We start from the raw sequence: 123927 nt of genomic DNA on the forward strand, positions 1-123927 counted from the left end.
TGTGATGGAAATTCCCATGATGTGCTCTTCTTGGCCATTTCAAAATGTTTATCACTTCCTCCCTCCCTACAGCCTCTCAAATTCCCAGCCTGCTCCTGCATGACCAGGTGGGGTAGCAGCCTCCCTCTGGAGCAGGTCCAGCGTGCCGCCATTTTGTCAAGTCACTTCTCAAACCAGCTATTGTCAATTGTAGAAGCACAGTTCTTTTCAGGTATCGTTAGGCAATTTGTTCTTGGTTCGTTAGAATTATTCTTGCTTCAGAGTGACTTACTACAAACACGTGTACAAGCTCAGGGGTGGTTTCTAGACACTTGAATTTCCTGTCATCTCCCTTCCTTGAAGTGGCAGGTGGCTGGCTGTGTTGCAAAGCTCCAGGATGCACTGTTGATGTTGTGTTTCACGCTTTACTCATCTTCCTCACTTGGCCCTTTCCATTTTAGAATCATTTTAATGGCTGTAAATTTTTTTTTTTTTACTTTGAGCTGAAATTAAGCTCATCATATGACTGACTTGTACTCTGTGTACCTCACTGTTCCTACACATATTTGAATATCGCTATTTCCCTTCACCCCAGGGCCTTCATCTCTGCCTCCCAAGTTCCTTCTGTAATAGTTTCTAATTTTGAAACAATCTCAGCTTTCCCAGGCCCCACTTCAGTTTGTCAGTTCCCTGTTAAAGAATGTATCAGGCCAGCCACGGTGGTGTGCGCCTCTAATCCTAGTGCTTTGGGAGGCTGAGTCGGAGGATCACTTGAGCCCAGGAGTTTGAGGCTGCAGTGACCTATGATGATCCCAATGCACTCTAGCTAAGGTGACAGAGCAAGACCCTGTCTCTAAAACAGAAAAAGAAAAAAAAAAAAATGTGTAACAGTGATTGTTATTGTAAATGTTGTGACAATAGCAGGAGTGTTGCGTTCCCTGCTGCAGATATATAGTAACGTTAGTGCTACAAAACACACATGGTCCCTGCCTTCATGGACCATGTAGTCTGTGGTCAGGGAGACACCCCCACCCTCGGCCTCTCTCTCTTCTGGTGGCTTGCGTGGGGGAGCTGGCCTAGCGAGGGGAGTTAAGGGGAGGCCTCTGCAGAGTGAGAGTTGAACTGGGAGTGCAGTCACCCTAGGAGAGGGGAGCGAGTGCGTGCACACGTGGGGATGGAGGAGGAGCAGGGAGCAAGCCTGGGATCGTGGTGGGCGGGAAGAGGGGGTCGGGCACTGGGTGGCGGGCAGGATGGCGCATTCCTTGCAGACAGTAAGCGGAGGCCGTGGAGAGCTCAGCACCTTCCCAGGTGTCATGTAAATTTTATTTCATCCGGTCCATCAAGCTGGGTCTTTTAGTGGTATCCACCATGTACTTTATTTTATCTTTGTTCAACTGGTCAATAAAACTGAAAAGGTTGCTACACAACATGACAGAGAGACAGCCCCCCAGCTTGACTTGACAGTCCATTAGTCAGCTCTGTTTCACGTGGAAAGCTACTGTTCACCAGTCTACACGTCCACCCCGTGCACACATTCTCCGAAGGCTGGCACGGCTCCATCAGATCCCTTCTGCAATTCCGATTCCCTAGTTCGCATAACTTATTTGAAAAGGCACATTTGGTCAGTCTAGCATCATTCATTCTTGGGGTATCTTTGCTCTCTCCTGGCCATTGCTACTTTCTTTTACGTACCCCAAAATCACCCATTTCACAATCTATTCCAGCATGTTGCTGCAAAGTAGTCTGTAAAATTCATTCATATCTTCCCACTTTAAATTGCTTCCCTGCAAGTCTGTTTCCTCCAAGACCACCCCCTTAGTGGTCCACAAGAATCTCATGAACCCTGGGTAGGACTGACACAGGCCGAGGGGTGAGAATTCGCTGTTGACTTGGAGCAACCCATTCCCTAACCTGAGCTGGGTGTGTTCTACCCTTTCCCATGTTTAGACTCTCCCTGATAAGCAGAAGCAGCAAAAGAGAAGAAGCTACTCCGTCTCCCGCTAACATCCTGTCATCTGCAGGAGGCCAGGGCCAGCCCTGGTGTTTTTGCTTCAGACGCCAGTAAAAGAGCTCCAGGAGTAGCTCTGGGTTTGCTAGGCTGTGCCGTTCTTACGGGCCCACGGTTCTGCGGTGTTTTGACTTAAACAGAAAGTCTGAGCCACCCTGTACTATTTCATCAACTTTTCTTCCTCCTCATTGGCAGAGATACAGATAGATGATAGAATAGCATTCCGAAACTCCGTTGATGACTTTTCTGAAGTTCCTAGCGTGTTTGGCAAAGATAAAGCTAAACCGAACACTATGGAATATACGAAGGAAAAGTGATGATATTTATATAATTTCATTCATTTATTTTTGAAATGGAAAGGCATCATTATTCAGCAATCTGACTTGGTATTCATATCACTCACCTCCTTAAAATTCAACAGAACATTCAAAAATAGCTAGTTACTCACATGTAAAACAAGACTGTGCCTTTGTATGGAAAAAAAATTAAAAATGTAAAAATTGTATGAGTCTTACCCAATGAAAAAGTTTTATTAACACAGCCCTAGGAGATATTTCTGGATAGTGAAAACATCTAAGTGGGTGCTTAATAACTGCTTCTTAGTCCATTCACGGCCTTAAGGTTAAACTAGAACGAGGCTGCAGGCGCTAGGAATGCCCTAGGAATGCCTGGCTTGGAACGCGTGTCCTGGAACAGCTCTGCTGTCTTTGGTGAGTCGGAAACTGCAGGGCATGGACTGTGTGTGAAGTACTTCAATTTATTTGGGCCTAATTGTTCTTAAGAAAAGTTCTCATTTACTTCAGGAAAGGGGATCAAAAGACAATTGAAATTCAGTTATCTGGCATCAAAACCAGCGTCCCCCTTAAGGTAGTGACGCTTTCCTGGGGGCCGCCCCAAGGGCTTGTGGGAGGGCGGGCAGGGCAGGGAGCCGGGGCCACCCCCGCCCTTGGGGATGATGCGCTGATGAGGACACACATGCCGCTGGGGTCAAATTTCTGATGTCCTGTTTTCGACCAAAATAATGATAATTTCAAACAGTGGCGACCAGGCCACCAGAGCTGTGAGTGGTGCGGAGTGTCCTGGGCCAAGAGAGACGGACACGTCCTCAGTCCGTGACCTTTCTCTCATGTTTTACGTCCAGTGCCTCCCGAAGCCACTGTGATGGCCTCACAACACCTGGAGTGTTTGGGTTTTGCTTAAATTTGCTTGAAACTCTGGAAACACTCAAAACCCAAGCCTAGGATGCAGGAGTGGGAGGTGCTGAGGACGCGAGTTAGAGAGATGGGACATGCCTTCCTGGGCACTGTGCTGACTCGGGGGTTCTGCAGGGACCGAGCCCCTCACCTTCCTTACGGGGTCCGGTGTCAGAGGGCAGAGGGACTGGCCCTTGCAGTTATTTCTTGCCTTACTCTTTTGTCTAACACGTACACTAAGGATGTGATTTGAGCCTCATTTATCCTGGCCAACAACAAAAAAAAAGGTCAAAAAATTATTTTCCAGTTAAATCTCTGAAGATATTTTTAGGAAAACACACTACTGAGATATAACTAATTTCTTGCTCATCCACACAGCCACCCTATCTTTATACAGACGGGGGGAATCCAGAGGAGGAGTTTGAGCCTGAGGTCCCTAAATGGTTCCTCGGCAGGGGCAGAGAACGATCCCAAGTCTAAAAAGCAAGATGCTGGTCTCTTCCGGATGCCGTCCTGGACACAGCGGGAGGCCTGCAGGTGCCTCCTGCGTGAGCCTGGGAAGGCTGGTCACGTCCCCCAGTCTTAGACGCACTCTCTCAGCTGGGGAAGTCCTGCTCTCCCATTCCAGCAGAACCATTTTGTCAGGAGAGTACTTATCAAAACAGCAGCCAGGAACATCAGCAGCCGGCTGATCCTGGCCGTCACCACCTGTTGTCACGGCTTGGTTCCTTCTCCGCCCTGCGCCAAGGCACGGTGAAGACTGGAGGCGTCAGAAAGTGAGTCGATGCCAACACATCAGTGAGCATGTTGCCTTTACACTTGATTTTATTCTCTGTAAACAGCACTTAAGAACTGCTTTAGTTAAGGCATTGTAAAACAGCCGCTGGGGGAGGGACACATACCTAACAGGACAGCATGAGGGACCTGCTGCACAGTAACTTGGAGGTTCACACTTGCAGGTGCTTCCCTAGAAGCTCTAGGAGAGGGACGTGATGGCCTAACAGTCAGCTGTAGGCACAGGCAGGCGGAGCTGTGGCCTGTCTTGCTTGCTTGCTGTTTTAAACACAAATGGCAGGTCATCGTAGCACTAAATGTTCCTCTATACGACCTGTGGCCCCCCTCAAAGACCTGCTAAACCCACAGTATTTGTTTTTCTCATTCTAACCTAATAAATATGTGAAAAGTCTAGATCAGTGCTTTAGAAAAAGCTGGATTAAGTCTCTTGTTTTGAGCAGGAGTTAGGTTTCTTATAGAATTTTCACTAGTTACCTTTTGCAACACTTTGTCCGTGTCTATGAATAAGTTCCAAAGCCTGTGCAAAGCCCCATCTGTTTTGCTTGGGGGCCAGACAGACCACTGTTCCACTCCACTGGGGGAGTGACCAGAAACTGCTGGGACCCTTTTTGTAGTGTCACATCAGTGATTTCTAAGTTTTGGCTAGACAGTATTTATCACTGGATTTCACATGTAAATCACGGTTCCACTTACAGATATATGAGAAAACCACTAATGTTTTTAAATTTTAAAACATCATTAGCTACTCTTACAAGGTTTTGCATGTATTTAGAGAATACAGCAATCGAGATATTCCAGTATTACTGAGTGATCACATGAAAAAGTGTGTAACAGGGTGATCAACTCACACGTGCCTTAGTGCTTCCTCCATGGTTAATCACGTAAACTTAGTTACAGAATCCGTCTGCTTTCCCCAAACGTCAAGCTGCATTGTCCGAGTGATTGGTGTCTTTTAAGAAAGAGCCTCTTTATGGGCTTGGTTTCCTAGAAGAAGAAGTTCATTAAATTCCTGCCTTTAGGCTGCAGGAGTCATCTAGGATATGGCCCTTAATATCCGGAGACTGCCCTGCATTACTGTCCGGATTTCAGTACAGGTTTGTCTTGTTCTCTGCCACACTGACTTGCAGGACAGGCTCTCGGGCGGAGATGGAGATTGTGACAAAGACAGGAAGTGTCTTAGTGCGTGGTGCTCTACTTAGGGGACAGAAAGATGCCTTAAACTCTCCATGGGCTTTTAATTCACAGAAAAATAAACACTGGGAGCCAAAACAGTCCTTTGCTGGAGATTGTGGCCTCTATGTGACCTGAACATGGATTTGCGGAGTAACAAGATTCTTTCCAGAGGTACCAATGCTCGTCTCTGTCATTAAGGCAGCAGGGTGGAAGGAAAGCCAGGTCCCTGTCACATTCTGCTTCTTGGAAGGGTCAAACGGCTAGTGAGGAAGATGTCGGGATCTCTCCCCAACACATTGTGTTCTCTTCCCTGTTCTACGGCAGCTCGGATAGTCGTGCCCGCCTAGTTCTTTCCTAGGAGAAATTTTTGCCTGCATTCCTCCAACCTGGCACCTAAGGCATCGGCAAGCAGCCTTTGTTTGTTATGTTTTGTGTTTGGTACCAGAGCTGATTCAGAAAAAGATTGAACGTTGGCACCATTTTAAGTCCCAGGTGGAAGGAGGGGGATGGACGTATGTTTTTAGAACTTGGATCACCACTATTTTATATATATATATATATTTTTTTTTTTTTTTTTTTTTTTTGAGACAGAGTCTCACTCTGTTGCTCAGGCTAGACTGCTGTGGCGTCAGCCTAGCTCACAGCAACCTCAGACTCCTGGGCTCAAGCAATCCTACTGCCTCAGCCTCCCGAGTAGCTGGGACTACAGGCATGCGCTACCATGCCTGGCTAATTTTTTATATATATTTTTAGTTGTCCAGCTAATTTCTATTTTTTTTTTTAGTAGAGACGGGGTCTCGCTGTTGCTCAGGCTGGTCTCAAACGATCCTCCCGCCTTGGCCTCCCAGAGTACTGGGATTACAGGCATGAGCCACCGCGCCCGGCCCACCACTACTATATTGAATGGAACACTGACTAGTACCGTAAGGTAATTTCTGAGCATTTCTGAGAAGTAGCAACAGGGAGGCAGCTTTCTAATCTTTCATCCCCTACTTCTTCAGATTCTTAAAGTGAGCCTGTTTTTACCCTTGACACAACCAGGAGGTAGGTGTTCTCATCCCCATTTTGCAGATGGGGGCATCTGGGAGGAAAAGGGTGTGCCCAAGTCTGACAGCAGTGAGCTGCAGAGTTCTGTGTGACTCACATGACAGACACTTCAGGGGTCCCTCTGAGGGGGTGGGCCCACTAGGGGCACCCACAGACACACAGGACTAGGCTTTCCCAAGGGCCCCTTTGGCTGAAGGTTGTCATCTTGGGCTTTTGCCCAAGGAGCTCTGCTTTGGGGATGTGCTGGGCTCTTGGAGGCTGCCTTCAGGGGTGCTGCGAGCGTGAACCCAGGCCCTGGGCTCTCCCCATGGGTAAGCCAGAATTTGTTCCTTTTTACTTCTGCAGACTCAAATTCATTCGTATCGATATGTTATTGTCCCTTAAGCAGGGAGCTTTTCTAGGACTCTTGTAACTAACTCCTCGGCTTAGCTAGTTCAGTTGTGCTTGGTAAACATTTAGTGACTAAATGCACAAACATCTAAAATATCACTCTGATACGATGGTCGGCCAGCTTTTATGTGGAACAGTTCATCCCTTCTGTCCCCACAGCGGACGTGAGGTCTGGACTAGGCAGCATGGAGCTGCACACAAGGAGAGAGTCATCTCCTGTTTAATTCTCATGCTCACAAATGCCCACACATCCAAGTGCCACCGGCGGCTCAGCCTAAGGTGACAAGGCAGTATTTAATTGTTCTGCTTTGAAAATATCGCTGCCTTTTTTTCCTCCTCGTTTTGCATTTGGCCTCTGCTGACTGACAGCAGTGAGCAGTGGCCCTGACTGCAGAGGCCACGGGAGATGCCGGTTGCTCTTCAGTGGAGTAAAGTGGGAGCTGGACAGGAGCTGCAGCTGAGCTCCACGTGCCAGGAGAGGGCGAGGTATTTGTATAACGTGGTTAGGGGGATGCAAGCTCATCTCGCAAATCGCTACAGGATGCCCAGGCTTTATTTCTAGGGTTCCTATGTGTGAGATCAGTTTCTTCAGGGAGTTGGACGCACCTGCAAGACTTTCTCCAGGACAGCGCACTGCAGTGAGACTGAGAACCACAGCTGCCTGCAGGGGACCGAATGGAGGGGAGCGGTCTGTGTAAACATATACCACAGGTGACCCAGACAAGCACTTTAATTTTTTTTTTTTTGGAGGCTTAACTTAGTCATGTTACCTAAAGCGCTTTTCACTCTATCTCTGGCAATCGAGGGTTACAGAAAACTCAGCACCAAAGGATGAAAGGGAACACTTGCCCTTTCGGTCCCCAGCCCTGCCTCCGCTGCAGCCTGAAACACCCTTGGAATTATCACAGAAGGAGGCTCACTCGACCACACAGCCATTCTCTCACACACACAAAAGGAAAGAAAACCCAAGCCCACTAAAGCACATGGGGGCAAAAAAGATTTAAGAGCATCTTCCTCCCTGTCCGGCTTTGAGACCAAACTCCCAGGTTTGAGAGGCCGAGATTCCGCTCTTCCCAGCAGGGGCTCCCCCAGCCTTCGTCACTGTGTCCCAGGAAGGAGGATATGCAGAGGCCACCAGTTCCCCCAGGTTCCCTTTAGATGGTGACATGTCCCTGAGTCAGTCATTCTGTTTCTGCTTGCTGTCGAAGTTGCCGTAGGCAGAGCCCTTGTCAATTTCTGTCACACCGATCATCCACCGAACTCCCATAGAAGCTGCAGAGATGGGAGAGCAGAGAGTGAAGAGGGGCCCAAACAGACTCTGAGGCGATTTGCTACTAGAACCATGAGAAGGCAACTGCCTGCCCTCGCAAGCAGCAGCACAGAGCTGGCGGATTTTGGGTGCCATTTCATAATCCCAGCTTCACTATAACATCTAAGTGACATTAACACGAACAGAGCAAGGCTGCAGTAGGAGGGTTTTCATCCTCGGACCTTGGACATGAATTTGGCAAACCGAGCTGTTCACAGGGGCACAGCTAATATTCAGCGAAGCTTTATAAAGAACATCCCAGGAGCCCGGAAAAGGCACCAAGTTCCCAGATTGCTTTTGGTGCAAGCATCAGAGCGGTGAACAAAGTCCCCGCACTAGCTAAGCCCCTCCTCTGAGAGCAGGATTTAGCCCACAGCAGAGAAAGGGCTGGACCCCTTGGGAGTCCAGTCTGACCACTGGGAAGCTGCCAGATCAGGCCCACTGCTCAGAAGTGGGTTTAAACTGCAGCCTCTGGAGCAGGCAGGTGAGCTCGGGTGCAGGGACCATGTCCTAATCACCCTGGTGTGCCCAGGGCCTGGCAAACCGTCTATTTATGATGAATGCTTAAGAGCTAATAGATGAGCAAGTGAACGAAATCTCCCAGGTCCTGGCGCACAGGTTCACAAAGCATTGGCATCATGGCCTCCGACCTTCCTCAGGCCCAGGGGGAGCAGACTGCCAGCCAGCCCAAGGCCCTGTCTCCCCGAGGTCACTTACAAACGGGAGACTCCTGCTTGGGGCCAATTCTAAGACCTCCATGGAGCATGATGATGATACCCGAGAGGAGTGTGTGAAACACAGACTCCTGCTCAAAGACCTCGTGAGAGGAACAGGACACCAACGCAGTGACCTGACCCAGGGCAAACCGTGGTCAGTGTCAGGCTCCAGGGCAAGGAGGTGCAGAGATGCCCCCTGTGGGTCCACACACCCCAGGCAGTGCTGGGGCCTCGGCAGCATCACTACAGTGGCCTGTCTCTGGGGTGTTCTCCACATTCCTTCTGTATTGTTTTTCTACAAGGAGTGGATATTGTTTTAATATTTTAATTTTTAGCATTAAGGTACATCTTTTAATTAAAAAAAAAGTATACTTATTCCATAAATGGTGCTGGGAAAACTGGATAGCCACATGTAGAAGACTGAAACAGAACCCACAGCTTTCACCTCTCACAAAAATCAAATCATGGTGGATAACAGACTTAAACCTTAGGTGTGAAACTATTAAAATTCTAGAAGAAAATGTGGGAAAGACTCTTACAGACATTGGCTTAGGCAAAGAATTTATGAAGAATACCCCAAAGGCAATCACAGCAACAACAAAAATAAATAAATGGGACCTGATCAAATTAAAAAGCTTCTGCACAGCCAAGGAAACAGTCATGAGAGTAAACAGACAGCCTACAGAATGGGAAAAAAATTTTCGCATGCTATACATCCGATAAAGGATTGATAACCAGAATCTATTTAGAACTCAGGAAAATCAGCAAGAAAAAATCAAACAACTCTATCAAAAAGTGGGCAAAGGACATGAACAGAAATTTTTCAAAAGAAGACAGAAGAATAGCCAACAAACATGAAAAAAATGCTCAACATCTCTAATCATGAGGGAAATGCAAATCAAAACCACAATGAGATATCACTTAACTCCAGTGAGAAGGGCCTTTATCAAAAAGTCCCATAACAATAAATGTTGGCGTGGATGCCGAGAGACAGGAACACTCATACACTGCTGGTGGGAATGCAAACTAGCACAACCTCTGTGGAAAGCAATATGGAGATACCTCAAAGAAATACAAGTAAGAACTACCATTTGATCAAGCAATCCCATTACTGGGTGTCTACCAAAGGAAAAAAGACATTCTATAGAAAAGACATCTGCACTCGAATGTTTATAGCAGCACCATTCACAACTGCAAAGATTTGGAAACAACCGAAGTGTACATCAGTACACGAGTGGATTAATCAAATGTGGTATATGTACACCATGGAGTTCTACTCAGCCACAAAAAACAAGGGTGATCTAGCACTTCTTGTATTATCCTGGATAGAGCTGGAGCCCATTCTACTAAATGAAGTATCACAAGAACGGAAAAACAAGTGCCGCATGTACTCACCATCAACTTGGTATTAACTGATCAACACTTACGTGCACATACAGTAGGAACATTCAACGGGTGTGGGGCAGGGGGGAGGGGATGGGTGTACTCACACCTAATGGATGCAGTGCGCACCACTGGGGGATGGATAGACTTGAAGCTCTGACTCACATGGGACAAAGGCAATATATGTAACCTAAGTATTTGTACCACCATAATATGCTGAAATAAAAAAAATTAAACAAACTTGAAAAAAGCATATCTCCTCCTGAAACCTAGTCCCCAGGAAGCAGCAGGGTGTGCCTTCTCTTCATTAGGGGCACAACTGCCTGTGTAGGACTTGTCCTGCACCCCCCCGTCTGGGGGTCAGGAGCCTCCCTCTGCCAGCCTCTTGCTCCCCACTTACCCACAAAGAAGACGAGGACAAAGCTGGCTAGCGTCAGGGACGACCCGCTGCTGACCATGCTGACCAGGAACTGGAAGAAAGGGTAGAGCAGCAGCGAGGCCCAGAACAGCCAGTTCACGAGGGTCCAGGGCCGCCACGGCGGCACCAGCGGGCTCTCAGGGAAGGTGCCCGTCCTGCAGTACTCCTCCTGAAAGGCATCCTGCGGGACACGACACTGGGGTCAGTGGCCAGCCTTTCTTGAGGTCCCACTCCCAAGGTGAAGCTCAGAGACACAAGGGGGCCACTGTGGGCTCAGAACTGGGGTTGTGCACCACCTTCCAGAAAGTGCTCTGGAGGCACCTACTGTGTCTTCTCAATACCACCTTGGCTGTCCCCCTCCCACAGGGACACATGGAGAGGTGGGACAGCCAAAGCCCTCACGGGGGAGAAGTGGGAGCCCCACGTCAGGCAGCCTGGGTTAGAGCTTCCCGACTCTGGGTGGGCACCCAGGCTCCTGGCCTGTGAAACGGGGAGCTGAGCCGCAGTCAGGGGAGGGCCCAACCCCAGCACGGACAGTCTGGCCTCGCCACACCTGTTCCCAGGGCACTCCACCTCCACCTGGAGGCTGCACAGATGACAAGATTTGGGGGTTGCAGGGCATTGCTTGCAGGAGATAACTGAGAGGACTCTGGGTGCCCAGCCCTGGGCTGTCATTCCAGCCCTCCATGGACAGAGAAAGGACCTGGCTGGAAGCCTGGGCCAATTACATCATTCTCTGGACCTTAATTTCCTCCTCAGTGGCGTAAGGGCTTTGGACTAGACCCTTTTGAGAAGCCCACCAGGTTGAACACTGTCATCAAATGCAAACACAGTTTAGAGAAAACATGCTAAGAGACTAACAAGGAGGAAAGGCACCCCCTTAGCTTGGTTTGCCAATGGCCACGGTTCTGCCCGAACACAGGAAAGTAAGGGCCCATCAGGAAAAATCTTTTAATTTGATGGGTTTTGGAACATAAACTTATGTGTGGCTCTTTACAAAAGGATTCATTTCTTAAGCCTTTTCTTAGCACACTTTTCTTTTTGCTAAAAGTGACATTTTTTACACTGCTTCAGTGATTAAACCAGAAAACAGCATAAGAAAAATCCTGCCTCGTGCATGAAACCGGAGGGGAAGAATTCACATTGTTTTGCGTTTCACTGCTGGGGCACAGAGGTGCATCAGCACAGAAGCTCGGTAACTCAGAATCTTGTTGTTAAAAAGCTTCGGGTCTCAGACCACCTGCAGCAGAAGCAGCTTCCTAGAAGCACGCATTTCTAGATTCCACCTTGCACTTTCCGAGTCAGAATCACTGAGGCTGGGTCCCAGGAATCTGCACAATTACAGGCTCTGGTGACAGGGTAAACTAGTCACTATTTACTGTGTGTCATCTGTCTTGTTTGTAAAAGGAGACCGGAGAGCTGTGCCCATAACTCACATAGGAAAGAGGCTGAAATGGCCAGCTCTGTGGGGTGATGCTTTAAAGGCATCACAGCAAAAGGACTATGAGGGAGCCGCAGCACAGCCAGAAGCGGGGCAAGGCCACCACAGCAGGTCTGAACCTGGCGAGGGCAAGGTGGATCCCTGCTTATGCCAGCCAGATTCTTCATTCAGAAGCAATCAAGGCCATACCCATTGCTAAAGAGAACACCCACCCCAGGAGAATACTCTCTTGGGACCAGAGGCAGGAACGCAGCGGCCGTGGGGGCCAATACCTCATCTTTGCTCCACTCTGCCTGTAAGGTACTTCCGTTGTTTTTGTGGAGCCCCTTTACAGCAGATTTTGCGATGTTCTTTTCCCTGTTGCCAAGTAGAGCGTCAGCTCCAGGATCACTAATAACTGGCTCTAGGGGACCTCACCCAGGGGAAAAAGACTTCCTGCCATTCTCAATCCCACAAGGCCGTGCGGTACGCCCACAGCTGTGACGGGAAAGGGACCCCCGAAGCCCCGACGCACCGACCTTCTCCTGGTAGAGCTTGTGGAGCCAGGCCGCGCACTTGTCCTCATCCTCCGGGATGTCTTCCAGCGGGATGCGCCTGCAAAGGCAGAGAGCAGCTAGCAGGGGGGAGGCCAGCGCCCCGGCATCCACTTTCAAATGACAGTGTTTGCCACTTTCTATTCTTTGTCTAAGTAGCATAAATAATGGGGAAGGGAAGAGAGTAATTCAACTGATAGAAAGAGGCAAAATTCCACGTCCATATCGGGGAGATACAGGCCCAAATGCAGTCATGGCCCACGAAGGAACGACCAAGGGTCGGATTCAGTGACACAAAGACATTGTCAGAAGAGGGGACAGACACCTGCCTTATTCCATCTTCCCTGCCACCTCGCAGAGATGGTCCCCAAACCTAATGTTTGTCTCTCCCACAGAGGATAAATTCCACACGAGACAATCCTATATACACAGAATCTGTGTATGAGAGGTAACAACTAGTAACAACTGCTTAGCCAGGTAACGACTTAATGGTAGTAGCAAAGTTTCTCCCAGCAAATGATTTCTCTGGCCTCTTGGAAAGTCTGAGGCAGACTTTCTCCAAGGGCTTTGACAAATCAGTGGTGTGGATGTTGGGGAACTAAAGTTTCCCCAGGCTCTGTGGCTCAGACAGCGGCCCCTGAGTCACTGCACCCCGGCGGTAGCTCAGCAACTCAGGTGGCTCCAAGGGCTGGTGCTGGCAAGGGCTTAAGGCCCGTCCACTGGTAACAGCCCATTCTGAACAAGGGGAGAAGTCACTTTGCCACGTTTCCTATTCCATATATATTTCTATTTGTTCTCAGGTTGCTGGCTTTTGTGATTTCAAGGAATGTTCCTTTACACCAGATTTTGTCCACGTCAAAGTTCATATCTGGCATGATTTTCCACTCCCAACTGTAACCTACAACCTAGGACTATCTTAGTAAGAGGATACATTTTTAGATCTACCACACTATAGTCTAAACTATGAGATTTCATCTTATATAACAGATTACAGTGAGCCACTGCCATTAGAATAATGGCTTCCTCTTCAATGCAGTATTGTACAGAGGTCAGTTTTTCACATAATTAGAACTTACCTGTGAGCTCCTCCAGAAATACTCTTTCAGTTTGTTTGTTCCTACATGTACTGCACTTCCACGAATACTCCACATCTTTGCTCTTTCTGATCTATTCTGGTTTAGAAACCAGATCCTTAAAGCCTGCATAGTAATTCTTTATTTAAATAATGAGAATTTAGGCAATTTTGTTCTTTTCAATAACTTGACATTATTGCCCTTAATGTTCTAGTACGTTGTATCGAAAATGACTCAATCATTTTCAATAGGCAACTACAACGAGAGAAAATGTGTGTTGAGTCGCATAAACGATACTGTTCCTCTCTCAGTGACAGTGACCCGGCTTCGGTGGGTGAGCCCGACGACAGTCATGTTTTGGCTGTGCACTCCCTTGCTCCCGCCTAAGCTTTGGAGAGTTGCAGTTACCTGTGAGGTAAAATAGTCTTGCAGCATTGCTTGCGGTTTCCCCAAATAACTTGAGCCCAGCTGACCGCTGAACGGAGCTCCTGCCAGGTGTCAAATGGGGGATAAAACTCACTTTACTCCTGGGAGGTTTCCTTTGGGAAGGCAGATGATTCTCCTGCCCTCATGTGCCACAGAATGTTCACAAGGCAGACTGGCGCCGGCACAGTTAGAAAACATAATGGAGGTGCTTCTTTCCTGTTTGTTATGGGAGAGCCAGAGTTGTTTCCAGGGAGGAAGCTATTTAATTCAGGCGGCCAGTCCAGCAAAACATCTCCTCAGGACAGTTGGAACATTTTTATAGCCTACCAGGGATGATGGGCCACTGACTTTTCATTGTGCTGTGTTGTAATTTGGCAAGTGCAAGGGCTTTAATCAGAAGGTTATATACCACTTGACTAATAGGGACTTGCAGGTCTCCATGCGTGGCGTTTCCAGTTCTGGTTAGCTTTCAGGGAAGGTGGCCTACAGCATAAGGAACCATCCCTGACCCACGTCACATTAGGTTTTAATGCACGAATCCCTGTGTTTTACCATCTGCAGCATCTTTCAAATCTGTTTCCTACCACCTTGGTGACATTCTGGAGGTGTTAGACCCATTCTGTAAGTTGATAAGTAGGCAAAGAGAACTGGTTTGTCTAATGTCTTCTAGATGCGTTTTCAATAAAATCACTAATGGTCTGGAATATGACACATAAGTGACTTTTACTGCAAAAATGTTTTTCCATTTGCTTCTAGGCCTCCTTATAAACCTGTATCTGTGTGTATTTGGACACGACAGACCCATCTTCTGAGAAAAGGGGTCAATAAAGTAATCTCTTCATACTCAGCCTCCAAACAACTATAGGGTCTTCCATTTGTCCAGCCTGAGCCCTGTGACAGGAAAGAGCTGGTGACAGAGGATCAGGAAGTAGCTGGGAGGGAAGGCGCCTTCCCCAGACTATTCACAGTAGGAAGATGTGTCTCGAGTCCATTGTATAAATGCGGACTGATGCGGACTGTAAACAAGTTCCATGCAGAACAGATCGCAAACACGAAAGCGTTAACCAGATACTGCTGGACGGAGGTCTCTGGGTCACGTGCGATGTGATTACTTTAGAACGGGCACTCTCTTTTCTGGGGAGCACATGAGCACTTACCTAACGTACATGTCTGCATGGTATTTCTTTCCGTTTAGGACTCCCAGCAGTGTTGGATTTTCATTATTTCTGAAATTGAGTGTACAGTCATATACAGCTGAAACTATAAAAAATAAAACAAATACAAAGCAGTATATAGCATGTGAACCCAATTTTGTTTTGTAGACACACACACTGGAAGACAATCAAATCTCAAACTGGTTATCTCGTAATGGTGCGATTACAGATTTCTTCTTTGTGCTTTTCTGTATCGTCCAGATGTTCTACATAGAACATGTATCATCTTTTGTAACCAGAAAACCCCACTATAACTTAGTATGAGAAAGCAGAGGTCGTTACTGAGGTCAGATCAGTTACAAACTCATACTGCAATGTCGGAGCTAGATGTACTACAACAGTGATTTGCAACTTTCTAACTGCACAGCCTATCATGGCCAGCAAACACCGAACTTTAACACGCTGACTGCCACACTAGAAAAAAATACTTTTTTCCTTGTGGCCACAGTGTTTTATTACATAGAATGAAAACTTCAAAAACAAAACAATCCTTTCTAATTTAATGAAAAATGTGTTACTTTTTATTGTTTTCTGTGAGTTATGTGCAATTAAGTTGTCAATATTAATTGTAACAACAAGAACATCAACAAGATTTTCACCAGCCAACTGCAGGGTTTTGCCCAGGGGGCACCCAGCCCGTGACACGTCCACTACAGCGTGGCAGCGTCAGTGTCATGCGCACCACGTGGCTCCCAAGGTAAAGAGACATGTGAGTCACACGTTTCACAAGGCCCCAAGCTCAAAACTAGTGTGAGTTAAACACAACTCACATGGCAGTTGATGTGTTAAACAAATACAGATAGTAAAATAAATGAATCCCAAGTGTACTAAGTTACAGCAGCATCAGCATTCTATGAGCATTTGTTCCCCTAGAAAAATAAGATCGTTATAAAATTATCCTATGACAAGATACTGACGGGAGACTTCGGAAGGAATTGAATTGCAGTCAATTGAAACGTGGCTGAGAACAAGTCTGCGATGTTAATGGGGCCGCCCAATGGGGAGTGAGCCTGTCACATACTGGAAGTCACATCAGAATCCACCGTCGCAGGCCTGGGACCTGGCCGGTGCGCAGTGAGTGCTGTGGGGTCAGAGGGCTGAAGAAGCACCAGTGAACAAGGGGGTGACGGAGCAGAGAAACGCACAGCGGAAACACGTCCACGTGCTGCAGTGCCAGCCAGCGCCGCACGGTGGAAAGGACAGGGGTTTTGGAGTCAGGCTGGTGTGGATCCCAGCGCCCGCCGCCAGCCTTCTCCGCCTGGTCAGCCACTGAGCTGCCCCCAGGGACCAAAGCCCCGACGGGAAGGCGGGAAGGGATACCTGCTTCAGAGCCGGGGGGAAGGGCAGTGGGGATTTGGGACGAGGTGGCTGCAGAATGGTGTTGCTGAACTGGCGGAGGAGGATCAAAAAGGAGACAGACAAAAGTGCAACAAGAGGCCCGTGGCAAGTTGCTGCTGCTATTTTCCTGTTCTTACTGACCCAGAGGTCGTCTGCGACAGACCACAAGGTCAGAGTTCGTCAGCTGCAGGTATCTGATGCCAGCAGGTGGGCAAGAAATGCCCCCCAAACCCAACTGGGCTCCCTGGGGCCTGCAGGCTACCCATTCAGCTCACAGTGCCGCTGCTGACAGCAGAGGACAGTGTTGTCCTGGACACCCCAGATGAGAGTGCAGCCGACCAGGTGCCTGCCAGGTGTGCATGTGTCACCTGTCCCAGGTTCCCAGTCCCCTCAGAGACCCAATTTAGCAGCCGCTCCAAGCTCCCAGCCACAGGTTATCTGGGCAGCACAGCCAAGAAACAAGCTCTGCCTATCAGAGGGCGGCTGTGCTCGTTTGTCCTTGCTGGGGCGGGGAGGCCGCAGGGACACCGCGATCTTCCTTACCTACATTTCTCAAACTCCTCACGGTGACTACGAAGCCCTTGGTGCGCGGCAGCAGGTGGTGCTTGAGGCTGGGCAGCCCCTTGGCCTGGGCCACCTGCATGCTGATCTGGTGCTTCTTCTCCGTGAACCGGGTGCCCTCGCAGTGGATCAGGAACTGGAAGGCAGAGGGCGGCAGTCACGGTCACACAGGTCCTACGGTCACACACGACCCCACAGTCACACGTCATCCCGTGGAAGATACACAGGGTCCCTCGGTCAACACAGAGCTGCGAGGTCACACTCGACCCATGGTCACACACAACCCCATGGTCACAAAGCATTCTTCAGTCACACCTAGTCCTATGGTCCCATGGTCTCACATGACCCCATGGTCACGTCACCCCACAGAAGGCACCCAAGGGCCCTTGGTCACACACACCCTGCAGGAGCCGTTACGACACGGCTGCTCTGATGCCTACGTACAAAATACTTCTCGGGGTAATCCCGGAGGTGCGTCAGGCTCGTGGCGACCGTCTTGCGATCTTGCTCCCACTTCCGCGTGCAGAAGACCATTTCTGTGAAGTACCACATCCAGCCAATGATCGGGACGTACGCCAGCTCCTTCTTGGCCAGGACTTTGGAGCCCTGAAACAGACGTCCATGGAAAGAGAGATCAGAGTCATCTCCCTTGGCTGTTGGAGACCTCAGCAGAAAAAGAAGAATAAACATGAATGCCCAAAGCCTCAGGGGACAGTTCCAGAACACAGCGAGGCCAAAGCCGTTGGCTCTGGAACCCACCCCACCCCCACCCCCACCCCCGATTAGCCAGCGGCCAAGTTCGTGCCAACTGTGCTGGCGAGTGCCAGAGGCCGGAGGCCCCTGTTTCTCCATGGGGACAGCAGGAGTCTGGGAAGACACCAGGCCACCAGCCGAGGGCATTCAAGGGTCTCATTAAGCCCACCACACAGGCGTGTAGCCCTACTCTGTGCAGCTCTTTCCCACAGCCTCACTCGAGCCTCGGCCAGGCCAGCTGAGCCCCACAGGCAGAGCTGGCAGGGGCCCTGTCACAGCGCGGGGAGCTGGGCCTGCGGGCTCGGGCCAGCCGGCTGCACAGGGTGGGGCTGCGGGTGAAACTCAGGCCCTCAGAGACACCATCACACCCACAGCCACTGCAACAATGGCTCAGCTTGGGGACAACAGCCGCACCCCCCACGCCCCAACCCTGCAGAACTGAGAAGGTGTATGCAGACAATTGCTACCTTATTTTGAAAAAACAACTTCTTCCCCCATTCAGGGAAGAAAAAGCACAGACACCTTGCAAGTATAGCATTCTCCATCTTCTATGGATTTTGTTTTTCACACAAACCCATCATGCGAATTCCCTGGATGAGAACCTAAGCCATGAAACCGGGAGCCCTGCCCCAGGGGACTCGGGCAGTCCTTGTGGGTGAGGGAACTGGCCAGTGTGGGAGCCAGGGCACAAGGCCTTGTGCTTTCCGCAAATTGTGTGTGATTCTGAACCAATAGGAATAGGTACTCCCATTTTACAGACAATCAAACTGAGGCTCAGAGACACTGAGTGGCCCGGAATCGTGTATCACGTGGCTGACAGTGGCAAGCTAAGGATCTAGCCATGCACCTGAGGCTGAGACCCCTGCTGTCACTCGGGTGAGCATAGGGCCCCGGGCCAACAGCCCCTGCCCGGCCCCTCCTGCATTCACAGATTCCCCATCTGGTTCCGAGGGCAACACACTCGGGGACAGAGGACCCTCTTCTGGGTCCCAGGGATGACCAGGAGTGACAGAAGCCCACCCTGTCTCCCCAGCTGGTCATCAGCTCCAGGGTCAGTGTGGCCCCATGCTGGCCAACGTGACCCACAGGCCCGCTGAGGGCTGTGTGCGTGGCGGGGCCTCTGGGTAAGATTCTGCTGATGGAAGAAGGACGGCCAAGGGGCCTGGCCCATCTTCCTGCCTCCAACATGGTCGTCAGCATGTCACAGCTTTGACCTCATGTTGCGACTCTCAAGACAACAGCCTAGAAATGCTGAGGCCCTCAGGCTGCTGCACCAACCCTAGCAGCCTCCGGCTGCCGCCCCACTGTCGCCGAGGCAACTCCGCGTCTTCACAAATGCAGCGTCTGTCCTGCACGTTTAGCTGGCCGGGCCTGAGGGAGTGCCGTGCCCGGGCCAACGGCCATGCTACCATTCAGCTCTTCTCTCTTCTCAATACGGGGTTACTTTAAAGTCCTAAAAGGGCGAACTGACTGTCCTGGCTCCTGGAGTCATCTCCTTTGTCATGCTGTAACTGACAAGGGCATGCCCGTCACTCAAAAGCATGAACACGAACTGCCCGAGGACCCCCCCTCTCCCATGAGCGCCATCGACCCGTGTCCACACTGGGTTTCAGGCCAGGTGATGCCCCTCGCTGCCCCTCCCGCTGCCAGTGAGAGGCATTCTCCACATCCCCTACCCTCCTCTGTTCTGTCACCTCCCTAGTCACAGCCTTTAAGATGAAAACAAAACAAACCAAACAAAAAATCTTTACCAATAACCTAAACTTGTGTTCCTGGTAGGTTAAGACTACTTTTTACAATTATGTTTACCTGAACTCATTCCACACATAATCTGTGGCCGTACGAAGGAGTCATAGAAGATGATCTGTGCCACAGCCGCGAGGGGGACCGCATTCTCCAGAGTAGCAGCCACTGGCAGTGGGAAGGTGAAGGGTCCCGTGTGGTCCCTTGTGACTGCCTGGGGTGGGGGGGGGGAAGTACTCTCGGGTGCGTTTCTTACTAATAGTTCTACCCCACAAGACCCAAGCGGGTCTTAGTGGTTGGCCTTTGCTGACCTGCTGCTGAAAGGAAATAGCACCTCTGACCTGACAGTGACATGGGTGTCTGGGCCCAAAGATGGCAACCTCAGAGTCTGTATTTCCATCACTGTTAGACCTCTGAAAACGGTTCACATGGCCCGAGGTAGAAGCATTTCATGGGTTATGGTCTGCACTACATGTCCAATGTGGAACACCACAGACAGGTCAGCGCACTATCGCCATGTGCCAACTCTGCTCTGCCGCCGGCTTTGTGAATACAGTCTTATTGGCACACGGCCACTCCAGTGCACTTACCTGTGGTCGGTCTCCGGCTGCTGTCACACTGCAGTGCGGGAGGTGAACAGCTGTGACAGAGACCGCATGGTCCACACAGCCTAAAATAGTCACTATCTGGTCCATCAGTTTGCCAGTTCCTGGTTTAGAGCCACGAAAGTTTGTTTGCTATGGAGACTTAATGGCTGGGGAAACACTTACTGTATAACACCAAATTTTATAAAGCTCTGGAGTCAAAGCTGAGTCTGTAGCATGATTATGACTTTTGAATAAGCAAAGCAGAGGAGAAAAACAGTAGCTATTGCTGAGTGGTCAGATTATAAGTGATTTTTATTTTGTTAGATTTTCCTTTTCTCTTATAAAAATTATTGTATTATATTTATCACAAAAATTATAAAAAATATTGCACTGTATCCCTCTAACAATGCCAGTTTTAAGGGGCTGACATCAGCATGTTTTCACCATTTGCTGTGGGAACATACGTGAGGCTCTGGATCAAAAACAGTCTGCTGTAGTGATCAGAAGGGACAGAGGAGACGTTTCCGTCTTTATCCTGAAGTAATGCATCTTCCAACCTTATCAGTGGGCCTAGGTCTTGATGTTTATGTTTAGTAAGAAACTTGTTAAAATAGTAAAAGTAGAAACTTTTACCTTCGAACTAAAGAAACTTCACTCAGCTTCCTTTCCTTGGCAGGACTGCGTGGAAAACCATGGCCCAGCTGTGTGACTTTGGTCAAGATGCTTAACCTTCCTGGGTTTCAGTTTTCCCAGCTATATTATGAGGAAAATAATGCTTATCCCATGGTGTCCCTGTAAAGATTTCATAACATACGAAACGTACACAAAAGCATAGACTTGGGAGCCCAGCACAGGTGTTCCATGGTGTGGAGCTACTGTTACCATTGCAGAGTAAGTGCGGTGTCTGAATGTCTCTTTATTCAACCCATTTTCTAAGCTGTGCTCTAGCATAATAGTATTAATGACCGGTTACGTTTATTTGAGCACTGTGAGATAGGCACTGTGTTCAGAGATTTCCTTGAGTTAACTCATTTATGACCAAGAGACTAGAAACTAGGAAACCACGCCGACAGTGCCCAGGGAGCAGGTTCAATGTCCTGCAGACATCATGACTCTCCCAGGCCAAGCGAAGGCTTCCATGTATGGATGGCAACAGCTTTAAGAGAGAATGTACAAGAAAATATGCCAACTTCATTGATTCTGGGTTAATTTTGGAGGTCAACCCGAGAGGATTTCCTGATGGGTTAGATTTGTCAACAGCGCCATCTAGATACAAGTGCGTCTAGAAAATCTAAAATTTTCACAGGCAGTACGGAGCAACTCCAGCCGCTCCACGCAGAGCCCACTGCTGGGGGGAGAGCTACTTCGGGGGACACTGAGGGGGGGTGTGCACCGACCCTGAGATTTGGTGGCTCCGCGGCCTTTGCGGCCAGCAGTGATCGGAATGAGGCCTTTCTGGTTAAGGCTTTTCTCCACCACGGCCGCCCGCAAGGTGTTAGGCGAAATACCCTGAGGATGGCCATTACCAGGAGCACCTCTTCACACACCTCTGTGCTGCCCACCCCCACGACTCCCCGGGACCGAGACTGGCAGAGCCCATGGGGGCTGGGACTGGGCAGCAGGCAGCCCTGGCCGAGGCATTGCGTGCAAACATCCTACCATTCCTTAAGTTTGCCAGTGTGGTCGCCAGTCATCTGGGTTCACCCAAGGTCACTTATTTCTATTAAATATATAAAATGGGGCATCTTAAGTTTAACTTTGGAAACAGGTGAGGCGTTTGGTTCGTTAACAATAGGCAGGCCAAGTCCACGCTTGAACCTTTGACCGTTTCCTGACTGTGAGCTGGAGACACCCTAGCTAATGCTTCCACTCCACACAGCCCAGCCCAGCCGTCCAGCCCGACTCTGCAGACAACCCGCAGGCCAGCCGACGGCTCGGCCTCTGTTGGGACATGTGACCCGTAAGCTCATCTGATTGGGATCCTCAACCCATAGCTGCTGTGCCCGTGGGAAGGGACTGCTGAAGAGCCCCTGGACGGCAGGTGCTGGGAACACAAAGTTGCATGTCCCTGTCCATGCCCTTGAGGGGCTCAGAGTCTAGTGGGGAGAAAGACACAGGAAGCCAACAATTTCTGTCATCCATCTCTGCCACTAAACCCTGCGCATAAGCTGTTGCACAGACCTGCTCTCCCTCAAGAGAGGTAAGTGGAAGACAGGACAGTGTGGGCTGGAGTGTCTCTGAAATCTGAGTCCCCAGTTAAAATAAAATGCAGGAGGCAAGACTGGAGTGCAACATAATGAGCCAGGTGTGTGTGCACGCAAGTGTGTGTGTGTCAAAAGGTGACACTCTACTCCTGCCAACTGGAGCGGCACAGGTGGGCCCAGCCGCTGTGCCTCTCTTGCTTTCTAACTTCTCTGATGCTGAGAGGAAACGCTGTGGACCTTGGACTACCAGAAAAATCTCAAGAGACTCCTAAAACGCAATGAACCCTGCTCTACAATTAGTCACAGCCACAGGAGAAATGCATAAAGCAAACATGAAGCAAAGCTCTAAGAATTCCTCTCTTGGACTGGAGAGCACAGCGCACCATTTATCATGGTGGAGGGAATGCGGGGCCGGCTACATCTCCCCCTTCCCCAGACTGGGTGCACAGGTGCAGGGAAAGGAGGGCACTTGGGGGACCAGCGAGGGGGCTTTGCACTGCAGGGTACCTATCGCAACTGCCAGGTTGGAGCAGAGGAGACGAGCTCCCTGCACCACACCCTCCACCCTTCCCGGACACAGGTCCTCACGGCCCCCTCCTGGTGCTGTTCTTAGTGGCCAGCCCAGTCCTTCCTGGGATGGCCTTGGGCCCGAGTAGATGGAAGACGGAGCAGAGGTGTTAAGGGGCGGGTGGGGAACAGGACTCTCCAGGGGCAGAAGGTGACAGGAGCTATTTCCCTTGTGCCACGGTGGCCAGTAGGTACCTGCGGAACAGCTGCAGGAAGCACAGGCGGACGGGGCCACGGGAGGGCCCCCGAGCACGCAGGAGGTGGGCGTGAGAAAGGGGGCAGTTAGTGGGTGACACAGAGGCCATGCAGTGCAGATGCCACAGGCTGTGGCCCTTGCTGAGAGCCGCATGCAGGGGGCAGGAAGCCCCACGCTGCCTGCTGCTGTAAGCAAGCCTGGATTTACACACGGTCAGTGTGAGAAAGACACTGCCAGGGGATTCTGTTCAATGAAAAAGACAACCTTGGTGTGTCACACGTGGGACTAGGCTTTTAAAGATGCAGTACGCACTGCTGTTTCCAGGACTGGACTCGGTTGTTATGAGCTCAAGGTGCAGCTGCCCTTCCCCGGGCGGCCATTCCTTTCCTGGGCCAAGGAGCCACCTGGCTACGCTGTTTGTCACCATTCCCTTGGATTCTGTACCCACATGGTGCCAGATCTCGGCACGCCTGGCCCAGCTGGCGAGTGGTGAGAGGCAGGGCGCGGCCCCCACCTGGCCCTGGTGTGACAGCCGCGCCTGCAGAGCCAGGCAGACAGAGCTGCTGGGACTGGTGCCGGGGCGGAGGGTGTTGGCCACGTGCCCAGGTGACCCCAGCGTTGGGGGCAGGGTGCAAACCATAGCTGCAGCCGTGTCTGCCGAAAACACTCCTCGACACCTGGAAACCTCTAACTTCCCCTGAGCCCAAGAGCACTGGACTAGATTGTACGCGTGAAGAAGCTGGGGTACAGTCGAATGGAACAATGTTTTGTGTCACACAGAAACGATGGGGCGTGTAGCTGCACGGGGCCTCGTGCAGGACGGCTGGGCCAGTCCCACTAGTAAAACATTCACACTCCCTCCTATACTCCGCACCCTCATCCCACTTTTCATGATACGAAAACAGTCAGTGAAGGGGAGCTAATCAGGGTCAGGGAAATGAATAATTGTTTTACATCCACTTTGCGCCAGGCACTTGAACTAGGTATTTGCATACATTATTTCATCAAACTCCCATCGCACCATGAGATGGAAATTAACAGAGGTTCAGAAAAGTCAGAAAACCTCCCCAAGGTCACATAGCCGGTAAACGCAGGAACCCAAGTTCAAGTCCACATCTCAAGTCCACATCTCTGGGCCTCTAAGCCACTGTTGTTGGTTTTGCCCACATAGTGATTCTGGTCTCCTGGCATTCGGCCTGTGCAGCCCACCCTGCTCCCCCTGGAGCGTGGCTGTGCTTACCGACGGTATACGATGGAAGTGGAAGGACGTCACTTCCGAGTGCTGGTTACAAAAGGCCTATGGCTTCTGCCTCGGGTGCTCCCACTCTCTTGCATGGCTCACCCTGGGGGGAGCAGCTGCCATGTCTCAGGGAAACCCCGTGGCGAGGGACGGCGGCCTGGCAACGAGCCGTGAGCGAGCTTGGAGGCAGAGCACGCACCTGTGCAGCCACACCTGCATTCCTGACCACGCAGACGGAGACATTCTGGACATGCCTGTCGGTTTACGCCACTACACTGTGGGCTCATTGAGCTGCTTGGACGACTAACCAATAAGGCTGCTTTAAGGACCTGCCGATAAATACCCGCTTGGCCTAAGAATTCAGACAAATATTGACACGACAGCTGCTGCTCACAGACGGCTCGCTGGGCCTGGCACCGCGCAGAGGCCTCACCGTCATGACCTCGTGTGGCCTGCTGGGGACTGCGGCGAGTGGCACGTGTGTGTTTTACCGAGGCATGAAGGGAAGCAAACAGGGATCTGAAACCGCGGGACCCCGGGCCTTTGCTTGCACACCTGTTCATTCGGCTCCTTAGTGGCGTGTGGCCTCAGGTGCCCACGTGTCACACTCAGCGCAGGGAGGAGAGTCAGTGTGGGAGTCCGTGGTCACAACCAAAGCTTTTGGAGCCCGGCCTGTGCCAGGACCGCCGGCCCAGGGGAACCTCCCGCGACAGGTCACTGGAATGACCACGGCCACACGGATCTTAAGTGTTTTGTTTTCAAAAGACTGAAAGCCTTTTTTTTTTTTTAAGAGACTTCTATCACTTTTCCTCTAAAACCAATTTAACATTTAATATCACCTTCAAGAATTTCTGCAAATTTCATTTGACTTCAATTTAAACTCATTTCCGCTTAGGCCGTTATAGGCGAGGATGAAAAACGCCTAGTCATGAACTTTCTTTGTTTCCTTGCTGCTTAAAAAAGCAAATTCCACAGACTCCAGAAGGATCTCAACATCATGTGCTATTGAAAAAAAAAAAGAATAGGTAGTGATTTTTGGAAGGTCATTGAAGACAAAAGATACTGCTGAACAATTAATATTAATATTTATTATAACAAGGTGCTGTTTCTTCCCCCTTCAAGGGCAGTAGAAATTAACAGGCACCTGGAAAGAGGCATCTCAGCCGCCCCGTGTGCCCCACCTGCCGGCAGCTCCCCTAGCAGAGGGCAGGGCTGTGCCCTGCGACTCGGGGAGGCCGTCCCCTGGCAGAGCACGGTCTGGTCGTCGGCACCCGAGCCGGCCAGCGCCCCCCAAAGGCTCCTGACTCCCTCATCCTCTCCTCCGGTGGAGCTGCGCCTTCTCACCAGAACTTGCCACTGGCTATTTCTCCGGTGTCTGGAGAAGAAGGGAAAGTGACTCGCCCCTCTCCGCTCTCCCTCCAGTTCCCATGGGAACTCCAGGCTCAAGGAAGCACTTTAGCAAGAAGCCAGAACACCCGAGGGCCCCCCCCCCCCCGAGCAAGGCTCCCCAACCTCCCGTGAGAGCGGAGAGGCATCAGCTTCGCGACCTGCCTACCTCACCCCTGGTGGAGTTTCCCAAGACTCGGAAACCCCTACAAACAGTCTCCAAAATCAACAGCAATGCTCCCACTCCTGCAACCCGTGGCACTATTGTGTGGGTTTGCACGGTGATGAACGCTGGTATTCATGTAAGAGATCGGGGTGGAGACGAGGCGTGTCCATGCTGCGGGCAGGACGGGCGTTCTGTCGACCTCCGCTCACCAGCACTCGCCCTGCGCAGTTGCCGAGTGATCACGATTTCAAAGCCTTTGGGAGTAAAACCCTAAGCGGGACTGAGGTCGAGCTGCTGCTGTGTGGAAGCCTTGCCCTGTCTCTGGGCCCGGGTCCCTTCCCCATGTGTTGCTTCGCCCCCATGCACGTTGCGGGCTTCGCCTTTTCCACCTATTTGTGCCCATCTGCCCCCGACGGCCACCTCTGGGCCAGTGTGTGCCTCTCTGAGCTCCTCTGCTGTGTCCCCGCTTGTCGGTTCCTGCTGGCTCCACCCGGACTCGAGGTGGGCAGTGATGGCCCCCACCCCCAGGATGAGGCCTGGTCCTGCCCGCAGTGGGGCTGCTCCTGTGGCGGCCCAGGGCCGGGTCTCTGGGGCAGGTCTCTGGCCCCCGGGGCCGCTGCAGCTTGTCATCCCAGCCCCTTCTGGGGGAAAAAGCCTTGAAACCAGACTTACTAGCTACCACCCTTGGGCGAATTACTTAATGAAACTGAGGCTCTGAGAGTTTATTTATAAAATGCGGACAGTTGGCCGGGCACGGTGGCTCACGCCTGTAATCCTAGCACTCTGGGAGGCCGAGGCGGGTGGATCGCTCGAGGTCAGGAGTTCGAGACCAGCCTGAGCAAGAGCGAGACCCCGTCTCTACTAAAAATAGAAACAAATTATCTGGCCAACTAAAATATATATAGAAAAAATTAGCTGGGCATGGTGGCACATGCCTGTAGTCCCAGCTACTCGGGAGGCTGACGCAGTAGGATCGCTGAAGCCCAGGAGGAGTTGGAGGTTGCTGTGAGCTAGGCTGACGCCACGGCACTCACTCTAGGCCCGGGCAACAGAGCGAGACTCTGTCTTAAAAAAAAAAAAAGTGCGGACAGTAACATCATAAGAATTAGAAACAGCATAAAGGCAGCAAATGGCACACAGACCGAGCTTGTGGTCACAGACCGACCTCGTGGCCATAAAGCTCCGGGGGGTAGCAGGGATTTGAAAGTGTCCCCAAGTCCAACGGGCTTTTGCTCTATCTCAGGAACTCCTGCCCCACGAATCGTAAATGTTCCCACATGTAAACACGAACACTCCCGGAAGCCACTTGGAAAGCCTGGAAAATCACCAGCTGCCTCCAAACCACTGCATGCGTTCCAGGAGACGGGGAGGCAGTGAGACAGGTGTCCCGACGGCCGAGACGCACGGGCACCGCACACCCTTCCACCCGGAACAGAACCATTGGTCTCCATGGCAGGGCTATTAGGACTAAGATATTCTAAGGGGTGATCACACCTCAGGGAGAAAAAAGCCACAAAACTGTAACTGAGATCTCTGCCCAAGGTCTCTAAAACAGAGAAAGGAAGATACTAGAATTTTTGCTTCTGTTGCTGAAAATATATTTCAACACACACACACAGTTATCATTGGCTGAATAAATGGGAAAATGAAAGGAGAAATCTGTTGGCAGGAGGCGAGCTTCACCTGCCCGGAGGAATCAGACCCATGAAATCTATTTCCAGCTGTCCTCCCTGGTCTCCGAGGCCCTGTCTCCAACCTTCTACATTCTGAACACCAAGACTGTCTGCCTGGGCTACAGAAAACACATGTGACATGAGCAGCCCCTTGCCTGTAGGCAGGGCACTGTTCCCAGATGCAAAACCTCATCTCCACGTTCTGGTGCAAACTGCTGGGATCTTTCCCAGCTGGACCAACGTGCGCTGTGATTCCCGCTGGAATGCCAAGTGCCAGTGATGAATTGGACTCGGTTATATGACACAGCTCAACCGCTACGTGCCTTGGTGTGTTAAAAATGACAAAAGTCAACTGAAGAGACCCAGTTCCAAAGGCATGCAGGCTACATGCAAGAAGAAGTCAAACCAGTTGGAAAAAAACAGAATTTCATAATAATTCTGAATTCTACAATTCAAACTTTCTGCCTTAGGGATTCAACATTCTTAAGCCTACAGTGATCAAAACGCAGAGGTGATTTCTGCCTGGTAGCCAGACAAGCAGTAGAGCACAGTAATTAAGAATATGAATTGAGGTCAAACTAGACAAGTTCAAATTCAAATCTAACTACAGCTATATGACCCTGAGTGGAATATTTAAACTCTGTAACTTAGTTTTTAAAAAGGGAGGGTGGCATGCCATCTGCTCATAGATGTTCCCATTAGAGTTAAATGAACTCATTGTCTGTAAGATGCCTGGTTAGTAATTGGCAAGGACCTCTTATTTTGTTCATGAGATGTTAATCCTGATTCCAAGCAAGAACGAAAAGCAGTTTGTTAAGAACATTTCATCAAGTAGACACTGTCGATTCTTCTGAAAATTCTGAATGCTGGAGAGCAAAAAGGCACGTGATGGTGCCAGACCAGAGAAATGTGTGAGGCAGGTGTGAAAATGCATCTCTGACTTACCCCTAAGACCCCGAAGCGTTCGGCCAGGCTCCAGCCACAGAGAAAGTCAATTTCAAACTTGTGGTTCAGAATCACGATGGCATTCTCCTTCCCGTACTTGGCGTAGGCCTGGGGGTCTGTGTAGAGGGTGCACTCCGTGCCCGACCACCACTCCAGCAGCATCACCAGCTCTGGAAGGAACCACAACAGACATTTATTCATGCATCCTTCATCCTCTGGGCCACCCTGGGAGAGAACTCTGCCCACCAAGCTGGGGGAAAAAGCAACTTCTAGGGGTGAAGTTCTGGACCACTTCAGCCTAGACCCCAGTCCATGAAAGGGTTCAGAAGCAGAAGAGGAAATGAGAACAACTCCACAACATCCTCCAGGGAAGGAGAAGAGGATGTTTTGAGAAGGCAAATGACGTACACTTCTTGATTAAGTACCCTGGGGGAAAATCAATCAGAAAGCCCGAGTCCATCACAAATCTGTGCCCTTGAGTTTGCAGAGCTCCGAAGGGCGGCATGAGACGATGCATGGAATGCTTAATAGCCTGGGAAGTGACTGACTGTGAAACGTATACACTCCATCAAAGAACACTAAATACCCCGCTTTCTTTCCCTCTCATGACACCCAGGGCACCAGGAGTGAAGGAGAACCGAGCTTCTGCGGCAGGAGTCCCGGCACCTGAAGGCCAAGGGGAGATTAGTGTCGCCACGACTAGGCCTAAAGAAAACTACTAACTGTTCTCTGCAGGGGCTTGTGAGAGTGTAAAAGTTCTTTTTTCAGGCAATAATGACCAGTTCCCGATGTAGAAGGCTCAGGGAAAGTTTAAAGGGTAGGAAATGTTCACAAAACTTGTAGAACATTGGTGATTCCATAGCACTCTGAAATGAATTTTTAAAGTTGACAGTGTTGGGCAGGTGGGCGGGTTGTGCGTGAGTCCTCTGCAAAGGTCGTGCCCCTTGTCATCACCAGTTAGTGGGGTACACAGGCGGAGGGCTTCTCCTCTGCCCCATGCCCACCCCACACACATAAAGGCAGGTGGGTCTGCCCTTGACTCCAGCCAAGCCTTGGGTCTCAAAGGCTCCAGTGGCTGCTCTCGGAAACCCTTCTTCTCTTCGAGGCTGGGGCTTGCGGTAGAGACCAGAACCCTCTCGAAGGCGCCACCAGTCTGGCTTCTGTGGGACTCGGGGCAAGTTAACCGCACAGTGCCGCACGGTCCTAATCCTTGGAATGGGGTTGCCACGTGGGGTTTTGTGAGAATTAAGGTGTATAACACATAGAAGGTGCTCAGTGCATAGCACATGGTGAGTTCCCAGCAAATCAAAGCTACCGGTATCGTTACAAATGAACAACAACACTCCCCTTCCCTCCACAGAAGTGAACGATAGAAAGTGTCTGCCTATTTCCAGCCCCACAGGGCAGCCCCGACTGAGGGACAAAGGGACAGTTTGTGATCGCCAGGTGGGAAGATGTTCCCATGGCTGCCCTGATTTCTTCCAGGACGCTGGATGGGCAGCGCCAACCCACCCGCTTACCGGCCGAGAAGCAAAGACAAGCACCAAGGCGCCTGCACGCGGAAGTGGTGAGACAACGCTGAACGGTTGCACGCGACTCCCGTCCCCTACGTGCCACGTCACCGAGTGCCTCTCCGTGCAAGGCCAGTTCTCGCCCCTGCCCTGACCCCGGCACCCTCCGCAGCCCTGTCACAGCCCACGGGCACTGGGATGAGACAGTGCTGTCTGGTTCACTAACCCCAGCCGTGACTCCAGTACCCAGCCAGGGCCGGGCACAAGCCGTGTGGTCCCCTAACGTGGGCAAGCGACAAACACCAGACGTGCAGACCGGCTCCCTGCGCTCCCAGGGCTGGCTGCCGGGAGACGGCTGAGCAATCACAAAGCAGCATGCGAGGGAAAGGGGAATGGTCCGCCAACAGAAGGCGCTCGATCCTGCCGGTGGGCTTGGGAGTCGGGCACATCCCGGCTCCGGTCCTGGTGGTGCCACTGTGAGACCTCTAGCTCCTCACCGTGCCCCCATCTGCATGGCAGGCAGAGCAAACGGTTTTGGAGATGCTGAGGGCGTCAGGTAAGACCACGGCTTCATGGCACCGCAGGGTGTGCGTAGCGGGTAACTGGTGAGTGGCCAGCTGGTCACTGTTAAGATTATACCGTGATAACTTTATCACACGCAGGCTCTGAGACCACTGAAGGGGAGAAGGAGGGTGGGGGAGAGACGGGGGGCAGGTGGGGGGTGGGCTACTGTGGTGAGGCCGGGGGAGGCCAGAGTCCCCAGGTCCAGGAGACGTGTGCAGTTAGTGCAGCGGGACCTGCTGCTGGAAGGGCTGAGGAGAGAGGGAGGGAGGAGGGTGCAGAGCAGGTCTTCAGTCTCTGTCCCGAGCAGCTGGGGACAGGACTAGCTGTTCACTGGGCTGGGAAGCCTGGGGGAGGGGCAGGGGCAGAGGAGGGGACCTGGAGTTTGGGTTTGGACACGACCGGCTCTGTGCAGCCCTGGCCCCCTCAGCGCCTGCTTGGCCTCCCCTCCCTCATCCGTCATCCTCCGATCGTCCCATCTGTCCTCACTTCCTCCTGGCTCCGTGGCCACCTTCATTTCTCTCCTGAACCCGCCGACACAGCTCCTCCAACATGCCCCCAGTCAGGCCTCAGGGACGATGTACTTGCCAGGTTTCCACCCGGCTGGGCACTTGGCACGACTGGAAATCTGACTACGATGGGCCTTGAAGCCACGAGAACGTAGCGTTAGCAAAGCACCAGACCACACACTCTGAACACCACCTGCCCGGCCCACAGGGAGGTGAGGCAGCCCTGCCGTGGAGGGGTTCCGGGACTCACATCAACGCACCAAGCCTCTACATCTACTTCTGGTCCCCAGTGAGTCAGGGGAGGGAGGCACGGACCAAACACCCCCTGCAACAAGGGCTCACACACCCAGGGCTCTTCTGCAAGTCCATGGCAATTAAAAAGAAAGCAGGGTGTGGGGGGTGTCTGTTCTAAATTAAGGGAGACTTCAGAGATGTACCAACTAAATTCGATGTGTGGGCCCTATTTAAATTCCTGAGTTAAACACTCCAAATATAAAAAAGAATAAAAAAGTTTGAGAACTGGATATATCTGAATATAGGTGGTATTATGTGATATTAAGAAAATACTATTAATTTCAAATGTTGTGGTAATGACATTGTGGCTATGTTTTTAAGATGTCCTTATTCTTTGTAAAACACATGGCATGATACTTTGGAGTGACATTGCATGACATACAGTGTCTGGAATTTACTTTATAAATTTCTATCAATTGATCAATTAATAATTCAATAACTGCCAGTCTGATGAAATATTTAAAGTTAAATCCAGATGCTGTGACTACGGAAAATCCTTATGCTATTCTCCCTACTCTTACATAGAATTTAAGTTTTTCATAATAAAAATGGTAAAGGAAACAAATTCCATCTTCCACGGATGACTAAGTTCGGAAGCAACGCGCTGGCAGCAGAGGGGCCCCCTGAAAGTCCCCCATTGCTGCCTCAGGGCAGCAAGGACAGAGACGCAGACAAAACTCAGGTACAAATATTCACCTGTAAAATGCAGACCAAGGGCATGCATGGGTTTCCTTTTTCTTTAATTTCTGAAACTGATGAAGATTAAAGTGCAATTTGAAAATAGTTTACATTTCAATGGCAAGGTCCAAAGTTCCCGAAGTGTAAAAGTATCACTTTTCTGTCCTCCCTTTGCTCACCGCGTGGAGCACTGAGAAATTCTCAAAATCTTCCATTGTTCCCACCGTGGCCAGGGAGAGTTTCGTGGCCTCGTCTTGGCCACGGGGGAGTCAGGCCCCAGAAGTGGGAGTCCTGGCCCCCCTACTTCTTTGCAGAGTGACTTTGGGGTGCTCTCCTAATGTCTAATGTGAAGGCACTCACGCTTCGTGGGAGTTAGTTGGAGTCTGATTACAATGAGAACATGTCAAATTTCTTAGCCTTCAAAACTGGGGACCAGACTCTGGAATGTGGTCACTCATCCCAGGTCCAGCCAGCCTGTGGGAGACTCTGCCAGCCTGCGCCAGCCCCCGCTGTCTGCTGGGGGTACACTACCAACAGCCACGCAGTGGGTTTCCTAGGGTCACTCATGGGTCATCTGTGCCAGGCCCACGGCCCCCAGCTGTCCACCACCCGCTTCTGTGTCCCTGCCACCAGCCACGCTTCCATTTGCAGTGTCGCCTCATCGTCCCTTGATGGCTTCTGTCTGGTCTCTCGCTCCAAGGTCCCCACCCCTCACCCGATCCTGTGCCACCTTCACGCTGTTGAACACCTTCCTTGGCTCCGCACCATCGCTCAGCCAGCCCTGGCTCCTTGGCCACCGTGTCCCTCCTCCAGGTCTTTCCACGACGTGTCCCGAGCTAGAGTCAAGTGGAAGCACGTGCTTTCCTGGAACTACCCAGAATCCTCTGTACCTACCCCAAGCTTTGGCCTCTTGCTCAAGCTCTTCTCTTGGCCTGAGAGTTCCTTCCTTTCTACAGGATGTCCGGCTCTTTCCTGTCTTCCAGTGTCAGCTCAAAGAAGCTCACACTCCCCACCCCTCGCCTCAGCAGAAGCCACCTCTCTGCTCAACTCTCTGAAATCCCCCGAGGGACACAGCCTGGTACTTTGAAGTTGGACCTCAATTTACATTCTATTCCGTTATTTACCCCCTTACGGCACTGACATGTTACTTCACTTCCCTGCGTTCAGTTTCTCTGTAAACAGGGAATACTAGCCTGTCACTCACAGAAGCGTCGTGAGCAACACAAGCCAACCAGAGCACGCAAAGGACCGCGAGTGGCAGCGTCGCTGCTCCGTCGCTTCCTCCCGGCCTCCACCTCTCACGCCCGCTCTCTTGCTCACATTCTAGTCCGAGGCATGTTTTCTTTTGTTCTGTTTTCTCGAGGACGGCACAGGCCTAAAGTCTATTTGAAATTTTTTTTTTATTTTAAAAGCAACCTTAAGAAATTACTAGTATTTTTAGGAAACCTGAAAGTCTACATAAGATAAATACCTGCTCTAAATTTCCATCTGTTAAATGTCTCCTCTCACCTTCCCCTCACTGAAATATAATCAGGCTTATTTTCATAATTCAAATTCATTACTCACTGAGAAATATGTGCATATTAAAATGCGGTTTTAATACACATAAATATTTAATGAAATGCCATATATTATAATTTTGAAAAGGATAAAAAATTAAGATGCTAAAATATACACAACTGCCAAAATAATTTTGGAGGACAGAAGTATAAAGGAGAAACTCCCCTGGAATTGTTTTTTAAAAAACATTTTCTTCACGTGAGACATCACTTCCTTAGCTCAGCCTGGGAGGCCGTAAGGATATTGGATTTTGTGTCTTTTCTCATACAGGACCAACTTGTTCAGAAGAGCAACTCGTGATTATCGAGAAGGTGTGAGTTGGATACTTTCCCTCAGGCCTGCTCTGTATGAAGTCGCTGGTCGCTCTGAGGTCCCATCCCCACATCCGTTGTTCCACGTGAAACTTCCTACTAGTGTTTTGGACAAGGCACTGTTCTGTCCCTGCTACAGTTACTGGATAGAACACAGTTAAACTGTGTGCAGTTACATTTGAATTTCAGATAAACGACAAATTATCTTTGAGCACGAGTACATCCCATGCAATACCAAATGGAAGCCCTACTGAATTATGAGCCAGGGAATATTCGGGATATGTACTAAAGAATTATTTGTTATTTATCTGAGGTTTAAACTTCACTGGGTGTCCGAAGTTTTGTTTGTTAACTCTGGTGATTTGAGTTCTTATCAACCCAGCAGCAGCCACGGGCACAAGCACTGGTGTGGCACCAGGAAGGCGGCCGGGGGGTGAACTGACAGTTGCACCCCAGGGTCCAACAGCCAGCAACGGCCGAATGGGCTTCCATGCACCTCCTTTCGTGTAGCCCTGAGAGCCTCCTAGTGTGATGGGCATCACGCCCCATCTTACAAATGACAAATGGAAGACGGGTGGCTTTCCCAAGGTCACGCAGATCCTGGGGAGCAGAATCACTATGCTGGGGGCACAGCCTTTCCACTCTGCTGCACTCGGGCACATGCAGAACACGTGTTTCTTAGAATCGTAACAATTTTTACATAATGAATCTGTGCTTTAATTATATCCCAATCTTTCAAAGGTCTCTGAGAAGTCATTTCACCAAGGCTTATCTGAGCTTTATCTAATCAAGTTACAAAGCCGGTGAGTGCCCACACGACTGTGTTGCTGAGCCCCGACAGCTGGGCGCCTTGGGAAGACCAAGGCCAAGAACTAGAAGGTGTTTCCATCTGTGGACTGTCCTAAGTCCTCCCCCTCTAGATCCTGTGGTGACGCCTAATGACAGTGTGCTGAGCCCAAGGTGGCTGATGGCAGCTGCACTAGCACTGGGTGCCCTGGAGGGTGAGGTCAAAGGCTCAGCGCAGTGGGAGGGGTCCAGCTCTCCAAGTCCCCCGGCTGCCCCGTCAGCCTCTCCCTCCCGTGCCCTGTCGACCCCAGCCCCCTTCACCATCCCCACCCACCGCACTCCACACCCTTCTCACCTCCACCCAAAAAGGGCCAAATGCCAACCTTAAGTACAGTTGCGATTGTTTTTGTTTTCACTAAAGCACTGTATGTTGTGCGGGCCTTGGGTGCTCTAGTCTATCAGTTCTGAGACGCTCATTTGATCACTTATTAAACATGCTGAAATTAGGATGCATCTTACTATTGATGGAGTCCCTAAGTTTAACTGGAGGATTTCTTTTCTTTTCCTAGAGGTACATGATAAAGATGCACCTTACAATTAATGACATCTTAGATTCTATGAAAATACAGGAAGTAAAACAAAACTGGGTGACCTTACCAAGCTGACGTCATTTAGACAAGTTGGGTCTCAAATGTGACCATGTTTTGGGAAGTGCCAGAGCCTGGGGAGGGAGGGATGAACAGGGGAGTGCGGGGATTTTTAGGGTAGTGGAACTCAGTGGGTACATGACATTATGCATTTGTCACAGCCTGTAGAATGTACAATGCAAAGAGTGAACCCTAATGTAAACTGCTAGCGAGTAATGCTGTATCAATATTGGTTCATCAATTGTAGCAAACAAAAAAAAAGTGCCCAGATGTTAATGCTGGAAGTGTTAAAAATATTTTATCCTGTGTTTTTAGGTGCTTATAGAAGAAGGATTGGGCAAAACAACCTAAGCTGCCATATTGTTGAAAATGAAAGTCAATTATGTTTTAAGGTAGTTAATTTTTCTAAGCCTTAATTTCTCCATACGTAAAAGAGGGATAGTAATCATTGTCTACAGCTGTTCTGTCCACTGTGGGCACTGCTGGCCACACGTGGCCATGAAGCATTTGGAACGTGGCTAGTCCAAGTTGAAATATGCTGTACATGTAAAATACACACTGGATTTTGCAGATTTAGAACAAAAGAGAGAATACAAACATCTTATTTTTTAAATAATGGATATACTTTGAAATGACAATATTTTGAATGGATTGTGTTAAGATATATTACTAAAATTAATTTTACTTATCTCTTTATATATTTTTAATGTGGCTACCAGAAAACTTGAAACTATACATACGGTTCTCATCATAGCTCTAATGAACAGCCCTGATCTAAAAGACAAAATGGAAGCTTCTTGGCAATGTTCTCATGACCCCTTATGAGCCACTCCTGTCCCCTTTCCCAGCCTCACGGCCAGACTTGGTCACCATCCTTGGTAGAGAGCGTGTGTGTGTCTGGTTCCTCCACAGACTGCTACTTGAGGGAGGAAACTTAATTTGCTCATCTTTATGATACCAGACTTGGTGCCTGCTACATAGCAGATGCTCTATAAACATTTGACAAATTAATGAATAAGATAGTTTCCATGGATAATCAGACACACTTATCTCTTAGGAACACCTCTCCATACTTCTAGCTCCTCCAGGAGGGATCTTTCCTGGGAGAATTCCTGCCCTCCCTGCACCCCTCTCTCCCTTGCCCCCGGAGAGGAGTGATGGGCATGACTGGTACACTCGGGAAGGTTTCACGGGCATTCTCGGCTTGGTTCTGCACTTCTTCAGGTGTGAACCCGGCCGGCCCCAGAACTGTTCTCCTTGACCTTGGGTGGCTGCCTGGGGCTGGTGGGCAGAGCTGCCCATCTGGGGTTTGGTTAGGAGGCCCACTGCACACAAAGCTGTAATCTCAAGTAGAGGCTCTATCAGCAGTAAAGGAAATATTTTGGCCACCATCTTCCACGCCTTTGCTTAATTTTCAATTTATTCAGAAAAACAACTGTGTACTATTTATTGGGACTCTCTTGGAGACAGAAACATTAAATACAAAACTGAATGTATTCTTCTTTTCTCCAAAATAATATAATGCAATTTAATTTAACCACATCAGAAATATTATTCAGAATTTGAAGCAAATTTCCCAGTTGACCCAAAGCCAGACTGAAGGGTAATTCAAGGTGAGAAACTGGCTACTATGTTCAGGGTGAGAGTCTAGCTTTCCCTTCCCGGTGGCAGTCTTCCCAAATAAAGGGGGAAAAAAGCAATTACTCAGGGAAGACAAGCCCTGCAGGATAAATGGACAGGGATACAAATGGACCCTTTCAAGCAAGCACTCCTCACGTGGCGTGGTCTGCAATGAATACACGGTCGTTCCAAGCTTTAACGCCATCTAGAAACGCAGCAATTTCACGACTGTCAGAGTTAGCAGCTAGTGCAGTAGCCAGTCCTCCCTGAAAGCCCACAGTGCTTCCCAGAGTGCGCTCAGCGCAACAGTTCACTCAGCGCGCTCACGGCGCCTGCAGCGAGAGCATGCTTAAAAAATCCCTTCCAGTGGTCGAACACGCGGGAGAAGAGAACCTTGCCTCAGGCTGGTCCTGCCGCAGTCACCTTCAGCCGGCCTGAGGAAAGAACTCTCGGGGAGCCATTCTCTGTCACGTGCACAGAAACCGGGGGCACTCGGGAGTGCCCCACATGCTCAGGGCCCGCTGACACAGGCACTGACGCTGCCAGTGCTCCTGGCTTTGGCAGGGGTGACGGCCGGCGGGCCAACTCTCCAGCGCTGGGCATCACGGCACGTCTTGAATGTGAACATTCCCTAGGTCCTCCCCAAGCCTACTCCCTCCCAAAGCGTTTGTGTCCGGCTGTCCCCCCGTCACGCAGCTCCCTCTCACAAGGCTTCGCGATCCGTACACCGCCGCACACCTTGGTAGTCAAGAGCTCTTACCGATGTCAGGATTACAGGACTGGCTTAACTCAATCCCCAGACAGGATAATCCTAAGCTCGTTCTTAAACGATCTGGTTCCTCACCTCAGAGTGCGGAGTCCAGGAGAAAAGGAATGCAGCGTTGGGACTGAATGATTTAGGCCTTGGACACCGAGTGCTGACCCTTCACCGACATTTAAAGCAAAGTGAAGAAGAGTTCAGGAACTGGAGAGTCTGGGAGGCTGGAGGGGAGTCAAGGGAAAGGGTGTTCTGGAAGGCAGGGAGGACAGTGTTTGGAAAGGAAGGAGGGAGGCCGCCAGGGCCACAGAGAAGTCACGTCAAATAACACATCGCGCCTGGGTTGGGGGTGATCGAGTCAGTGAGAGGTCGGACTGGGGACAGGGGCAACCTAGGGTCCAGAAAGGTCTGAAGCAATGGTGTGAGGGTGAAGAGTTAAGGGTCATAGTTCAGTATCTTGTGTTAAATCCTAGAAGCAAAGAGAAGAAAAACCGGAAGAATAAGTAGCCAGTTGGATGGCCGGGAGAGTTGTCAGATGGGTCTGCCTCAGCGAGCGGACACTAAGCCGCACTCACCGGGTGCCCGGCGCTGTCCCAGGCACGGCGAGCTCAGCTGCAAGCAAGAGGCAAAGTCTGTTCTCTTAGAACTTCTCGCCTAGCGGAGGGGACGGCGCAGAAGAGCCCGGTGGAGACCACTTCGCAGGAAAGTGACACAAATCCACTTTGCCAGACTCCTTCCCACGGAACCCCAACCCGGCAACACTGTAAAATCAGGTGGTGCCAGCGAGTATTTTAGGAGATTGGTCACTTGGAAAAAAAAGAAATAAACCAATGTCGTCCCCACTGAACTGGTCTCAGAACATTTAGTGTACTCATGGACACTGAGCACCTCCAGAGAGGGACGGGGCATTCAACCCTAAATGCACACACTGGGGTGTTAAAGAACTACTGCCTCACAGAACAGTTGGGGAAATGCTGCTCTAAAGGATTCTTGATGAAGTAAGTACACCTGCTTCTGCTTATTTCTTGAGTTTTATTCCATGCGATCTTCGTAAGTATGTTCAAGATCTAAACCTAGTAGGTTCCTCCTCTGGAGAATCTTCCAGCGACAGCGCCCTCTCCCAACCCCCAGGCTCGCAACACCTGCACCTCTCAGCACCCGGCTTCCCCTCCTCCCGCAGAGCCAGCCTGCTGGGACACACGGCTGGACTCGTGCACCACTCCAGGCGCTCTTGCTTTCCTGTCTCAAACCACCCTGCTTCCTTCTTGGACATTGCTACGCTCCCTGCTGCTCCTAATGTGGAGCTGTCATCCTGCAGCAACTCCTGGAAGGACAGGGACGGGTGGGAAGGCGGGGGAAGGACAGTCTGGGAGGGAGACGCCTGGCCCCAGCCGCTCCCCCTCTCAGGGAGGTCACCCACAGAGGGCACGACTGGGAACGAAATTACTCACCTGAGCTCTAGAGGAAATGTCACCATCAATAATTATTCACTGCTGATTGATTGAAATGTGGTCTTGGCCTCACTGTCAGCAGAAATGACGACCTATGCACAGGGTTTATCCAAACTCTGCAGGCTAGCAACTTGTTGGTTCTATTTTAATACTTTCTCTTTTCAGTCCCTTAGGCACTTTCTATTTCTGTTTCCCCCAACTCCTCCTCCATTTCCTATACTTTGTTCTTTCCACTCTTCTTTTGTTTCATGTTGTTAAATATTTCCCACAACTCTTGCATAATAAAGAACGGAAATGCATTTTTATTGCACTTACTGAAGAGTTTTGTTTCTTATTCTCAATATTAAAAGTGGATAAGCAGAAGATATTTATAGTCTTTCCTAAATATAATAAAACCCTCTAAATTGTACTGCTTGCTTCTACCTAAGTATAATCTTCAAATAATTTTCATTCTTTGGAAAGAGGTTCTCAGCTGAGAGTGATTTTGTGCAAACTCTTCTCAGCCCTCGGGGCCATCTGGCAGTGTCTGGAGACATCTTTCATGGTCACAATTTGGGGAGGTGGTTGCTGCTGGCATGAGGGGTAGAGACCGGGGTGCTGCTAAACATCCTACAGTGCACAGAACAGCCTCCCACAACGAAGAATGCCCCAGCCCCAAATGTCAGCACTGCTGCTATTGAGAAATCGTTGCTTCATGGCCACCAAGAGCAAGAAAGATACAGCAGGACTGGATTCTATGTTGAATTCAGATGTGTAACTGCACAGTCCGGGTTTGCAACGTGGCCCCTCCACCCAAGCTACTAGCTGTGAGCCCTTGGACAAGTGAGTTATTTAACTTCACCGTGCCTCAGTTTCCTCGTCTGTAATGGTTGTCATGGGTTTCAATAAGTTCACACACACAAACGACTCGGGAGAGTGCCTGGGACATTTATGCATTCTGGGTTTTTTTCCTTTACATTGACAGAGTATGTGAACATTAGCAGGGAAGCTGACCTAGAACTGACGTGTTTTTTTCAAATGAATACAAGATTACATAGCTTAAGGGAAAATGTCTCGTTTATATTATCCAAGATTCTATGTTTTAAACTCCAGAAAATCCTCAAACCAACATATACCAGAATTACCGCTAATATTGGTTCCTCCTCTGCAGTCCTAGGATTTGTCTTTGAAAGCCAGGGCTCAGTAAGCTTCAGGAGATTGTCTATATTCACTCTAAAGAACATCTGGATATTAATATACTAGACAGGCCTAATAATGCAAGTTTTGAAAGGATTCTAGTTTGTTAATTATAGAGAAATTACAGAAAAATTAATTACCCTCTTAGTGTTTTCTGCACAAATACTACATTACAACGCTGTGCACGAGACTTGCAGAAACATATAAAAACCTTTTCTCTAGAACAGTGACCAACTTCAGCAGCCTTCGTGCGCCATTTCCTTGTCATGTCCACCCCTCCTACGATTCTTTCAGTGTTCAAAGCACAGGCTGACAAGGCCTTGTCCAGGGCTCAAACCACAGGTGGGATCCTTGGCTTGGTCCCAGCCATAGCTGGTGTGACAGTTTCACATCTCTATGTGGCCCAGGTACAGAACCCCATTAGCTAATCACGCACCTCGGGGCTGCTATGAAAGTATTTTGTAGATGTGGTCTCATATATACACATATATGTACACACACACAAACATCGCTTCTTCGGGACTAGACTGATGCTGCCACCCCCACCGTCCCCCTGTGGGTGACAGTGGCAGGCCAAGAATAAAGGAATGAAGCCACATTTGTTGTGACCGTCACTGCAGAAATCACCTGGGGTTACGACCCTCAATGTGACATCAGTTCTTGCATAAAGACTGGGTCTCTCGGCCCTGGAGAACCCCAGCTTGACCCCTGACAGGCTCCCAGAGACCCTCACTCTCCCCTTGAACACTGTCAGCGTGACATGGGGGAGGGGACAGAAGGGACAGAGGGGAGGAAAAGGCACTGAAGAGGGCTTCCAGGGACCTGGCCTTGCCCTGGGCTGAGTCTGCGCAGAAAGGGGAAGGATGAAGCGAGCACAGAGAAGGGAAGGCTTGAGAAATCCCACACTGGTCCTTCAGCTGGGCCCCAGCTGGGGAGACGTAGGACTGTGCGTCACTTCTATGAGAAAATCACAGGGAACAGCGCTCACGAGAGTGCGCGTTTACCTACTTACCACGCACGTGGCATGTGCTCAGTATCGCTGATATTTACATTACAAGCACGGGAGGAATTTATAGGCCAGTAAATTGAACAGAGGGCGCTGTCTGCATTCAGAGAGTTTTACCTTAAATAATATGCCATTTTATCTCTAAATGACTATGGTAAAATCCCAGTTATCTGTGGGAAGACCTGCACTTCCTTCCTTTCCTTCCATGTCCGCCCAGTGTCTGACCAGAGCTGGGCGGGGCAAGGAGGAGGAGAGTGCATGTGTTTGAGCACAGCGGGAGTGCAGCCTGAGCTCATCCTTCCATTTTGGAGAGAATTATCTGCTCTTTTCCTCTCCAACACACGCGTTCATTATGCTGACTAGGTGCACCAGAGGCCCCCCCTTTGCCCTGTGTGAAGAACCAGGGACAAACAAACAACACGTTTGAGTTTACATGAGGACCCAGGGGTTCCCAGAGGATTTGGGTACACTGCCGTCACAGGTAACTCGAGTCTCTCACATGGTCACTCTGTTGGGCCACAATTTCTGAGCTGTCCAAACTCTGAACACAGAAATCCTCCACTGCCTGGCTTCAGAATAGCAGGTCCCAATCCCAGGTTGTGTCAGGGCCAGAACCAAACACACATCTCAGCCCGGGGCCTGGTGAGCACAACGCTGAACAGCCTTCCATGGGCAGCGGCAGGTGAGCTGCAGCTCCTTGCTGGCCCGGCCCCCAGATAACAGCTCAGCCAGGGGGTGGGGCAGCGGGTTGCAAGGGAAACCACGTCCCATTGATCTACTCAGGCTCCTCCGCAATATTGATCCTCAGGTCCTTTCTGGGGAGAATGAGCGGGCAGCGGAGTGGGGACTGGAGGCTTTTCGGGGGAGACTGAATTGAGTACCTAATCAGATAAGGAGAAGGTTAAGAAGTCATTAATGAAAGACGACAATTTTCCCCGGGACTGGATTGATGAGCACCACAGTCTCAGGGGAGATGGTAAAGTCCCAGAAGAAAAGGAAATTACAGGAACCAGCTTACTTTTTTTTTTAAGTTTTATTTTTATTCAAAGAGCACTTCAGGTAAAAAATAGAACACAGAAGTCAGAAAGTCATTTGTAGAAACCAGGAAAGATGGTTTTCTGTTTCTTTTCTTAGTCACTTGTGGTTCAAGGCTGTCACCTAAATTTCCCCACCGCAAGCGGTGCCCGTGAGGCGCAGGACTCTCCAGGGACACGGAGCCCCTGTCCTCTGCAGCGGAGCCGTAGGTCAAGGGGGAGGGGCCTGAGCTTCTGCATTTGTAACAACTCCAGGGTGATGCCCAGGCTGCCAGGGACGGAGGGCCAGGCGAATTTCCCTGCCCCAGTGAGGGCCGGGTCCTGGTCTCGGCTCTGAAAACACATTAGCTCTACTCATTCTCTGCCCAGTCCAAGCGGAAGGCCCCATTTCACAGACAATTAACTACACCTTGGCCATTATTCACCCATAATTCCAATATTCTTACTCGGCATATCTAAGTTCACATACCTTAGCCTGCCATTCCCAGTCCAAGCCATTTAAGACTCATCACGTGTGTTTCCTCCGCCAGGAAGCCCACCTGACCCAGGAAGCCCGGACAAGGAGGCTTTCACACACACACCCAGCACACACTCCCGCAAGCTTATGCGTCATGCCGTGTGCGCTGGTTGTCTATTGCTCTGTAACAAGCACCCCAGAACTTCATGGCTTAAAATACCAATAAACATCTGTCATCTCTGATGGTTTCTGGAGGTCAGGAATTCAGGACTGACTTGGCCAAGCAGTTCTGGTTTGGGGTCCCGTGGGAGGGTGTGGTCAGGACGTCAGCTGGGGCTTGCTGAGGCTGGAAGTTGGTGCCAGCTACTGGCTGTGGGTCTCAACTCCTCTTCTCATGGGCCTGAGCACTGTCTGAGTGCCATCATGCTTGAATGTCATGGTGGTTGGCTTCCTCCAGAATGAGGGGACAGAGAGAACGAGAGAGAGGGAGACACAGAAAGAGAGAGAGAAAGAAAAAGGGAGAGAGAAGGAGGGGGAGAGAGGGAGAGAGAGAGAGGGAGAGAGAGAACCAGGCAGAAGCTGAACTTTTTATGGCCTCACCTTGGTAGTTAAAAAACATCATTTATGTCACTTCATTTAATAGAAGAGAGTCACTAAATCCAGCCTGCACTCAAGAATTAGGGAAATTAGGTTTCATTTTTTGCAAGGAAGACTGTTGAAGACATTTAAAAATTACCATCCTCAACTGAGTGTATTTTCCAAAGATGGCTGCAACAACATTGCATATTGTTCTCCTAGAACACAGCCACTCCCCCATTAAAGGCAGAATCAAATTCCCCTTCTCTTGATCTAAGAGGGCTACTAACTTGCTTGTAACCAGGATGATGTGGCAGAAAAAATTTGTGACTTTCCAGGCAAGGTCATAAAAGCCAGTGTACTTTCTGCCCCGTGGGTGGGGACCATTCACCTTTGGAGCCCTGAACTACTAGCTAGGAAATCCTGCCACCTGGGGCTGTCATGCCATGAGGAAGCCCCGGCTACATAGCTAGGTTGCTCCAGTTGATAGCCCCGGTTGAGGTCCCAGCCAACAGCTGACATCAACTGCCAGACCTGTGAGTAAAGACACCTCCCTGCCCTCCCATTCCTGCCCCCAGCTCTGCAGTCCCCCCGCTGAGAACCAGGTGTCCTGAAGCAGAGTCTAGGCATTCCCCCAGGCCCTGGTCAGATTCCTGACCCACAGAATCCATAGGTACAAGGGAATGGTTGTTTTAAGCCACTAAGTTTTGGGGTTGTTACACAGCATTTAGTAGCTGGAACACACACTGCATTATAACTGTCTACTGTGGTCTCTCTCTCCTCCATTGGACTGTGAGACTGTGTGTAAGTATTCTAGGGCACAGGGCTGTGTCTCACTCATTGTTATAAAGCCAGCACCCAGCATGGTGCTTGGCATGTAATATATGCCCAACAAATGTTTGTTCAATAAATAATAAAGGAATAAGAGTACATGGAATTTTGCTGGGAGAGTTCTTTGTCTATAACAGAATTTGTAAGACCCACTGGTTTTGAAGTCCTGTGCTAGAGTTACTGCTGTCTACCTACCCAGGTTGGTGTACACACCATCTCTCCACCCCATATAGAGCTTTTCGTTTGTTTGTTTAATTTTCACCCTGCCCTTCTTTTGACCTTCTAAATTCACACTGAAAACATTTAATCAGGGACTCTTCCTGCTACTACACAAAGACTTGAATACCATTCATGTAAAAAATGGTAATAATGATCATAAAAACGGTTGTCACCTCAGAGCCAAAGATGCTCACGTGTATTGTTGATTCCAGGTTGTTAAATGTTTAAAAACAATTTTAGACTCTTGAGTTGACTCTACTTTCTCAACTCTAAATACACAGTCAGGAATATATATATATTTTAAAAACTTAAATTTTTCTCAGTGTGGCTCAGAGAAGTTGAATGCATTTAATCTTCGCATTCACAGTGTATACAAAGAGGATTGTGAGTTTATTAAACATTTTGTCTATCTTTCTATATAAATACAGGATATATATTAAAAATGTCTGAAATTTGAGGCAATGGTCTCTAAGTCAGTTCAGACAAAGTTTCAATCACTGCATTGTCAAAATGTTCTTTAATTGGTCCAGTGCCTAAACTTATTATATTGGACTTAATAGCAATGAATGCCTCCAATGTAATATTCATACAGCCAATTCTATAACCAGCTCCAGCTTTCAGTTACTACTTAATCTCCCACCACAAGTCTCCCTTTCAGCTATATTTATCCTTCAGCTGAAGACAATTATCTAGAAACCGCGCTCAATTCTTATTATCTCATTATCTCATGATTAAGTTTAACTCTCCCAAATTTTACAAATGCTAATTAAATCTTAAAAGGCAAACAAAATGTCAATCAAAACTGATCTATAGTTGTTTGTCATCAGCAGCTGTAAAAAAAAAAAATTGTTCCCTCAAATTCAAAGAGCGCAAGTGCTGCAGTGCTGAGCGCAGTAGGTACCTACTCCGACGTGGTTGGGAGCAGAGGCAGGAACCTTTTTCCCTCAGAATTAAACTCACATTTTCAGTGAAGCAACGCTTTGAACGATTCTTTATTCCTGTTTCTCTGTCATACTACTTTGTGATTATGACCCAGTCAGCCATAAGAATAATTTCAGTTGTGGTTTTAAAAAAAGAGGTAGGATTACCCCCAAATTAGAAAGTTAACAAATTTAAAAATAAACCTGGTATGAGCAACGACAGGGCACTGTTGATCAGAAAGCAGGGAGAGACGGGGGCTCCCGCTGCTGACGCATCGGCCGCCTGTCTGGGCCGCGCAGTGGGGAGTCCCAGCAGCACAGCAGGGCGGCCGCTCAGACTGGAGGAGTGGTTCACCCGCACCGCGATCCTACAACGCCTGCCTCCTGCCTGCCCCACCAGACGTGGGCAGGGGTGTCCACCGCCCACAGGGCCCTGTGCCCGCCACTCTGCAGGCTGGCTCAGAGGAACCCAGGCAGTGAAGCCCCGCGCTGAGAACCAACCCAAAGCGGGGCACCGGCAGCCACAGGCTCCTGTCCCCGCACTTCCCGACGCTGAGGTCAGAGCATCCTCTTCCTGCGTAGATGCTGGGCACTAACTCAGGCGGTATCAAGAATGACCAAGAGGGACACTTTAAGGTCAAAAGCCTGAAAGAGCAGCTCCTCCCAGCCAGAGACGGCAGAGGCACATCAAGAGCCCCTCCCATCGGCAACTTATAATGTGTTTATTTCTACTCAGATGTCTCCAACTACCATGGAAAATCAACCAGATAAATATCTACTTTTAAAGCGAGAGGCAATAGCATTTTCAGGGGGTGGGGGCACGGGGGAGGAAGGCAGCATTAAATTTCCTACTGGATGATCACAAAAAATCAAAACATCAGGTTGAAGGTAAATTGATTTTGAGAAATGCAGTAGAGGAAAAAAGCTACTATAAGAGTTGAAATTACAATAACAGCAACAAACATGCTAACATAAAACCCTTTTTGGTCTTCTTTTCAGAGTTGTTTCTTCTAACATAGAACATTAAAATAGTTCTTCTTCTAGACTTCTGGTTCTGTGATAAGATGGAGTAGACACACTTCTTCCACTAAGTACAGCTAAAAACCTTGGACATTACATACAAGATGAACATAAGAAGGCTCTGAAAGGTAGGGAGAAGACAGCAAACATCTGGGGACCACCTTGGGATCTGAGGGACAGTATGGCGGCAGTTCCCCGTGCTCATGTGTTTTTCACATACCCCAGCCTGAGTGCTGCTGATGCCGGCAACATGGACAGGCCAGCAGGACACACACAAAAGCCCCAAGAAAAGTTTTCTCTCTCTCTAAAGAGCCAGGAAAGGAGAAGTCTAGCAAGACAGAAAACTTCTAGATAATAACTGCCTGACTCCAACCAAATGTTGTGGAAAACCGTGGTCCCACCCGAATCCCCAGCAGCACAGGCCCAGTGGGGAACTTAGGCTTTCCGGCTGCAGTGAGGAACACTCCTCCCAACTCCCACCCACTGGTTGGTGTCAGAGAAGTCCGAGTGGGGAGCTGGAACTTTCCCCATCCTCCACTGGTAATGAGACCCCCCCGACCATAACAAAGTACTTCTCCCCTCCCAGCCAGAGTGGTGTCAGAGGGGCCTGACGGGGAGTCTGAGCTCTCACCTGTACCCAGCAGTAACGAGACACCCTCACCCTCCCAGGCGTCTGTGAACACAGCGTGGGAGACCTGGACCCTCCCTGTCACCTGGCAGTAACAAGGTGGTACCCCTTTGCCCTAGCGATGCAGCGTCAGAGGAAACCTACTAAAACAGGTTTGAATAAGATCCAGTCTCATAACTTAATAGCCAAAATGTCCAGGATACAATGGAAAAATCACTCAACATACCAAGAGTAGGAAAAATCTCCACTTGAGTAAGACAATTGATATATGCCAGCCCTGAGATCACACAGACATTGACATGATCTAACGAGAATTTTTAAATGGCCATCATAAAAATGCTACAACAAGCGATTACAAACACACTTGACACAATAAAAAATCTTGAAAAATAAGCAGAAGAACCAAATGGAAATTTTGGAACCAAACAAGCAATTAACTAAAATAAGAAACTCAATGGATGGGCCCAACAGAAGGGAGGGGACAGAGGAGAGGACCAGTGAACTCAAGGATACAAGAGGAACGAGCCACTCTGAACAAGAGAAAATGGGCTGAAACAGTCCCAGTTACTGGATGGAACGCTCCACTCTACATCCTGGGGCTATTTCCAATGCAGATGTGAATTAAAGAGTCTTGAGTCTCTACCAGATCTTTGAAGACAGAGTTGATCTGTTCTGCAGAGAATGGACAAGGAATTAGTGACTCTAGAAATCCTCTGGAGGTAAAATTGCTATGACGACTTTTGCTGCTTAAAAGCAGTAATGAAGAGATAAGAGCTCCTTCCGACCCCACCTGGCTCCCTGCCAGTACCAGCGTCCTGCCTAACCCTAAGGCGGGTCTGTGAGTAAACAAACCTCCCGAGTCCGGTGACCAGTCTCCAGGGATTTTTGGTACCAGCTGTCATGCAAGGCGCTGGGCTGTGTTGTGAGGATGCTATGAAGCTGGGTAAACACATTTAGTAGGAAGATAAAACGAGTGTAATGCAAGGAAACTATGCTTTCAACAAATACTAACTAGTGCCTGCGGGTGTGAAGCACCCTCAACAGAGATCCCTGTCACAAGCTCAAACTCCAGTGAAGTGGGGACATTCAGGAGGTAGAGACAGATGACAACAAGCAACCACCATAAAAATGAATAAATACATATATTAGAAAGTGACATTCCGACACCAATTGAGTATCAGACTGAGGTGGGGGGAGGGGATGGGGGTATGACTACATGGTGAGTGCAATACGCACCGTCTGGGGAGTGGACACGCTTGAAGCTCTGACTCGGGGGGATGGGCGGGACATGGGCAATATATATAACCTGAACTTTTGTACCCCCATAATAAGCTGAAATAAAAAAAAAAAGAGAAAGTGACATTTCTCTGGCGTGAGGAGGATGGGGATGGAACGGAGGGAGGTGGGGTACTGGGCAGGGAGATGAGAAGTCACTGGGAATCAGAGTCAGTGACCCAGTGGCAGAGAAAAAAAAGTCCTCGAACAAGCAAGCGGTTGAAGGGGGAGGGATGGACCCGAGCAGCAGGCTAAAGAAGTGGTGACAGTGGTGTGCCCCAGCCAGGGTGGGAGACAGTTCCTTGACTAGGAGCTCCAGGCTTGGACGGATAGATTCAGATTGTCCAGGACACGCCCTGAAGACGGCTACCGTGTACATTCCTAGGAGAGGAGATGGCGAGAGCTGAGAGAGACAGCAACAGTCACTTCCAAGGCTCTGACCCCCACCTCCCACTCCTGCTAGTCTTGCTGAAACAAGGCTAGGCTGAGTTCCAATTCTAATAAGAAAGAAACTGTCAGCATTAGTTTAAAACACAGATTTTCTGAAAACCAAGTATGTATTTTAAATTTGTTTTTTTTTTTCTGTGAACATTAGCTACCAAGAAAAACACTGCAGTACTAAAAGTAACCACACAGTATTGAAAGAAATCTCTCCAGATGCCTCCTATGTGGAGCTCACTTTACAACATGCTCTCGTATGTTTATCGTGTTTCCAGCCTTGGCAATACTTCCCTTCTGTTCCCACCCTGAACTCCTTTTGTTCTCAACAGTTCAATGAAACACACACACACACACACACACACACACACACACACTCATGTGTGCAAATGCACACAGCCCAGCCTCGACATCTACAGGTTTGTTTTTTCCCCATAGTATTCACAAAATTTAAGACAAAACCCAATAAAGCATATAACAACCCCTATCTCTTTTGGTCACATTTGAATTCACTTAACCATAACAGAAAATGCTTACATTGAGCAACTTGGTTGAAAAAATAATGATCATTTATCATTTAGATTTTGAAGATTCATAACTATAGAAAATAAAACTAAGAAAAAAATGTAAAAGAAATATAATAGTTTTCAAAAGAAAATTAATATTTGGTGCTGGTTGATTTCAATAAAGAATTCTTTCCAAAGTATTTACATAAGGCATGGTAACACTTAATTTTGAATTCCATCCATTCATAATTTGTAACAATTCAAAAAGAAGCCAGGATGAAATGTATAGCTGCCTAATGGGACAGGACTGTCAATAATCAGATGAAACAGTGTAATCAAAACTACCACTGGGGGACAGAAGCAAAGTGGGAGAACCCACACTGCAGAGAGTCCCCAAAACTATCGTCACAACCTCATGTTAATTACTGGGGAAAATGCACTCACTTCAAGCCAGGCAGGCTGGCACTGGCAATGCAAGTGCAAACCACATGGGAGAAGCTGGGTTGCCCTGAAACCAGCCCGGTGGTAAGTGATCAGATACTACTGTGGGGCTGGAATGAGGGCGTTCCTCATCAAAGTGGACCTGTGACCTGTGAAATTAGTTCCCTCCCCCGTGGAACCCCCTGGAGAAGAGCTGAGTCAAAGACTTGCCCAGAGGTGATTGGCTGCTTTCTCTTCTGTCGGGCTTAAATTAATCCATGAGCTCATATCAACTTCTCTAACAGCTTGTGGCACAGTATGTACCCCGGGGCTGGGTAAAAGGGCTTAATTACCACGCATTTATGAGGAAAGCGTTGGGACCATAGAACAGAGGGGTCTGGAAGCACAGGCCAGGACAGACCGGAACTAGGGAGGGCGGGATGGAGCCAGACTCCACATCAGAACCCAACAGGCCCCTAGAGGGCAGAAACCAAGCCTGGGAAATTCCCAGGGGGATCTACACCCAAACGGGCAGGGAACGTGTCCTCATATACCTGCCCAGCTCTTAGAACAGCATGTAGCTTGAGCAGGTGTTCAACAAATGTTTGTTGAGTAAATGCATGAAGTTAATTAAGGCATAAACAAACGAGGGGTCAGAGACCAGACAGGATGTGCTGAAGAACAGAAATACCGGGAGACAGAACAGGGCCAGTGGTGTGTTCAGACTCCAGGGCTGGCACCCAGGAGACAGGCAGAAGCTGGGGACTGTAGCTAAGGCAAGAGCTGAGGGGAATCCCATCCGGGCAGCTCACCCTGGGGCTTTTGTGCAATCTCTGGAGGCAGAAACCACACCCAGCCTGGGCCCTGCCGGTCACTGGGTGTGCTGCCTGCAGTGAGCTGGACACGGAACACAACGGAGATGGGGGGGGGGGGGGCGCAAATCACTTCCTTGGTTTACTAGACGCTTCCCCGTGTGCACTACAAAGGGTCTGTCAGCACCACTTCCGGCTACCCAGGCCTCAGAGGAGCTACCGGAGACTTATTTAATTACCAGGCACTCAGACACACCCGAGAGTGCACAGTGCCTACACTCCGCTGCTAGAACCCTCCCGGGAAAGTGCCTGCAAAAGGACAACAGGAGTGCAGCCATGCCTCACTTAACAATGGGGACACGCTCTGAGAAATACATCGTGGGGGACTTTGGCAATTTCATCGTATGCACACGATAGAGTCCACGCACACACACCTAGATGGTACGGCCTGCTGCTCCCAGGCTCCCAACCTGTACAGCATGTCACCGCACTGAATCCTGCAGGTAGTTGTGACAGTGTAAGTATTTGTGTATCTAAACATAGAAAAGGTACGGCAAAAATGCGATATTATGATCTTAGGGGACCACCGTTGTAAATGTGGTCTATGGACCGAAAAATCAATGTGTTGCATGACTGTGTTTCCAAACCATGCCTTTGTCAGCTTCCAGTCCTCCTCTGCCAGCTCTCCGTAGAGAGGGCAGAGGTAAAGGCTACGGGCCTATCTGCAGTGTTGAAAAATCAGCTGACTTCATATCCAGCTTGATAGCAATAGTCTTTCCTTTAGTGAGGCTACCAGCTATGCTCTTTATGTAGTATTAACATTTGAACTGCTGAGTTCAACCCCCAAAGGGACCATCTAGATGCTCCTCATTTCTACAGACCTGAGAACAATTTTAATGCTCACGATTGCATGAGTCTGTAGAGTTTGGCAAGATACATGGGTGATTGTACTTAATTCACAGCCCCACTCCTACATAACTCAGAGCATTGCATTTGTAATTTGATGCCTAGTGTGTAAATGTCTCCACAGAGTTAGGTTTCCACATATCTGTGGGTTGAAAGTGTTTTCATGTCCCAGTGGGCAAATCTGTGCCGGATCACAGGCTCCCTGAGGTCTGGCTCACTCCCCTATTTCCCACACTCTTGAGTTTGCAGAACGTACGCGCACCCCAGCGAACGTGGCCTGACTGACGCACTCTGGTCCCACTCCCAGTATCAAGTCCCGAAATCATGGCCCTTCGCCGCCAGTGTGGTTCTCAGGTCTGTCTCTCTGGCACATATTATAGGCAAAAACCATATTTTAAATATGGTTTTTGAATCTAAAACAGTCTTTTAAAATCTAAACCAGTCTTGTCTTTATATCTCAGAGTCCAGCACATGCTTGAAATACGAAGATCCTTGCAAGAGCTGAGGGGTCTACTCACTTGAGCCACCCAGTAGAATGATCTCCACTACCTCAAAAACCAAAAAAAAACCCCCACAAAATCCAAGGTTCCTACTGATAGCTCACACTCTGAAAGTCCCAACATCACAGTCACCGATCCACTACAATGTCTCCGTTTTGGGTAGATAAGCCCACCCTTTCATTCACCCAGCATGGCCTCTGGATCCATCTCCCAGACTGAGTAGCGTGGACACGAGGGGCTGTCAACCTTCCTCTGCCTCAGCGCTGGAAAGCTGCTCTCTCAACGGCTCCAAGTCCAGTTGACAGGGATTAAAGAAAACAAACAAAAACCGCCCTTCAACTACAGCCAAATGCGCAAGGCTGCCAAGAGCTTGCTTCTGCCCTGACTCGACAAGGCTCCTTCACAGCCCAACAAAGGAGCCTGTGACACTTGCAGACGCAGATACAAGCTGGCGATGTCTCTGTTCAAAGAGCTCTGACCCCACCCTGGGGTCATGGGGTCAGGTGGGACTAACTCAACGGATGACGGAAGCAAAGCGGTGAAGCTGGCAGGCTCTTGGAGGAAGGCAGCAAGGAGGGAGAGACAACAACATCCCCGTCTCTGTCCCCAGCAAATGTCTGCAACCATCTGCAGACAACCCCTGCAACCTCCTTCGTAGATTCTCAGGCTCAGTTTCATGAGTGTAGTGAAACGGCATCCGTGCAATCGTTCCTTCCCACCTCACTCCCTCTGCTCCACTGTGGAAGCTCAAAAAATGCTCAGGCAATGTCTGACCCCACAACACTCTTAGTTCAGGTGATCACCCTCAGCGGTCCCAGCCTCCTGTCTTAACTTCCCCGACTTTCCTTCTGCGACGCCTGGATTCACCTCTGCCCACCTGCTGCTGCTGTTCTCTTGTTGAGCATGTTCTTCACCTTCAGACTTGCCTGTCCTTGCCACAATTTCCTGTTCGGTGGTTCATCACTCTGGCCTGACTCCGCATTCCAGCCGTGAAAGATGAGCAGAGAGAACGAGGTGGGATGCCAGGCAGAGGCGGGTGAGCACAGGGCAGAGACGTGAAGGGACAGGAGAACGCTGTCGTCCTGCTTGGGGCTTGGAGCTGAGCTGGAAGATGCAGCTTCAGGTCATGAACCGGGCCCCAGTCATCTCTGGGTCCCCAGCACCTGAAGCACAGTGCCTGGTATGGGGCAACAGTGGGTGCTCAATACATGCTCATCAAATTGAATTCGAGGGCATTCCATTACTTGAACATGTTTTTTAAAAAGTTGCTGGGTGCCAGGTGGCAGATGCAGCGGGGAGGGCTCTGGTGGAGGCTGCTACTAAAAGCCTGTCACGACTTCCCGGGACAAACAACATAACCAAGCCCAGGAGAAATCCTCTCCCCGCACATCCCGAGGGTCCAATCACACTTGTACTAACCCGGTATGCGGGTGGTGGCGTCTGCCTGCATTTTCTCTCACTACTCATGCTCTGCTCTGGTTGGAGTCGTGGGTATTTAATCTGTTCCTTTCTGTTTAAAGAAGCTGGCTGCTGGTGCACAGGAACGATCCCACATTTGTGAACGTCACGATCACCCTGGTGAAAGGCAGGGGCAATGACTCAGTGCGGCACACTTGGAACCCCAGTGAGAAACACTCACAGCCCAGGAGGAGGACTGGGGGTCCAGCGCCCAGGCACACCCACTGGGGACGGCTCTGGCTCCCACCAGCCCTGCGCACACCAGTGCAGTTCCCGACATCGACAGCGAGGGACTCGCTCTCTCACTAGACTGTGATTGGGTGGAAGGATGGGGTCTCCTCATCACCTCCCAACCCCCCTCCTGGCACAGAGCACAGTGAGGTGCAGACATCTGCAAAGGCCGTCTCAGTGGTCACCCACTGCCCTGAATGCTCTGTGATGGCTGCAGTCCGTGTCTGACCAGCCCAGAGCCCTTTTCTTCTGGTAAGAGAGAGAGCCACATGCTCAGGGGAGGACGCAACCTGGACAAGATACTGCGGAACTCCACCCCCGTCCCACCGACCTGCTGGGAAACGTTTGAGAACCAGTTCTCAGTCCAGGGTAGGAGAAGAAACCCTGATTTATAGCTTTGCCAACTTCCACAGTGTGAATATTCCCACCCTGGTCAATGTCAGTATGAGATCACTGAATGAGAAGTTGGAAGGGACGTGCTATAGCGCACCATGATATAGCATTTCTATCATGCAAATACAACAGTTATCGATAACCTCAGAGCAGAGATAATGGTAACATATAGTTTCGAGTATTTGTTACTTTTGTTTCCTTACACAACATATTACACATTTGTAATGGCTACTTGGTTTTGTGAGCTAACACGCTTCTGCCTTTTGCTTCAGCTGGTGGGGGTCAGCTCCAGGCAGCAGGCATCCTGGCAAACTTGCTCTTCCCCTCCTCTCTCCTCCCCCAGAGTCTGGCTGAAGACATTCCCTTTCTGGAGCCTTCCCTGACTTGTCCGGCCTATAGTAACTCCTTTTTCTCTCTGAAATTCTCTAATACTTAAGTCTCTACTACATTACTTAGGAATTAGCTACACAATCTTATGTCTTCCCGTGTGTGTTATACTGGTTTCGTGGCTGAGACTAGAAGAGTACTCAACACATAGGTGTTGGTTCATTAAATAATTATGATGTGAAAACACTGAAATGCAGTGAACCCACCTGGGTCTTCCCACCCAGAGCAAGCCTGGGACAGGGCTCACTCCAGGCCCCAGAGCGGTCGCCTCTTTCCTTCATTCAACCACTTAGAGAGGGATCCCCGCTTCCGTGCCAGGGCAGTGCGGGCTACCAGCTCCGCAGAGCTCACCCCTAATCGGACACTGCTGCCCCCAGGAGCTCACGCTGTGTCTGCGGGGAGGTGAGCACTGCACGGGGGACAGCGAGGGAAGCACAGGGAGGTGGTGGCTCACCTCTCCAGCGTTTGTGGGGAAGGAGCCACCATGAGTTTTATAAGCCATGAAGGAAGTGTTTCAATGACACTGAGCAGGACTTCAGATTAAGAAACCCGATCCTTTAACAAAACACTGACCATCACCCGTGCGATGCACCTGCCCGAGTGCCTTCTGTGGCACATCGCTTCATTCTCTGCATGTGGCAAGCCCTTCCTTGACTTCTCAGAAAATGACAAGCCTCACACACACGTCACTCTGATGCCGATGACAGGAAAGGGGGCCTCCACCCCCACACGCCCACCAGTAATTCTCCCATCCAGCCAGGTCCCAGCTTGCACGATTGTGCGTCCAGTATGAAAATTACCTCCAAGGACAGTGCTCAGCCAGAAATATGAACCCTCTAAACAAAAACTTAACTTTTCATTTTTTATTACCATTGGATTTATGCAGCTCCTTTCTTTCCACCAAGAAATAACTACTCGCCGAAGCAACACACGTGAAGGTTGTATGTACAAAACACGAGACGGTCAGCTGTTGTGTTTGCTCAGAGCATTCGAAACTAAGACATCGCTGTAGAGTGTCTGTCCAAAGATGCTCCTTATGAACTGGGAAGAGGTGAATTCTTAGGACAGAAAGCAGTATACATATCAAATCGAAACCTGGGGGTACACATTGCCATGACCCCCCACTAGGACTACAGAATGAACGTGCGCTTGTTCTCATTCCAAGGGGGTTAGGCCTAGGGGTCTGTACTTTGACCAAAGTTAGGGTGAACAACATGGCCTGGTTTGCTGGGACTGTCACGATTTTAAAACAGAAAGTCTCACGTGCTTAGTTCGAGGCAAACTGGGAAGGTTGGCGCCCTAAAAACCGTTACCAGGCAAAATGGTTACCACAGGGAGCCTCTTTCTGACATGTTTCCTCACCTCCTGGTCAATTCAAAACATGGTTTTTCTTGCCTAAGGTCTTTGATCCTGTGGTTTTTAACAGAATTTGTTACGTTCATCCCTCTGCCTGTCTGATACCATGCCAACATCTCCCTCCATTCATGCACGAGCAAAATGTTTGAGCTTTACTATCTCTTTGTCTACTCTAGCCTTACTGATTTTCTATCCTACACATCTGAAACAAATCCCTGTTCTTTCGTTAAACACTAACAGTTACCTCATCAAGTCTTCAAAGAGTCGACACGCTCTCATCAGCAGCTGGTACGTGTGCGGCAGCTGCCCAGCAGCCCTCTCTACCCGTGATGGCTCTGGAGCCAGAGAGATTTTCAAGGTCATCCGAACATTTCCTCCATGCACACGGGTGGTTTGAAGAACACACTGCAAACCGTCCCCCTGAACGGTCAACCCAATCCACGTGGAACTCCCAGGGGAAAACACGCTGTTTGCTGAGGCTCCTGGCTCCATCCTGGACGGCTCTAGCATTGGGGACCTTTGTGTGCATCTCTGGTGGCTTTCTGAGGTTCTAAGAATGCCGCGAGTCCCTCTTCCACATGATGTCCCTCAAACGTGTGGACACAGCTGTGACGCCTGTGGCCGTCCCCACAGCCCCCAGCACCTCCTCCCGAGTCCCACTGAGTTCCTGGTCATCCCATCCGCACACTCCCCAGGTTCGCAGAGCTCCCGTTCAGGGCATGCTCGACCCCATCTGCCAGCGTGACCGTCTGACTCCCTGGGGAATAGCTGCAAGATACCTTCCCCTCACGTTCCCAGAGCCCACAGAGCCAAGCCCAGGTGGTTAGGCCGGTGCACGGAGGCCAGAACTGCAGCTCCAGATGCACATAACCGTAGCACCAGGGCACGGTCCCCTCGCCCATGGCCCTAGCGTGGCACGTCCATGTCAAATCTACCCCAAAACAGCACAGAAACTATAAAGGGAGCCGTAGGTATGTTCGAGAATAACTGCTCTCTCTACTCACTGCTTTCCATACCATGTAACTATATATGCTGGGATGGAAGAGGAGGATAGTATATATTCTACCACAGTATGATGAAACACTAGCTATCAAAGCATTTCTAGGATTTTTTTTTTGCAAAAACAAACTGTGGAAGTGAGGAATATTTTTAATCTAACATCTACCCTCCTTTCTGGGGAGGAGAGGACAGGACTGGAGAAGGGAAGCCTCAAAATGCTTGAAAATGCCTCATACTCCATCTGGGCCCAGGATAAACTGAAATACAGGAAAATGTGAAAATTCTTTTTGCCATTAATATTCCCTTTGCTTTGTAGCTTGTTTTTAATGAAAACTATTTCCGCCTTACTTCAAACTGTGCTATTTAAATTCTGTTTCCAGTACACTGAAACCAAAAGCCATAGGCTAAGGCAGTGGTCGTCTAATGTTTTTGATTCTTTTAGAAAAAATTCAATATGTGCCACTAGCACACACAAATTTTACAATTGTAAAAGTCATATTTTATATGATTTATAAAATATTTATCCTCCCCAGGGAGATTGATATGATAAAAGAAATACCAATAGGAGTTCCAAGGTTTTCTTTCTCTCCCCCAGGGACCTGTCAGGTTTGCCCTGGGAATACTGCCCCACTCTGAATACCACACACAACCGTCTTACAAAGTTACAAGACACCAGAGTCAAACTTGCAACCCTCATTCGAAAGCCGTAACTTAAGTCACATGTGAAATTTAATGCTTCCAAAAACAAACGGGCACCTTGGCTGAGCATTTATTTATTTATAAACCATATCAACAGCTAAGACAACTTGCTTTAGGCCAAGCACCCACTCACACAATTCAGGATCACATCTGTGTTCCCAAATTTGCTGTCTCTGTAGTGAGCCCATTTCAAATTTGGCGTGGTCCAACTCCCACTTAAAATGTAATGACCAGGGGTCACAGATCCACAGAAGAACACACACACATACTTAAGACATACAAATGAACTGTTACTCAAAATAAGTAAGGCGTGCTGTAACATAGTTATGTTCTTCTTTTTAAACACTTACAAATCCAGCGTCCTTCCTCACACTATCCTTTGACTGAATCAGCTTCATAGGATGAGACCATTTGGATATTTAATATGCTTCTAACCACACGGGCTGTGAAATCACCTGACGCATTGAGCTAATAACACACGGACGTGATCAGCAGCTCTCAGTCCCCACACCCTTCTCCTTCCCCCGAGTAAACAAAAAGGTGTTGGCAGAGAGGGCTAATTTTGTAACAAGCATCGTGTGGAAAAGCTCAGCAAAGTAAAAACCCAATTCCGAATAAAACCATTTCACTAGGAACTGGGCCAGAGTGCGACAGTGAACAGAAACACTCACTCTGAGCTGAGCAGACGTCTTCCCTGATACTTCAGGATCTAAAAATGCAGGAGCGCCCGGAACAGAGCAGACTGCCTGGGTGACAGGACTTCATCTTGTAATTTTTTTTTTTAATACAAAGCAAAAAGAGGAAGAAAAGACTTGTTGCCCTCTTTTTGGCCAAACAGAGAGCTTGCCAGTACGACAGACGAAATACTGCCCTGCGGGTGGGCAATGCCCACACCTGATTCGTCATGGGTGTCCCTCTCCTGTCACCCGTTAGGCCTTTCTCCAGGTTTGAAGGACAAACCTTTTTATTCTACTTTTCCTAAGCAGATTGCTTTGGTGGTTAGCCAAGCAGCTCTGAAGACAGTGTATTTCAAGAGATGATATAAATGCCAGTTGAACATACTGTGCAAAGAATACAGGTGGCAGAAATGGACGAGTCTCCTTCAGGCACCGAAGCTCTACCCCGCAGCCGGCCTTCCCGAGTGGCATCGCTGCCGGGCCCAGCAGGGCTGCTGCCTCCAGGTGAGGCTTCTGTACAGCGTCCATACAGCTTGTCATCTTCTTCCATGGCCACTGTCACCAGCCCCACTTCAGTCATTTGAGTTCCTGACTGTTAAGAGGTAGGAAAAAGGACGTCTTGGCTTGGTCCACAGATAAAAGCAAGGCATTAGCAGGAAACAGGGAGAGGGAGAGGAGAGAGAAATAAATACGATATTAACACGTGCCATCTCTCACTGACTGGGACTTCACTTTGCGCTTCACCACCACGGTGGAAGAAGCAAAGACTTAGAAAGCAGAGTGTATTTGCTTCCTGAGGCTGCTGTGACAAAGTGCCACAGACTGGGGACCTTAAACAATGGAAACCTATTGTCTCACAGTTCTGGAGTCCAGAAGTCTAAGATCGAGGTGTCAGCAGGGTTGATTCGTTCTGAGGGTGTGAGGGAGGGTCTGTTCCCTCTGTCCGGGCTTTTGGGAGCTTTGGGTCCTCAGGTATTCCTTGGTCTGTAGGTGACATCCTCCTTGTGACTTCACAGCGTCTTCCTCCTGCATGTCTTTCTCTGTGTCCACATGTCTCCTTTTTGTAAGGACACAGTCACACTGGATTGGGCCCTACCCTAGAGACCTTATCTTAAGTTGATCATCTGCAAAGACCCTCTTTCTGAGCAAGCCACATGCATGAGCACAGGGTCAGGACTTCAATCTCTTCTTGGAGTGTGGGCGGGGACACCATTCAGCCCCGAACACCAGCACCCAGTTCTCACAGCCAATCTTCCCTCTGGGTTCTGCTCCACCGAACTACTGCAATATTCGTGATGAGAGTTGACCACCTCAGCACAGGTCCTGGGAGGGCACAGCCTGAAACCTCTTCCCTGGTCCCCACCCAGCCTGGAGGAGGTAGTCAATTGATCAATCAATCAACAAAAGGTTCTGAACGAATTTCACAGTTTATTCCACAAACAGCTCACTGTATATTTCCTACCCCCTTCCTTACGCCATTCCCTGTTTCGTTTTTTTGGTGTTTGGGTTTTATTTTGTATTTTTTTCCAGTCTATAAAATACATGTTCATTGCATAAAATGCAAGACATTCAGAGAATATAAAGACAATTTTAAAAATCATCTCTAATTACAATTCCTAAAAATAGCACTCTAATAAACTTACTTCCAGTCTATATTTATAAAATTGCTATTAGATTGTACCAAGGGTTTTACATCACGCTATTTTTACTTAATATTATACTTGGGATATAACACGGTTTAAGGAAATAATGACCCAGTGGGGTATCTTTCTATAAAAGATTATGTGTGAACAGATTTTCTGCATCAAAAAAAAATTAATAGTTTCTCAAGGCATATTTTGAGAAATGTTGCTCACGGAGAAACAAAAATAAAGTGCTTGGGATTTCTGAGGGATGAATACAGGAGGTCTCTGTGCCCACGACGGGAGCTGCCGCTGGGCACCACCGTGCACACGCGCAGCCTCCTCCAGGCCTGCACGCTGCTTCTCAGCCCCTGCTGACGCCAGCACACGCCCTTTCCTCCTCTTGCCAACATGTCACAACGCCCTCTCATTCCTCAACACCAGGCTCGGATGCTGCGGGGACGTGGCTGCAGCCTACAAAGGACGGAAGGGCTTTCTCCGCACTCCCCGTGCACGTCTAGCCCAGCGGCTGCCCCACGGCCTGGCTGTGCTGTGGCCCCACCAAGAGCAGCAGCTGCATCCCCTGCATCTCTGCGCTCCAAGCGCCTGCCTCCCCAGGAGGTAAGGACACAGTCACACTGGTTTGGGGCCCACACTAGTGACCTCATCTTAAGTTGATCATCTGCAAAGACCCTCAGAAGCAGTTTGCTGAACGCCCCATGAGCGGTGACAGGCATTCTGCGGGGTCACCTCTGGCTGAGATAGCAAATCAGCATGCGCGGGTTTGATCCTAGCAGATGTTTGCTTAACATCGTCCGGGGGTGTTAGAATGAAAACTTGCATGGCATACTGTAGTCGCTTATTTCAAAATGTAGGAGAATCTCAGCTCACCCACTAACTGCTTGGCCTCAGACAAATCATCCGACCTCTCTGAGCCTCAGTTGACTGATCTGCGAAGTGGGGACTTGCCTGCCCATGGCGCGGTTGTGCAGGTAAAGCAGGTGGTGGCTATAAAAGGTTTAGCGCATTGCCTGGCAGACACCTGGTATGTAGTCAACACTGGACGAATTGTGGCAGGTGTAACGATCAGAGCTGAAAATAGCTACCAGTTATGACTGACTTCTCTTGTCATTTCTCCGTAGCCCTGTGGAGTGTCAACTCAGAGGCTGTAGGTTGAGAGCTTGTCATTTACAATCACCAGTTGGACCCTGGCCTCACCTTGGGAGCCTGGGCGGGGCTGGGTGGGGCAGAAGAGTGAGGCTCTGCGCCCACAGACTTTGGGTCCCCGTCTTAGCCCTGCCGCTTCCTGTGTGGCCCTGGGCAAGTCACTGAGACTCTCTGTGCCTAAGTACGCAAACCAGTGCCTGGAACAGTAAGTGCTAAGTATGAGCTAGCGAAGGTCTGTAGGATAAAGGGACGGAATTGGGAGGCCTGATTCCTCTTAGCTTGCACGTGCCGTGATCCTTTCATTTTTCACCATCTACCATTCTGGTATCATTTAAATTCAGACACCTCAGTTCCCTGACTCGATAAAGAATTTTAAGTAAGATCTAAATGAAAGCAATTTCAAGATTGCTTCTGCTACATTCCATTTGGTATGCTGACTCGCTAGCCTGGTATGGTTTTGTTTTTTTAATACTATCCAAAAAGGCTCACTAAGTGAAAAGAAAATGGAACAAGGTCTGTTTTGCCCAAATACGGGACAGACGGCATGGTTCTGTTCTGTTAGTAATGACTGGCGTAACATGCGGCAGGTAGGACTCGTTTTGTAAGATTACGGTGAGGTCTTTAGGAAACCTACTGCAAGCCTCGGGCCCGGGACGGGGGCTGCCGCGGCTTCCCACTGTTTCCCCAGCACCAGGCACACGGTGCCTGGCACGTACTAGTGCTCAGTAATCTTGTCGAGGAAGTCACCAAAAAGCTACTTAGATTCACTGTAGCCTTCTCGTCTCGTGGACCTAGTTATGGATTCTGGGTCATCACCTGGGTCCACGGGGAGATACACCCCTCAGAACCAGAAAACAAAAGAAAGGAGACTGCTCTCGGTCCCCTCCTGAGGGCACCCCCGAGACTGAGGGGCCTCCCGAGGTGACGCCATCACAGTGAGTGACACCAGGGAGGTTGGGCTGCATTTGCCTCTGCAAGTCGTGGAGCAGGGCAGGTAAAAGGCACCAGCAAGTGGCAGACGTTTGAAGAGGAAAAGGCTGTTCCAACAGACGCTGCGCCCCGTGCTCGGTCCAGGGCGAAGGGCTCTGCCTTCGGGTTGGAATCGCGGACCCACAGGCGGCAAGAGCCATGGGACTTGTCAGGGGTCTTTTAAATCCTTTCAATCTTTCACCTACCAAAGCCGCAGCAGTCAGTGAAGGGTCACTGAAGGGAGCGAGCGCCAACTTTGGGAGACTGCGCTGATGTCAGTCTCCAGCCAGTCTTCGGTCCTCTCCTCTGGGACGGCCATCGCCACCTGGGACTGGCGAGGAGGAGTCAAAGCGATCCCTAGCAGAGGCGGTGGGTAGGTCCTATCCAGCTGCACATTTTGGCATCTCAAAGATGGCAATCAAGGGGGCAGGACTGGGGGGTTTGGGGGACAATCTAACAGACCCTTTTATCTGACATCTTGGAGGTAACTACTGTGACAAGTGATGGAGTCTAAAACTGTATGGCAGTGACAGAGCGCAGCCCAGCTTGCACTGGATCGAGGACACGCTGCCCTGCCGTTACCCAGGCTGGGGAGACGCAGAGGAAGCTAGTGGCTGCAGAGGGGACTGGGCTTGCTCTCTCAAGAAATGCCACCGCAACGCCCTCTCTGAGGGATCACAGCTTTCTTGCCAACAACAGCCCAGACCTGCCTTGTATTTTCATCCTACGGGGTCCCCAGCGGTTGCCTCAGGACGGCACATGGTCCTACTTAACTTCTGCTCCTGATTCCACTCAGAAAGACCCCTGAGGCAGGCGATCCCTACTCCCTTAAATGCTCCCCCCTAAGAGCCGGGTACCGGAGGGGAGTGCGTCTGCATGGACGGCTCCTGGGGGCAGCCGTGTGCCTCTGAGGGTCCCCTGGCCAAAGTGATCGTAAGCAGCTCCCCCGACAGGCAAGTCTGGGGAAGGATCAGGTGTTGGCTGGTTGCTAGTAGTGCCAGCAGCAGTGGTGCGGGCCGGTCCTGGGGAGGGCACCTGTCCAGCCACAGCTGGGCCCCTCCACTCCCTGTCGGGGGGCACCGCAGGGCACGTACAGCCCAGAGCTAGGCGATGCCCCTGGCCCCAGAGGCCCTGGCACGGGTGGCAACCTTGATGGTGGTCTTCGTAGAGGCCCACATGGAAGTGCAAGATGGCTGAGTCTCTGTGGTCCCAGTGGCCTCCTTGGAGCACCAGGACAGGAGGTCCAGGACAAGGCATTGAACTTGGAGCCCTGCACAAGCCACAGTGGGACTGGCTGCACAGGGCCTGAGTGTCCGTGTTCCGGTGCTGCGGGTCCTCCCCAGCTCCCTCCTCGGCTTCCCGAGGGTTGGCCCAGGCACCTTTGCCCACTACCCCCTTCCACCCCAGCTCTGCCTCACCCCAAGCCGGGTGACCCCTGCCCACCACATCCTTTGTGCGTGTGGGCAGACCCTGGGGGCTCTCAGGTGGTCCCAGAGGCAGCTGGAGGGGGCCTGGTTCCCACTGCTCGTTTCCTGCCACGCGCCCCCTCCCCTCTCCCGCTGACTCCGGCGGGGGCTGCAGTGACTCTTCCCCAGGAGGCTCCCCCCTTTCATTAACTCAGCATCAACGGGTCATCAACGGGTTAGGGACATTAATTCCCCTGCATACCCTGCCCAGCAGCACCAAGAGGGTGGGAGCGCCTCATAGGAGCCCCGGGCTGCCTGGTGGCCACTGTCACAGAACTCTGGGGCGTGTGGCTCGGCCAGGCCAAGTTGACAAGCATCACAAAGCTGCCACCCCAGGTCCTCCCCCACTCCTCAGAGAGTCAAAGTCCTCGGGTAGTGTGGGCAGTGTCACGGAGCTAGGTTAATTTGGTACAGACGTTTGACCCACAGAATTTACACATTGGTGACCTCAGAATGAAAGCGCTAGACCATCACCCCCGCAGCAGCCTCCTGGGCCTGCCTTGTGTCCCAAGGGGCCTAGCGGAGAGGCTGTCAGACTGTGCTACCTCACAAGAGTCCCCTAGGCAAAGCACGGAAAAAGGTCATTGTAAAAAAAAAAAAAAAAGATTGTTTTGTTTTACACTTTACTGCATGATTTGAAACGTAATGTGCAAGAGGTGCTTGGTGGATAAGGGGGAGGAAGCCCCAATCCAGGCCTTGCCCGGCAGCCCCCCAGGCCGGCAGGAGAGGGACCCGCCTGCCGGGCTGTGGGGTCAGAAGGGCCCACGCGGGCAGGGCGTAAAGCAGAGCCAGGCGCTGCTCCGTCTCCACCGCGCACGGGGCAGACTCGGCCGCACCAGCGCTGGTGCACCCCACGTTATGAGCCAGGCCCCAAAGACTCTTTCTGCTCCACCAGCTTCACCTGGTCAGGTCTTCAGACCTGCAGTGACAGCTGGGTCACAAAGCATGAGCACTCGAACAGAGTCATCACCGAAGGACCCGCACCTCTGCCCAGAGGAGGGGCTCGACACCGAGCCGTCCACCCAGCCAGAGACCAGACTGCTCTCAACAATCAGCGCAGCCTCGGGCTGGGTGAAGAATCCGCCTTCTCTCAGGAGAACGGACCTGACTCCGCTCCCTGCGGCCTTCCAGCCGCGTGCCAGGATCGGGAGCCTGGCTACCCACCGTTTCCTCCCCTCCCGCACGCACAGCCCGGAGGAAGCCGCTCCTGCCGCGTCACCACGCGCTGATGGACCTGCCAGATGGGCCGGCAGACCGACTTCTGCCAGGCCTGCTGGCCGCTGCGCAGCCCTTCTCAGGTGGCAAATCCGCAATGACTTGTGCACCCCGAAGCACGCTACAAACGCTGGTACCCTTACAGCGACTCGACATCTGCTCCCGCAGGGCACCCGCGGCCGTGGTGTGAGTGCACAGCCTGCCTCCCTCCGCTCCGCCTCGCCCAGCCCACCCCCACCCCACACATGGCAAATAACCTGGGCGGGGTGGGGGCTGAAAGGGAAGGTAAACGGCTTCCCGAGAGCCAAAACAAGAAACTCTAAACCCTCTGTTAGGAAAATATTGGGATCTGGGTCAATTCTATTCCAGTCCCTTTACTTAGTTGAGCTTTTACAGTTCCCTACCCAAGTAACACACCACGGTGGGAAGAAAGACAAGACCCCCTTGCCCACCCTTCCCCACGCTCCCCCCAACAGACACACGGCCCAATCTTCATCCTTAATTTGAACGATTCACAAAGCGCTCTTTCATACAACACCGCATGCTGCTTTTTCGGCCAGTCATTGAGATCGGTCCTGTTCCTTGGACTCGGAGAGCTGCGTGGCTCTCGCGAGGAGACACAACCTCAAGCAGGAGGGCGAGGTGTTTAATTTCGCAGCCCAGTGCTCCAAATTCCGACTCCCCCTCCACACCGTGTGGCCTTGCCCGTTACAGGAACCATGTGGAGCTGTGGGTCAGAAAGCCGTCCAAAACCACGAGCCTCCCGGGCCAGGAAAACGGAGTGGGGGCTCAAACACGCAGAACTGGTGCAGCAGCACGGAATGGGAACTGCAGCATCGGGCTGGGGGGACAGTGGGCTGGGGGGACAGTGGGCTGGGGGCACTGCGTGGAAGGGGCCTCTCTGTTTTCTTTCATTTCACCAGCCCTTTCCAGGGCCCTGAGAGCATCTGCAGTCTGCCTCACCCCTGTTTTCTTTTCTTTTTTTTTTTTTTTAAACCTTGACATTAATAGCTTCTCCTAATCTTTCTGTTTTTTTAAACCCACAATGTCAGGGGGAAAAGAAAAAAACAGCCAGTCTTGGCCACCTTTCCCTAGAGATTAACAGGCATATACTGTACAGTGGAAATGTAATAAAATTCTACTCTTCACCCCCTTTTTCTAACTTTCTTCTTTTCACCTTAAAGACGACGCTGGCCCATCCTCCCCTCCCTGAGCAGCCCACTAAGCCCGCCTGACTTGGCCTTCCCTGCCTAAAGCCTAGGCAAAAACAAGACAAAGCAACCCCCTAAAACCAGCCGTCTTAGATTAAATTACTTTCAAGTTGTTATTCGTGTGGTGGGTCCTTGCCAGTCGACTAAAATTCTCTGCTCGGTGGGGCCTGCTGGGAACCAGGCTGTTTTCACTGCGTTTTGTCTCATTTGTCATTGGTATCACTGTGGCCTTCTGCATGAGCGCCTCACCATACCAGGGCTGGGGACCGCTTTGAACTCACTCCGTACGACACGAAGCTCTTAACAAATATTCAATTACAAAGGGACGATGACATAGCTCTGTTAGTAAAAAGTGAGCAGGGTGATGGAGGGGCTGTGTCTCGAGGAAACAATTTTTTTCTGCCTCTTCCTTAGAAAATCAGCTGCAAATGGTGAATGCTGCTGATTTTCTAAGCTTAGAATGATTCATATGCCAGAAGACACAATTAAACCCACGAGCAGTTTCTGTCTGAGCTTGGAGGGAGCGGAGGAGAATTACGGCACAGGGAGCTGCGTCGCTATCTCCTATGAACACTGCAGACTTGCCCCAAACCGTCACCTATGGATGGTCAGTGGCCCAGCAAAGCTTCCAGAATATTCTGTCTTGTCACATGTCTTTGGTTGCTGTGAAACAACTCAGGCTCTGAGGAACTCTGTCAATTACCTAGAGCAAGTATTATGAAAGGAAGAGAAAAAGAGGACAGCTCTGCTACCTAACACCTCCTGGGACACCACAAATGGAGAAACCTGCACAGGGTGGGTGTGGTCCCCAGTGTGAACTGACTCATGGCAATGGGGTGCCCGCGAGCCACCCCCAGGACGGCTCAGCCTCCCCTTCTACCACATGCTCTTCCACGAGCCAAGACTGCTCCTCTAGAGGGAGAAATCTTCCCTTTCCCCTCCACGTCGTTATAAAATGTCTCTGCTGCAGCCTGACCCAAGGCCCACGGAAGCTTCCTCCGGGACGGGCACAGATCACCGTGGGAGGCTCCTGGAGGGAGGTGCTTCTGGGTCCTTCAGTAAAACTAGCCTGCTCACCCTTCGCGTGCCATGCACTGAGACGCCAGCTGTCTTGGGTGTTTAATGTTAATTATCGAGTTTCATTTGGAATTTGTTCTAAATAATTTGATTTGTGTTGGGTAAAAATCCACCTTGCTTTCTGAATTTGTTACATGTCTCCATTTCCACCAGAGACGAGCAGGCTAAAGCATCCTCAGAAAAATATCTACATGATCCTGCCATCACCTTCGTATGTCTTTACCACCAACCAAAATGAAAACATAGTACGCTCAGGAACTCCGATCCCAAATCTTATTTCCTACCCCTAACTCCACGTGAGAAGCCCGATTCTTAACCATCTGCTGGAAATTTGGACAAGGGTTATGACTGCAAACATACAGGATTGATTTCACATTGCAAACCGACAGATTTTGGAACCTCCATAGGTGCATGCAAATTATCATATAAATGCAGGTTTCAGTGAAAAGCGCAGTCAGCATTGCTTTGAGAAATTTAAATTCTGCTGAAACACAAACCTACTGCTGGAGGGTAAAAAGACGGTTAAAATTATAAGGTAAATCTCAGTCAACTATCTCCTTTCCCTCAATTATGTAAACTCTTCTCTCTTCAAATAGCTACAGCTCCCATTCCAGGCCATCTCCTACTGTCTCTGCCCCACTCTGACGCGTTTTTCCTTTCTCTGTGCCCCTGAAGAGGCTACACACTAGGAGACGAATGTTAAAGGACATGACAAGGAAAAGTACCTCACACAGCGCTGGACTGCACTGGTGGTCGTGCCCAACAGGCCACAGACAGGTGGATTAAAGACATTGTTTTACAATTATAACTCAGCTTCATAATCTTATGGAAATTTTCTAGACATTTATGTAAAGCATTCTAATATAAGATACAGCAGGTCTTGCACTCAAGCCATGTAAGAAATAGTATCTGACATATTTGCAACTTCTGAGTTGGCGAAAGAAATCATGAATAACAACTGTCATTTTTTCCCCAAGTTAGTACTTTGAAGTTTAACAAATAAGAACTGATTGGATCAGCAGTAACCTATTTGGATAATTGTACACAGCTCGTATTTTGACTGAAATTCAAATTTGATTGCTTTGTTTAAAGGGCATCAGAAAGACATTAATAATTTTGGGCCAGGCATGGTGGCTCACGCCTGTAATCCTAGCACTCTGGGAAGCCGAGGCAGGAGGATTGCTTGAGGCCCGGAGTTCAAGACCAGCCTGAGCAAGAGCAAGACCCCTCATCTCTACAAAAAATACAAAAATTAGCTGGGTGTGGTGGCACACACCTGTAGTCCCAGCTCCTGGGAGGCTGACGCAGGAGTTAGCCAAGGTGACAGAGCAAGACTCCGTTTAAAAAAAAAAAAAAGGTATTAATAATTTTGTATTCTTGGCATAAACTAAATCTAAGGTAGCTGAGATTTCTTAGATACTTCATTTGAAGGAGCTCATATTTTGAAATCTATTCATACCCGTATATACGATTGCTAATGATACACAACTGTGTGTTCTACTTTTGAGAGTAGCTATAGGCTAAAGGTTAATCATCAGCAACAACAAAACACATCTCTAAGACATCAGCATGCACTGATTTCATCTTGTTTTTTTTTTTTTTTTTGTGGTTTGAGGCACCATCTATTTGAAAATAACCCTTGAACCAATGGTGGCTGAGAAACAGGCACCTCTGCCTGGGCTGTTTTTACAGTAATGGGTACCTGGACATGCAGGACCCGCTTTGTCACTCTAGGATGTCACTCTAAGAATAACAACGACAGTTATTCTTCTCTTGGTTGGGAAGTGACAGGACACTCTGTTGGAAATGGGGGTGGGAGGATTGAGGAGAAGAAAGGCAGGGAGAGACATATTTCATCTGTTTTAATTGTTGAAACTCAGGCCAGTTGAACTAGTCATGTTTAAAATAGCCTAGCATAATCAAACACAAACATATACATAAACGAGTGTACATAAGGGTAGAAATCTGAGTAGGGTTGGTGGATTGTACCAATGTAAATTTTTGGGTTGGAATACTGTACTCCAGCTACATGAGATGCTACCATGGGGAAACTGGCTGAAGTGCATATGGTATTTCTCTGTATTTCTTACAACTGCATGTAAATCTACAATTATCTCAAAATAAAAAGTTGAAGGAAAAAAAACAAGGAAGAGAACAATGTAGTATACTGCCATTTTGTTTTTTAAAAATACATGTACGTATCGTGTGTGTACACACATAAGAGCCACATATATATACTATTTCCATAAGGATAACAAGAAATCATTAATACTGATCGCTTCTGAGGAGGAAACTAGAGAAACAGAGATAGAATGCATGTTAACTTTTTACAGTCTACCCTCTGTGCCTGCTGGGTTTGGTGCTATTGGCATTACTCATTCAAAAAATAATTTTTGAAGAATAAGGACAAAAATAGCCATTTCAAACATAAAACAAGTGAAACCAAAAAACAGCTTAGCATACAACGCAAGCCCAATGAACCCACATCAAGAGCCATAATTCTGATACACACATCCCCAGTGAAGATGAAAATACAGAATTGTAAGTATCTTACGGCTTGAGATGCAATAGGACAGTCTGCAGTTGATCTTCCTGAAGAGCTGCTTGTTAATCGGCCAGAGCACGAGCGTGAGGAGCTGGATGGTGTTGATAATTAGCCCCGAGGCAATAAACACGTAGCAGAAGACCAGGTGGCACAGGAACTGAGACTTCAGCAATCCAACGAGGTCCATGATGTGTGGCTGCCTTTATTCAAAAATAAATAAATACCCGCAGTAGAATATTTCCAGATGGAAGAAAGATCCAGGATTCAGGAAAGCGTCTAAAACACAAACCAATATTAAACATTAGCAAAAATATGATATGCTTTTATAGTCCAGAAAAAAATGCTCCTCAAAGACAAACATACACTTGAGGTTAAACTCATTGTACGCTCATTGATTTATTTTTATTTAGTCAATGTTGATATAGTGCTTACTTCCTGTTGGGTACAGTCCAAGCCCTTTACAAATAATCCTTCCTTTAATTCTCCCAACACCCTCAGAAGTCGGTACTTTTATGACAGATGAGGAAGCTGAGGCCTGGAAGGTGACACGCTCAGCCAGCGTTCTCCAGCCTCCCCACTGATCCACGGCTGAGCCAGCCGGGAGCCACGGCCCCACCTTTGTGGCTGCTGCCTATCCCTGCTGCACTCTGGGGACAGGGCCTTCCCTCCTGGCCTGAGTCCCGTCTCATCTCCCTCCACTTGCTCTCATCCGTCAGACCCCAGCTTACCCCTCACTTCCCACAGGACTGCCTCGAACTCCAGCCTGCCCTGGGCGAGAAGGGCGGGGACACATCTGGGGTGGGCCCCAGTCCCGGAGTCCCCTGCACTAGTACGACATTTACCACACTCTGCTACTGCTTGTTGAGTTTTTCACTTTCCTCCCCTGCTCTGCCAACCTCTCCAGGACCACGATTGCCTTGAAGATCGTGGTCTCCCTAGCACCTTAGAAGCGTCACTGGCACTTAATTTTTAAAAAGTATTTGTAGGATGATTTAATGAAGGAAGACAAGGGCTGAACTTCGAGGGTATCAGTAAACACACAAATTAACTATGAAGGTAAGGAAATGACCCCCGCTGCTCCCTGGCCCGCCACCCCCATGCCTCTGCCATCAGAAACAAACTCCACACACACAGAGCAGCAGCACTCACAGTCCTATGTCCGCCTCCAGAGCCAAATGGAATAATGAAATGGCTTTATGGCTTGGGAAATAAATGGTTTTCTTTGTGAAAAAAGGTGAAAGCAGGAGTTTCAAACACTCTCAAGGAAAAGCCAGCTGAAGAGCAGCGCAGTGGCTTTCCCGGAGCACAAGGGCCTTGCGAACATCCCAGGAAGAGCTCACATTGCAGGACAAACCTCTGACAGGAAGGGCTGCGGGACCCTAGATTTGTTACACTCTTTATCAATAACACCAGCAAAAAAGAGCGACCTGTGTATAGCCATGCCTCGACTTGCAATGGTTCAAGTTAACGATTTTCAACTCTATGAGGGTGCAAAAGCTATGTGAACATGGCAGAAACCCCGCGTACGCACACCGCCATTCTGTTTTTCACTTTCAGTATTCAATAAATTACATATCAGCACTTTATTATACAATAGGCTTTGTGTTAGATGATTTTACCCAACTAGAGGCTAATGGAGGTGTTCTGAGCACATTTCAGTTAGGCTAAGTTAAGCTATGGTAGAGGTTGGCTGAGTGTATTAAATGCATTTTACACTTACAATATTTTCAGTTTACAGTGGGTTTATCAGGATGTAACTCCATCATAAGTCAAGAAGCATCTGTAATAGTTTCAGATATATTATCTCATTTTAAGGCTCCCATGAATACCATGAGATGAGTATTATCATCCCACTTTTCAGAATAAGAAACTGAGGCAACTGCAAGATTAGCTGACTTGCCTAAGGTTGCCACAATGGATGCCTGACCGTGGGGCCCAGCTTGAACTCCAAGCTCTTTCTCCTTCGCCTGCCTGGGCTGTTCGGCTCCTGAGGTGTGGGGAGAGGTTCTCCTGCACTCAGAACTCCTTTGGCACAGCAGCCCCGAAACTACCCCAAGAGCAAAAGACAGTGCAGCCTCCAGTGAAGTCCATAATGGCAAATTATGCTGAGAGAGGTAAAACGAAACTGGCTCCTGGGCCATCCAGGTGGTTCTGAGGACGGTCTCAGGCATAAGGACAGTCAGAGGGAGGCAGGTTCCCACTGGCACACCTGCAAGGCAGCTGCATGTCTGCGAGATTCCTACGCATTCCTGATAGGAGAGAAGTCGGACCCCTTGGCCTGATTTCCCTGAAATCAGCTTAGCTGAGACACCCCATTCTTCAGGTCCCAGAAGCTCCACTCTCTGGCACCCATGCAGGCCCTGCAGGTCTGAATCATCACATCTCTGGCCTTCCCCACATGGCATCTCCATGGACATTTCCAGGTTATAAAACTCCTCACTTAGTTTCAGCGCTCCCAGTCTCCCTGTAAGGGACAGGCATTAAGCTGGCAGCTCACCCTCCACGCACTGGATTCCAGGAGCCACACAAAAAGGAGTGATTTGCACTGGTTTACAGCTTGGCAGCAGGTTTGGTTTGATGTTGAATATTCATGCAAGTTTATTCATTGTCCCTGGACTAGCCACTCACAGCTTCGAGACAACGTGGCCAGAAAAAATTGGATTCTTCTCTATGTTTCTGGGGTCTAGCATTTATAAAATAGTTGACAAATCCTTTGCTTTGCTGATTTAACACTAAGAAAAGGAAGTCAACTGACATGGGAGATGCAAGGGATTAAATGCTGCCCTCCTCAGTCTCTAGTGCAGTATTAGGGCATTATGGAAAAAATTTATTTTTTTTCCTTATAAAATTTCAAGGACCACCATGCCCTCAGGTAAAACCCTCACGAGTCCTGCATGAACCTGGGTCTAACACCATATTGGTGAGGATTAAGAGGGAATTGCAGGCAGACGAGCCTTAGGAGGAATCAGGCAGACAGGCCTTGGTTTGTTTGGGGTCTTGGGTTATTAATCCCCACAAATGTCCTCAAGGCCCCTTTGCTAGACCGGTGTTGTGTTCGAGTTGAGCTTGGGAGTTCAACTGCCTGAGTTTGAAGCTCTATGCCTTACTGGTTGTGTACCTCTGGGCAAATTAAGTTTTCTGAATCTCAGTTTGTCTATCTCCAAAAAGGGGTAATAGGATCTAATCAACATCCCGAGGAAGCTACTGTTTTTTGATCTTGTGAAACTGAGGCTGATTCTCAAACTTATATGCCAAAGCAAAAACAAGAATAGTCAAGGAATGCCTGAAGAACAGGGTGAGAAGTGCTATGAGTTGTTCAATAATTCAACTGACTTAAGTTCTGGGCTGATTATTAAAAGAGAGACAAGGTGACTGCCGGGCGCGGTGGCTCACGCCTGTAATCCTAGCACTCTGGGAGGCCGAGGTGGGTGGATTGTTTGAGCTCAGGAGTTCGAGACCAGCCTGAGCAAGAGCAAGACCCCGTGTCTACTAAAAATAGAAAAGAAATTTTATGGACAGCTGAAAACATATATATATACATACATATATATATATATATATGTATATATATACACATATGTATATAGAAAAAATTAGCCAGGCATGGTGGCACATGCCTGTAGTCCCAGCTACTTGGGAGGCTGAGGCAGTAGGATTGCTTGAGCCCAGGAGTCTGAGGTTGCTGTGAGCTAGGCTGACGCCACGGCACTCACTCTAGCCCAGGCAACAGAGTGAGACTCTGTCTCAAAAAAAAAAAAAAGAGACAGGTGAAATTACGCAGGAGGGTGTCTAGTGGACAAATGTGACTGTGTCTTAAGTTTATTCCAGGTGAGCTTTGGAGGACCCATCCTTCCCATCTTGAATAAAGGAGAGCTTTCTCTTCTAATGTGGCAAGTACCCAATTTTGTGTCATACTGAAGGAAAGATGGTATAAATATCTGACCAATGATGAAAACAGCTAGAGAGAAAACACTTTTAAATACTTTGCCTATTTCCCATTCAGCTTTGTAAGTACCTAGAATGTTATGGAAAGAATCTTTCCAGCAAACCCACTTGAGCAGTTTATTATATGAGGCAAGGACAGGACAAAGAATTTTATGCTGTTTCTGAGAATGTTAGAGAAGTAACTTAAGGAGTTTCTAAATCAACAAATAACTATGAGGCTGTTTCCATGTCATATTTCTCTGAATAAAGATATTTCTTATCAACCGGGCAACAATGATGAACTCATGTGCTCAAAAATACAACAGTGGTGCTGCTTTTGCTGGGTTTTGGCACTCAGCAAGTGAAACAGCAGTGGGCTGCACACCAGTGAGGCTTTTCCTGAAGCTCACCCACATGCCCTTGAGAACCGACCCTAGGGATGGCAAGTGCAGGATGCCAAACCCTCCTGGGCATTCTCTTCCAATGGTTTCATGCAGTAAAATCTGCCTACAGAGGCCCCCACTGTCATATCTAAGGGGCAGACAGAGTGACTAGATTAGGGAAAGGCACAGGGAGGATTCTCACCACACAAACCACAACCCTGCAAACTGAGGCAACATATAGAAGGGAGCATTGAAATATGAAGACATTTTTAAGAGAAATCACAGGAAATATGGAAAATGCATGCCAGGAAACCTAATTTGGATACATTATCTGAATTTTCCAGAAGGTAGAGTCTGACCACGTATGGATTTAATATACATTGAACGAGCATTCTAACCATGGGCAAATAGCAATTGTCACTAGGAATCACAAAAGGTTCAGGAGAATTTATTCCAAATTACCTTTATTTCCCAATCTACCGATGGTTTAGATTTTGAATGTAATCATTCGACAAAGTCTCTGGCCGTCCTTGAAGGCATATTGAAAAACTGTTGGCTACGAGTCTAACAGCTGTTTGAAAAACAGGTCACCGTCGTTAATGTTGAGGTGGGGGTTACTGAGTGCCAGCGAGAGCCTCCTTCAGCACCATTTGGGTGTAAAAAATAAACTGTTCATGTAAGGATATGGGCAACGCTGGGGCCGCACACATGGGGGATGGTAACTATGAGCTAACAGTGTAGCAAAGGGGTTAAGTCAGCTAGTGTAGACTTTTAGAGAATATTAGACTACATTTAGTAACAAAAGTTCACAAAGAAGCATGATTATGATTCTGCGTTATAAAATAATAATGTGCGCATATATATCATTCACATCCACATCTAATTCTATGTCCCCAGCTACCTATTAATAACCGCTAAGTTCTGGAGGAAGGAATAGGGCTGATTTCCTTTCCCTTCTCTGTGTGTTATCACCCTTTTCTGTGATGAGCATGAGAGCTGCCCCTCTGGGCACGGACTGGACGGAGCCCAGGTCTCAGCCACCTGCAGGTTACCTGTGGTCGGACGCGGCGTGCACAGTGAGGGCCAGGCCTGCGCGTCTCCGAGGGAGGAAGAAGAGCGCTGCTTGCTAACGAGATGAGAAAGGGCTAAGGGCCGGCACGTCCTATTAAAGAGAGCGGAAAGGTGATAACCCAGCCGGCAAGGCAAGAGAAGCTGTGAAATGTGAAGGCAGCCCAGGCCACCTGGGGTCCAGACACTGTCGTAGGGTGCTGACGTTGAGAGTCGGCAGTTCTGGCTACAAATCCAAGCTCAGCCACGTTACGGCCATGGCAGCTGCTTAACTTACTTGGCCCTCAGTTTCCTCCTCTGTGAAATCAGAACAATACCACCAGCACGAGGTGGTTGTGGGACCAAGGACAATAATGCATTCGAAACGCTTAACCCTGTGCCCAGAACAGGAGGCACCAAGAATTGGAAGGCATTTTCTATCATCTGTAAGAAACTAAGAAGGCAAAGAGGGAGCAGCTAAGATATATTACTTTGGCATTTCTAGAAAAACCAATGAGATATAAATCGGCTCAGTTCTCCTTCTTACTACACACCTGGATCCTGACATCTTCTTTAATTTACTTTCAAGCATGTTAAAGCATCCGCCCCAGTATGTTTTCATTCTAACCTATACTTTTCTGCTAGTGACTCAGAAATGGAAAATGATACATTCGCAAAAACTCACATATGCTTTACCTTCTCAACTCCACGATAACCTTTCCAAAGCACGCGGATGAGGAAGTGGACTTGAGAATGTGCTAAAGTGCGAGCAGCCGAGGGCTCCCGGCGGCAGTGGCTTTCTCGAGTTAGCATCTGTGACATGAAGTTCCACTGACACCGAGAGCCGGGCACACACAGCAGCAGCACAGCCGCTGGTCTACCAGGCTTCTGAAGTGAGTTATGCGTGTGGAAAGCAGATGGCACCATATGCTGCCCAGCCTATGTTGGTGGAAACATAAGCAAATAAAAGAAAGCTCAGAGTCTACCCAGGAGAGGATTCAAACCGCATTCTTCTCTAAATATACGCACAGAGCTGTCAGCTTAAGGCATTACATTAGGCAACAAATAAGAGAACCCTCGTTAAGACTTACATATTCTGCCTTATTCAATATTCTGAAACTACTAAATAAGCATGAACTTCAGTCTCACTCAGGGAGGCTAAACCTGAATGGCATTAGCTCTGTCACTAGCATGTTTTAAAAGATACACACACACACTCTCTCTCTCTCACTCATATTATAGCACTCAACCAGGTCATGGCTATAAAAGAAGCAAAACTCCTTCTTTCAAAGAAATCAATTCAGGAAGAACTGCTGAAGTAATACTCATGCCCAATTTAGCATCATCATTAAAATCTAAACAACATCTTATTGAGGCTCTTTTGACCTCAAAATCCAGGACAGATCACAAAACATACAAAAAGAGATCAAAGAAATGCAAATTCTTTTATGCTATTTTTTACATTCCAAGCTAGTTTTTTTTAAATGGTAACACCTCACTCTAGAGAGATGAGATAAAATAGGACCCATCGCCTCGTGTGAGTGCGAACCCCCTCCGTCTTGCCAGTGAGCAATCTGACACACATATCCGGACCTCAAACACCCTCACTCTGCCTGAGCTAGTAAACCAACTCCAGAAAATCTATCTTAAGGGCAAAATTAGCTTTTAGGAAATTCGCCATATATAAAGATATTGAACAACTACTATTTGTAAGCACCAAAGATTAGAAAAATTTACATTTCTGACATGAGAGGGAAAAAAGTGAATTATGAGAGACCTATCCAATGGAATAAAGTGTCACTATAACAGGTTTGCAGTAAAATGGATAAATTTTCATTATGATGTTAAGTAACAAAGGGTACAAAATTATATAGGAAGAATAACTGCAACTCTAAAATCAAGTATAGAAAAAAACTGGGAGAAAACAGTCACAGCAGTTATCTTTGTACACACAGAGACACGTATGCAAGTCAGTCCACCTGAAGCCGGGCCAAGCCCAAGGCTACAGCTTCTGCATCCTCATGTTTAGGAAGACGTTGGCTGGGTGAGCTCTGAGATCCCTTCCAAACTGAACAAACTAAAGCCCTCCCAAGGCAGGCTTTTTCTTTCATTCCAGTGCATTCTTCCTCAGTGGTGATTAAGGAACCCAGGTCCTCTGTTCCCCAACTCCCATCTACTGAGAAGGTTCTCAAGCAGGTCTAGTTGCCCAAAAGAATAAAAGAAAAACTTCAGGGACTGGCAGAGACTGCAGCACAGCTAATGTGGGGAAAGCTGGTGAATTCTGTCCTCGGACCACTGTCTTTGGTCTGCAGGGCAGAGGATGCCTGGGGACAACAGTGCCCTCACCCCAGGGGAAAGGGAGTGGACACAGTCCCAGGAGAAAGGAGGGCGGCGCTGTCCTGGGTGTAGAACATTCCAATTGCTGGCTCTATTTTAGGTGGCGTGAACTTAGCCAAAGTCCCCAGGAGGGCAGAACTGACCTGCGGAACTCTGAGGAAGCTACTTAGCTTAGTTCTGACAAACAAGGCTAAGTTCGGCTGGTGGATTCCTTGGGGTTAGGTTGGCCTAAGGCCCAAAACAAAACAGGAGAGAAAGTATTCAAGACCAAATTTAACTATCTTTGGGACCATCTCTAACTAAAATATTCCTCAATTAAAAAATCATCATTGTCTAATGGTTTGACAGAAGCCTATATAAAATTAGCCTATTTTAAAATTTCATAGGACAGTCCTTTGTCCAAGATCCCCGTGCAGTACACGGTGCCCATTAAAACCAACTGAACTCTGAAGAAGCCATAAATCATACTCAACATTTGCATTATGTCCTCTAATAAATAACCCTTAGTCCCTCTCCAAAGTCCACTGTAAGATGATAAAAATTTAGGTCTACAGAAAACTGATGCATCTAAGTTCGTATTTAATAGCTTTGAGTAGCTTCTGAGAGAAAAACAAATTCTAAAGAGCTTTTATATCTAATTTAAGGAAACCAAGATGCAGAGGCAAAAACACAGACGGATAACCTCAGTAACTTTTTCTATCAGGAGAAGGAATAAAGATGGAAGGAAATGAAATTAGGTATTCTCCAAGGCCTTCTGTAGCTTTAACTTCTATGAGATGGAAATATTTACAGTTAAACATCACAGGTTTTCTGAACAGTAACCAAGGCAGCAGGATCAATATAATAAATGTTTGGCATACATTATCTAATTGTCACAAAACCCACCATGGAAGGTATTGTCATCCTTATATCATAGATGGGGAAACTGAGGTCTAATTAGACTAGGTAACACGCACGGACGAATAGAGAGTAAAGGTGGGGGCCACGCCTGGACCACGGTTAATGTGGCCCATGTGACAATAGACTTCCCCAAGAACTTCAGCCTTCATGGGACCCTTCTGCCTTTTAGTTCATGGTCCCGTTTCTGATGGCTGGGGTGATTTCGAGTTTTTAAGCTACTGCCCTCGGCCAGTCAGTCCTGGAGAGCCCAGTCACAGCCTCCCTCCAGGTGGAAGGCCACCACCTCCGCACCCCAATCCAGCTCTCCCCAGGGTCACTGGGGCTGGAGGACGCTGACCTCGGCGTTGGTACAGTCTAAGGGCACCAGCTAGCTAGATGCATTTCCAACAGCCAAGAACGTGTGAGCTCATTTAAAAGATATTCAGCAGAAGGAATATTTCAAAATTATGTCCAACCTAAGTTCCCCCCAAAATTCTATCAAGTCCTGATAAAAAAATCCAATATCTTGAAACCCAAAACTAAAATGAAATGAGAAAAATTAATCTTCCAAATGGGGAAACATCCACATTTCTGCTTTAAATGAGTATATTCCAACTAGTAATGAAACCTTTTCACATGTGGAAGGAAAGCAGGATGTAAGGTGAACAGAAATTATTGTGATCTTCATCGTCATCGTCGTCGTCATCATCATCATCATCATCATCATCATCGCGGTTGTCACGTGGCTGTGGCCATCTGTTCCTAACAGACCTGAAAAGGCTGAAACCACGTGGGTGCCGAGGTGCCCGAGGCGCAGCCAGGCCGGGGCACGTCGAAGGGGGACAGCCTGAGACCCAGCCCTGGGCCGACAGGATCAGGACCGAGGTGTTTGCCACTAAAAACGAAAAGAGTATTCGGCATATAAACCACCTCCTACTCTACTCCCACCATCACCACGGTGACGCGGTCAGGACTGGCAGCCGGCGTGGGAGACAAAACCATGTGGCCAAAGTCTGTGTGGAGAAGCCTCACGTCCTAACTGTGTGATCTGTGGCAAGCAGCTTAACATCTGTCTCTCAGCCTCAGTTTCCGCATCTGTTACTGGAGGTTGTAACCCCTGCCTCCCAGGAACATTGTGACAATTAAACACACGAATACGCAGAAAGCACCCAGCAGGCAGCCATGTTGAAGGACCCTCAATCCCAGTCCCTGCCCCACTCCTGGGCTGCCTGGGGGCCTGTCTCCTCCCGACACAGCTTCTCCACGGCCCCCAAAGCATCTGTGCACAAGCTTTCCTTACTAGGACAACCCCGAGCTGAAGGGACACCTAGGACCCTCAAAGCCCACTCACAAGTTTTAGTGAAATAATTATGTCCTTATTCCCATCCCAAAGGAAGGTAGTTCAAAGTCATTGGTTTTGAGGCTTTCTTCATAATAATGGGTAATAACTTTAAATTCTCTACACAAATCTCATTGAAGAAATGAGTTGCATATACATGGGCCATGTTTCTACCTTGTAGAAGAGAAATATGGACTGATGAGACCGAGACCATCACCACGGTGGTGCTCTTTGAATGCACCTGTATTTTCCTGATCTCACAGCGCCTTACAACAAGGAGCTGAGGATGCAATTCTGACAGATACGGAACACACGAAGAACAGGTAGAGAAAGTGTGTCTGCCACTTGCAAGGAAGCAGGGAGACTTCCGGGCAGGGGCGAGGCTGACCTACCAGCGCAGACAGGCGTGTTCTTAGGGCACCAGCAAATTAGGGCACTCCCCCAAAATTTTTTTTTATAAAATCTGATCTTTAGTATTTCAAAATAAAACGAAAACAATAAAAAGCTTTGAAAATTAAGACTTATGGCAAAACTAAAAACTCTGGAAATTCCCTTAACCATATTTTATTATTTAGCACGCTCATTTTTAATACCCATTGGGGAAAGGGTTAGAACCATAATCTATTCAGTATTATTCAGTATTTTGAAGCTCTGTAACCTTTAAGCAGGCTCCAATACGGCCAAACCACCTTACATTTTGATGCTGTGAACAGATGGGCCAGGAAACGGTGGGATGATACTACCGAACCGCCAGACAGAGATGGCCAGACCCATTCTCCGGCATCGCCTGTCCAGGAAAGCTGGTAAAGTTGCACATATCTCTCCCTTCATTCTGGCCCAGCCCCCCTAGTCCATCTGGGTCAACTGCCCCATTTTGCACAGGATGAAACCCTGTCTTTGGCCACATGAGCAAAGCTCCTAACCAGCGGAGATCACCAGCCACAGACGAACAGGCCAAACCCCGAGGCCTAGGGGGTTCCCAGTGTCAGAGATGGGCTGTCTCATGAGGCCAGGAAGATGCGGAGTGATAGTAACCCGAGCTTAAAGGTAACAAAACCACATGGGCACGAGAAGCTCTTCTATAAAAACAGCTAACTTTGTGCAAACACATGCTAGGAGGCACGGAATCAGCTGGGAACTTATTTTGCACTGGCCTGTGCCAACTTGGCTAGAAACCTTCTTGGAACCTAGAAATTGCCACTGCTCTAGCAACTGAGTAAACACATGAAGAGGAGGGACCCAGTATTTAGAGTCAGAGGATCAGAAGCGACTCATGTGTGTTCTCATTAGCTTGGTCACTTAGCCTCTAGATTGCTCAGCTTCCTCACCTGTCAACAGGGAATAATGACACCGACCCCACAAGGGTGGTGGGAGATCTCAGTGAGGCCAGGGGTCTGCAGGGCAGATGCTTAGGAAGCTGGAGTGGGGCCACTTGTCCACATGCCCTCAACCGTAGCACTTCTGCTTCATGGAAACTGACATAGCATTAAATCCCGCGGGCTTGTCAGGAGCAGAGCTTGCGGGACACACTCTGCTGGCTGGTCTTGCTCACAGGAGCTCGCTTTAAGTGGGGTGATTCAGCGAGGGATAGCTCAGAGGCGCTAGCTTTGGGGGAAATCAGCAAGTGGCCATTCTTTTTCTTCTCAGACACCAATAACTAGGCTCTTTTCTCTCTGGTGCGTCCCTCTCTATGCTCCTCACTGTCTGCAAAGTGTCCTTGACCCCTGAGTTCTTGGAGATGCTGTCGCAGCCAATCTGTTTTCTGGTAAAAGGTGTGGGGAAGGTGTGAGATCAATATGGCCAGATTTTAAATCTTTCATTTCTTTGATTTTCATAAAGGATGCCAAGTGAGCCCAGGCAATTTCCCCAACTTGATTCATGCATAATGGACCTGAAGAGAGACTTACTAGAAAACAAATGCACTTAAATGCTTTTCTGACATGAATCATTTATCGAAGACAGAATTGCTGGCTGTGAGTGCCCAAAATAAGTTTGACTTACAGTCTCCTTGTTTCCAGATAGCTCTGAAATATGGCCACAGGAATACTGAAGTACTCAGATGTGAACAGTGCTCTGGGGATCATTAAGGACTGGCTATTCCTCGAAGAGTTTTATTAAGAACAGCAGGGATCAAACTGCAGCTGCAAACTCTCTCCCTTTCTCGTCTGCCTTCAGCCATCAAGCTCTGGAGCAAAAGATGCTCGGGGAAGCAGGGAGATTCTTTCCAGTTTCTAAGTAGAACCCAGGACAGGGTTCTTTAATTCATGGATACATTCATTCATGCATTGGTAAGTTTATTCACTCATTAGGCTGTCTGTGGAGATACCCATTCATTCAGTTAAAAATTCATTGATCCCTCTTTAAGTTATAGCTTTATACATGACATTACATTAGACTGAGCACATGCACAGGGGATCCCTACCGAGCCCCTCTCCGAGTTTTAAGTGGTAAGTACCATGCCCAATAAACCAAAATGCTTACTGAGTGATATATCCTGGCTCTGTGTGGACTCCCACCCTCTACACCTCTTACAGAAAACACAGATGCTCGATAAACGCTGATTCCATTTGAATTTGTGGAGGACCTAATTTAATCCACATACTGGTAACTCTCAGTTGTCAAAAACATTGCAAAAGTAAAGCATGAACTGACAGATCCCAGGTTTCTTTCCCATTACGTTAAGCACGGGGCAGATGATCCACCGATTTATCCTCCCTGCAAAATCCGTGCAGATAAACCCCACGATTGCTCTCTACACTGTCTCATTGTGGAAGCAGCACAGTTTTCTTCCCACCAACACTGAAACTGCATGGGGCCATCCATACATTAAACCTGCGGTCCCCAACCCCCGGAGGGGAGGGGGCTAGTGAAGCTTCATCTACAGCCTCTCCCCTCCCCACCTGAGCCCCGCCTTCCCCTCACCCCCATCTGTGGAAAATTTGTCTTCAGTGAAACTGGTCCCTGGTGCCAAAAAGGTTGGGGACTGCTATATTAAACTGACACGAATGAAAACAACTAAAATAAAAGCAAATTGTCTATTTAAACCCCTGTGGGGGAACTAAGATGTTGGTTGAGGAACACAGAGTTGACTTTTTTTTTAAAGCAAGGGATCTTCTATCAAAATATAAATCTGTTAAAGTAAAGTACACTCACTGTGTAAGCCATTTACCCAAAGTTAGGAATTTTTTGAAAGGTAATTTCCCCCTCATATAACAGTATTTTATTATAAACAGTTTGTAAAGTTCCAAAATGTAGAACAGCCCCCAACAATATTTTGGTTTATTTTCTTCTATTCTTTGGTGAATACACAAAGCTTGTTTTTCCTGTTGCTAGATAAAACCATTGCAGAGGCTTTTTTAAAGTACACGGTAATTGAGATTTTATGTTAACTCAATTTTATATGCCCATTTTTTTAACTGTTAAAGTGAGATCATATTCAATTTCCTTATTAGAATATAAATATCCTTCTAGTAGTTATACTGGATATATCATAATCATTATCTTATTGACTTGTTATTATATATTAGGCTTCTTTTTGTTTTTTAAGAACAAATAATTCAGTGGTTAACAATTCTGGGCATAGAATTATTTTGTGTTTTTGTTTTTTCTGAATTTTGGGTGCTTTAGAATAAATTTCCAGAAACAGGATTTCTGGGTCCCAGAAACAAACATTTGAAGGTACCTGGTAAATAGTGCCTAATTGCTTTTTAAAATGTTTGTAGCTATTTACGTTCTTACCAGCAATACATATAAATACCCATTTCACTACATGTTTGTCAGCAATAAGAATTATTTAAAAACAACAGAAAAAATGAAACTAGCTCTTCATACACTAAAAGTTGTGTCTCATTTGTTTTAAACTGAATTTTTGAAGGGCCATGAACCTGCATATTTTCAACCTTTATTAAACCTTTCCTTTTTCCTTCATGACTTTTCTATTTTATTTATTGCTTATTTATCTTTTACATATTGATTTGCATGAGCTCTTGGTATATCAAATAGAGTAACATCTCACCTATTCCACTTAGAGCCACCAATTTTTCCAGTTTGTTTGCTTTTATTTTTAGCTTATTGGAGCTTTAAATTATTATGACGTAAGGTCTTTTTCTATAGTTAATTTTACTTTTAGCTATTTGATCGGACATTTATTTTTGGTTACAATGCTCTGAGAGGATCTAAAGGGATTTATTTCCAAATAATAGTTAACCAGCTGTATCCAAGGCAGTTACTGAAAGACCTATCCCTACCCCATGAACTCGTACTGCAGTTTCATACGTGAAATACCGATAAACAGAGGTGAAATGAACTGCAAGGGCTCAGGACTCCAACTGCCCGTTTCATAGATGGGAAAGCCGACAGCCAGGGCCTCACTCACGCAGTCAGGGACAGAGGAGGGGCCCGCTCAACTCCCAGTGCCCCAGCTCCAAGGGCGCTGTCCCCCTTTGCCTTGTGCTCCTGGCCCTGCCACCTGGCAGCTAGCTCCTCTCCCAGAGGCGGCAGAATGGGACCCTGCATTACAGATCAGCTTCTGGGCACTGGTTAAAGGCCCACAGGCCCCAGGGCAGCTGTGCCTTAGGACTTCTGTGAGCAGCTCAACGTGTTCTCACGTGGGAACAAGGGTCACCAGGGGATGCTGAGGCCACTTCCCTTCCCGGGACTTACTTTTCCCACTCAAGATGGGAGAAGTGCTCTGGATGCTCATAAGGGCATTGCTGGCTCCGGTAGTTTACAAATCTACCAACAGGATGGTTTCTTCAGCAGAAAAAAGGCAGAGGGGGCAGCAGTTTAGATTTCTTAAAGGGACACATCACTTGTTAGAGATGAGGGCAGGAAACCCTTCCACACTCCGGGACAGGAATGCCTGGAGCAGTGGGCCAGCAGGGCACAGCCGCAAGACGTCCCTGGACCACTTTCCTCTGGAGCACCCCAGACCAGGACATGGGGAAACCGAGGAGCCAAAGGGCAGTCAGCGCCTGGGTTCTTGCAATGAGAATGGGAGAGTCCTCTTTCCAACCAGACATCTGTTTGATAATTTTTGCTAAAAGTAAATAAAAGTTTCATGTTGTGAATGCCCAAACTTTGGGGAATTCCCTAACAAACCAAATGGATTCTGTGTGTCTTGACTCGATTTTAATTCTGCCTCCGCTTTTAGGGTATGAGCTCCTTCAGTTGTCAAATATATCATAAATGAATAAATAGAGAATAATTATAAAAATTTAAAAAGAGGCCCCAGGAATTTTTCTTTTAAACATTCTTCTCTGAGAATATAATAAAGTTGGAACAGAATGACTTAGGAGGACCAGGAAAAACAACTATGTATTTAGTGACAGAAAAAATGTTTACAATATCTAGAGTCAACAGAAACAAATACAGTATGAGCCAACTTTATAAGACAAAAAAAAAAATAGTATATCTCTGTAATGAGGAAGTAGCCTGGATGGTAATCATCAAACATTTTCTTTTTTTAAATGTCTGAAATATTTTAAATATACAAAACATATAATGTGTTTTACCAAACTGACATCTAGTCATGTTTGCTTCATTTTTAAAAAAATAAGATATTATAGATATTGAAGCCACCCCTTAATTTCAAATTGGTGTGTTTTTCCTTCTATGTTTTTATTCTTTTACTATATGTATATGTATTCACAAACAATTCATAATGTTTGAATCCTTTTGTAATTTTCCTTCTACATTCAACATTGTATTTTTAAAATTTTATACATTTTATTTCACTCATTTTAATTGCAAAAAGAGTATTCTTTCAGAAGGCTACACCAAAAACTAATCTATTCCCATACTGATGGGCATTTAGGTTATTTCCAAATGTTTTCACTGTTATAGACAATGCAATAATGCACAGTAAATTGGAACTGCTGCATCATTCTGGCATGCACACCTCCAATTTTACTATATATTATTAATGACAAATTGCTTTTCAAAATGATTGAACAGTTAACACTCCAGGTGGCTGTTCTGGGTGAAATAATGGGAAATATTCATTTTCTTTTTTATGCTTACCTATATTTTCTAATCGTTCTACCAAAAGTATTTGCCACTTGATCAACATCTTTAAATTTAAAGAAAAGCTCAAACTTTTACAGTGCACTTTTTCAGATTACATATGTTAATATATATCATTTGATATTGAAAAAGCTCTTTGATTTATTAGTGTACCCATTTTACAGCTAAGGAAAAGGAGGTTTAGGGAAATTCTATGGCATGTTTCGTTTGGTCACTAACCTGTTCAGGTTCCTACTTTCTCTGAGCCTCAGTTTCCTCCTCTGTCACTCCCATCAACCTAACTCACAAAACTACTGAGGGAATGATATAGGATGACTGATTAGAAATGCTAAAAAAGTAAAGTGATTTATATGTGTATACACACACACACAATTCTTTCAACTAATATTTATGGAGCATCTACTTGCAACACTGGTTATCTTTTTTCACGGTTACGGTCCTTACCTCCCCGTCTTTCCTCTGTTCACAGTAAGAGGTAACTAAGTATCGGGGAGTAGAGGAAAAACATATTCATACGAATCCTCAGCGTACCATTTCATTTAGTCCTTTCCAGCGGACGAAGCATGGTTTAGCAAATCCTTAGGTTTACTAAGGCAACATACGACTTACTCCTTTAATCCTCGGATCTAAGCTTAACTTGAACAGTAATTCATTTCTTAAAGATCAGTAAATACTGACTCAAATGAGAGAAGACAAAATGGATTCAATACCAAGAGCAAGTGCATTTTCGTTTCAGATAATTCTCTCCACGGGACTTCCTAGTTTCTAAGAAAGCAAATCCTGGCAAGAATGGAGAGCTCTGGAAATACGATGCCTGGGCTCAAAAGAGCCAGCGCCCTAACGATGTTAAGAAAAGGCCTCCAACTGCAGAGCGCGCCCAGCAAACGGTTCCTACCATGCTGAGGGCAGTGCAGAGCCAGCTCACCTTCCACGGCCCTCCTAGAGCACAGACGCTAAGGCCGAATGGGCCCGTGAAATCACCACTGCAGGATTACGGGTCGGACCAACAGCCCTTCTGACAGTTACTTCATTCGTTCCTATGGTATCGCATGCCTAAAGTTCCCCTTCATTAATTCTACAATAACGACTTGTCACAGGTCTGAACAGCAAAGAACCTTGGATTTGAAAGGCTGAGACACAAAATATCCCTGCTTCCTTAGCCTCAGGCAAGATTTTGGGAAGGGAATTAAAAACACTCAGCTGTAGTTCCTCAGATATTACAGTTACTATGTGACCCAGGAACTCAACTCCAAGTATCTACTCAAGAGAAATGAAAACACGTGTCCGCACAAGAACTTGTACACTCGTGTTCATAGCAGCATTATTCATAAGAGACAGAGGTGGACGCAGCCCAAATGTTCATCGACTGATACATAAACACAATGTAGTATATCCATAAAATGGAATAGTACGCAGCCACAAAGAATAATGAATTACTGAGGCAGGTGACAACACGGATGAACCTCAAAAACATTAAGTGAAAGAAACCAGTCACAGAAGACCACAGACTATATGATTCTATTTATACGAAAGGCTCAGAAGAGGCCAAGCCACGGAGACAGACAGCAGACCAGCGGTTGTCTGGGGTGGAGGGGTGGGGGTGGGGAGTGAGCCGATGGGTAAGGGGTTTCTATTTGAGGTGATGAAAACATTCTGCAATTAGATAGTGGTGATGGTTGCACAACTGTGAATATGCTAAAAGCCACTGAATTGTACACTTTAAATGGGTGAATCGTACAGTATGTAAATTATATCTTAATAAAGCTGTTTTGAAAAACAAACAAGGAAAAAAACACCGGCCCCACAGAAGACAAGATACACACAGCAGCTTTCAGTTTACACAGTAATCTGCCCACACGTCACGGCATGCAAGAAGGAAATGAGCGAGTCCCCGGAGCAGAGAGGACGACTCAGCGAGGTCCAGCCTGCAGGGAGAAGGCACTCCGCCCTCAGCCAGGGCACAGGGCAAGGTGTTCACACAAGGACCGCACTCTGGGGAAGTAAAACGGACCCTCCTAAACTGATATGGTCTCTGTGAGACTAGGCTGCAAATAAAAGCCGGACTGGACCTCACCCTTGACCCTAAGGATGTTAAGAACTGGCTAACACCATAAGATTTTCAGGTAGCCTAAAAGAGCACAGGGAAGCCATCCACCGGCATGCATGCCAGCTACAGCTACTGCCACCATCTAGAAGAATTAGGCTTTATGCATAAGATCCAGAGAAAATCCTCAGTGGATCAGAGACTTTTTCCCCTCACGTAAGGCTGCTTCTGAAAACCTGAGATTAAATACTCCACCGACACGCATTCTCATCAGCACTGCTCCCTAGCGTGTGTCACAGGTGACCGTATTTGCTGCAGCAGACTGTGATTAAATTCAGATGAAATTTCAGGGCTCAGATATGTGAGAGAAATGACACTAGTGCCAGGAATTTAGCTTCCTTCGACAGCTGGGCAGAGCAGGGCTGACAAACCTTCCCTGGAGCAGGCTGGGGGAGGCAGAGACGGAGGTGGGCTCACCTGCCCCAGCAGACACCAAAGAGAAGAGTTCGTGAATGAAATTTGGTGGATTGCCAAAAGCTTCATTAATTAATGGAATCAGTGGGGAGATAAATAATTGAAAGCAAAGAAATTGGGTTCATCATGTTGGCAACGCTGACATTGTCACCTATTCTAGGTAGGAGACAAATGAGCCTGTGAGACAGAAGTCAAGAATTTCTGTCCCCTAGGCCGGGCGCAGTGGCTCACGCCTGTAATCCTAGCCCTCTGGGAGGCCGAGGCGGGTGGATCGCTTGAGGTCAGGAGTTCAAGACCAGCCTGAGCGAGACCCCGTCTTTACTAAAAATAGAAATAAATTATCTGGACAACTAAAAATATATAGAAAAAATTAGCCCGGCATGGTGGCGCATGCCTGTAGTCCCAGCTACTCGGGAGGCTGAGGCAGTACGATCGCTTAAGTCCAGGAGTTTGAGGTTGCTGTGAGCTAGGCTGATGCCACGGCACTCACTCTAGCCCGGGCAACAAAGCGAGACTCTGTCTCAAAAAAAAAAAAGAAAAAAAAAGAAAAAAAAGAATTTCTGTGCCCTTCTCTCCAGTTTCAGGTCTGGGAGAATTTCTACTTTCCCAAAAGTCAACCTCCAGCATCAAATTTAAAACACTTTTGCTCTCTTCTCACAGACCTGCTACCCTGGCCAGCAAGGACCGGAGACAACTGTCTTTGTGCATCCTTAAGCCCTTATTGGGAACCTTTCTATCCCCTCAATGGGACGTTGGGGGTGGGGGTAGAGCAGCAAGGGAAATGGCACTTGTTGCGAACATGTAGTTCGGATCAGGAATAAAAGTAGTAAACTTAAAATTAGATGAATGCTGAAAAATTCCAAATATCCATCACCCGGTGAATGAATACACAAGACGTGGTATATCCACACCGTGGATGACTGCTCAGTAATACGAAGGAGCAAACTACTGATCCAAGCACAACATGGACCTCAAAGACAGTATGCTAAATAAATGAAGCCAGCCACAAAACAATACATATTGAATTATCCACTGATATGTAAGACCTATAAAAGGCCGAATTATAGAGAAAGAAAGCGGATCGCTGATTGTCTGGGCTACAGGTACAAGCGAGGACCAATTCCATGGGGACAAGGGGATTTCTGGAGTGACACAAGGGTTCTAAACTGGATTTTGGTGATGGTTATACAACACCAAGTTTGCCACACTTAGTATACATTTACCAAAACTCATTGAACTTTACACTTTAAATGGGTGAATTTTATGGTATATAAATTATACCTCAATAAAGCCATCAAAAAATTAAATGAATGAACGGAAAGGAAAAAAAAACTTCAAGAACTGTTGAAATCACAACATCAGAAAATAATAGGAGCGATGTTTGAATGTAAGTCAATTTAATTTTCTTCATGGAAATCAGAAAGGAATGTGGGCAAGAAAGAATGGGAAAGAGATGAGAAATAGACAAAAGGCAAAGAGCATCAGTCCCTTCTTTTATGTCAAAGTAAATACAGGCCTGTCTTGTTCCATCAGCTATGCGCCCACCTGGCCCGCAACCCCTGTTCCCCATCACACACACAAGGGTGTTATGGTGCACCTGTCTGTCGGATTTGTACTTACCAGTAACACCCTTGCTCTGCATTTTCTCAGCTGACTCACCCAATAAGGGTACCAATGAAATCAGTTAGGCTAACTCAGCATGATTCACCATAGTTCTGATGGACACATGCTGGCTTCACGTGATCACTCATTACCTCCTAAACTGAAATACCTGGGAGGAACAAACTCCTGCATATAAAGGTTCTAGCATTTACACTTCCCAACTTTTGAGAACAGGGAATTTTATTTGTCTCCAGTCATATTTCTTTCCCCATTAGATCCCAAAGACTGAGAATGGCAGTTCACAGATGAAAACTGTAAGTTCGTTCTCATCCTTAAAAAGCGCCTTGCCTCGGCCGCAATCGCTGGAGTAACTCAAAACGGCAGCAATTCCAGCTCCACAGTGTTCCATCCTTTGCGATTTGAAAACAAATTCCCTGCAAACAGGGTGGGCAGATGCTCCAAGTACCTCAAAGTATCTAACAACCCTGGTTAGAATTTTGTTTCTTAAAAAGTTATCTTCTCCGAATATTAAACTTGATGCTGTTGGTGGAAATTCTGAAAAGTATATTTTTATTCATGTCTGGAATCACAAAGACAGCCAAAATACAGAAAGAAAAAAAAATACAATTAAATTGACACAAGAGAGCACCACTCTCTCAGTCATCAGAGGCGAGAAGAGTTCTCTTGGGGAAACGGCAGGTGTGGAATTAGGCACCTTACATGATGGGAGGTGGTTCTGATTAATATTTCCCAAAAAGGCCCATAGAAACACTGTCCACAGAGAGACATTCTCAGGCTACGTGTAGAAAGATTTGGTTGAAAGTCTAATCACACGGCTAGATGTGAAGAACTTGGGGACTGTTTCGCGAGCTTTTAAAACTAATTATTTTTTAATTGACAAATAAAATTGTATATGTTGATGGTCTACAACATGATGTTTTGATATATGTATATACTGTGAAATGATAATCAAACAGTTAACATATCCACCACCTCACAAACTTATTCTTCTATGGGGAGAACATGTAAAATCTGTTTTAGTCGCGTTCCGGTCAGCAACACATCATCGTCAGCTCCCGTCACAGAGCTGCATAAAGGATCTCTGGACCCCTCAAACTTAACAGCAACGCATCCATCCCGTCTACACAGAGATGACACTACCAGGATCCTGGCTGCGGGAGTGCGCACACTCCGAGTTGCTGGGCTGCTGTTGATCATGGACTTGTTTTTGGGAGACACCCTGTCTCATGCCGTCCTGCTTTGCACAGCTATCCGGAGCTGGGGGAGGACTGAAGTTACAGTAATCTGGCTGGTGGGCGTGAAAATTCAACCAGCTCTAGACTCCATGCAGGGCGGGCTGCACAGTGTTCAGGCCCTGGTCAAAATAAGAACATGGGCCTCCCTTTTCTCAAACTTTTCAGAATTTCAAAACAGCAAGAGCAGAGATTACCCCAAGTACAGGTCCCTGGGTGATGGCACAGTGCACACCCACATAAAGTCACCCTGGCTCAACAGTGCCCTGACCTTACCAATGAGGCAACTCCTCAGCTCTGTCCAACTCAGTGAGACATTTAACAATCACCAGAAAGTATACAAGAGTAATATGAAAAAGGGTCCATCGTTTAAAAACATGTCAGCAGCTAGCTCAGTTGAACGTACGGGTCAGCTAAACCACAGGCACATGGCGAATTCACTGGTGAATTGCACCCTGTTTCTTGTACCCACTGTCAGCCTGTACAGAGCCGTGCTGGGCTGGCACTTGCACACACTTGGCTGCACACCCTGGGGCTGGGGATACATTGGCACCGAGCTGCACACCACTTTCACAAACCCCCAACAGCACCATCCAGGCGGTTTGTGACCCTGATGCAGTTCAGGCTTCAGCTGAGCTGCCAGGATGAGGGACAGGCCACCGCTCCCACCACAAGCGGGGGTGTCCACCTTCTCCTGGCCCCTTCCTCAGGAGACGCCTTTCTTTCCTTCAACAGGCATTTATCAATGTGCCCCCGTGGGGAATGGACACTCCCAAGGAGCTTGCTCCACCACAGGAAAGCACAATAAGAAATTCAAATTCCAAGTCGAAGACCACCTGCCACTCCCCGGGAACGTGCAGCGTGTTTTGAAAACAAGCAGCGAGGCTTAGGGCACCTGGCTGCACGGGGCGGGGCGGACGTCAGGAGAGTCTCAGGCAGGAGCACACACCTCCCTGAGCCTTAACTCCTGGAACGTCCCAGGCAGGGCTCGCTGTCCTGCCCTGAGCCCACGCGCCCCGTCCCACCTGCCCGAGGCCCTCCCCCCACCTTTCTCCCATTGCTGACTCGCCAAATGCCTTTCCCCCCCAAACCCTGCTGGAGTCTGCACCATCTTCCTGCCTCCCCGACTTCTCACGACCCTTTCCATATTGACTGCTAAGTTCACTGTCATAGAATTTAACCATCGTGTGATGAAATGACACAGAAGACTCTCAGCACAGTACCTAGGCCGTGTGACACCGACCAATGTCACCTCCCTTCCTGTGTACCTGCCTTCCCACGAGGCTGGACTCCTTCGGAGCTGTGTGTTTCATCATTGTACCCACGACGGTTAATGAATATTCACAAAATGATGAGCTGAATGGTTGGTCACGTCCACCACACTGTTCCAGAGAAACGCCCGGCTGTGGCTCATTAGTAGCGTGACCGCCTGACACAGGACACAGCTGCTCCGCCGCCTTCAGATGGAGGCATCGTCATTAGCCAATTAGTTCAGAAGGGCGGACATCTCACCTTCCTCCATTCTGCTAATCATGTAACGTTACCAAGCTACGCTGGATGTGGGAAAACTTGCAATTTAACTCTACCTCTTTTCTAGGAATCTATGTTGGTCAGAGACAATAGAGCATTCCAGACTCTACCAGAACTTTCCACCAAACCAGTAAAAAAAAAAAAAAAAAAAAGAAAATCTAAGAGGTGTTAGGAAATTACAAAATCAGGGATGAGGCCTCGCCTGTGAGATGGAGATACTGCTACCACATCAGGGGTTATCGGGAGGATTATTCCTAGAACCTTGCTTGGTACGTACTCTTAAATGTGGCTGTCACCACCACCATGACCACGGCCACCACCCACGCCTTTGTCCCGGCTCTGGTTTCCCTTTTGTCAAAGTCACCACCTTCTCGCCAACCACCTTCCTTCCGTCCTGTAGTTTCACTCTTCCCATCTCATCAGAATCACTTGGAAAACTTATAAAAACAAAAACTAAACCAACGAATGTGACTCAGCTGGTCCAAGGTGGGGCCCAGGCAGGTCGTTTTAAAATGCTCGCAGGCGATTCTCACGCAGGCGAGGGCGAGAGCACAGGTGACACTCTGCTGCCGAGACCTGAGCGAGGGCAGCGAGGGGCAGCCCACGCCAGCCGCTTCGACCCTTCACACACCAGGGGTGCCTCCCAGTACCCCGAGTACTCAGGCTGCCAAACCCTCCCTCGGTCGGCTCCAGTCTAGCTCACTGTTACTTCCTGTGGTTGACCTCCCCATTCCTTCCCTTTTAGTCACGGTCAGGAACTAACCGGGGAATAGATGCTCCAAGACACTGCACTTCTGTGCTTTGAAGCCAGCTCAGAGCACAGCTCCCTGGGAAGGAGGCTACCGCAGGGGCGGCCGCCAGCCCACCTGGACTGTCACCCACAGCCATCTCCTTCCTCCTGTGTGAGTGCAGGAACAAAGTATTTTGAATGAAAGAATTGTCTGGAAAGCTAAAATTTGTAACTTAAATTACCAAATGATAAAGGAAACAAAACTTGGTTTTGATGGTGACCTTTCCAAGTGTCATTCGGACTTTCCTGCCTTAGTAAGCAGAGCCGGATGGACAATTCAGGACCCTCCTCCTGCTGGAATCTGTGACCACCAGTCTTTTCATTGACTGTTCTTTCTCCTCCTTCCTTGCTATAGATCACTGCTTTCCCACTATTTACTGGGGAAGTAGACAACCAAGCTTAAGTCAGTAATTTTAGCATTTAGCTGCATACACAGGTTCAGGGTAAAATCAAGCCTAAAAAAGTACATAGGCATTTAACAATAATTTTGCTCACTTCATACTTCAGATTTGGGGCTACGTTCCACTTGGTTGAGTCTGTCCCCCCAGATGTGGAGGATACCAGCTCCTAAAGGGATGATATATTTTAGCATACTTAGCTTAACTGGAATCAGACGATGAACTTCTGTGGTCAGAGAGTCTCTTTTCCTACTTTCAGCAGGCCCCGCCCCATAATGCCCATCCCTCTGCCCTGCAGCACATGCATACTCTAAAATGAATTTCATTGGAATAGAAAGTCACACTTATGTGCCGATCTCACAGCACCTAAATAATCTGACAGCACTATTTCCATTTCCAGACGATTTCTGTGAAATGTTGGGTCAAGTGTCATCTCATATTCATGCTTAATAGCATGGTTTTAAAAAGAGCATACACACACACACACACACACACAAAACAAGCCCACCATCCTTCATTATTCTCCAGTATTTCAAATAAAACTTGGTTTGCTTGTCCCTGGGCAAAGAGCACAGCTCAGATTTTCTGTGCCAACGTCTTACCGTAAAGGGGAAAAAAGTGGTTCATTGGGGCAGTTGGATGCTGGGTTCTCCTCTTCCGTCTGTTACAAAAAGTTCCACCCACACTTCCCACTTCCCACAGCAGGTTTAGGTTCTGTTATTCGTCAGTCCCCCTGGGAGTGCGGGACCCTTGTAGGGATGGCTGCCTGTAGTGGGGCTTGTTAGGACTTGAACTGGCAAATTTCACATGCGTGTTTTGTTCAGATTGCAAAAGACAACCCCACGTCAGAGAAGCCTTTATGAGAACACGAGGGTAACTTTCCACGGAACAGTGGTGGGAGGCGTCGGGAGAAGACGGGCAGGAGAGCTAAGGCAGCAGCTCCTCGCCGAGGAGACCCCAGGGCACAGGGAGAGGAGGAGGGATCAGAGAGAGCAGAGCCAGCCCGGGGCAAACCCGAGAAGGGATCATTCCTAAGGAGGTAGGAGAAGGCCGAGGGACAAACAGAGACCCCAGCAACCCTCCATCAATGGTACCACCAGGAGAAGAGAGACGGGGAAGGAAAAATAGCAAAAGCAGGCACGATCTTGGGGAGACTTGCGCATGCCCCCCACCCCCAACACTTGGATTCACCACGTGGGGACGGACGGTGGGAGGGCAGGACCTCGAAGCCACCCTTCCCCTTAGAGTTACTTACAGATCATGCAGCTCTTTCTTCTCAAAAACTTCTACAGAAACACTCCCTTCAGCAGGGGAGGCTCTGACCGTGAGGGGTCTATAGCTTATCCTAGAGTTGTCCAAATACCCTAATGCTCCGAGATGTTGTCTACAATGTCACATAAACTTTGTATGTTATGTCACAGCATAACCCCGTTTGTTTTAATTTTTGAAAAGGTCTCTTCCCTTGGATCTTTCAGCAAAATGGATGCTGGAGCGAGGCGGTTGCATTCATTCTGTACTCTGGAGGCCCCGGCACACCACAAAACAGCCCCAGGGTGAGGTGACTGGCTAAGAAGTTGGCATCGACCCTAGACTTCCCGCTGCCCAGGCCAGGAAACAATGGCCACACGCGCTGGGGCAGAGGATGTGCCAGGCCAGCTCCCAGAGCCAGAACACACACGAGAGGGAGCGAGCCCTGGGTCCCGGCGAATCGAGGGCCCACAGAAGGCAAGGAGGTGGCCTGGGCTGTGTCCCAGCCCTGTTCCTCTGCAGGCCACACTGCCACTCCCAGTCCCCAAAGGCCCCCAGGCTACATTGCTGCTCAGGGAGAGCCGCTAGGGAAGGAGGGGCCGTGTCTCCAGGTTCTCACTAAAGGACTCTCCTGCCTGCTGAGGCCACATCGACTCCTCCTCCCGCTGGGACACATGGGGACGCTGTGTCACAAGGCAGAACCAATATCAGGAAAAGGCAGCTCAAGGCCTGCTCTGCAGCCCCAGGACACAGCTGGACCCCATTATACAAAGCACGGGTTTGAGGAAGGCGGTATTCTCTGGGGAGCAGAGCCAGGCACCTGCCGAAGGCCAGGCTGTCTTAAAGACAAACAATGGTTCAGCCCTTTGTGAAGACGGAGGTCAGTCCTAACACAGCAAAAGTTGGAATGACTATGAATAATTAAAAGAATCAAGCATGCTTTAAGAAATCTCTATGGTCCTCTCTCCTCACCTCCTCTCCAACTTTAACCCTATCGCAACTCCAGAGATGGAGGCCAAATTAGGATTTCCGGAAACTTGTTAAATTTCCACATGATTCAAGGGGAGTCAAGATGGGAAATTTCTGCACATATTAAAACAATGGGAAGTCTTTTCACCCTAAGAGAAAATTCAGAGAGATTTCAGGAAAAGCAAGAATATACATCACAAGTGTATGTGATTGCCCAACAATTCTGTACAGAGCAAAGCCACGGTGTGCGCTCAGGTATTCCTGGCTCTGTGACTTTGGGAAAGTTAGTTAACCTCTCTGTGCTTCAGGTTCAAATCAGATTAGAGAAAATAATTCACAACCCTCAGGGCTGGAGCAAGACTGAATGAGATGTGCTACACAGAGCCCGCAACTGGTAGGAAGTGCTGCATAAAGGATGCTGAGTATTAAAGTGCATAAATGACCACATTACTAAGCAGAATATGGTTAAGTGCCCATTTGGGAAGAATATCACAGAAAAATAGTTTTTTCCTGTATTCACTATCCCAGAGTGCCAGAGAGGCCTTCTGTAAAGCCAGTTGCCAAATTCTGCTGGATTCTCAGAGCTGCACCTCCCCGCCCAGGCCTGGCGAGGACCCTCAGCTGTCACCTCCTGGGGCCAGCCTGGCCGGCTCACTCTGCCAAGTCCTGCCCCCGCCTCTCACCATCCGCTAGGCCTCGCATCTCCAGCCTCCAGTAAGAGCGAGCACACAGGCACCAGTGCTCGGCCTCCCAGACCTAAAGCAGGGTCATTCCCCGCCAGAAACATTTCCAAAGCCCCAGCCTGGGCAAGGCCAGGCAGGGTCCCCTTGCCGTGCCCCGCAGCGCTCTGCTCCACACAGACGATCCAGTTAGGTTTCTGTCTCGCCCTCCAGGCAGCAGGCCCCGCAAGGCCATGGCTGTGTCTGGTTCATCTTTGTACACCCAGCACCAGGCGAATGGTTGGCAGAACACAAGGGTTCAGTAAAAATGCTACGGGAGGATTCTGGATTTGTGTGGGAAGTTGGAATAACAGACTCCCCCACACCCATCAATCTTTGAAGTCCTGGAAGGGACAACGTGGTTATGGAACCGTGAGGGCCCCCCAGGGCTGGATTTGGAACCCAAGGGCCCCCCAGGGCTGGATATGGAACCCCGAGGGCCCCCCAGGGCTGGATTTGGAACCCCGAGGGCCCACCAGGGCTGGATATGGAAACCCGAGGGCCCCCCAGGGCTGGATATGGAACCTGAGGGCCCCCCAGAGCTGGATATGGAACCTGAGGGCCTCCCAGGGCTGGGTATGGAACCCGGAGGGCCCCCCAGGGCTGGATTTGGAACCTGAGGGCCCCCCAGGGCTGGATATGGAACCCCGAGGGCCCCCCAGGGCTGGATTTGGAACCTGAGGGCCTCCCAGGGCTGGATATGGAACCCCGAGGGCCCCCCAGGGCTGGATTTGGAACCGGAGGGCCCCCCAGGACTGGATATGGAACCCGAGGGCCCCCCCAGGGCTGGATATGGAACCCCAAGGGCCCTCAGGGCTGGATTTGGAACCCCAAGGGCCCTCAGGGCTGGATATGGAACCCTGAGGGCCCCAGGGACTGAATTTGGAAGGCTGAGGACCTGCAGGGCTGGGGAGCGGAGGCCTTACCTGAAGAGAGCAGGGCGCTGGTTTGGGGAAATTGGGGAAGGCGACCCCTCCAGCGAGTGAGAAACGCCAGGGACGCCATGGAGGGAGGGGAGGGAAAGGCCTGAGTATCAACAGCTGGGCGGGGGTGGGGGGGCTCTAGGAGGCAAATTTAAAGCTCCTGAGGCCTGGGCGGGACGCATTCACTCATTGTGAAGGTGGAGGAAATGGGGAATTAAATCAGCAGGTGAGAGTGAGGACTATAAAGCAAGCAACTCTCTCAACTCCTCCCTTACCTGTGTTCACCTGTTCGCCGCAGGGAGGCGGTTCCCCCGAGATCAGGCCAGCGGCTCAGCGGGCACATGTGGGCGTGGGAGGGGCCATCAGAACAGCTGAGTCCGGTGTGGGACTTCCCTAGACCAGTGATTCTCAACTCCAGGTGATTTTGTCCTTCCGGGGCATAGCTGGCAACTTCTGGAACAGTCACAACTCGGGGTGGGGGGACTCCTACTGGCATGTAATGGGCAAGGCCAGGAATGCTGCTAAACATCCGTACTGCACAGGGCAGCCCCCACGAAAAAGAAGTACATGGCCCAAAATGTCAACAATGACATAGGAGATTGAGAAACTTTGCCCTAAAGGAATGTCACCTTGGGAGGACCTGGCTGGGAGGCCAGCAGATTAGGCAAACCTGATTGCCCGACTTCTGTGTATCTCCAAGACACAGCACACACTCAATGCCAGGCACTCTGCACTGTGCTACAAATGATGCAATTAAAACCCATGACATCAGTGAGCACCCAGTGCATTTAAAACCATAAAGGAATCATTGTCATGTGATGCAATCCTGCATCTGGAAAGAGTGACTGTGAGGTGGAATGGGTGGAAGGAGAACGTTGGGAAAGCAGAGCCAAGGGGCACGGATGTGGGCGCCCGGGGGTGCCGAGCCAGCTGGCTCCACGCTAGCTCCACGCATGGCTGGCAAAAGAGGCGCCTCATCCCTCCTTCCGTTCTGGCCTCCCCACAGCCGGAAAGAAGGGAAAGAGGAGGAAAGAGCTGTAGGACTTACACCTGGGATCGCGGCCATTTTCGAGGATGCAATCAATTGTGTGCTGATAGCTACAGCATCCTGGGAAGGAGAGGTGCTTGATAGGGGCAGAGATTTCTTTAAAATTTCATCCACCTCGGTTAACCTCTGCCCGCGGAGAACTGACAGCTCACGAGGAGCCCATGGAGATGGGCAAGAGACCAGATTTCACTCCTGGATCAATTCCCTTCTCCTCATTCGCATTTCAAAGTTTGTCTGAGATAAGCACTGGCAGTCTTTTTCAGAGAATGATCTGCCTTTAAATTCAGTGATGGATTTGTTGAAAGTCAACAAAAGAAACGAAAGCTTCTGACTCCTCCCACCCACAGCCTAGGAACTAAGAGCAGCGCCACAGGTACCCTTAAGAGCAAGATCCTCAGTGAGTTCCATCCCGTTGAGATCTGCATTAAACACTGCTGTTGAGAACAGCTCACATTTAATGTAACACATGCAGTGCGTCATCACGCACATATTTTAACCACATGGCCCTTTTCCTGCGCCCAACATCTCACATCTTTGGCTAAACCACAAGAAAAACAACACTCCCTGAAAACTATAGTAGCTTATCTTATAAGCACTGCTGTTAGTTTTTCTACAAGTTCTAAAATACTACTCTCTGATGTAGTACCTCTGCAGCTCTTAAAAACTAGGGTGAAAGGCATGCAAGGGGTAGGTCTATGTGGTAGAAGATTTGTTCATTATTTCAAAAATATTAGCTTGGCGCAGTGGTAGCAGCCTGTAGTCACAGCTACTCTGGGAGCTAGCCCAGGAGTTTGAGTCCAGCCTGGGCAACACAGTGAGACCCTGTCTCTAAATAAAAAATAAATTACTGCAGTGTCTGCTATGTACCAGGCTGTGCACCAGGCCATGGAGACAGACTAAGGAATACACCACAGCAAGAGATGAAGGGGTAGTAGCCCAGAGCCAGGCTTCTGGCAGGCAGTGGTCGGGTTCGCATCTCAGCTCTGCTACTTACTATGATCCTAGGTGAGTTGCTTAATCACAGTAATCTTTATCTGTAAAATGGAAAGTGATAAAATAATAGTTTTTACATGCTAGGTTTGCTATGACAATAAAATTAATTAATACATGTGATGTGTATGTACTGGCACAAGGGAGCTTCAGTAAAGGTGGGGCATTATCACGCTTATATATACTACAGACAGGCCAGTCACCTCAGGGTCTCCAATGGCCTCTGCACGTTTCTTCCAGACTGAGGAATCACATCCTGCAGGAATTTCTGTGTCTAGCGTCAAAATCCCATGAAGTTCAAAATGCACCTCTTCTCTTGCAGGATACTACGTAGAAATGACCATGAAATAGCTATTACGTCTAACCCAAGCAGAGGGGACAGATCTGTGCCAAGCGAGTTAGTGGGAACAACTTCATGCTGATCTCATCTAAGATTAAAATAAAAAAAAAAAGGATAACTTGCTAAACGTTTTCTCCCATTTTCTCCCAAGGTCAGCCAAGCAGAGGAGTGTGGTTTTCCAGATGAACTTTGTCTTGTTGCCCTTAAAATGTTTAGGCTGACGTGGGGAAAACCACTCTACTAGCATTGTGTTCCTTTCCAAGGTGCACTCTTGCTCTTTGGCAGACTGCCTACCTGTTTCACTTTTGTCTTTATTTTGCTCCTCCAATCTGGATTGCTCTACTTCTTCCTTTAACCCTAAGTCCTCCCTTTCAGTCACCATCCATTCATCAATTCACTCATATATGCACACACCCATCTGTCATCCATCCATCCATTTATTCAACAAATAGTATTGAGTACCATGTCTCAGGCACCATATATTATGGATATAGCAATAAATAGGGGGAAATTAAGTGGGGAAACAATTCTACTAGAGGAGCTTCATGACATTAGGAAACACAAAGAGAAAGTACTGCAACAAGGTCCTAACACTCTTTATGCTGGGTATTTAGATTCTCCGTGAGTTTCTGGTGAACTGCTATTCCTATACAAGAGGGTTGAAAGCTGTGAGGGATTGAAACCCACTTGCTTTTGTCAGAACAAGACACAGACTTGCAACGTGTCATGGGGAATAAGTTCTGAAGGACATGACGGTATTCAGTAACCCAATGGGCATATATTTGATGCAGTAGGAGGGGGTTCCTTTTTAAAATGCTATACTTTGAGCCCATCTGGGGGGAGCTATAGTCCCCTGGAAGTCTATAAGTAACTCTCTACGAGGTGACCCATGAGAGACGATCTCACTCAGCTTGTTCTTTCAGAAAGAGGACACGCAAGCCTTCTATCCTGCTTTATCTCCAGGGTCACAAACCCCACTTCTTCCCATTTACTTAATTAACAAGCGTTTACCATCCTTATGCTCAACCAACATGGAAGATACAAGAAAATTATGAGACAGACCACAGTCAACAGCTAACCACTTACTCCGCGCCTGCCCAGCACAGGCTACGTAGAAAACCGTTCAGTGAAATACGCACCCAATGTCACAGCCAATCAACACCTGGATCCAAAGTAATGTGCCCTGGTTAAAGGGGCTGCTTCCACGTTTCCCTGTTAGTTCCTGAGCTTGTTTAGGGCAGAACTGGTTTCCTATTATTGCTATATCCATAATATATAGTGCCTGACACATGGTATCAACATTACTTTTGAATAAATGAATAAATGGATGGATGGATGGATGACAGATGAATGTGTGCCTCTATGAATGAATGAATGGATGGTAACAAAAGGTAGGACTTACAGTCAAAGGAAAAAGTACAGCAAACCAGACTGAAGGAACAAAATAAAGACAAAAATGAAACAGGTAGGAAATCTTTGTGAAGCAAGAGTGTATCTTGGAAGAGGACAGGTTAGATAATGTTCAACAAAAATTGCTCCTATTTTAAGACATTTCCTCTTATTCAGTCATTAGGAAAAAAATGGAAATCAGCCAGTCACAGGATCTTCCTTGAAAACCCTTCAGATATTTGAAATCTGTAACTACTGAAACTGTATCTTGTTTTGCTCACAGTTGCATCCATACCCTGACACATAATAGATACACAAGAAGTATTTGTTGAAAGAACGATTTGCTTTAAACTTCCCCTTTTTCACACAGCCTTGGCAGTGATTGTAGACCTTCTCCAACCCATACGTGAAGCCAGATTTCAGAGCTCCAACACTTACGTACTAAACTGATTCACTGTCTTAGACAAAGACCAATGAATTAGTTACCCAGGCTCTGCTTGATGTTAGATGATTATTAAGCCAGGCTTGATCACATATGTTTCTCCAAATATTTAGATGTCAAAAACCATGCAGAAATGTGAATTGAGCTTCTTCCTATACCCATCAGATCTCCTTTTCAGAATAGAGCAGATCACACAAAGTGTATTATGTTTATCACACCCTCATCTGAGCACCCCACAATTCAAAGGCAATGGTAAGAATTATTAGGATGATATTGTGAGTGCGTTTGGGGTTCCCTCTCCCTCAATTTCTTACTTGTTTAAAGTTGGGTTTAAGTCCGGCCTTTAGTTTTTGAGCTTCAGCTAAAAAATTATTGGATGAGAAAGGATTCTACTTCCTATTCTTCTAACAGCCTTTCTTGTCCCGATTTGTAAGAAAATTCTGTCCTTTATATCTACTTCTTATTCTTTCAGCCAGTACAGAGTATACCTGCTCTATTCTACATTAAAGACTAACTTCTCCCTGCTTATAGTAAGAACCCTGAACCAAGATCCATTTCTTACCATCCATCTCTGTTATCTGGAACACCCTCACCTTCTCCCTTTCAATCATCTGCCTCCTCTCCTCCAAAACCTCAATGTCATCTTCAAGTCCTTCCTGCTAGTATTCGTCTCACATTAACTGCATCCCCCTTCCACACCCCCTTCACTTGCTCTCACCTCCTCCCCAGCTGTGTGCTCATCACACATTTTGCCACCTGTTTGGAGGACTTTAAAGTTGAGAGCACAGGCTACAACTGCTACCTTCTTCGCCAGCTTCACAGCACCCAGTTCAGAGCCTCACAGACAGTGAAATCCCAATACAATGATGATTGTCACTCTAGAAGTGACTTCCTTGGTATTACCTCTAGTCAGCCTCTTTCATGGGACCCTACAGTCACTCTACATTCATAGCACCAAATTCCTCCCCCAGGTCAAGGCTACTGACTGTTTTAACCTCTACTCAGGATCTGGATGTCAGAAAGTGGTTTTTGTTTGTTTGCTTCCTTCCTTCCTTCCTTTCTTTCTTTCTTTCTTCCAAAAGATGCTTGCTACTTTTCCTTTAAATTCCATTCCATTAGGGTTTTCGTTGTGAAATTCCTGGGTCTGGAAACTCAAGAGTACCCCTACCGCAGACGTTCTCTAACACACTGTCAGGCTGCTTTGGAAGGTCATGTGGTAAATCTACATCCTTGAGGACAATTTTCAGGCTGGAAAAACAGGAACTGAGCATGACTGCCTTCAGGACTCTTTGCAAACATCAAAACCTACAATGCAACCATTTCTCTATGTGTACTAACATGGGCTTTCCAGAATGTGTCACACTCTTTTTAGTAATACTTTCCTACGTTTTATGTCCTTTAAATTGTTCCCCTTACTCCATTTAGCTCTAGTTTTGTGCATGCTATTTAACCCCCATTTTCAGATAACTTTTGTATCTGAAATACTTAAGACGTCTTACATCATAGTAAGTTTTATAAGACATTGATGGTAGCGCATCTAGATGAGGAGCTCAGGGAACAAAACCTTGTGAAACCACTTCTTCTTCCTGCTTCTACAGGGCAGGGTTACTCCGAGGTTTCTAAGTAATGTTTTTGGCTTTAATAGCTGGAAGGTATCGTGAGGGCTGAATGACCTTCACAAACCTTAACCAAAATTACAGAAAATTTTAAGAATCGAGGATGGGATTACTACTGATCCATCTTATAAAGGCTAATTTGGTAATCTGGGATGCCCATGAAAAGAACAGTGTCCATCAACAAACATTTCTTTAGATGCACTGAATAAAAGCATCAGTTTAACTCGTACCCGCTAATAGGCCCATTGGGACTATATCTTTTGAAGAGATGTGTTATTTGATTCTAATTATATTCAACTTTGCTTATTCCTAGGTAGATAATCATTTCCTCTCATTTCATGCTTTTTTCTGAACATCAATTTTTTTCTCCCCATGGAGAACATTCAGAAGATTTAGTATTAATAGTTTTAACTTAAGACTTTTGATTTGCCCCCGTTCTGCCATCTTCACAGTTCCTCAAACACACACGCACTCTCTGCCTTCTCTCAAGATACTTCTTTTCCAGCTGAGGGTGGTTGACTAATAAGCACAGACGGGTTGATCCACAGTTTTGAAACAGACAAAGTCCATCAGCTCTCACCTTGGTGAGAGTGAATAGCTGGGAACTCCGTCTAAGGACAAGGCACAAAAAACGAAAATTGAGATTCCTACCGGGTAGTTAATTTGGTACTCATACTTGTTGAGCTTCGATATCACGCTAAGTTCAGACCGGAGCCAAGACCCATCTGATAAATACTGAGACTTCCAGGCAAAGCCAGGCACACAGTACCATTTTACCAATGTGAATTCTCATTCTCTAAAACTTTATTCCAAGGATCTCACCCCCCTAAAGCATTTTGCGTTACTTCCCCTCAGCCTGGTCACAGGGTCAGTATCACATCTTGGGAAGTGTTAGGTTTCCTAAAAAAAAGACCAGACACTGAAGTCTTACATAAACAACAAAGTATTCCTTCTTTAATTCCTAGGTATGATGGAGAAATGCCTAGGCCGAGCATTAGGTAAATAACGAGGTAATTACAAATGCCTGTTTCCTTGACAACTCCCCTCCCCCATCCCTCCCGCGACGGGGGAAAAACCAAAATGCCAGTGAGGAGGGGTAGCCGCGAAGCCGCGCCGGATTCTCGCAAGCCCGAGCAGCGACGAGCGCAGCAAGCCGCAAACCAGAAACGAAATACAGATAAATCCATTTCCATCGGGGCTGCATTTCGTGTAGCATTTCTGTGGTTGCCATAGAAACGTCAGAGACGGAAGAACATGTTGCATGACACAAAAGAGAGCAGCATGTAACAGACATCCTCCCCAGCTTCATCGATGGCAGGGAAGACGCCGTGGCGCGGGCGCGGTGGGCGCGTGGGGACGCTGGCCCGAGGAGAGCGGCTCGCAGTCAGCACCGGGGGCGCGGGCGCCGCGCACAAAGCCGCGGTGGTCGGCGGAGCAGCCGCGCCCGCCCCGCCGCGCCCTGCCCGCCCCGCCGCCCGCGGAGCCCGCGGAGCCCGCACGGCCGGCGGGCGGAGGAGAAGGGAGGCAGCGGCGCGAGGCGGCCGCGGCCGCACCCAGAGCGAAGGTGCCGGGCCCGCGCGAGCAGCACCTACCTCCTTCCTGGCAGCCCCGGGCACATGGACTGGGCGACCAGAACCTGAGACGGAGCCGCCGGGCGCAGATCGCCACTAGTTTATGGGGCTGTAAGTCAGCCAACAGCGGGGAGAAAAAGCGAGACTCCACCCATGGGGTGGACCCTTCGGGAAGGAAAAAAAAAAAGTGGTCCTCAGCTGACGTCTCTCCCCACTCATGTCACTTCCTTTTAAAGCTACAAGTTAGCAGTTACCGGCAGGGAAGGTCGCGCTGGTGTAATTCGAGTCACTCCCTTCCCCTTCCAATTAGCGCGAGGAGCGCTCCGGTTGGCTTCGCGTTCGCAATCTGGCTCGGCCTCTGCCGGAATCAAAAGCAAAGCCCGCCAAGCGGCCCTCCTTTCCCTCCCTTCTCCCAAACCCTGTTGCGTCCCCGAGCCGGCGGCCCCTCCGGCCTCAGCGCCCGCGGACCCCAGCCGGGTCCGGGCTGCGCGCTGGAAATTGCCCCCGATCGGCTCATCTTTAATTCGCAGGTACAGGATGGATTTTCGGGTGACATGCCCACGCTCCAAAGCGCCCTCACCTCTCCTCAGTCCTCTGTGCTGGAAGGAGGTTGCCTTCCCCTCCGAAGAGCCCAGCAGCACCTTCCACAAAATAAGCCTCAACGCCCAACCGATGGAGACGCCAGGCGCAAGGATGGAAGCAGCCTGGAGGCCGATCCGCGCGTTTTCTCCCTCCAAGCCCGGCGCCCAGGCTGCCTCCCGCTGCACGCGTGCACGCGCGCACTCAGGCGCACACGCACGTGCACTTGGCATCCACACGACGTGCATTGGAGAGGTCTGGGCAGAGCTTTACAATGAAAGAGTGGCCTCCTCACTACTTTAAAAGGGGGCAGGCTGTTGAAAGTCCAGAAATGCCAGGTCTCCAATATTCCTAGAAAGTTATTTCAATCTCAAAATGGTCAAGGTGTATGCCCTTCAAATGTTGACTGTTACAGCCATTGTCACAAATAATACGTGAGTGTTTACATGACTCCCGGGTTCATTCCGTTCTTCAGATGTTTACAATCTATAGGGGAAAATAAATGTGCTCACAAATAGCTAGAACACGTTGCACAATTACTAAGAGTGATGAAAGTGTCAAATACAGTGTGTAATGAAGCCTTGCTTGTGACGGGGAGGCATTCAGAATTCAGGAAACAGGGTTGGACTGGGTTTTTTTGGGTGGGTGGCATTTTGAGGGAACAGGAGAAGGGTAAAGCAAGGGTGGGGAAGAGAATAAAGCACATCTAAGGCAGAATAAAGGATCCGAACAGAGAGCCCACTTATGGCAACAGCTTGTTTTAATATCCACGTGAAAATAAATCTGACCAGACAGTACTGCTTATAAAGATATTTATGAAAAGTTTCTTGCAGCTAATGTAATTTTTAAGAGTTCTCTCATAACTGTTCTAATTCTGTTTTATAATCCATTTGTTTCTAGATTTGGTGGAAACTTTTCACCAAGGCTTTTCAAAGTATTTTTCAAATAGAGCTAGACTGTTCTTCATAGTTGAATGCTGAATAGGAATTTATTCCAAAATCTACAAATTGCACACATTTGTGCTATATTTATTACAAGTACAGTCAATTATTTCAACGGAAACAATAGAAAATTTAAAATGTTGACAATTGCAACTCATTCCAATCTCAATACTTTAATGTCTTTATTCCATTACTATGATTATAATTATGTTTATGCTTATTATTGCTAACACTTTGCCTGTCTAGACAATGTTGCCCACAGTCTCACTTATCTCAGAGATAGCTGAGAAATATGGGAGAAAAAAATTACTACTTCTAAAAATTTAGAGTAGAACTACAACATTCATGGGTTAAATCCTACACACTTTATTCAGCGTCCCCTTTAGAGTCTATCCTTATTTGATAAAGCCCTTATTTAGCAGTTTCTATCTTAACAAGATATTGTGAACGTTTCCAGATTGTAATCTAACAATTCAGCTGAATGCATAGTTATTGAGTGTCTGTGCTAGTTGCTGAAGACAGAAAACATCAGTAAGACCGTGGACATTGCCCCAAAGTGCTGAAAGTCTTAGAAGGGAACGAGACACGTCGGCCATGACGATACGAGTGGAGGTACTGGTGGACCTCCGTAAGCGGGTCAGAGGTAGCCCGAGAGTGGGAACAGGGAAGGGGGGGTATGTGTACATAGTAACTTAGCTCACAGCAAATTCTAAGAGGAGTGAACGTACATTCATCAGTGAGACAGTAAGAAATAAATACTGATAGTTGGAGAGAGAAGAAAAAAAATTCAAAAGTAGATAAAACTGATAACTCAAAAAGGATACATAAATGGCCAATAAACAAACAGAAAAAGATGCAACTTTACATAAAAATACAAGTACAATGGAAGACATGTCATTTTTTTGCCTAGTCACTTGTCAAACATTCCAAAAACTTTAATGCTACTGTAAAGAGGATGCAACAGGACGGGCTCTCTCCTCTCCTGCTGGTGATGGTAAATGGATACAATCGCTGACATTCAACTACACAAAAATTTTCCTGAGCCTTTAAAATGTTCATGCTCCTTAATCCAATAATTCAACTCAAAAAAATTTATACCAAGGAAATAAGCTGAGATAAATTCAAAGATTTAGGTCCATGTATATTCATCAGAGCCATTTATAATAGAAAAGAATGGGAACCATCTGAATTTCTGAAGTAGCAGGTTGGCTATGTAAATGATGTGATATTCATATGATGAAACACTGTACAAAAATTAAAAATCCTATTTTTGAAAGACATAGGGAGACTCACGATATCCTAACTGAAAAGAGAACTAAGCTATATATAAAATATGATCCCCTTGTTGTAATTATACAAATACATATTATATTGTGTATGGTGGGTTGAATAAGCGTCCTCCCAAAATTCATGTTCACCCAGAACCTCAGAATATGATGCTATTTGGAAGCAGGGTCTTTGCAGATCTAATTAGCTAAGACGAAGTCATGCTGGATTAGGGTGGGTCGCAGGTCCAATGTCCTCATAAGAAAAGCCACACAGAGAATAAGGCCATGTGACGAGGGAGGCAGAGATTGGAATGATGTGTCTACAAGCCACACGTTGCTGGCAACCACCAGAAGCCAGGAGAGATGCGTGGAACAGATTCTCCCAGAGCCACCAGCAGGAACCAGCCCTGCTGACACCTTAATTTCAGACTTCTGGACTGTAAGAAAATAAACTTCTGTTGTTTTAATTGTGGTAATTTGTTCTGGCATCCCTGGGAAACTAATATACTGTGTAAAAGGGTCATTAGACCGCTGACAATGATTATTTCTGGATAGTGACATTGATGATGATTTTTATTTTATTTATATTTTATGGCATTTTGAAGAACCTTCTGCAATGAACATGTATGACTTTTATAATAAGAAGAAGATTATGATTAAATAACAAATAACCCAGGGTTTTTAAAAGCATAGTGTTCAAGGGCAATTTAGGACAAAAGCAAATAATAATCAGGGATGATTATGACACGTTAAATCCCAAAGATTAAAGTATTTTCAGAGCCCTCTGTGAGGTAGAAATCTGTGTATTTCAGAAACTTTTTTTAAACCTAAGTTTTGGTACTTAAAATCATGGTATCATTTGTCTCAAATGTGAACTTACACACCATATATTTAACAGCTGTGCTACCTAGTTGAAATCATGCTACTAATGCTGACCATTCCCTTAACACTTGGTTATCTACACACTGACAGTACTTTTATTTGCCTAGTGTAGTGAATATTGACATAGATATTCCTATAAATCCATGTAGTATGAAATTTTTCTTAAGCTACAAAATATAAAGATATCATAAATTTGCAATTATGATTACTTTTTTGGATACTAAATTAGGAATGGTGGCTGCTTAGACGAGACAAAGAAAAAGTATAAATAATAAAGTTAATTTGATATTTAGAATGTATAATCTTATGTCTAATAGTTGTATATTTCAATAAACTCTAATTGAGTTTTTAAAATGTCATATATGTTTTTAATAACCAAAAAACTCTTAAGGTTGTTGTCTTATTATTGCAATAATTTCAAGTACTCTCGAATAGGTTTAACATTAACTGTCACTGAAGAAAGTGCAAAAGAACCAGACAAAATTTCCTCCTTCATCAACTATTATTATGACATAAGTCATTGCCAAAAGATGAATGTGTTTACAGAACCCTCTGTTGATCATCAGCTCTTGATGCATCTTAACTCTGACTTTGTCATAAGACTTGCTGTCTGTATTCACTGAGCTCTTCTCTCTTGCGGACATCCTCAGGTCAATTCGGCATGGCTGGGTTGACTGAAAAGTCATCCATTCCCCTCTTCTGAACCTGGCCATGAGCGACTTGAAATCACACAATGCAGGAGCGAATCTACCACAGTCAAAGGAAGTGAATTCAAATCAGTTAATGCCCAAGTGATTGGCAACAAATTGAAAAAGATAGCAGTGTCACAATGTGATTTGCAAAGAGAAGGTAATACAATATGAATACTGAAACTTAGCATTTATATTCTTCACAACCAAGTGAAAAGAAAGCATATAAGTTTGAGTGGTATTTAACTCAGGGAGATTTTCACTTCATTGCACTTTGCATATTGTGTGATTTTTTGAAAAAAAATTTTTGGTTTTTTTTTTCTTGAGACAGGGTCTTGTTCTGTCACCCAAGCTAGAGTGCAGTGGTATCATCCTAGCTCACTGCAACCTCAAACTCCTGGGCTCAAGTGAGCCTCCTGCCTCAGCCTCCCGAGTAGCTGGGACTTCAGGCACACACCACAACACCTGGCTAATTTTTCTATTTTTTTGTAGCGACAGGGTCTCGCTCTTGCTCAGGCTGGTCTCAAACTCCTGGCCTCAAGGTATCCTCCCGCCTCATCCTCCCAAAGTGCTGGGAACATAGGCGGGAGCCACCATGACAAGCATGTATTACTTTTATAAACAGAAAAGTAAAGCTGTATTTATTTTCTAAAATAAATACTTTCCATTCTCAACTGTTCACATAATGCTTTTCCTTATCTGGAAACCATTAATGCTTATAGCATGACGGCACCGTGCGGGTGATCTGTCTGGAGTGGGACCCTGCATCAGCAGCATCTCCAGCACCTGGGGGCTGGTGGCAAAGGCAGAATCTCGGGCCTGCCCCAGGCCCAGTGAGCAGGAAATTGCATTTAATCAACACCGCAGGAGAGTCACATGCACCTTAAAGCTTCAGAAGCACTTATTTTAGTCTAAATTCCTCATTTGAGGAGGACGCATCAGAGGCCAGGGAGGCTGTGTTTGCTTGTCAGAGGTTCTACAACAGACAGGGAGCAGAACTGAAGCAGGTTCAATGTTTATTGATTCTCACCTCAGAATCCGTTCCACTGTATTGTCTGAAAAAAAGATACTGGCACGAAAAGGGCAAAAAAAAAAAAAAAAAGTTTCTACTTAAAATCATGATCATTCTACAAAGTACTGTTATTAAAAGTCCATCTATACTCCATGCATTTTGAGTTTATATAGAGAGTTGATTTTACTAAAAAAAAGAAAAAAATTGGCAACCATCAGACAGAAGTTGGCAAAAGGCACAGGATATCTTTCCTCCGTGATCGCTCACGTTATCTTGATTTCAAGCCAAGCCACATCTAGTTCAACAAATCTTTGCTTCAAGATTGATTGGCAAGAAAGGCGGCAAAAGGTCCTGGCTGGCCTCCTGGTTTCTGCCTTTGCCCTCCTCTCGTCTGCTCCTCACCTCACACAGCGAGCTTTGCGAAATAAAAATGGAAACATGCTGCTCTCCTCTCTCCTTTCTGTCTTTAGGTGCCTGAGAGTCTCCCGTGTCCTCACAGTAAATTCTCCTAGTAAGCTGGCTTTGCTCCTTGCAAACAGTCCTAGTTAGTTACTTACGGTTTTGGAGGCTCACCTTCCTCATACACAAAACTCATGGGGGTGGCTGTGAGGTTTAAATGAGATATTATGTGTGAAGCACCTGAAATAGCATAGAACCTCAAAAAAAGATCATTCTTTTCTTCTCCCTCCATCCCACTCATTAAGGTACAGGTGACATTCAGATCTATACTTCCAGTTGGCATCTCTCTCCTAAACCCCAAATGATTTATCCATAACCTGATGATTGCCTTCATTTAGATATCCCAAAGGCATCACAAATTGAGCAAGCCCCAAAACAGACCTTTTGACCCCAACTTGGCCAATGCTCTGGGGTCCCATCTCCCAACTTCTTGGTTCCCTGTTTTGGTGAAACTGGTGACTTCGAAGTTGCCTTTGAATCTTCCCCATTCTGCTTGCTTCTCTTTCCCCTCAAATCATCTGTTAATTCTCTTCTCAAAGATTTATGCACAGTCCTCTCCTGTCACTGCCACCTCTGCTGAGTTAGTCTGGAACCCCATCGCTTTTCTCTTGGTTGACTACAAAAAAAACCCAACTCTACTTCAATTTTTTATTTCAGCATAAAACTCAAACACCCTAGGGTGACATGTAAGACTCTATGATCCGGCCTTCTCTCTCTCTCCTGTCTTGTCTCTGGCCTCTTTCTATACTGTCTTAGTCCATTTTCTGCTGCTATAGCAGACTACCACAGACTGGATAATTTATAAAGAACACAAGTTATTTGGCTCACTGTTGTGGAGGCCGAGAAGTCCAAGAGCACGGCGCTGCATCTGCGAGGGTCTTCTCGCAGCAGAAGGCATCATTACATTGCGCAGAAGCATGCACGAGAGACAGAGAGGCAGTGGGGGCTAAACTTATCCTTTTATCAGGATCCCCCTCCCACGGTAACTAACCCACTCCTGCAATAACAGCATTAATCCATGCATGAGGCCAGCACCCTCACGACCTAATCCCCTTTTAAAGGTCCTACCTCCCAATACCATTACCTTGGCAATTCAATTTCAGCGTGAGCTTTGGCAGGGGACATTCAAACCACAGCATATACTTTTCCAAGAGCCGCTCTTCCCTCACCCCTCATCAGCTTGCTGACTTCCCTCGCCTTAAAGTCTTGCTCATCATCTCCTTGAGGAAGCCCCCCCAGCCCAACTCCTTTAAAAGGTAGACTTGTCTTATATTTATCTGTATTAATGCATTTACCACAATGGAATTTATTGGTTGTTTTTATTTGCTTCTTCCCTACTAGCTGGTGAGGGCAGGATCTTTGTTTCCAAAGAACTGGCACAATAGAGTTCCATAAATGCCAACCGAATGAACAAACAGCACCACTCCTATCACCTCCTGCCAGGGCAGCGGGCACACTCAGTTTCTACTCCTGCAACACACACAGCTTTCTTTTCAGCCATCCTTTTCATCCTGGTTTTCATTTAGTATATGTACATTTCAGAAAAAGTTTGAACTCTCCTTAAAATCATCTCCTTCATTTTATTTTCCTTTATCACATTCTTGTCCAGTCTTTGCTCCTATGTGTGCATGTTTTATTTAGCTATGATTATAGTGGATATGGAAAATTTTCATCATATTTTTACCTAGCACATCCTAAGCAGATTTCCTTATCAGAATTGTCATAACTGCCTTCTTAAGGCTTTTTTAAAGATTTTATACACTTAGCATATAATAATTTTCATAATTGTCCTCCTGATGGACATTGGGTGCTGCCTACCTTCATCTACTGTGAATCATTCTTCAGTGTCACTTGCTTCTGCTTCATGAGCACTAAGCACTTTGTATCACATATTATTATTTTTTTCCATTTTATAAATGAGGAACCTGAAGCTTAGCTGTGTTGAGTCACTTCCTCAAGCTAGTAAATATCAGAGGCAGGGATGTCAAGTCAGGGGTGCCCAACTTGGAAGATTCTGCTCTCTGGCTCTGGAGTAGCCCACCGTCATAGGAAACACATTTTCTTCTCTGGGGTGATCTCCTAGAGAAAGTCCCAGGAGAAGGGGGCTCTGTGACGCACTCCACGCATTACTGCATAGACCAGCATGTTGCTACTCATCACTGCTTTGCCATCATTTTGTTATGCCTGAAATATGTTTTGCAAATTTTATAATTTTGATGAGCACCAATTTAAATTTTTGTATAGGACATGTGAAGTTCAAGATCTTTCAAACTGTTTGTTTTTATTTATCATATCATTTTTTTATTTGTGTGAGACCTATTCTTATTCATGACTATACCCACAGTCGATATTTATCACAGACAAATAAATGTTAATTTATCAATCTGTTCCTTCTATGACTTCTTTTTTTTAAGAAGGTATGCTTACATTTGCCATTTATTTGCATAATTTTAGGGGGTACAAGTGTCATTTTGTTGCATGGATAGATTGCATAGTGGTGAAGTCAGGGCTTTTAGGGTATCTATCACCTGAATAAGGTACACTGTGCCCATTAAGGAATTTCCCATCATCCAGCCGCCCACGCTCCTCCACCCTTCCCAGTCCCCACTGTGGATCACGCCACACTCTAAGTCCATAGTACACATCATTTAGCTCCCACTTAAAAGTAAAAACATGGTATTTGTCTTCCTTCTATGATTTCAACTGCTTCAATATGCAATTTATTTTCCGCGAGTTTTGCTACCATTCTCTCTGTAAGTTCTTATTTTGAGTTTTTTATGTGTATAGTGTAAAGTGTTTAAAATGATTACCAAATTTCCACCTTGCCATGCCATTTATTAAATAAATCTTGTTGTTTTGAGCACGGTGACACAGAAAGAATTGAGTTTTTAGAGAAAACAGACCTGCGCTGGGATCCCGGCCATGGAGATCAATCCCCCTGTAGTCCGGAGCAGCCTTTTCTTCTGCTACCCCTCCCTGAAGGGCTCAGGAATGTGGGACAGAGGAAGATGATGAAGACTGAAATCCTGCCCACTGCACACCCACAGGCAGCCCGGATCTGGAGGACTGCAGCCTTTCTCCAAGTTACAGCTGCAGGACTTAGGAGTGCCAGCCAGACATTGTCCCCAAGGATCCGGGTGGCCCAGGGCCATGGGGCAGATGTGAAGCAGCTGGCTGAGCAGCGACCTTTGCCAGAGAAAGGCAAGCAACTGACTATTGAGGTAAACAAAGCAAAGAGAAGCACAAATGCCTAAAGAAAGGGAGCACAGGTGAGGTGCTAGTCTCTCTGCCCCGCTAATTGGGCCATTCCGGACACTGCATTGATGCCTTTCCCGAGTTATGTCATGACTTGCCCAATCCTCCCCGCCGGCTGTGGCAGCAGCACCTGCACCTGTGCACCTGGCCCTAAGCGTGACACTGCTGCTTCTCCACTTGGTCGTCATCACAATGCTCCCACCTGGCCTCTCCATGGCAGAAGGGGCCTTTGGAATGTTTTCCCTAGTTGCTGTGCTTTGCCTCAGATTTTCCCAAATCCCACTAAGAAGGCGCCTTAGTCCACTGGTGTTGCTGTAAAGAAACACTTGGGTCTGGGTGCTCTACAAAGAAAGGTGGTCTCTTTGGCGCCCGGTTCTGCAGGCTGTACAAGAAGCATGGCACCAGCATCGCTTCTGATGGGACCTCAGGAAGCCTCTACTCCTGGTGGAAGGAGGAGAGGAGGGGGGAGAGAGAGAGAAAAGGGAGGTGCCAGACTCTTTTTAACAATTAGTTCTCATGGGAACTAACAGAGCCCCAACTCACTCACTACCGTGAGAGTGGCACTAAGCCCTTCATGAGGGACCCAGCCCCATGATCCAAACACCTCCCACCAGACCCCACCTCCAACACTGGGGGTCACATTTCAACATGAGACTTGGTGGGGCCAAACGAGCCACATCCAAGCCACAGCAGAAGGGCCGCACTATTGAACTGGGGAGTGTGGTGCCTTGGCTTTACCACATATTCAGTGCCCTATACCAGCGGTCCCCAGCCTTTTTGGCACCAGGGACCATTTTCATGGAAGGCAATTTTTCCACAGGTGGGGGGCTGGGGGGGCGGTTGGGATGATTCAAGGGCATTACATATATTGTGCTCTTTATTTCTATTACTATTACATTGTAATATATTATGAAATAATTACACAACTCACCATAGGTTGGGGACCCCTGCCCTACACTGCCTGCACCCTGGACATCTCTGCAGCCTGGGCACCGGCATTTTGCTCACTGGCAGGAGGGAGCACAGTAGTTCTTGGGACTTGGCTTAGTAACGTGTCCTCCCCACACTTAGCAGTCACAGAGCTCAGTCCTTGCCTTCACAGAGGGCCAGGTTTGCCTTCAGTGGGGACACACATTTTAAGAGCTGGTCTTTACATGCTCACACTCCTGGGCATGGCTTTTGTGAAGTGTTTGGCCTGCAGCTTTGTCACATATTTTTCATGAACTGGCGTAGGCTGGAGTGGGAGTAGGAAGGTCAGTGTGAGCCTCATTGAGAAAGTGAGATTTGAGCAAAGATTTGGGGAGGGGCAGGAGCTCTCCGCCTGGATGCACACCTGCACGGAGAATGTTCTGGAAGAAGGAGTGAGCAGCAGGCTCCTGGCATGGGCTGTGTGGCCGGACAGTGCTGGCCTGTGGGAGGAGGATGGCGGAGGATGCAGGAGGGAGTGTCTGGGGTTAGAGCAGCAAGGGTCAAGAGGCTGCAGGGAACTAGGTCACAGGGGCTTTGAGGGAAGGCGTGAGGACCTTGGGCTTTTATGCTGAGAAACTTGGGGACCCGCTGCAGGGTGGGGGCTCAAAAGTGACATGGCTGGACTGATGTTTTAAAAGACTCCTCTGGCAGGCATGTTGAGCAAAAACTCTGTGGGGCACAGGACAAAGCAGGGACAGGAGTGGGCTGTGGTGGCCATCATCCAGCCAGAGGTGCTTTGACAGCAGGTGGGACCAAAGGACTCCTGACAGATTGGATGTGGGTGTGAGGAGAAAGGGGTGGTCAAGGATGAGCACAGGGTTTTTGGCTGAGCAGACGGAGGGACCGAGTTACCTGTGGCAGAACGAGGATTGGGGGCAAAGATCAGCCTGTTTCTGACCTGCTGAGTTGACACATCCATTAATCACCCAGGTCGCCATGGGGTGGAGTCCTTGGGAGTCTGAGGTCCAGGAGAGGGAGATCTAGGTTACAGATAAACACCTTTGGAGGAGTCTGCACAGAGATGGCATTTAAAGACAGGAAACTGGATGAGATCATCTGGGGGTGGGCAGATGAAACCCAGCATGCCCGATTCAATCTGAACTCAGATAAATAACGAACGCTTTTTAGCCTAAGTATGTCTCATGCAATATTTACTTGTTACCCAAGTAAGTATTTGGGGCCATGCAATATCTGGGACATCCTTACACCATAAGACTGTTTGTTGTTTCAGCTGGGAGTTCAATACTTTTATTTCTCAATCTGGCAATGCTACCCGGGGAGGCAAGAGGTCTGAGGACCGAAACCTAGTAAGCAGGAAGAGGCTGTGCAGGAGCAAGTGAAAGAGCTGATTGACGGATGAGGCAGGAAGAAACCATCTGAGAGCGGGGTGCCCAGAATCGGGGGTGTGGAGCATTGCGGAGGAGGAAGGGATGCTCCAGTAAGCTTGGACGTGACCCAACCGTCCGACTGGGCGATGGCAAAGCCGCTGGCGATGCTGACAGGGCAGTTGTCCGCCGGTAGCTGAATGCGATCCTAGCGTTTTCTGCAAGAGGGGCCTGAAATGGCCTCAATTAGCTAATCCACACTGAATCTATGAACGCATTCAAGGTGACTTTCACCTTGGTGCTCCTGGGAGAATATCTGTATCTTGAAGGGGCACCTGGGGTTTTCAGAGCCCCCGCTATGGGCATCCCTCAGAAAAGGCCGGGCTGAGTGTGGACGTGGAACTGAAGTACGTAAATGGCAGCGTGCACTGGGAAAACAGGGAAGCTGACTGACGAGGAGAAGAACCAGAGGAATGACCTGGAACCCTGAGCCTCATTTCCGGGAACCTGGGAGAGGCAGGAGGTGAAGCCCAGCTGGAACCACCAGCATTAGGGAGCCAGGTGCAGCCGGAAGTGCCCCCGCCTCGGCTCACCACAGCCACTTTCCAACGCTCAAATACACTTTCCCGGACACAGTAAGCATTGGTGGTACCACTTGAATCCTTTACATCCTTTAAAATGTGGATGTTACCATGAAGTTCCTTAATTCAAGAAAAAGCAACATTTTTTGTTCACCTGAAAGCAGTGAGGTGCATGCACATCTCACCAGCACCCCTGAGAAGGACTTCTTGTTTCTTTTTTTCAGCCCAAATCATCGAAGCCTAAGGACTTATTTCTTGGAGTTAAAGAAAAGAATGAACAGAAACAACATTCAATGCATAGCTCGGCCTTAACCACACTGAAATATAAAACGGTGGTGAGTGTGGGAGGCGAGGTGATTTTCATAAAATGTAACGTCACCTTAGATTGAGACATTGTTACCTTGAGTACCAGTCAGGGCTAAGACTCAAAAGAACATTCTGCATCACAATTGATGGCACAGACCTCATCTTTGTCCCCCACCCAAATGATACCATGACTGCAAACCTCAGTCAGACTCTCACACGAGAAAGCGAGCGTGGGGTGCACATCTGTGCACAACTGCAGACGGGTAGTGGTTTCCACCTGCCTTTTTTAAAATAGTAATGTTTACTCTCACAACATTGAGACTAAGTATATAATCCATATCCTTAGATTGAAACTCACTTTGTTTTCATAAGTTATCTCCCTGAAAACTCAATGACATGGCTTTGAAAAACAATTCACATAGATCTCCATAAGCCGATTATCACGTGACTACGAAAGTTCTTCCTGTATTACACATTTAATCAGAAAGGGGTGTCTGGTTCACCATGCTGCTGGTTCTTTTAAAAATCAGAAATGATTTCATTGCATTAGAATAAATTATACATAGTTATAATTTTTTGTGAAAACTTACTTATTCTGGTACGGAAGCTAATGTGTCTAATCTATTCTTTCCAACATCTAGTGATTTTTGAGTAAGTGTTATTTCCTTTTTATTACCTTCCCAGTAGTGGTGAGGTCATATTCCACACAGCCTCCAACTAAAACTTGCATTTCTATGAAAGCAAAGGTCACCAGAGAGCAGAAGCACCAGTGTCCCTGGAGGGCTTGTCACATTGCAGAGTTCTGGGACACCCCCCCAGCGCCTCTCCTTCAGGAGGTCTGGGGGGGCCTGAGAACTCACCTTTCTCCCTTCCCAGGTGATGCACTTGAAGGAAGATGACATTGGAGCCTATCTGTAAAAAAAGCTCCCCACACAGAACCATGCAGGTGCCCCAAGAAGCGGCTGACCCCAACTCCTGCTTTACAGACGAGAAAACCGGGATGCAGATGAGTAAATGTTAGAGTCGTCCAGAGTCTGCGCCCCGCCTCCCACAATGCCAGAGAGGCTCGCGGTCGTTCCCCTCGACTGATATTTCCCTCGTATCTATTCCAGACAGAGAGGGAACTGTCTCTCTCTCTAATCTAAGTCAAAAAGGAGGCTATTTTTAGATATGTTTAAATTATGCACGTTGTTCTTCCTTTTGATCATAGGGAGAAAGAAGCTTGAATGGGGCTAGAAGAATGAAATAGCCTTTGTAAACCATCACGAACTTTCACATTTCTAGTCATATTTCTTTGAACTTGAACCTCAGCATTGCTTCTACATTTGTACTAGGTGGGCCGCTGTCCTTCAGGGAGTTCCTCCCTGCAGGCCTCCGCAGAGGGACCCTGAGGAAATCCCAGCTGGCCTCATACACGACTGCTTGTGTTCTGGCCCACATGTCCCTGTCCCTCGACCGGAGCAAGTGACTCACTCTTCGTCACCGAGGAATGCATTTGGCTGTTTCCTGAGCCCTCACAGGACAGCAAGGGGAGGCTACAAGCCTACCTGATCCCTTCTGCCTGGCTCCCACATGCCCACACCCCGCAAGGCACCCCTACTCCAAACACCCAGGTCCTGGTGGTTAGGGGAGCCTGGGAGTCCCCAAGGAGTGGAGCTCTCATTTCCTCTATGCCTGGATGTCCATCTGTCGGGGGGTTCTGCTGCCTTCAGCCAGGGCTTGGCACAGGTGGCTGATGCACCTGGCAGCGAGCCCCTCTGCCACACTCTCCACCCTGTCTGCAGAGAAAAAACAGGCTCTGACACCATAATGCGTTCTCTAAACTCTATTATGGCATAAACTCTGAGCTATGGACATTCTATGTCTCTTTCTCTTAAGCTATTGTTCTTGTTTGTTTGGAAAGTCACCGGCTAAGCCAGCATGATGCACAACAGCCAAATGGTAGACACAACCCAAATGTCCATCACGAGATGATGAATGGATAAGCAAAACGTGGCACATCCGCACAGGGGAATGTTGTTATACTTGGACATACAAAGGAAAGGAGTACCGATGCATGCTACCAAATAGATGACTCAGGGAAACGTCATGCTAAGTGACACATCAGCCAGACACAGAAGGACAAATGTTGTACGATTCCACTTACATGAGGTCCTAGAATAGGCAGGCTCACAGGGACAATATGCTAGAGGTTACCAGGGCTGGCAGGAGGGGGGGTAGGGAGTTACTGTTTAATTGTGTATTAGTTTGTTACAGCTGTCATAACAAAGCACCAAGAACTGAGTGGCTTAAGCAATGGAAATTTATTTTCTCACCATTCTAGGGGCTAGAAGGCTGAGATCAAGGTGTTGGCAGGGCTGATTTCTTCTGAGGACTTCTTGGTGTGCAGATGGCTGTATTCTTGGAGTTAGGACTCCAACATATTGAATCTTGGGGTGGACACAATTCAGCCCATAACAAATGGGTACAGAGTTTCTGTTTGCGATAATGAAAAAGTTCTGGGAAGGAATAACAGTGATGGCTGTACAGCATTATGAATGTACTTAACACCACGAAATCGTACACTTAGAAAAGTTAAAATGGTGAATTTTATGTTGTTTTACCAAAATTTAAAAAAAAAGAAAAAAAGTCAAAAGCTTCCTGGGCCAGAGGAAAGTCCAAGGCTGAAGGAGACCTAAGGCTGCCCTGGTATCTCTGTTTACTGTGGCCACGCTGCAAAAGAGCTGCCTGTGTCCACGCGTAAAGCCCACGCACTCGTGGGTGGAGGGGCTGCTGGCTGTGGGAGGTGGCACGGAGGTGGCCCTCCTTCAAGTTCAGGAGCAGCAGGTGCAGAGGGGTGGAGCTGAGGGTCCCCCCCGAAGCTGCAACAGAGAAGCCAACCCTGCTGTGCCCAGGCCGGGCCTCAGGCCACCGGATTCCAGCCTGTTCTGTCACCAGCACATTTCACAACCTCGACTTCGGGCCAGTCCCTTCCCTCAGAGGTTTAGTTTTCTCACCACAGAATGAAGGCATTGGCCCAGATTATTTTTTTACAATTTCTTGTAACTCCACCATTCCGTAAGTCTCCCTAAAACTACAGGCCTCCAACAAACGTTTGTGGAATGACTGGACAAAAACGTAAGTGTCTGTTCCCTTGAGAGAAATGTGACGGGGGTGGGGCGGTGGGCTCTCTTAGGGCAGGGAGGAGCCGGGTAGATCTGGGCGTTGGCCACCTGCCCAGGAGGTCTGGGTGCCACCTTACTACAGAAATCACAGGGCAAAACAAGCCCTGCCGGTGCACCCAACCATTCACACAGAGAGAATTATTACTTTCCTTTAAGTGAGAACGTCCAGCTGAGGATGCAAAGGTAAAGGAGTGACAGAGCCAGGTGACACAGCAGAGCTGAGTCAGGACAGGCCCTCGGGTGGCGCTGGGTGGCGGAATCTGTGGGGGCGGGAGAGGGACCCTCCCCCTTGTCTGGATTCCGCCTGTTCTGCAGCTGTGGCTGGCGCAGGCTGGGCTGTCCTCACTACCTGGGGGGCTTTGTGCTGAAAGGCAGCAGCAGCCAACATGTCTTTAGCCAAGAGAAAAGGGACAGAGATACAATCATCAAATCCCTTCCTTTCAATTTTGAAATAATTACAATTTTAAAATAATTTTAAGACAGACAGATTGTTGGTATTTGGAAACCACCGAGTTCTTCAGAAAGAAGCTGCCGCCGGCATTGTAAACACCCAACTTTTGTTTTCTTAGATAATCCTATTTCTGAAAGAAAACCGGAATTAGATATGGAGTGTCAACTTTACGTGCTATTCTAAACGCTATGCCATACATGCTCTTTCAGCCTGCGGAGCTCTCTGGCCTTGACGCTGGCAGCTCGCAGTCTCCCCGTGCGGAGAAGGCCCTCGAGGACCCCCGGCGTGGCAGGTCAGCTGGTGCCCGTTGAGCGCCACGTGGCAAGAAGCTCGGCTGCCACCAACCTTCCCAGTCTCTGAACCTCGAGTCTTTAACAACAAAATGGCTTTCAGATTCTAATACCCCTGAAACATTTACACAAAAGAGTACAGACTTGCCTGTTTTCTTAACTAGAATGTTCAGAGTGTAATTTAACCTTTCTCTTGTTGACTCACTATGAATCATCACTGTGAATCAAAACCATAGAACTGTAGTACAAAAGGAACCTAAGCGACCAGCTAGCTCTGATTCTTGCCTCCTAGATGCACGCACGGTGGTGATGGGAGTTCGGGGGGAAGGGGGGGCACCCTGCTGGTTTGGAGGGAGCTGGTCTAGAACCTGCGTCTCGATTCTTGGTCCAGGCTGGGAACGCCGCCCGCTAGGCATGACCGCCCATGCCTCAGAGGCCAGTGGCCCCTTGGCACAATGGGCTCAGTCTCCTAGTGCTTTTTGTACTTCATGGTTTTGGATCCTGCTGTCTCTACCCCTGCAGCTCTGTGCCGTCTGCTTCCAATTGTAACCCTGCTCCCCGCAGCTGGGACTTCCCCCTGCTGTGAATCTCCAGGCACGGGGCTCGCGGGGCCCTACTCCTGTGAACCCCGTCCACATGCAGGCAGCTGCCCCTGGTCTCCCGGCCTGGACGCTTCCTTTCCTCTGAGCACCACCCTCCCCTGCACTCACTGTTGCAGTCCCGGGACTGGCCAGCGAGGGTGTGGCTTAAATGACAGAGGACAGATGCAGACGTTCTCACAGTTCTAGAGGCTGGAGGCCCAAGAGCAAGGTGTCAGCAGCTTGGTTTCTCCTTGGCCTCTAGATGGCTGTCTTCTTCCTGTGTCTTCACATGGTCCCTCCGTGCCTGTCTGTGCCCGAATCTCCTCTTTTTAGGGTCACACTGTCATGTTGGATTAAGGAGCATCCTAACAGCTTTATTTTAACTTAATTATAATAGCCCACTGCAGCCCCAAACTCCTGGGCTCAAGCGATCCTCCTGCCTCAGCCTCCCGAGTACTGGGACCACAGGTGCACGCCACCACACCCAGCTAATTTTTCTATTTTTAGTAGAGACGAGGTCTCACTTTTGCTCAGGGTGGTCTCCAACTCCTGACCTCAAGCGATCCTCCCGCCTCAGCCTCCCAGAGTGCTAGGATTACAGGCCTGAGCCACCTACCGGCCCCTTTCACTTTTAAGTGGACTATGAATCACTCTGGGGAAACAGTTGCAATGATTTCAGGATTTTGTAAAATTCCTACAGTCGAGATCCCTGAATCATTGTTCCAGACCTACTTCTAAGATGGTGACCAGAATGAGGGATGATTGATGGATTTATTCTGTCAGGATCTGTCCCCACACCACTGCCACACACGCCGCGAGGACACCACACACCTGAGCCCTGGAGGGGAGGAACACGCAGACCAGCCAGCTGCGTCCCGGCCAGTGTAGGGTACACGGGACGCCGGAGTGACGAAGGGTCTTCCTGGGGCCGGCAGTTATCACCAGTGGCTCAAACCCCTTTCTAGTCCTGTGCCCTTCCCATTTAGTGACAATGGGCTAAGAAAAGGTTGCAGAAAATACACTGGACACCTGGGTGCTAGGGAGTCATTAAAAATCACCTGAGCAAGAGAAACGTTCTGTGTCTGAGGAGGACAGAAAGTTCTCCGCAGGCCCAGGGGACTCAGAACTTGGCATCTGGTGCCAATTCATCTAAATTCACCAATTTTTGCTAGTTTGCAATATTTGCTGTCTCTTTAAATAGACACACATTATACATATGGTGGTGGTCCCATAAGATCATAATGGAGCTGAACAATTCCTCTCGTCTAGTGACATCGGCGTCATCCCAAGGTCGTCATGCTACACATCTGCTGCTGTAAACAAACCCACTGCGCTGCCAGTGGGACAAGAGTGGAGCGTCACAATTATGTACAGCGTACAACACTTGGCAACGATAATAAACGATCACGTTACTGGTTTATGTATTTACTACACTATACTTTTTAACCTTATTTTAGAGTGCACTCCTTCTACGTATAAAAAAATGTAATGTAAAATGGCCTCAGGCAGGTCCTTCAGGAGGTATCCAGAGAAGCCACTGTGATCCCAGGAGGTGGCAGCTCCATGCGGGTCACTTCACTGCCCCTGGAGACCCTCCAGTGGGACGAGAGGTGGAAGATGTGATATTGATGATCCTGACCCCGTGCAGGCCAGGCTAATGTGCGTGTTTATGTCTTAGTTTTTAACAAAAAGTTTAAAAGTAAAAAAAAAAAAAAAATAGAAAAGTGTATAAAATAAGAAAAAATATTTTTGTACAGCTGTACAATGTGTGTTTTAAGCTGTTAATTACAAAAGAGTCAAAAAGTTAAAAAAAATTTAAAAGTTTATAAAATAAAGTTGCAGTAAGCTAAGGTTAGTTTGTTATTGAAGGAAGAAAAATCTTTTAAAATAAATGTAGCGCAGCCTAGGTGTACAGTGTTTGTGACGTCCGCAGCGGTGCACAGTGACGCCTCGGCCTTCACACTCCCTCACCGCTCACCGACCCGCCCAGAGCTACTTCCAGTCCGCGAGCTCCATTCATGGCAAGTGCCCTACATCGGTGCACCATTTTTTATCTTTTATACTGTATTTTTGCTATACTTTTTGTTATGCTTAGGTATATTTAGGTACAGAAGTACTGACAATTGTGTGACAGTTGCCTACAGTATTCAGTACAGCCGTGTGCTGTACAGTTTTGTAGCCTAGGAGCAATAGGCTGTACCATACAGCCTAGGTGTGTCATAGGCTACACCATCACACACACCGGTGAGTTTGTGTAGGCACAGTCTGTGAGGTTCACACAACGACAGAATCACCCAACAACGCACTTCTCAGAATGTATCCTCGTTAAATGATGCATGACAGTATGTGTACAGTATATAATACACATTATATATACACATGAACTTTTTGTCAAACTATTTGATAGTTGTAAAACATCATGACACTTTGCCCCTAAATATATCTCTCTCAAAAACAATGGCATTCTCCTACACAATTATAATCTTCAGGAATTTAACACTGCTTCAATATTAGGATCTGATACAATGTCTATATAGCTCTTTTTTTCAGGGATGATG

The 123927-nt window shown here is 48.0% G+C and overlaps 1 protein-coding gene across 2 annotated transcripts; it reads right to left on the reverse strand.

Annotated features, from left to right (window-relative positions):
• Window positions 1-7297: 7297 nt before the first annotated feature.
• AGPAT4 (1-acylglycerol-3-phosphate O-acyltransferase 4) lies at window positions 7298-105246 on the reverse strand. Of its 2 annotated transcripts, none has more exons than XM_045544704.1 (9): window positions 105198-105246; window positions 69348-69614; window positions 28458-28627; window positions 17442-17603; window positions 16980-17133; window positions 15042-15144; window positions 12371-12446; window positions 10394-10592; window positions 7298-7857 (listed from the first exon to the last, which is right to left on the reverse strand). In XM_045544704.1, the coding sequence occupies exons 2-9, from the start codon at window positions 69523-69525 to the stop codon at window positions 7763-7765; spliced, it is 1137 nt and encodes a 378-aa protein (XP_045400660.1). In that variant the 5' UTR covers window positions 69526-69614; window positions 105198-105246; the 3' UTR covers window positions 7298-7762. The 2 variants fall into 2 exon arrangements, with proteins under 2 accessions (XP_045400660.1, XP_045400659.1); XM_045544703.1 differs by lacking the exon at window positions 105198-105246 and adding an exon at window positions 104639-104869.
• Window positions 105247-123927: the final 18681 nt, after the last annotated feature.

Source organism: Lemur catta, chromosome 2 (assembly GCF_020740605.2).
Source record: "Lemur catta isolate mLemCat1 chromosome 2, mLemCat1.pri, whole genome shotgun sequence".
Taxonomy (NCBI): Eukaryota; Metazoa; Chordata; class Mammalia; order Primates; family Lemuridae; genus Lemur; species Lemur catta.

Coding starts and splice junctions, on each gene's coding strand:
- AGPAT4 (XM_045544704.1), bottom strand. CDS start 69,525: ATGGACCTCGTTGGATTGCTGAAGTCTCAGTTCCTGTGCCACCTGGTC. Junction 17,604..28,457: donor AACGCTTCGGGGTCTTAGGG/GTAAGTCAGAGA, acceptor CGTCTGTTTCAG/GGCTCCAAAGTCCTGGCCAA. Junction 15,145..16,979: donor GAGGAGTTTGAGAAATGTAG/GTAAGGAAGATC, acceptor TATTTTTTATAG/TTTCAGCTGTATATGACTGT.